The sequence below is a fragment of the Puma concolor genome, chromosome B2 (genome assembly GCF_028749965.1).
Source record: "Puma concolor isolate L17-30 chromosome B2, mPumCon1.1.hap2, whole genome shotgun sequence".
Lineage (NCBI taxonomy): Eukaryota > Metazoa > Chordata > Mammalia > Carnivora > Felidae > Puma > Puma concolor.
In genome coordinates this window covers 1,703,016-1,822,804 of record NC_141671.1, presented here as the reverse complement: position 1 = coordinate 1,822,804, position 119,789 = coordinate 1,703,016, and the positions used below count along the sequence as shown (strand labels likewise).

The window sequence follows — 119,789 nt, the reverse complement described above, 5'->3', positions numbered from 1 at the left end:
TATATCTATATCTATCTCTATGTATCTATATCTATCTATCTATCTATCTCTTTCCTAAATCAAAGCACTGTGTGATAGGTTAGTGGACATTAGTGGTTGTGGCTCTTCTGTATGATTAAAGAAGCCATTGGGAGGTGGGCAGTGTATTCTTCTCCCAGCAACCTTGAGCTAAAGGGTACGTGTGATCTACATGTGGTCAGTCAGACTCTTCTACACAGGATTCGAATCTTGGTAAAATGATGCAAAAGAATGGGGAGGAGGAAACGGACTGTCAGAGCAGGTGCCTCCCTGACTGATGTCCCATGTGACAGCATTAAAGGATATATCCTTCATCGTCTTTCTGGAGTGGGATCTTGGCTGTGTCTTGATTCCCTTCATTTCTGCTTGTTGATCAAGTTTGGTTCTTCTCCTTTTGCGTTGATGCTGTAAACTACCACTCTTCCAATATCTCCTTTCTGCTTAACTTATCAGAATCATTATCTTTGTTTACGACCAGGGACCTTGACTGAAACACAAAATGGTACCAGAAAGTGGGTTGAAATTTTCTGCAGGTCTCTCGTAAGTCAGGGCACTGAGGAGGAAAGAGCGGGACTCCAAGAATTGGAATGAGGATATAGGTGGCATCCAGATAAATCAGGATGACAGGATCCCAAAGACTTCCAGAGGGGAAAATATGCATATGAAGTACAATAAAATAAAAAATGGTACTGAACTTCCTAACAGCAACCATGGAAGTGAGAAGGGAAGGGCGATGATTTTAAAATTCTCAAGGAAATGATTTCTAACCTAGAATTCTATTCACAACCAAGCAATCAAGTATGAAGTTAGAAGAAGACATTTGAAGGCATGAACAAAACCCCAAATGCTATTTCCCAGGCACCATTTCTTAGGGAGTTATTGGAAGCTATGTACCTTCAAAATAGGGGAGAGAACAAAACAATAGGACGACCCCAGGAGACAGGGAACCCAGGATGAGGGGCAATCCCATAACAACAGTAATGGGATGTCTTGGGACCGTGTTAGAGTACAGCAAGGGTCGAACAGCATAGCTCCAAAAATGATAAAAATAAAAATTAAAAAAAGGAATTTTGTACCATCTGCGATAGAACTGAGAGGAGAGTTTTAAGCAGCTGTGGTTCATTACATGATTCCATCGTTACTAACGTTTACACAGTCACGAAAGCGTAAACCCTCAATGCTGCTGTAACTAAACAGTGTGATGTGTGAATACTCGGAGGGTGAGGCATAGAGCGCGCTCTCTCTCTGTCTTCTCTCTCTCATTTGCTCTTCCTTTCACTCTCTCTTTGTTATGTAAGGGTTAAAGTTTCTCATTTTTCATAGTAAATAATAAACAAATCATGTTTAAAGTGAAAAAATCCAAATAGAATGAAAGCTGGTTATTAGGAAATATGGGTGAATAGAAGAAAACACCAAAATTATTAAAAATGTGTTACCTCAGGCGAACAGGAATCAAGAGTGAGGAGCGATGAGGAAGGTTTTTCGATGCGAGCTCATAGTATTCTTTTATTTCTTAACTTCGAACATAAATGAAAATTAAATGAAAAGGGATGGAAGGGGATCTTGAGATCTCTAAGTGATGGCAAAGGGCATTAGAGAGAGACGCGTTTTTTTGAAAACCGGAAGCACGCACTGATGATGCAGCCTAGGATGCATAGACTGGCACAGTGGAAAACCAGGTTGTAGAAATAACTCAAGTCCAGGATATGGAAAATCTTGGATATGAGGTTAAGGGGTCTGAGCAAACCAGGACTTTTTTCAGAAGGACTGTGAAATGACGGGAGCGGCACTCCGAACATTTACTAGGGCCGCAGAATGAGGGATTGAGGGGAGGAGACTGGAAACTGGGGGGTCGGTTGGAAATTTGCTGCAGGAGTCCAGGGAGAGAGGCTGAGAGTGTCAGCTAGGAAATGGTCAGGAGGACAGAGGAAGCAGTGGAGAGAAATCTGAAGTGTTAGTCTGAGGTGCTGAGAGAATGGAAATGCAATGAACAGGAAGGGGCTTGTATGTGAGGATTGATAGGAGTATGTGATTTAACCAAAAAAGGCATCCTAAAAAAAAGGTAAAGTTAAAGCTTGGCCTGTAACAATGGGTCCTCAGGGTCCAGAGGATGAATTCTGCTTCTCAAGTCACTTCTTTTTTTTTCAACGTTTATTTATTTTTGGGACAGAGAGAGACAGAGCATGAACGGGGGAGGGGCAGAGAGAGAGGGAGACACAGAATCGGAAACAGGCTCCAGGCTCTGAGCCATCAGCCCAGAGCCCGATGCGGGGCTCGAACTCACGGACCGCGAGATCGTGACCTGGCTGAAGTCGGACGCTCAACCGACTGCGCCACCCAGGCGCCCCTCAAGTCACTTCTGTGTCAACTTGACCAACTTCCCATTCACGAAGTGTCACACAACCACCTGAATCTATGGTTAGGACGCTTTGTTGCTGCTATTTCACCACCAAGGACAGATATCAGGGCAGAGGCAGTGGTAAGGGAACATGTCTCTGAAAACAGAGGACAGGGGCACCCAGGGTGGCTCAGTCGGTTAAGTGGGCAACTTTGTCTCAGGTCATGATCTCGCTGTTCGTTGGTTGAAGCCCCATGTTGGGCTCTGGGCTGACAGCTCAGAGCCTGGAGCCTGCTTCAGATTCTGTCTCCCTCTCTCTCTGCCCCCCTTACTCATGCTCTGTCTTTCTCTCTCTCTCTCTCTCTGTCAAAAATAAATTAAAAACACAAAACAGAGAACATAATAAACTACATTTGCCAGGAAGTTCCTACATCTGCATATGAAATGGCAGAGGAAAAGAATAAAACAAGATCCCACAGCATCCCCTCCCCCACCAAAAATCCTCAATACTTTGGCTTATCGGTCACTGTTCACAACGTTTGATCTTCACATTTATCTTCAGAGTATTGGCCTTTAGAGAACTGATTTTTAGTGACACCTGCTCTCTTTCCTCCTGTCTCCTAGACAATGGGATCTTTTGCACATAATTCTGGACTGAAGTGGAGACACGCTAGCCATCGGTCTGGCAGAATGAGAATTCATTTAGCTCATGGGGTCGCCTCACCATGCTTGATCTTGTTCACAGTTTGGAACCTTCACTTTCTGTCTCAAAACAAAATAAAACTGAACAATACCCATTTCCCTCTTGGCTGGTGTGACTAGAAAGAGACATCACCAGAACATACCTCTTCTCATTTGAACTTGTATTAAGCAGGTGTCTTTAGCTATAGAAGTTTTAGTCAGGAGAAAGATTGCAAAAGGGTTGGATCCCAAAAGTCCTGGGAGAGGGAAGCAAGCACGATTCGGCTTCAGTAAGAGCCACTAAGGGTCTTGATGCGGCAGGTAGGGTGAATGTGTTTCCTGAGGCCTGGGTTCCAAGTCTGGTTCAAAGGCATATAAAGCCAGTTCTCACCCATTATGCCAGTGGCCCCTGGGGGCGGGGTGGGGCACATCCCTGGCAAGTGAATCTCCCTGGAGAAACAGCATCCATCTTTCATTTACAGTTTGGGTTATGATTATAGAGGGCATCACTGCCTCCACTCATTAGTCCCATCATAATAGCAAGGGGGAGTAGGATTTACCCCAACAATTTGCAGAAAGCATATATTGCATTAATGATGAATGCAATGACGAATGTTCTCATACAATGCTAACAACTCCTTGAGATGGGCACTATGAATGTTCTCATTTTATTTTATTTTTTAATGTTTATTTTCTTTTGAGAGAGAGAGAGAGACAGAGTACAAGCAGGGGAGGGACAGAGAGAGAGAGAGAGAGAGAGAGAGAGACGGAGACACAGAATCCGAAGCAGGCTTCAGGCTCTGAGCTGTCAGCCCAGAGCCCAACACAGGGCTTGAACTCACAAACCAAGAGATCATGACCTGAGCCAAAGGTGGACACTTAACCAACTGAGCCACCCAGGCGCCCCTAATGTCCTAATTTTATAGCTGAGGAACTTGAAGCTTAAAAAGGTGTAATTTGTCCAACGTACCCAAGGCTCACACATTTCCAGAATTCAGACACCAAGTGAATTCTTCGCAAATGTCATGAGTAAGCATTGGTTTTCTTATGTCTGAAGTGTTTAGGATATGTGTTTATTTGGTCTTTTCAACCATATTGGAGTTTCCTTGGAGACAAGGCTCATGTCTTTCTCAGCTGGCTTCAGGACGGTGTTAATCAAATTGAGTCTTCCTTTTATTTCCTCCAAAGGCTGGGACAATTTCCAGCTATCTCCATTATGATATGGGAGAATATGTCAGACCAGGTCACTCCTCAGGACCAGGCAGAACAGAAAAAGCAATTTAAAAAGTGTTTTAAAGGCCAAATCCTTGCTAACTATATGACAACACTTTTTTTTCTCAACACTTTCTTCACATCCACAAAGCTCCCTTTCCAGCAGGTAGCACTTTAGCAGCTCTTAGATGCCGTTATGACGAAGTTGTTACTCAGAGCTCAGCCACACAATTCTCCCTCTCCTGCTTGTTATGGGCTGAATTGTGTCCCCCCACCCCCGCCCTTCCAACTCATAACTCATATGTTGAAGCCCTAACCCCTAATGTGCCTATATTTGGGGATAGGGTCTTTAAGGAATTAATTAAGATGAACTGAGGTCATAAGGGTGGTGCCCTTAATAAGACTGGTGTCCTGATAAGAAGGGAAAGAGCTACCAGATCGATCACAGTGTCTCACTGTCTCTCTCTTCCCTTGAAAAGCCATGTGAGGATTCAGCAGGAAGGCTGATGTCTACAAGGTGGAGGAGAGGCCTCACCAGAAAACCACTCTGATGGCACCTTGATCTTGGACTGTTAGCCTCCAGAACTACGAGAAGATAAACTTCTGTTGTTTAAACCACCCAGTCTGTGATATTTTGTTACAGCAGCCCCAGCTGACTAATACACTATGTTTAAATCAAAAGAAGCAGGGGATGAGGAGAGCTTGTCCAGGGCAAAAGAAGATAGATCCTAGGAGACAGGCCCAGTTTGTTCACAGGGCCTGCTCATTCCTAATGGAGAACTTCTTACATCATTTCCTGAGGTTTTGTTTTACATTTTCCTCTTCCATGATTCAAACATGAGTTGAGCAGTCGTTCACTGGGCAAGAATTTTCTCAAACAAACAAACAAACAAACACCAGAGTTATCTCCTGTTCCCAAACCCATTGGACTAGGTTTGAGATCAGTCCAAGTCACTTAACTTTGTTCAGCTCTGTGACCAAAGACTTCATTATTGACTCTAATAAAATAGAAGACATGTATCATGAGAAAAGCATGGGTTCTAGAATCAGACAGACAGACTTGGGTTTGACATTGAACTTTGTCCTTAACTATGTATCTGTGAACATTATGGAGGCTGTTTTCTCATTGACAAAGAGCTATTTATTACATGTGTTCGACAGGATTGGTGGGTTAAGAGAGGGTGGGTCTGGAAACACCTGGAATACTGTAGACGTCCCACAATTCGAACTTGATGATAGGAGGGTAAGTGGATGTTCGTGAACCAGCACGAAAATGCGAAGGGCATACCGCCACCTCCCTCTGGGTTCAGCTCTGTCTGTAATATTTTAAGCTGGAGTTTTGCAAAGGTAATTGCTAAAAGTACACACAGCTGGGTCCTTCACCAAATTAAAACCTCTGGGGATGAGTCCCAAGAAACTGTTTTAACAAGTTCCCTAGGTGACTCCAGTGCATACCCAGCTTGGCAATCACTGCGTTGTAGGATCGTTCTGCGTTTTAAACTGCAGAACTGAAGTTCAGTTTCCCGTGGGGCCAATTTATTTAGTTCCTTGGGGACTAAAAGCCTCCCTTGAAGACTGAAGACACATAAGAAAATATAAATTACTATTTTATAATTTAGTAGTATTTGGAAAATCACATGTAAAACATACCATGCTGGGTTTTCTAGAACCACTAATAAATTCTGTGGGAGTTCGGAAAAAGGTTTTAAGAGTTGGGAACATTTATATTCTCTCCCCCCCCCTCCCTCGCCACGTCCCTCCCCCCCCCCCCAAAAGCGAGGACACGGAGGAGCTTCAGCAAAGTAGGGAGTTGCCGATTTCTGTGTTTCTCGCCTCTGAGAGTCACCGGAGGCCCATTTCTATTGATTCCCTCTCTTACAGTTGTTATCACTTTGATCATAAAGGAACATCACTTTCCTTTGAGAGTGAGAATTTCACAGTCACAAGTGCTTTACGAGTGATTGTGTCAGAATCTATAGAAACACTGAATACAGTGCAGAACAAGGAGCAGAAGGGGTTAATGGATCAATAAGAGAAAAGCCGAGGCCCCACTGGGACTCGAACCCAGGATCTCCTGTTTACAAGACAGGCGCTTTAACCAACTAAGCCATGGGGCCTGCGCGCACAGCGGGGTCGGTGCTAGGTCTGTCCTCGCTCTCAGACTAAACGTTCCCGCCCCGGCAGGTGCAGGTGCAGGACCCGGTGGGAAGCGGACACGCTCCGCGCCTCTGCCCTGTTAGGCCTCCCAGCGCTTCGTTCGGTCCAAGGATAACCCACAGCACCTCTCTCAGGCCGAGGCTAGCCCTCAGTAAGTCGACGCCATCCCCCGTAACCCCCAAGCGGGATGACGTCTTCCAAAATCACACCTTGCGGGGGCTGCGCCTCTTCTGTAACGTGGACTCCACCTTCGAATGTGCGAAGTTGGGGTCTCTAACAAAGGAGCTTCACGCAGGACTCTCGGAGCGCCGCCCGAGCACCCGGCACCTGCACTGCGCAAGCAGTCACTTGCAGGGAGGGTCAGGAGCTGGGAGCGGGATGCCGGGGTGTGGACCTCCGCCAAGCGAGGCATGCCGCGTCTCCAATCCACGACGCCCGCGCGGAGGGCGCTGCCGGGACCCGCGCAGGTGCCCCGCTGGAGGCGAAGGGGAGGAGGAGAGGCCCCCGGCGCCCCAGCTGGTTCCTGGGTCCGGGTCGGCCCTCCTGGGGCTTTACGGTTCCGGCGAACGCTGCTCCGCCCACCCCGCGCAGCCCGGGCCGCCTGAGAGGGAGGGGCGTCTTCAGTTGGCGACGGGGACGCCTTCTCCCCTCTAGCACCACCCCCCCGAGGTCGCATCCCCCGCGGTGATCCGCCCCAACCCCCGAGGTCGCACCAACCCGTGACCCGCTCCCCGACTCCCCCTCGAAGTCGCATCCCTCGCGGTGACCCGCCCCCCCGCCCCCCAAGTCTCACCCAGCCGTGACCCGCCCCCTCCCCCCGCCTCCCCGACGTAGCACCCCACGGTGACCTGACCCACGCCCTCGAGGTCGCACCTCCCTGCAGTGACCCGCCCCCCGGCCCCCCGAGGTCGCATCCCTCTCGGTGACCCGCACCCCGCACCCGAGGTCGCACCCCAGTGATCGCCCGCACCCCCTCCCCAAGGTCGTACCCAGGGCGCCGAGAGCCAGGCGCACAAGCTGGCACCTGGTCTCGCTGCGCCCCCGGAAAGGCTCCGCGACTGACCGGGGTGGGGTCTGGGACTGGGGGGATGTCTGCGGGCAGGGGTCCCGGACACCCGGAGGTGAGGGGCGGAGGGCGGGAGACCGGGAGGCAGGGACCGCCGTGGGAGGACGCGCCCAGACCGCGTGTGGACTCTGCTCCGCGTGACATCCGCACCGAATTCCAAAGGATCCTGGCCCTAAACTCCGGGTCTTTGTTTTTCTCCCTCCCTCCCTCCCCAAACTTATCTCCCTCCCTTCCTTCCCCTCCCCTCTCCCTCCCTTCCCCCCCCCCCCCCGCCCCCTCCGCCAGTCAGGCAAGCACAACCCCGAGTGCAGCTCCCCTGGGGGGGAGGCAGGGATGGGGAGGGATCCCCGGTGACTTCCACCTGCAGACCTTGAAAACATTTCCCTGCTGTCTACCTGGACCGAAGACCCGAGACTCAACACAGCCTGATTGATAGATTCAAGGAAATCCCAATCCAAACTCCAGCAAGTTACTTACAATATTGACAAACCGATTCTAAAGTTGAGACAAATGGCTCAGAATAACCAACACAAAACTGAAGAAGAACAGATTTCGAGGACTGTCACTACCTGACCTCGGATTTACTAGAAAGCCATAGTGATCAAGACAGTGTGGTGTTGGTGGGAAAAATAGAATGGAACAGAATAGAGCCCGGAAATAGATCCAAAAGGGACTGGGGAACTTCATTTTGAACTTGCTCAGGACTGGTGCCTCCTTCTTCCCTCAAGGGCTTGCCTTTGCAGGGGGAGTGTCTACCACGGTTATCTACGCCTGTCCCACCGCTGCATTTGGGGGAGCAGATAGCCTGTGAATTTCGCACATTTGCAAACGCGGAGGAATTGTGTCCCGAATCGCTCACACGTAGAGCCACCGCTCACACACCCTTCGTAACTGGGCTACTTAGACGACTTGACGCTGAAATGAGTTGAGATCTGGGGAGACTGGGCCGGGGTGCGTGTTTTGTCCTGGGGGACCCGCGGAAGGCTTTGGGGAGCAGGGGGCAGGTTGTTAGGTGCGATAGCGTCTCCCCGCCCCCTCCCCGGGATCTCCGCTTCCCAACCTCCAAACCTGTGAGCACGCTATCCTGCACGGCAAAAGGGGCGTGGAGGACGGGAGTGAGTCACGGGTCTCGAGGCGCGGTAGTGGCCTGGCTTCTTGGTCCACAAGGCGTGGGGAGGGGACAAAAGTCGCGTGCCTTCTCTGAGGCTCGAACTCAGGACCTTCAGATTATGAGACTGACGCGCTGCCCGCTGCGCTAAGAAGGCACCTGCCCGGTGGGCCTCTCGGCCTCTCCATCCGGTCCAGCCCCGGCACCCGAGGCACACCCCGGACCCGGGAGGTCCTGCCCGCTGTCGTGCGGCCCTCCGCGGACACTGTGTCCCCGGCAGGTCACAGTGACCGATCCGAGTCCCCGGGGTTTACCCTCGAGGAAAGAAACCGCCCCGAGCGGCGCCGCCACAGGGCTGATTTCACCCCAGCCCCACGTCGGCCCCGCGTGGGACCAGGGCGCGCACCCTCCCCACCCCCCCGACCCCCGCGGGACCTCCGGACGGCGGGCCCCGCGCCTGCCCCGCACACCCGCCCCCTGCCCCCGAGTGGCCGCGACCCCCGTCCCCGACGTCCAGGCAGCAGGTGCGGCGGGACCTCCGAGGACGGGGAAGGAGCCGCGGGGTCGGCCCCGGAAGACCACCGGCCACGCGGACCGCGTCCTGACTCAGTGCAGGCCTCCCACGTGCCATCTGGCAGCCCAGGAAACGATTCGCCTGGTTTTCCTGCGAGTAGAAGTTCCTGATTGGAAGGGCTTCGTGGAAGGGCTTCGTGATGTGCGAAACGGGATGACGTCTAACAGGAGTGTTTACGCCACCGAACCCTGCACACAAGACGGCCACGGATGCTCAGGAGGGACGCGGGTAGTGACAGTGATTGGTATAGCAAATAAAAAGTCCAAAGGAGGGAGCGGCAAATATATACATTAGAGTATGATAACAGTGGTAACTAAGTAAACAGAGCAGGAGGGATTGTTCAGCGTATGGTGTTGAGAAGTTATTTGGGAAAACAAAGCTTTCAACCACCTGCAATAATAAAATAGATTCCAAGTAGATATAAATTTTAGTTGGGGGGGGGGACCAGAAATATAATTATTAGCACTGCCAAGGGAGACATTTTTATGATTTTGGTGTAGAAAACTAATTTTTGCAAAAAAAATTCAGAAACAATGAAAGTGACATAACTCACTATATTAAAGCCATATTCTGCTTAGATACTCCGTCATCCCCTCAAGGAAATTGCATAAGCGAAGTGAAAATTCAAATGAACAAATGGTGGGGAAATGTGTAAGTTGTGTTGTGAAGTTAATTTTCCTAATGTAAGTAACTTCTATACCTCAGCAAGTACATTCCAACTCACAGGAAAGACGTGCAAAGGGTGTAGACACTGAGTTCGTGAAAAAGGAAAAACAAATGGCTGTGAAACATGGAAATATTATTAATCTTTTAATAATTATAAGACTTATGAGATTATAATAAGTAATATTCTTAAGAGAAATGCAAAAATGCAGCTACAGAACTGCAGCGAAACCCCACTTTGCACCTGTCGGGCTGGCAATCAGAGAAGCTAACAAAGACAATCGTTTGGGCTGGTGTTGCTTAGCATTTACACACACTGATTTAGAGTCCCAGGCTCCTGTGACAGGTCACCACCGGCTCAGCGGCTTGAAGCTACAGGTATTTCCTCTCAGCGCCGGAGGCCACAAGCCCCAGCGTCAGTGTTACTGGGGGGAAACCAAGGCGCCGACAAGGTCCCAGCGGCTTGTCTCGGCCTCGTATCCATACCCTTTTTCTTTCCCCCTCTCTCTTGGACGGTTGTGAGGCGGTTAAGGTCCGCCTGAACCATCCAGGATAATTTCCCCATTCCAACTTTTTGCCATATAAGGTGATATTTACAGCTTCCAGGAATGGGGAGGAAGGGGTATTTTTCTGTCCACTACAGTCACTACGTCCTGAATCCACCTACAGGCACGGGGTTTCCTGGTCCTAACTTTAGTCTCCTTCTCTCCTTGCATCTCTAATGTAAATCTCCTCGTGTATTATTGAGAATATTAGATGGCTTAATATGTGTAAGGAACCCATGACAGTATCAGGGGACTAGCAGGACACACGTGGCAGTTGTGATGCTCACACTGCGCGACAGGCTGGCGGGGAACCAGGACCTTCCCAGGCGCTATAGGAAGACAGTTTAGTAACATCTGGGGGAGGCCAGACTCAACAAAAGTGCCACCCCAGGTCGGGTCTCACGACCGCTCCGCTGGTACCGCGCACCTGCTGTTTAGGGAGCTCGGTGTGGCTGGTGGAGGTCTCACTTCCGTGTGAACCTCATGACTTTACATTACATATAAATAATTGGCAGCCAGACCTTTTTCTAAGGTCTGCTCACAATATAAAGGCTGGCAGCGGTGGGATTCGAACCCACGCCCCCGAAGAGACTGGAGCCTTAATCCAGCGCCTTAGACCGCTCGGCCACGCTACCGCACGCCTGCCCCCTCGTGGATCCTGCGGGTGATGAGAAACCTCCCTCCCCCCCCCCCACTCTCCCCCCCCCCCCCCCCCGCCCCGCGATCCTTCCCCGGGGTTCTCCCCCTCCCACGACCCCCGGGGCCAGAACACCGCACACCCCGCGGGGTCCGCACGGGGGGGGGGGGGGGCGGGCGCCGCTTAGAGCCCCAGCGCCGCAGCGTGCACCCCCGCCCCCCTCCCGCCCAAGCCCGGGCCACTGCCCATCTACACCGTGGACACGACACAAACGTGCGCACAGAAGTGATGGAGAGACGCGTGTCACTTCAGGTAATTGGCTTCAAAGAGCACGTCCCAGGGGAGCTCACTGTCACTACCCGCGTCCCTCCCGAGCATCCGCGGCCGTCTTGTGTGCAGGGTTCGGTGGCGTAAACACTCCTGTTAGACGTCATCCCGTTTCGCACATCACGAAGCCCTTCCACGAAGCCCTTCCAATCAGGAACTTCTACTCGCAGGAAAACCAGGCGAATCGTTTCCTGGGCTGCCAGATGGCACGTGGGAGGCCTGCACTGAGTCAGGACGCGGTCCGCGTGGCCGGTGGTCTTCCGGGGCCGACCCCGCGGCTCCTTCCCCGTCCTCGGAGGTCCCGCCGCACCTGCTGCCTGGACGTCGGGGACGGGGGTCGCGGCCACTCGGGGGCAGGGGGCGGGTGTGCGGGGCAGGCGCGGGGCCCGCCATCCGGAGGTCCCGCGGGGGTCGGGGGGGTGGGGAGGGTGCGCGCCCTGGTCCCACGCGGGGCCGACGTGGGGCTGGGGTGAAATCAGCCCTGTGGCGGCGCCGCTCGGGGCGGTTTCTTTCCTCGAGGGTAAACCCCGGGGACTCGGATCGGTCACTGTGACCTGCCGGGGACACAGTGTCCGCGGAGGGCCGCACGACAGCGGGCAGGACCTCCCGGGTCCGGGGTGTGCCTCGGGTGCCGGGGCTGGACCGGATGGAGAGGCCGAGAGGCCCACCGGGCAGGTGCCTTCTTAGCGCAGCGGGCAGCGCGTCAGTCTCATAATCTGAAGGTCCTGAGTTCGAGCCTCAGAGAAGGCACGCGACTTTTGTCCCCTCCCCACGCCTTGTGGACCAAGAAGCCAGGCCACTACCGCGCCTCGAGACCCGTGACTCACTCCCGTCCTCCACGCCCCTTTTGCCGTGCAGGATAGCGTGCTCACAGGTTTGGAGGTTGGGAAGCGGAGATCCCGGGGAGGGGGCGGGGAGACGCTATCGCACCTAACAACCTGCCCCCTGCTCCCCAAAGCCTTCCGCGGGTCCCCCAGGACAAAACACGCACCCCGGCCCAGTCTCCCCAGATCTCAACTCATTTCAGCGTCAAGTCGTCTAAGTAGCCCAGTTACGAAGGGTGTGTGAGCGGTGGCTCTACGTGTGAGCGATTCGGGACACAATTCCTCCGCGTTTGCAAATGTGCGAAATTCACAGGCTATCTGCTCCCCCAAATGCAGCGGTGGGACAGGCGTAGATAACCGTGGTAGACACTCCCCCTGCAAAGGCAAGCCCTTGAGGGAAGAAGGAGGCACCAGTCCTGAGCAAGTTCAAAATGAAGTTTCCCAGTCCCTTTTGGATTTTCGTGTTGGGCCGGCTCTCCAGGCCTGGGAAAAATCCCCTCCCGCCCGGTCTCTGCCATGGAAGTTGGGCTTCCTTCCCCCTGAAGGCAGCACATGTTCCCGGCCAGGCAGGACGCTCAGCTCCCTCACTCTGACATCTTGGAAGTTAAGCGTCCTTCCGGGTGGTCCGCCTTCTGTCCCAGTTGGCAGAGTGTCTGCCCATCTCACACTCAAGACCCGGTGAGCGTCCTCTGCATGCCATGCAGAATGTGCGCTCCACGGATGACAGGCTTGGGGCAGGAGGCCCTTCCTCCCTGAAGTCACCAGGCTCCAGATCACCCTTTTCCGTAAAAGACTTCATTCAGTTGGTCTCAAGTCCCCGCACCTCCTGGAAGGCGGTTTGAGGAGGAAACAGTAAAGAAATCACCATTTCTACCCCAGGTCTACATGGGCTTTTCTCAGAATCCATTCAGCGTGGACAAGGGTGAGTACTGAGAGGCGTTACTGCTACGTCACACGGTGAGACTCTTTCATTTTGTAAGAAACTGCCAGGGGGCACCTGGGTGGCTCAGTCGGTTAAGCATCCGACTTCAGCTCAGGTCATGATCTCACAGTCTGTGAGCTCGAGTCCCACGTCGGGCTCTGTGCTGACAGCTCGGAGCCTGGAGCCTGCTTCAGATTCTGTCTCCCTCTCTCTGACCCTCCCCCGTTCATGCTCTGTCTTTCTCTGTCTCAAAAATAAATAAACAATTAAAATACAAACAAACAAACAAACAAAAGAAACTGCCAAGCTCTCTTCCAGGGTGGCTGCCCCATTTTGCATCTGCACCGGCAACGAATCAGAGCTCCTGTTGCTCCACGTGGTCACCAACAGTTGGTGTTGTTCGTGTACTGGAGTTTGGCCATAGCAGTAGCCACCTAGTGGTATCCCAGTGCTGTTTCAGTCTGCAATCCCCTGATAGGGCAGACGGTGTCGAACACCTTTCCATATGCTTATTTGCCGACTCTGTCTCGGTTGCGTTGCTTCTTCAGATATTTGCACATTTAAAAAATTGAGTGGTTTGGGATTACATCAAAATACAAAGCTTCTGCACAGCAAAGGAAACAATCAACAACACTGAAAGGCAACCGACAGAATGGGAGAAGATATTTGCAAATGACATATCAGATAAAAGGTTAGTATCCAAAATCTATAAAGAACTGATACAACACCCAAAAAACAAATGACCCAATTAAAAATGGGTAGAAGACATGAACAGACATTTCTCCAAAGAAGCCATACAGATGGCCAGGGGTGCCAGGGTGGATCAGTCAGTTAAGCCTCTGACTCTTGATTTTGGCTCATGTAATGATCTCGAAGTTTGTGAGATTGAACCCCACATGTGAGCTCTGTGCTGACAGCTTGGAGCCTGCATGGAAACTTCTCTCTGCCTCTTCCCCGCTCTCTCCTCCTCCCTCTCAGAATAAATAAATAAACCTTAAACATAAAAAAAAGAAGACTTCCAGATGGCTAACAGACACATGAAAATATGCTCAACATCACTCATCATCAGGGAAATACAAATAAAAACCATAATGAACTATCACCTCACACAAAACGGCTAACATCAAAAACACAAGAAATAATTAGTGTTGGTGAGGATGTGGACAAAAAGGACCCCTCTTGCAGTGTTGGTGGAAATGCAAATTGGTGCAGCTGCTGTGAAAAACTGTATGGAGTTTCCTCAAATAATTAAAAATAAAACTAACCTATGATCCAGGAATCACACCACTAGATACTTACCCCCCAAAAATATAAAAACACTAATTCTAAGGTATACACGCACCTGGATGTTTATTGCAGTATTATCTACAATAGCCAAATTATGGAAACATCCCAAGTGTCCATGGATACATGAATGGATAAAGAAGATGTGGCATAGAATATACAGTGGAATATTACTCAGCCTTAAAAAGAATGAAATCTTGCCATTTGCAACAAGATGGATGCAGCTAGAGAGTATAATGCTGAGCAAAATGTCAGTCAGTCAGAGAAAGACAAATACCATATGACCACTCACATGTGGAATTTAAGAGACGAAACAGGCAAAGGAAAACAAGAGAGAGAGAGAAAGAGAAACCAAGAAACAGACTCCTAACTATAGAGAACAAACTGATGGTTACTGGAGGGAAGGTAGGTGGGGGGCTGGGAGAGATAGGGAGTAGGGATTAAAGAGTACTACAGGTATCATGATTAAAAAAAATAATTGAGTTGTTTGGGGTTTTTTTAGGAGTTATCTTTTCATGTGTCTGTTAGCCATCTGGATGTCTTCTTTTTTTTATTTTTAAGGTTTATTTATTTATTTTGAGAGGGAGGGAGAGAGAGCGGGGGAGGGGCAGGGAGAGAGAGGGAGAGAGAGAGAGAGAGAGAGGGAGAATTCCAAGCAGGCTCCAAGCTGTCAGCACAGAGCCCACACGCAGGGTTCAATCTTACAAACTTCGTTTCAAACGAAGTGGCCTTAGGTGTCCCCCAACCTGCTCTTTTCCCACAGTAACTTTGTCCTCCCCTGGGAATTCTTGGGTCCCGGACATTTTAACTTCCAGTTGATCATTATTCCTAAAGTTTCCTTAAGAGGATTAACAAGGGATCTTAACTGTTTATTCTCCACCCCCCCCCCCCCCGCAAACACCCCAAGTTTTCTTTTTGGTGAACACAGGATTCATGGTTCATGAATTTCTCTTATTTTATGAAATCATTATAAATAGAGCTGGAGATTGCTAGAATCTAGAGACATTACGCATTTCTCCGTGTCTGCCTGCTTTAAACTGTAACACCCCGCAGGTGCTCAAAAACCCTTCTACTAGGAAAAGCATCCTTCCTTGGCAGTGGGTCGCATTTGAACTGTCATCTCCCTAAGAATCCACTTTTCAGGAGCAAGGAGCTCGAGCAAGCTGCAACCGAACAGCTCGGGTTCCACCGCCGGGAGATTGGTGAGAGTTTGGGGGGTGAGTAGGACTGACTCGAGGGGCCTGGCCAACGTAAAACGATTCTCAGGAAGAGTGGGTTTCAGAAAACGCCAGGCCCTACTGGGAGTCGAACCCAGGATCTCCTGTTTACGAGACAGGCGCTTTAACCAGCTAAGCCATAGAGCCACCCGGGAGCCGGGACCGCGCTGAGGCCTCGTGTCCCTTGGACAGGGTGGAAGCGAGCTCGCATCGCGGCCGTCTCCGGAAGACACGCAGGTGCGGAGGGAGGCTTCTCTCCCGCAGGACGCGCTGGGGGCAGAACACCAGAAGCACCAGGAGGCCGCAGGGGCGGACCAAGGGTTTTTCTATTACCCGGAGGAAGAGTGCCACAGAGAGTCGAGGCCACGCAATCCGTGGTGAAGACCGTGACCAGAAGGACTATTCACGACTTAAAGATGACCGCAGGATTTGCACAGAGCGGCTGGGCCCGGGCACCCGCGTACCTGCCCGAGGCGCCTGCAGCCTCCAGATTCGGGACACGAAGAGCCGCGCGTCCCGGGCGAGCGGAGGAGGCCGGGGTCAGGGGGCCCTCAGCGACAGGTGGCAGCGGGCCCCCGGCCCTGTTCCAGGGCTCAGCCAACATCTGCGGGAACGACTCTGCAGGGGGCGCCTCTCGGGAGGGGTGCGGAGTGCGAGCCACGTGGTCAAGTTTTGAAGCATCCACGAGGAAAAAGCCGTTTGTCGGCTGGTTTCCCGCATCTCCGGTCCCCTCGGTTGCTCTCGGCGACAGTCTGAAAATCAGCTGGCCAAGCATGGCAGGCCTGCTCCGCTCGAACCCGCCGCGCCCTCAGGTGACCCCCCTCTCGCCCCCCCCCCCCCCCCCGAGGTCGCCCCCTGAGGTGACCTGCCCCTCCCAGGTCACCCCTGCCCCCTCCAGGTCGCCCCCCTGCAGTGACTCGCCCCCCCCCAGGTCATCCCTGCCCCCCTCCCGAGGTCGCACCCCTGCGGTGACCACCCTCCACCCTCGAGGTCGCAGCCCCGCGGTGACCCTCACCTCCTCGGTTGCACCCTGGACCCGGAAGGCGCCCTGTTGCGCTGCGCGGGCGGGAGGCGCGGCGTCAGGGCGGGGTGGGGCCTGGGACCCGAGGGTCTGCGGGGGGGGGGGTGGGGGGGGGACCTGGAGGGGCCGGGACTGGGGGCGGCGGGGGGTGGCTGGGAGGCCGGAAAGGCGATGGGGGTAGAGTCGGGGGCCCACCCGGACCGCGCGGGGGTTCGGGGCCGGATTTTATTCCCCGGCCGGGTCCCCCTCCGCACCCCCAGCCCCGTGTCCCGGGGGCAGGGTTCAGGCGGACGATCCAATCCGGGGGCTCGGCACCTGGCGTCCGGTCGGTGGGCTCAAGGGGCGGTCTGAGCACACGCGTCGACTCGGACTGTGCGGGTTGCAGGCCGTGGGACTCCCGACGCCTGTGCCAAAGGGAGTGGGTGATGCGCACGGGGCCGCCTGGTGTGTCTTCTCTACATGGGAAATCGCTCCGAAAGAATCGTGTGTGCGCGCGCGCGTGTGCGCGTGCGTGTGTGGGGCGCGTGTGCGCGATGAACTGTGAATATTACTTTTGGGTCAGTTACTCATTTATCTTTTCACTTTACTTGGAAGTTTTGTTTTGGTTCTTTTTTGAATCTCGGCAAACTATTTTGAGATTCACAAACTGAGGGAACATAGACATTACTCACCAAACACTTGAGGGATCTGAAGTGTCTGTTGTGGTCATGGAGGTAGGAGAGAGGTTCTGGCCGCTCTATTTAGCCAGAAGTCATGAGACCACAGTCTGCATTTGCAAAATGAGTTTTGCCATTAAAAAAAAAAAAAAAAAATCCTTGGACTCCTGGAGTGAGTTTTGTTTGGTGCTGTTGAATTAACTATTTTTGCTGGATTCTTAGTTATATTTTATTTGGGATGTGGATCTTTAGACGTTAGAGTTGAATTCTTCTCACTTGGTTTTCTTTTGGGTGCTACTTATATCAGGTTTTGGTGGCCCTGACCAGCGGATCAGGCAGCTTTCCATTTCTTATGCCCTGGAACTGTTTTCAACTGGCCGCGGGAGTGATCTGATCCTTGGCAATTTGAAGGAACTTGCCTCAGGGAGTGAGTGCTTCTCAGAGTGGAAAAGAGGCCTGACGCCCTGTTCATTTGCTTCTCTGGTTAACATTCCAGCAGAATGTTTAACTTGGGCACGTCCTACTGTCTGTGATTCTCGGTGTATTTGTTGAGAGACAACGACACTAAAAGACTAACTGATCCACTGTGTCTATTGTCCTCGTATATTGTCCTAAACTCATTCATTACTCTTATCACCAGATACAGAGGTATAAAGTTGTAAATAATATTTGATTTTTGCTTAAACTATCTCTCATCTATTCATATATCTACACTTTCCTTACTAATTTTGAATTCTGATTTTATATTTTCCTGGGATTAGACTTGCCACTGGGTTGTATTTTGGTTTCATTTGTCAAGAAGACTTTTTTAGCTCTCCTAGCATGTAAACAGTTTTTCTTTTTTAACTTCTTTCTTCCATTTTCATTTGGTAGGTTTTGTGGTCTTTTATTTACTTTTTAAGTGGTATACTAAACAGTATTTCAGGCATTTTTCATCTTATTCTTTAAGAAATGCATCTGAGGTTATGAATTGTTCCCACTGACATGCTTTAGTTACATCCTACTGGTAATGATATATGTTGCCTTCTCATTCTGTTGTGCATAGCCTTCAGTTCTAGTTTTCATTTTCTCTTTGAGATATTTTAAGAAGAATTTGATTTTTTTAAGCAAAAAAAATTATATTTTTAAATTATATTTTGATTCTTATTTTTACCCTTATTTTCTAGTACATTATTTTCTAAATTAAGAAAATATTTTGACAGTTTCTTACTGACCAATATACAGTCAAGTTATGAAATTCCATGGGTAATTTTAAAATGGTGTATTCCCCATCTTTAGGAAATAATTTGTATTTATTGGGTTAGTTTTATTGATTATTTTTAAAGTTTCTTATTGCTTATTTCTTTGTCCATTGATATTTCTTGGAGTGAGAATGGTAAATTAAAGCCAATTATTAATTGTGTCTTTCTGCTTGTATCTCTGATGAATTTCTGCTGAATGAAAATTGCTGCTTTATTTTTTTGAGCATAAGTATTGAAAGGCAAAAATCTTTGTAACTCCACTTATAACTTTTAGTATTTTTAAATCCATGGTTTTGAAATTTTAAAATGCTGGGAAAAACTGCAATTGGGATTTTTGAGTAGACCTACTGTGTGCCTTTTAGAGAAATTCTAGGGGTAATGGAATCTCTCAATCTGGCCGAGAACTTCCCAGAGACTTGAATAAAATGTGTTTCTGACCTGAAAATCTGGGACGAGTGGGAGAATCACCCTTTTGATGTTGGTGTTTTCTAGGTCCCATCCTTCATTGTCCTACTTTTCCTGGAGAGAATATTCATACTATTCCATACATTCACATCTCCCAACTACCCAAAATAGGCTGATGCCTTCTAAATATCTTTCTCACAAAGACCTCTGTAGAATTTCATAGGATCGTAGACAGCTGCCTATGAGACATTTCCACCTTATCATCTCACAGACACCTGAGCACATCCAGTCCTTCCTAGTCTTTTCTCCTTGTTACACCACAATCCAGAAACCGGGTAAGTACCCGAGATGATGCTCCATCATCCATTCCCTCCTCACGCATGTATTCATAAGGGAATATGCAGTCACGGCTGTTTAGGCTCAAATAGGGATCTTTTCCTAACTCACCACAGCAATCACAGCATTAGTAGAGTGTTCCAAGTGGCGCCTGCTGCTGTGAAATCATAATTTGATGTCATTGAGAGTTTTTGCTATTAATGCAGGTAACCCATCAATAAGCCAGCTATTCCAAAGATACAATTCTAGTTTTAATCTGATATTGTCTCTAAAGAACCTTGTAGTTTAAGTAGATACAAACCTGAGTTTTTGCCTGGACAAAAACATTCTGGATCAAGTTTCCCATGAGGGATAGTTGAATTTGCCCCCCAAATTATGAAAAACAATCCTAAATGATGCTATGTAGCATCCCAAGTTTGTCCTTCTTGGCATGGAGGGAGTTGTAGACATCGGGTGACCTCCTGGCTGGGACCATGAAGGGCAGAATGAGCCGCAGCCCCGTGGCACCTCAAAACTTCAAGGCAAGCGTTTTGTCCTCGCGTTCTTGCTACCTTCTGTCCCCTGACGGACGGTACCTCTTAAAATGCAGGACGGGTGTGAGCTTTGGTTCCTGATGAATAATCCAGTTATGGAGCACCTGCCACAGTCTTGTGTCCCCAGGCCTTATGCTCCATGTGGCTAATGCCAGGCTCACATCAACTACTCATCCTCTTTGCACTGAGAGAAGACAAGTAGCAAGTTTAAAGTTAGCTCACATTTTGGCTAGGGTTTTTAGACATGGCCCGTGAAAATGTACTGGCATAAAGTGGCTGATTTCAGGAGAACTTGATACCAGACATAGAGGCATGGCTTCTACATAACTTTGCAAATTAGGAATATATGTTGAAGCCAGGAGATACCCTTAGAACACAGTGATTGATCACGATTTATTTTATATTAGAATTTTATTATTTTTAAAATTTTTGTTTATTTATTTTGAAAGAAAGAGATGGAGAAAGAGAGAGAGAAAGAGGGAGAGAGAATCCCAAGCAGGCTCCACACTGTCAGCACAGAGCCCGACGTGGAGCTCAAACCTACAAACCATGAGATCAGGACCTGAGCCGAAATCAAGAGTCAGACACTTAACCGACTCCGTCACCCAGGCACCCCCAATTTTATATTAGAATTTTAAATAGACTATTAAAGTCGTAAATTATTTTCTCTCCTTTGGTGGGAAGTCACTGTCTGAGACTCAGTTTTCCCTAATTAAGGGAATAGATAGAAAAATTGCCCTGCTGAGTATCACTTAGTTTTGATTACCATTTCTACACCTTTCTAAGTAACAGTCCTCTTTGTTCCATCATATAATCCGCGTATTCCATGTATTCCTTATATTCCATTTAGTTTATCTTCCAAGTTACTAACGTCCTTGGTATCTATATTTAACACAATTCAACACAATTTAACACAATTAGGAATTCCGCCTGTCTCACCAGCGACTTATTATCTATGCTTCCCACATCCTATGAGGTTTTGCCTTTATCTCATGAGCTACTACCTTAATTACTCCCTAGATAGGCTTTATCCATCCAATTTGCTTTCCCACTTTCCATATCACATATTATCAAATAGTACAGCAAACTCATATTTCATGACCCACCAACTGAGCATTCTGTATTTCTGGGCAGGCTGCCAGTGTCCTGTACACGAACGGTCCTGAGGTCCCGGAGGCGAAGACAGAGCTCCAGGCCCAGGCTGGCGGGGTTACCGTGTGAAGCTCAAGGTGTCAGCATATCAGGTTCTTCAAAACTAATTTGTGGGGTGATACTCAATTTCAATTCCTTACAGATTTGCCTGCCGGAAGCAAAGAAATTGGAAAGAGAGAACAGATCTGAAAAAAGAAAAGATCCCCAGTCATCTTTTCTCTAGTCCCTCTGAAATTATAATCTAAAAATTGACGGGGTGCCTGGGTGGCTCAGATGGTTGGGTGTCCGACTTCAGTGCAGGTTATGATCTCATGGCTCATGGGTTCAAGCCCTGCGTCAGGCTCTGTGCTGACAGCTCAGAGCCTGGAGTCTGCTTCGGATTCTGTCTCCCTCTCTCTCCGTACTCCCCTGCTCATGCTCTGTCTCTCTCAAAAATGAATAAATGTTATAAGAATTTTTAAAAAAATAAAAAAAACCCTAAAACTAAGAATTGGTATGAGCTGTACGTCTGCCCTAGGTGTCGCTCTGAGGTGACAAAATGGTTTGCACAGTGTCGAGGCCACTACATTTCTGAGGCCAAATGGCGTCTGAAAGAATTCAACGTACGTTGCTCTTTCCTTTTAGAAGAACAAAAGGGTGGGTAGTCTGTGTGATTTCACAAGGAAAATTTGGGCAGGGGGGAAGGGGAACAGAATCTCTATCAGGAACTTCCCAGATTCAAAGAAAATAATGTTTCTGACCTGAAACTTGAGGAAAGCAAGAGAAAATTCTGTAGTCAGAGCAGCGAGTGAGGTGGGCTGGCAGGCGGGGTGGTGACCGGAGAAGAGAAAGCGAGACTTTTCCTGGGCTCCAAATCACATTGCAAGTCTGAGTCTTTGGGAAGATAAAGGAAAATTGTTTTGACTTGTTCAAGCGGACAGAAGACTTTATCTAAGACATCTGCAATGGAGCCCAAAGTTTGGAAATAGGGGAGCCAGACTGAACTCCGCTCCGCACACAGCAGGGACCTGTGGGCACTTACAGCTGACACGCAGGGTGAGGGGAAGTGGGCCAAGCACTGCTGAGACGTAGCAGGATTCTTGGCAAAGCCTGGCCAACGTCAAGTCCTAGTTGAGAAGGGGGATCGGAGGAGCCTGACCAAGGTCTGGTCAAGGAGGAGGTGTGTGAGATGATACACCTTGAATTTGGGCCCACGTGGAAACCACAAAGGTCAGACACCGAGGGCACTGACAGCCGGGGGATGGCTGAACGGTCCATGTCAACCCTGGGTCTTAGGAACACCTACCGGCTGAACGGGGGAGGCAGTGGGGCTGAGGCTGAGCACAGTGGGCGACCACGTGAAGTGCAGGGGCAATTCTTTCATCCTGTGTCAAGACGCCAGCATTTTGTGCACAGCCTCCACTCCCCGGGGCAGCATATACTAGGATCGCCTGGAAGGCCTTTTATTTTATTTTTTTTTTTAAATTTTTTTTTTTCAACGTTTATTTATTTTTGGGACAGAGAGAGACAGAGCATGAACGGGGGAGGGGCAGAGAGAGAGGGAGACACAGAATCGGAAACAGGCTCCAGGCTCTGAGCCATCAGCCCAGAGCCTGACGCGGGGCTCAAACTCACGGACCGCGAGATCGTGACCTGGCTGAAGTCGGACGCTTAACCGACTGCGCCACCCAGGCGCCCCTGGAAGGCCTTTTAAAGCACACACTGCTGTTCTCACCCCCTGAGTTTCTGATTCAGTAAGTCTGGGAGCGAGCTAAAAACTGCATTTCTTTGTCAAATATTTTTAATGTTTATTCATTTTTGAGACCAGGGGGGAGGGGCAGAGAGAGGAGGACAGAGGATGTGAAGCAGGCTCTGTGCTGACAACACAGAGCCCAATGCGGGGCTCCAACTCAGGCACCGCGAGATCATGACCTGGGCTGAAGTCGGACGCTCAACCGACTGAGCCCCCAGACGCCCCTCAGAACTGTGTTTCTAACAAGTTCTCAGGTGATGCTGTTGCTACTGGTCCTGGTCAGGACACATCGCCGAGAGAATGAACTCCCTACGGATGGAGGGTGAGGAGGGGAACACGTGGCTGGGTGGAGACTCTCGGGGGTCCCTCTGGGTAAGGAACTGTGGAGGGTAGTGGCCAGCCTCCATGGCCTTACCCAGGTCTGCTTTGGCAGGATGGTGCCCCTGCCCCCGCCTGTGGCTCCCAGCTGCCCCTTCCAGCCAGAGGAGTCACCTCACCTGGAGGTCTCACCCTGGGGCTGGGGGCGACCCCACAGCCAATGGTTGACTGACCTGAGTTACAAAAGACCATCCCTCTTCCTTCAAGGTGGAATGATGATAGCGGGCTTTATCCCGAGGTAATCTCCAGCAGAAATCCCGAGTAATCTTTCTTCCTCTGCCCCATCCTGCATCACTGGTCCCTTCTTCTGAGACCACTCAGTAAGCGACATGTGTCCAAATCTCAGTCTCAGTCTGCTTCCTGGGAACGGAAGCCAAGTCAAGGGGTATTTGTGGGGGTCACAGGATGAGATCCGATGTACTCTGGCATGGACCCTGGCCCTCCCTTTCTCAGATTTGGGGACTCCAGCTTCCAGAACGAACAGGTGCTCCCAAAGCCCAGGAACGCCAATGTTCACGCAGTCCTTGGGGAGGCCTGGTTTCTACGTGGTAACTGCCGGAGGGAGAGTGTGCTGGGGTCTGGCCTCCGGGAGTGGCCGCATCTCAACTCTGGGAGTAGGCGGTTAGAGGGTCTGAGTCCTGGTTCCCTGGACTTTGGAAACCACACCCCACCCCCCATCCCGCCTGGGGACTGTCCTCAAAGGTTTTGTGATCCGCAGAGCAATAGTCATTTCAGACACCTGTTAGGTGGCTGGTGGGGTAGATGCCTGTGAAAACACCGCACCGAGTGTATCTAATTTGCATGATAGTCTGTGGGAACTTCTTGTTGGAAGAAAAAACTCCGCAGCAATAATAGAGCCAGTGAGGTCATGATGAGCACCAAGACGGCAACAGTAAGGTTCCAACTTCCTTAACGGACCTAAGCAGTCCTGTGCAGCCCGCCCACTCCCAGAAGGTTCTGTGTGTGGCTTTCCCAGGGGGACCAAGATCTGTCACAGGGGTCGGTGAGGAGGGGAGAAGTGGGCACTTTATCTCCGGATCCCCCCTTTATAAAGACTTCTACATTCTCCTCATCATTGCCACCATCCTCTGCAACACCTGCCCCAGTTCCCCCACCTCCCAGCACCAGGAAGTTCCCCCCCCCCCCCCCCCCCCCCCCCGCTGGCCTCAGATCAGCTCAGCCTTTCTGTCCCCTGCAGGGTCAGCCCTGGGGCAGGGGGAGGCATCACGGAGGGAACCTGCATTTTTCACAGCAGCTACAGGATGGAGCCTGTCGCAGACGCTCAGCATAACCACTCGGGGAAGCCGAGCCCTCTTCCTTCTTGGCTTCGGGACTCTCCCACGGACTGGGACTTGCTGCCCGGAGCGCTCACTCTCACGCAGCAGTTCTCTGCTTTACGCTGAACTGGAACCTTGAGTGGCCCCCGCCTCCTGCACCCACTTCCTGGCCCCTGATGATCCTCATCGGAAAGTAGTAACAGGTGTGGAAGCTTCTGGGGGTTCTCAGGAGAAACTCCACACATCTCCCACCGTGACTGGAGAGGCCCTGCGGCCCCTCCTCACTCCCTCCCTGCTTGGCGAGGCCTCTGGGGGTCTCACATCCCGCCCGAGGGGACGCCACAGACGGCCAGACTTTGTTTTCCTGACTGGATTTTGAGTGCAAGAAGACAAAACATCCAAATGTGGGGAAAACATTTTCCTCTGAGGTCAGACGCAGCCCAGTCCTGGAGGCCAGACCCCAAGAGTCTCCGCGGCAGTTCCTCCAGGAGGCCGGGTCTTCCCCGAGGACCGCGTGAACGCCTGCGTTCCTGGGCTCCCAGAGCACCTGTTCCTTCTGGAAGCTGGAGTTCCCAGGTCTGAATCTCTTCCCCTGCCATCGCTGGCTTTGCCAGTTTGCACGTTCTACACAGAGGTTAAGTCAGGGATTGCTTCCGTCCCGGGGCACAGCCGATGTCATGTCTCACCACTGACACTTAAATTCCCTCTACGTTTTAAGTGCAAAAAAATATTTAAAGTGCAAAAAAAATTTGAAATTGGTTGAAAGTAATTTCTGAAAGGGAAAATAAAAAGAGCTATTTTGCTTCACTTCCTCGTGCAAGCCTCTCCTAGTTTCTGGTGTTCTGCAGTCTGTGCTCACAGAAAGGACTGAACCCTGGTGATAAGGCAGCCGCTGGACGGGGCATCCCAGCACGTTCTTTGCTCCTGACTAGGGGGGCACTTTGTTTCACTTTCCTTCCGTTTTTCTGTGTTTTTAGATTTTTAACTGTGAGCAGGAATTTTACAGACAGAATGTTTGTGTCTTTGGAGAGAAGCAGGGCTACCTCACATGGGGGCCCCCAGGGGACCCCAGTGGGAGGGGGCGGCTGCCTCTGCAAGGTCAGTGTCCACGGTTACGGCCGCCAGCCCCACCTGGTGTCTGGATGGGCCAGGGAAGCATCCAGAGTGCATGTGGGAAACACAAAATACTGAGGGTGCAGGGATGTAATCCGGGAGCGGGGAGACACCTCGGGAAACCAACTCTGCTGCAGAATTTCCTTTATTTGAGTCAGTGATGAGAAGAGGTATGTGTGTGGCGGGGGGAGGCTCAGGGTGAGGACAAAGCCCTAACTTCAGAATGAAGGGACATCCCTGCCCTGGAGCCACTAAGGGACAGGGGCCAAGGAAGCTTGGGTAGGTCCAACCCAGAGGGGCTGGGGGCCCCCATCAGGGAGTTGCCTTCCTTCAGGGACCCCAGGTTTCCACCCTCACCCGGACTTCAGAGGCCCTGCAGGAGTGTGCAGGGTGTGGGGGACAGAAGGCCTCACTTGGGAGAGGAAGAGCTTCCACCCCAGGGCTATCTTCAAGGACAGGAGAGGTTATGAAGGGGGTCTTGAGGGTCTTGCTGCCAGTTCCTGCTTTCTTCAAACCTCCACGATGGGGAAGGACAGACGCCAGAACTCCTGGGGATCACCTTTTTCAGGGATATTTGGTACTCTGAGCCATCTACCCGGAAATCTGCTTTTCCTTTGCAATGCAGTGGAAAAAACCTGATATTCGGGGAGCAGAGAGTTGGGGAGATAGGTTTTCGTTGCCTTGTTCTCAAGCACACACACGAGCACACGCACACCAACACGCACGCATATCCAGGATGGCGGGGTCACAGGGACGCTGGGTAGGAAGGCATGTGGAGCAAAGATGGGCCCAGTGTTCAACCATGTCCTTCAGGTGGGAGGCAGGTGGCTATTTCTGAAGGCCTCTGGGCCTTTCTACTTGGTTTTTAGCTGCTTCAGGTACTCCAGGATGTCTGATCTGACGGTGCTGATGGGAGCCTTGTGGAACCAGCGCATGACAGGGACCCCGTTGGGCCCCACCAGGAACTTCTCAAAGTTCCAGCGGACGTCATGGACCTTCATGGGCTCCCAGAACAGCTGGTCTGGTGAGCCCAAAAGATCAGAGGTCGGAGGGCAGGAGTTCTGGAGCAGAGATATGAAAAATAGAAAACAGGTTTTTTTCCCCCGTGCTTCTGTAAGGTCCAGTTTTATCTGGAACCCTAGAGTACTCAGCATCCACGTGTCAACATGTGAACCCCCGACGTGCCCCCAGTGAACCACACATTTTAATGCAACATCACCAATACAACAACCAAGAGCTAAAGAGTATGACAGAAAATAGTCCTCCCTTCCCAGTCTGCCTCTCCCACGATTATATCATGGTGCTTCAGTAAAATAATAGCTTCTGTTTTCTTTGCTAAGTCCTACCATTTCTATAGCTTTGGTTTTCTTACCCGAAAAAAGAAATGGTTCGGTTTAGAGTTGTGGTTCCCAGAGTCTGGGGCTTCATAGGGTGGTAAAGGTTTAATAACTATTTTCCGGAGATGAATGTAGAATAACCAACATTTATTTTGACAATAAGAAAAATCAAAAGTCTACTTAACTGTAAAATTTAAAAGTAGCAGACTTTTAAAGGATTAGGTCGAAGAAAAATCAATAGCATCACCATTTTTGAGCAACAGAAATGGCAATTTATAGGATTTAACAAATAATTTAATATCAGAATAAATGATGGTCTTTTAGATTCAAGGAGCTGAGCTTTGCGAAAAACTCCCCACATTGCCTTTTTTTTTTTTTTTCTTCAGTTTGCAATGGATGGGTGAAAATTTCAACGGGGACCAGACTTGTTTGGCAGACCAGCATGTGGGAACCTGTGGCCTAAGAGAACCTGGGTGGTTCTAAGACTCGGTGACGCTAAGACAAGTTGCCATACACACTCTACGTTATGAATTCCATGTCCGTCTCCCTGACTGGAGAGGAGCCTCCAGGGAAGGGCTGGGCCCTATTAGTGCTTTTGGGCTCCCAGTGGGCAGAGATCCTCACACCTATGGGAATTCCATAAACGACCGCCGAAGAGTGAATCGCTACCCTTCAGTAAGGGGCACTGGTCCACATCAGGACTGTCACAGGTTACGTTTCCTGTAGTTGAAGCTCGAGCCTCACCGTGGACATTGCCATGATTCTTGAACTTATCTAGGCATTTCTTTCCAAGGAATCCAACCTTGATCCAAAACGAGCCCCATGCTTTCGGGGCATCTCTGCCTATGACCAACGCCTGCCAGGTGTGTGGGCACTCACCTTCAGGAAGGTAAAGACCTTCTGTTCGTTTTCTCCATTCACATCCCCTTTCTCAAAGAGCTGAAAGCTGGGGACGAAGCCGCCACCTGGACGCACATACCTGCAATGAACCAGCGTGTTCCCAAGAGGGCGCAAGTTAGGACAAGGAGGGATGGTGAAGGCCACCATAACTCTACCACAAAAGTTAGGATAAAGAGGGAGACACGGAAGACAGGGAAGGTGAGGAAAGAGAGGTCTCTGGGAGTCAGGACATCATGCTTTATGGAGCCAGTAGAGACTTCCAAGAAAACTGGAAGGCATATTTTAAGGTCAGGATCCCGATTCATTTTTATTGCCCACATTCCTGCCGTCGTCCCGTACTTCTTTTCCATTGGACATTCCCCTCATGTCATTATCAAGGAGCTCAAGGCAGAGCGAATGCTTGAGCACGGCCAGCAGGCAAGTTTGCACGCAAAGCTTCACAATGATGTTCTTGGACCCAATGATCCAGCACCCACCCTGGAAGTTTCCAGAGGAAGCCGGCCTCCAGGCAGAAGGAGGAAGGGAAATCCTGGCAGGGTCTCTGCAGGGTCCCAGCAGGCACTCACTTGAGCCCGGAAAGGATCTCTGAGTTCTTTCCTGGTTCTTGTTTTCCAAACTGGTTGCAGGGAAAGCCCAGCACAACCACGCCATAGTGCTTCAGCTCGTCCTGAAGTGCGTTCAGTTCTGTGGGAAGACAGCAGCATGGGCAGACTGGCCTGCAGGCCACCCTGCACAGGGAAAGACCACTGGATCGATTCATTGATCATATGAATAAACTGAGGACTATGAGCGTCATCCAGTGGGGGTGCTTGTTAGAAAGCACAGGTCGGTTAGCCCTGTGGGGCAGGGGTGAGGAAAGGGGCAGGGGCGGGGGCCTGTGTGATTCTGAGTGGAAGTAAGATTTAAATGCCACTGCCACCTTCCTTAGTGGTAGACTGACTGACTGGCCAAAAATTTTCAAGGCAAAGGCAAACAAAATGGACAAGCTACCCACCCCCCACGATGCCCCATGACCACACACCTGATACCCAGGCCTCCTCCCAGGAGCACTCTCGGGTACTGTCACCTGGGCGCAGAAATTCAGAGCCTGGTTCCAGAGCATTCTCTCCCCTCTTGTTTACTCTGCTTCCTTGGGACGCTCACGGGGATTCCAGACCACAAACTCCTGTGCTCTCCTGCTGCCAGGAGCTGCTGACTTGTGTCCAGAGCCTGCCAGCGTCTCATCTTCACCACTCTCAGTCCCCGCGTATTCGGTCCGCATTACCAGTGCCAGTCAGTCCACGCAGACTCCGCTCTGGGCTCTGCCGCGGCTGCCTCCCCCAAAAACCTCTTCTTAAGTGACAGTGCCTTCCTGTTTGTGTATGTTTCTTCAGCGACCGTCCGTACTCACCTTTGTCTTTAACCCTCAAGAACAGTCCCTTCCTGTGGCACAAACACCTAGCCGATCCTGGCTCTAACGCTTCAGCGGATTCCTTTAACTCTCTCAATTTCCCCATCTGGAGTAAAGTTTGAATGAGACGCTCTTTACGATTCTCATGCGCTAGTTTAATAAATTATATCGCACCAACAGAGTGGAAACTATGCCTTCGCATAAATGAGGACACTCATCACGCACTGATACACAATAACATCCAAGATGCTTGATTATGTGAAAAAGCACGGTGCGGGACTGCACGTGTGTATTCGTGTATTTCTACAGGAGAGAGGTATCTGCCTGCATAGACATTAGAGGTTTATGAAAGTCTACACCCTAAACGGACGACAGTGGTTTCCCAAAAACAAAGAAATGTGGACGTTTGCACTGTTAAAGCCTTTTGTATCTTTTACATTTTGAATGTTGTGAATACAGTCCCTTTTCAGAACAAATTTAAATTAAAACTGAACATTTAAAAGCAGATTCTCATTCCACGGAATTGCTGTTTATACATCACAACTTTGTTTTCGCTTTTTTTTTTTTAAATCTTTTTTTTAAAATTTTTTAACGTTTATTTATTTTTGAGACAGAGAGAGACAGAGCATGAACGGGGGAGGGTCAGAGAGAGAGGGAGACACAGAATGTGAAGCAGGCTCCAGGCTCTGAGCTGTCAGCACAGAGCCCGACGCGGGGCTCGAACTCACAGTCTGCGAGATCATGACCTGAGCCGAAGTCGGCCGCTTAACCGACTGAGCCACCCAGGCACCCCTGTTTTTGCTTTTTTAATTTAAGTAGGCTTCATGCCCAGTGTGGGGCTTGAACTCATGACCCTGAGATCAAGGTCACAGGCTCTACCAACTGAGCCAGCCAGGCACCCCTAAACGTCATAACTTTTAAACTTACTATATTGTTTCCAATTTAACTGTTTGAAGGGAGAAAACTGCTACTTGCTAAGTGATATTAAACTGTTATTTAGGCTCTTCTAAGTAGATCCTGACGTGTTGTAAAAATTAAGTAAAAATTTAGTCTGTAGCTTTTCAGGGTTTTTCCTAGGGCCCATTGTACATAAAAAAATAATAAATATAAAGTGACCCCCCCCAAACTATTTTAAATGTAAGATCTTTCCATAATCTGTGCTTTTGAGAGTATCTTTTTATACACAATTTCACCATTAAATTTAAAAAGTCTTTAGAGTCCCTTGGTGAATGTGAACCATTTTTTTTGTGGTTCTTTGAAAATTAACTAATTATAATATATATAATACACTTTTATGTTACATATAACTATATAATTTATTTTAAATAGTATATTTAATTATGTACATTATATAATTATATACGTATAATTATAATATATATTATATATAATTATGAAATTCATATAATTTTGCCTAAATCAAGCAGCCCCCTGCATGTTAGCCCTTGTAGGCTGCTGTAACAAAATACCATAGACCTAGAGGCTGAGGAACAATAACAGTGTATTGCTCACAGTACTGAAAACTGGAAGCCGGAAGTCATGGTGCTGTTGTGGTAGGTTCTGGCGAAGACTCTCTACTCTACCAGACTGCACACTGCCCAGCTTCTCCCTGTGTCCCCCCCACGGTGCAAGGGCTGGGCGTTCCGTGGGGTCTAATCCCTCCATGGGGGTCCCACCCTTGTGACCTTCTCCCTGTGTCCCCCCACGGTGCAAGGGTTGGGCGTTCTGTGGGGTCTAATCCCTCCATGGGGGCTCCACTCTCATGACCTCAGTACCTCCTGAAGGCCCCATCTCCTATCACCATCATATTGGGCATTAGGATTTCAACATATGATTTTGGGGGGACACAAACATTCAGACCATAGCACCTGCTAAGTATTAATTTTAAAATATCAAAATTTAGGGGCGCCTGGTGGCTCAGTCAGTTAAGGATCTGCCTTCAGCTCAGGTCATGATCTCATGCTTTGTGAGTTCAAGCCCTGAGTCGGGCTCTGTGCCGACAGCTCAGAGCCTGGAGCCTGCTTTGGATTCTGTGTCTCCCTCTCTCTGCCCCTCCCCACTTGCACTCTCTCTCTCTCTCTCTCTTTCTCAAAATAAACATTAAAAAATAAAATAAAATAAAATATCAAAATGTAGTGAACCATGTATCTTAGAGATGAGGTTGCAACGTACTTAAATTTAAGTGGTGTTAAAAGAGAAAATTCCTGGGGGCGCCTGGCTGGCTCAGTCAGAAGTGTGTGAGACTCTTGATCTTGGGGTTGTGAGTTCAAGCCCCACATGGGGTATAGAGATTACTTAAATTAAAACTTAAAAAAAAAAAAGAGAAAGTTCTTGGATTTCTTATTATTGAAGTTCCATTAAGACAAATTGATGGGAATAAAAAGAAAAAAGGACAAATCGATGGGACTTTCTATTAAAAAATTTATAAAAATTTATTTATTTTGAGAGAGAGAGAGAGCATGAGCAGGGAAGGGGCAGAGAGAGGGAAAGAGAGAGAATCCCAAGCAGGCTCCACACTGACAGCATGGGGCTCCATCTCACACACCTCGGGATTGCGACCTGAGCCGAAATCAAGAGTCGAACACTTAACCAACCGACTAAGCCGCCCAGGCTGGGCGCCCAGGAAATTTGTTTTTGATCAGTTGAATAGATACCAATGTGGACATGTCAACATGTGGGACATTCTTCTTAAAAGCTGTTCGTGTATTATTTTGATTCCGTTCTTTGTGGCGTTTGGTGCCCTTAACCTTTTGGATTAACCTTGAAAACAAGCATTTTAAAAAGGCAGAAAAATTCTTGGTGTGTCAGAAACTGCATTTATCTCTACTGCAATCCATCTAAAAGTTTAAATAACCACGTCTGGACCAGCAGGGAACCCAGAGTCTTCCCCAGGAGCTCACGGAAAGAAAGAATCCACCTCAGGCGTGGCAGAAGGTCGGGCCAGGTTGGGAGAGATACAGCACCTTCCCAAACGGCCACCGCACCAAAGATCATCGCTCAGAAAACCACATCTCCCTCTTCTGTCCTGCGGCAGTGCCGTGGAACCCGAGTGTTTTCCAAAAGGTCAGAGATCAGTCCTCTCTGCTGTTGTCAGCAGCGGGCAAGAAAGACAGAGGCGGCCCCTGAAAGCCAGGCTCTGGCCTGGGAGTCCAGCCACGGCTTGGCGTTTCCCTGGTACAGTTAGTTACACAGGACATCAGTGTCGCACAACACGGGACCACGAGGACTTAAGACAAAACAAGACCGCTCCATAATCACATTGGCACACAGACAAAACATGAACCCTGTCCAAATCGCAAAAATGCCCCAAATTTCCCTATTCTTGTCAACGTAAGGGACTTCTGCTTCTTCACTGGCTACAGTTTTAGCCTTATTTTATCCTCCTACCTCGTAGATAGGATCTACTGAGACAAAAATTTTTTTTAATGTTTGTATATTTTTGAGAGAGAAGGACAGAGCATGAGTGGGGGAGGGGCAGAGACACACACACACACACACACACACACACACACACACACAATCTGAAGCAGGCTCCAGGCCCTGAGCTGTCAGTACAGAGCCCGACACAGGGCTCGAACTCATGAACAGTGAGATCATGACCTGAGCTGAAGTCGGACACTTAACCGACTGAGCCCCCCAGGCGTCCCTATGAAGGCGTATCTTTTTTTTTTTAATTTTTTTAAATGTTTTATTTTATTTTTGAGACAGAGAGAGACAGAGCATGAGCAGGGGAGGGGCAGAGAGAGAGGGAGACACAGAATCCGAAACAGGCTCCAGGCTCCAAATTGTCAGCACAGAGCCCAATGCGGGGCTCGAACTCACGGACCGCGAGATCATGACCTGAGCCGAAGTTGGACGCTTAACCGACTGAGCCCCTCAGGTGCCCCGATGAAGGTGTATCTTAATCATTGTCACAGAACTGTCCCCACTTCTTCACTTCCTGACAGCATCCAGTTCAGGGCAAAACTTCCACCCCTTGAATTCTGCCCCAGAGCACCTAACACAAGCCCAGATTCTCAAATAAGTTCTTTCCAGCACCTTCTTACTGAGGAGCCCCATGGCTCCCCACAGTAAATGTTCTACCTCAGGGCGTCGAGGAACAAACCACCTCGTTTGGTGACAGGCACGTTCCTGGCCTCTGACTGCATCTTCGGGAGAATCTTATTTCTCAGATCTGGAGATAATTCTGTTGGCCCCCAAGGAGTAGAGTGGTGGCAGGACTGAGGGGGACGGACGCATGTGATCACCACCCCCTCCCCCAATGGCAAATTGGGAAAACCTCTGGAATTAGGATGTGGCCATCTGACAAAGCTGGTTCCAAAAGAATTGAAACACGTGTTCTTACCAGGATACTGAGCTGTCAAGCCACAGTAGGAGGCCACGTTGACGAAGAGGACGACCTTGCCCGCGTACTGCTTGAACTGGATGTAGTCCCCGTCACTGAGCGTGAGGGCACCGTACTCGTAGATGGTGCCTGTCACCCCTGTATAGCAATCCATCTGGAATGTAACAAAAACAACCATAATGAGATGATATTGACATAAACAATGATCCCCAACACCCGTGGACTTTTGCAAAGTGCTTGACGGTCTTTCATGTAGTACCGTGGAAGTCTAAGAACTGAGAACACTTTTTCCAGCAATATTTTTAGTTATGGCGAGGCCACCACTAGAATGTGTGTCTTGTAAGTGACATTCCTTTTTGTGGGGGGGGGGGGCTGTCTGGCTTCGTCGGTAGAGCACATGACTCTTGATCTTGGGGGTGTGAGTTTGAGCCCCACATTTGGTGTAGAGATTATTTAATTTTTAAAAAATGTTTACTTACTTTTGAAGGAGAGAGAGAGAAAGAGAGACAGAGCATGAGTGGGGGAGGGGCAGAGAGAGAGGGAGAAACAGAATCTGAAGCAGGCTCCAGGCTCTGAGCTGTCAGCACAGAGCCAGACAAAAAAAATGTCTGTATGTGCATGTGTATATATGCGCATGCACATATGTATAGGCACACACATGTGCATTTATGTGCATTGTGTGCATATGTCTGCATGCATGCACACATGTATGTGCACACGAACATGTGTGTATGTGTGTGCACATGTGACGCTCTAGCCGTCCCTGGAAGATCAGCACGAGTGTCCCCCGTGCTCTGACACTGCACACTAACACCATGCTCCAGTCATCCCAGCCCTTCTAGAGTTTGCTTAAGAGATCTCTGCGGGTTTACATCCATTTTTCATCTATACGTTCTTAAACTGTGATTTCCTTCCCTCAGAGCTGGGCCAATAACGTGTTCTCCATCTGGGTCCCATGGAGGCCGTGCCCAGAGCTTTGCCAGTGCGGTGCTCACTGGTACAGAACTCATCTTTCTTGTCCCCTGTTGTGGACAGCCGTGACTGCCCCTGGATGAAATGGGACACAGGGGAAGGAGCTGCCCACCCACAAGCAGCCGTGTTCCAGGCAGACCGGGCCGGGTGACAGGCTGGACTGCTCTTGTCTGAGGAGATGGCAGACCCCCCGAGACTTCACAGAAGTCAGAGAATTCTAGAACGATGGAGCGGGAGCCTCCAGGGATCTGGTCCATAAAGGACGGCCTGGAGCAGTAAGGGGACCGTCTATGGACGAGCTTCCGCAAGGAAAGGCCACATGCTGTGCACTTCTCGAGTCTGTAGCTGCTTCCTCACTGTCCTGGAGGAGGAGGTGACCCTGAGCAGGTGCCTCCTCTAGGTGTCCGCCCGTTCGTCCACACTGGAGCACACACGTTGATCCAAACGTCTGGGAACGCTGGCCTCCGAACGCCCCTAAGATGCTGTCATCCGTGCGCCTGTGTTCCTGTGCCTCTGCCTTGGCTCCACGCAAACCCTTCCTGCTAGTTGCCTTTTCGCTACTTAACTTAAAACATCACATGCAGGGGCGCCTGGGTGGCTCAGTGGGTTAAGCGACCGACTCAGCTCAGGTCATGATCTCACAATTTGTGGGTTCCAGCCCCACGTCGGGCTCTGTGCTGACAGCTCAGAGCCTGGAGCCTGCTTCGGAATCTGTCTCCCTCTCTCTCTGCTCCTCCCCTGCTCATGCTCTCCGTCTCTCAAAAATAAACAACACACACACACACACACACACACACACACACACACACACACACGGAAATCGTTCCAAGAGCTGTGATGCGTGCACCTCTTGCCTTCGTGCGACCTTACCTCTGGGCTCAACAACAACTCCTGGCTTTTGTCTCTCACGTGGATATCACCCCGTAAGTGGGACACAGAACCCCAAGAAAGCTGTACACTTGAAGGGTGGACCTTCCCAACTCCAAGGTGAGTTCTGCTCCAGTCTGAAGGGATCAGGATACTCTAAAATGCAGCCGTTTATTCAGAGGACGGCTTTCTACCGCTGCAAGTCCACGCCAACCAGGCGGCACAGACCGGGTGCCTCCCACAGGTTGCGTCTTGTCCTCTCACAGAGGGGAAATGCTCTTACAACAGCTACCAGTCTTTGGCCATTTTATATGCATCATCTTACACATCACAGGGACCCAATGGCAGAGCGCTCAAAGTGGGTTGCGGACCTAGACAAGTATCACCTGGGGACATATTAGCAATGGAAGTTCCTAGGTTCTCCCGAGACCTGCGGAATGGGAAACTTTGCGGGTGATGGGAGAAGAACGAACGAAGGCCAAGTTTTGCTGTGGCTCGCAGTCTCCAGGCAGGGCTCCCGAGGCATGTAGACCGTAACACTCCTGCAGCTCCTGCGAGACTTCCTCTCACGTTTTACCACTGCAGCTTTGCTCTGGTCAGTGTGACTTCACTAAGCACAAACACCCCCCTACATATACGTTAGCAATCGTCACCAAACATACGGATCAATACACATCTGGAGGGTCTCAGGACTGAGGTCTTACTAAACAGTAATAACTAACCTTATCGTAACAGCAGCTCGCCCCTCAAGGTCTTGGAAGCCTTGCTTCCAAATTGCTGACACTTATGCTGTCCCCCAACCTCCTGTAATCGGTCACTCCTCACAACCCCAGTGCAGCTCTTCCTGTCCCCGGGTCCTGTCCCTGTGCTATAATGAAACCACCTTTCTGCACTGAAAACGTCTCAAGACTTCTTTCTTGACTGTTCACGGGGGGCCTCCCACCTGGTTGTTGTCTGGGGGTCCCTGCACTTTACCACGGCATCCTCCACCTTCTACAGAGGAGGGGGAGGCCAAGAAAAACGGACGTAACTGGTTTAAGGCCACAAGTGAGGCTGTTTTTGAATGAATTTGTCTGGTTTTAAAGTTTAAACCTGTCGGTACCTCAAGGCACCTATGGAGTCCCCACCCTGCGTCCTAAGGCTCGTACACACATCTTTCACAGGGTGGCTGGTGACCTCCAGTGTGGGGACTTCGGGGCATCAGGCGCTTTGCGACAGAGCAAATCCTCCTCCTCTGGTACAAGCTTTGTCCCCCAGCCCACCCCCAACCGCTGCTCACCAGCCCACGTCCCCTAAAACTACATTGGGCCAACAAATACTGGCCTTGTGTGTTTTATTATTCCCCGGGAAAAAAAAGCCCCTGTTCCCTGACCCTGACGCCCCAGAGTGCATCCCGGCATCAGCTAGCTCTTTTCCCACGAGCTCCAGACCAGGGGCGCGGCGCCCAGGCAGCCCGGGTCCCACCTGCGGTGGCACCACCGCCCGGCAGGGGGCCGCTCAGCAGGGCTCCGGACACCTCGGCCTCGGACGAGGCCCCGCAGGCCAGGTGAGTCGTCGGGCGCTGCGGTCCGCTGGGTCCCCAACGGGACACTCACCCTCATGGTCTGCGGTTTCGGGGCCGGCTGAGCGAGGCCTCCCAGGAACAGGGGGAAGAGGCACGAAGCCCAGAGCGGCGGGGCCATGGCCGGTGCGCGCTCGCCTAGGAAGCTCTGCGCTGCCCGGGAGCGTCGGCCCCTTTTGAGCGCCCGGCGGGAGCGGGGCGAAGGCGCGCCCTCCAATCGCAAGGCGGCGTGCACGCGCGCACACACACACACACACACACACACACACACACACACACACGCGCACGCACCTACCCCCTCCCCTCTCCCCTCCTCACCCTCCCTGTCCCCTCCCCGCTGCCTCTACACGCTCCTCCTCCCCTCCCCTTCCCCGCTCCCCCTGCCCGCTCGCCCCTCCCTCGCGCCTACCGCCCTCCGCTAGCCCGGGTGCATCCGGGAGACGTCTTGCACCTGTTCCGGCGCACGTGTCCGGGCGGGTGGCGGCGGAGGCCACACTTCGGGACCGGGAAGTGCCGTCCCCACCCTCTCCAAGTGACCGGCCGCCCCTAGGTGCTCCCCGCTTTCTGGAAGTGAAGCTGCCGCCACTGAATCAGAATCTGCTTTTTCAAAAACGAGCGTCACGTGGTTCGTGTGCGCAGTAAAGTTTGAGAAGCGCAGTCCTGGAGGACGGTACCTCTCGGTCCTGTGTCCCGAACCTCCATCAGTAGTCACGGCGCACTGTGTTTCCTAATGACGCAGTCCGGCCGCGGGGCCCGAGAGTGCCCCGGAGAGGACCTCGTTCGCGTAGGTGGCGCAGCCGGGGGCGGGGGGTCACACCTGCAGGGCGGTCGCAGGAGAGAACGACCTACACTGTGAGTCCGGAGCGGCCCTGGGCTGGGGTCTCTCTCTGTAAAGCACCTGCCCGCTTCCTCCGAAACACCTGTCGTTGCGAGGCCCTAACGGACACCGGGCGGGGGCGCTGCAAGGCGTGTGACTGGGTGGAGAGGCGCCCCCACCCGCTCTCCCACCTGCTCCCGCCGGTTTGCCCGCCGGCTCGGCTCGGCTAAAGACCCCTGTGAACGGAGGTGCTAAGTCCTTCCTTCTCGGCTATAAGCCCTTTCCGCCCCGCCTCTGCCAGGATCACCCGCGCGCGCCTCTGCGCCAGACCCCGAGGCTGGCGAACTCTCTGGAAAGACAGGCTTCCCGTCGGCTCAGATCTCCCGGCTCTTCTCAGGGGCCTGTAAACTGGCCTGGTCGCTGATCCCTGTTCCAGCCTGCAGGTCCCCAGGACATTTGCAGCAGCTGAGCAGAAGGCTCCCTCCGGGGGGGGGGGGGGGGGGGGGGGGCGGTGCGCAGACCTACACGCACTCCCAGGCTCTCCGGCCTCTCCCCGCTCAGCCCCCAAATAATGGCCCAACCGCAGACTAGGAGGTGACTAGGAGGTGCCGGAGACCATTGAGTTCAAGACCCCTGTGCACCACTGACCAGCTCCTTGACGCACAAAAGGCTCAGGTCTCTGAACCTTAGTTTTCTCGTCTGTGATATGGGCACAATTAATAGTGTCTACCTGCTAGGCTTCAGCAGTGCTGATAACGATACAGGACCGAGCCCAGCGCCTGACGCGGGCAAGCAGCCATTCACACACTCCTCTTCCTGCTTGAGGAACCTGAGGCTGGAGGGAGGTCACCAGCGGGTCATGGTGAGATGAGAGCAAACCCGGGGTCCCTGTTGTAGGCCCCTTGGTCTTCTCCCATATGGATCATCAGTTGTGACTAAATCCCCACCATCTCTCATGTGGACATTTGCTCATCATACAGTAACCTGCCCTCGAGTGGTGAGGACCCTTCATCACAGATCATCAGTAGGGCCGATGGCCCCAAACCCCAGCTCCCCAGGTGTTGTTCCAACATTCCTCGTGAACTTTCGAGCACCTTGGGTTGAGGCTTCCAGCAGCCAGAAGTGAAGGTGTGGGGCGCACACCAGGATGCACCTGTCTCCGGTCCACCGGAATGAATGTCAGGGCTCCGTTTCCCTTCTCTCCTCCTTCGGAGCCTGCATCCTGACCTGCTTCCAGGAATTTTGCTTTGGTCCGTCCCTTGTCTCCTTCCTTCCAGAGTCTTCTGTGTCCGTCTTCCTCCATGCTCCGCCTCTGTTGTATGATCTTCTGGGGATCAACTTTGTTGACACCACTCTTATGTTGAAAATGCTTTGGTTCCTCCCTAATTCCTACACCTTTAATTTGAAATTCTATGGAGCACTCCAGATTTGACATCGGCCCAATTTCCGGGCCTATCCTTCACTCTGTAAATACTACATTTCTGGCAGATTGAACTTGCTCCATCACCCCAAGTCCACCTATCAGGGTGTTGAGTCTTGACCTCTTAGGTAAAACCTGGGCCAGTACTTCGGGATCGTTCCTGAAAGGTTTCTTGATAGATTAGTTACATATTTTTATCAAAAATAATGGGACACAATTCTATCAAATAAGACTTCAGAGGTAACTCTCTGAGGCCCGAGATACTAATCAGGTCCTGAAGAGCTTGACCAGGCCTTGAACTGGACCCAAGATCAGGTCTGCTAAAGCCTAGGGCAGAAAAGGGTGAGACTCAGATCAGTTTGTCTCAGTCGCTGTTTCTGTGACCCAGTCAGGACTGAGCAGTTTACAGGACATCGGGAGGGGTCCTGGGGTGGGGGTGGGGGGCAATGATCTGCTCCAGATCATAGGGAGGGGTCCTAAGGGGATCAGTGATCTGTCCCAGATCATAGGGTGTTATGGGCTGAATCATGTTCCCCCAAAAGATATATTGAAGCCCTAACCCCCTGGACCTCGGAATGTGGCCTTATTTGAAGATAGGATTGCTGCCAGTGTGACAAGTTGAGGTCATACTAGAGTATGGTGGGCCCCTAATCCAATGTGACTGGCGTTTTTTATAAAAGGATGGCCATGGGGCATCTGGGTGGCTCAGTCGGTTAAGTGTCAGACTCTTGATTTCGGTTCAGGTCATGATTGCACGGTTCGTGGGATCAAGTCCCACATTGGGCTGCTTGCTGATATCATGGAGCCTGCGTGGGATTCTCTCTCTCTTCCTCTCTCTCTGCCCCTCCCCCACTCACTCCTGCTCTCTCTCAAAAAAAAAAGAAAAGAAATGTTACTTGGCTTCAAATCTAACTTTTTGTTTGATTTTAAAACTTCTTTGACTTCTTTAAATGCACTAACAGCACGTATTTGGATTTTGAGAAGAGTGATGATTTTGCTGTTACATTTCTGTCCAAGTTCATGACTACTACAGCCTTACCCTTGAGCATGCCTCAGATCCAGGCTGGCTGTGGCCTTCAGGAGGGCCGCTGGTCCTGAAACTGTCCTCGGGGGCCCTGCCACCATTGCCAGAGATCCCACCCTCATCTGCTCTGAGAGATCATTCTTGTGTTCAGTGAGACAAAGGAAACAACGCGTGCAGGGGAATGTGCCCTTTCCCAGGTGAAGCCAATGTCCACTATTCCCACCCACATGTTCCAGGGAGTGCCCCCGTGTCCACGCACAACTGTGGGCGCTGGAGACCCCGTGGCAGCCACGAGAGTTAACCAACTTGTCCTCCGTAGACCCAGCCACCCCCAGTAAGGTGATGTCCCAGAGCCTCTGTGAGTCTGGCCTTCCTCCTCCCTGGGAAGGAAGGGACACTTCAAGCCAAAGCCTGTCACCTGGGCAGGGATCTGGGACTATGAGATGAACATCTTCACTGCCTTTGACACTTTGTATCTTTTCATTTCTCCACATCTTTTGGGTTGTTTCCTTGTTTGTTTATTTTGAGGAAGAGAGAAAGCAGGGGAGGGGCAGAGGGAGGGAGAGAGAGAGAGAATCCCAAGCAGGCTCTGAGCTGTCAGCACAGAGCCCATGGCGTGGTTCGAACCCACAAACCGTGAGATAATGACCTGAGCCTAAATCAAGAGTAGGATGCTCAGCCGACTGAGCCACTCAGGTGCCCCCATATTTCCACATCTTTTAAGAGGAGGCCACCAGACCTCTTGGTGATTTAATTTGACCAGATTTCACCTTGGGAAGATTGGAAAGAGAAAGTATTGACTTCGGAAACCTCTAAAAGTTTAATGCTTGAGTATTTCAGCTTCTTGAATTCATATATGGGCTTTCAGAGGCCGAGAAAGTGGAGCGATTGCCCCTCTGGCCTCGGGTGGCCTTACCTGAAAAGCAAGCACTGGTCTCTGTCCCTGTGCCATCAGGTCAAGTCAGGGGCCACGAAGGGAAGCCGGGAAGTGTCACCTCTTCCAGGGGACTCTCCGCCAATGGTTCGCACCAAGTTCTGGCCTGGGAGGTCCCTGCAGCTCCCAGCCTATGTTGGGGCAACTCGTCCTCTCTCTGGACACGACCTGCAGGAGCAAAGTAGAAACGCAGGCTTCAGAAGGGGCGGCAGAAGCAGAGTGGGAGAAGCTGGGAGAAGCAGAGCAGTGGTGAGGGGAGAGGGGACACCAGGGGCGCAGGGGAAGGAGCGAACAGAGCACGAGGAACGGAAAGGGAGGAGAATCAGTCTGCATCAACTCCCTGTTTACTGAGTATCAGGAATATTTAGGTAGATTTTCTTATGAAAGCATCACCAGAATAACCATAAGGTTAATACTTTCTCCGTGTTATAAGTAAGGATATAAATACAGAGTAAAAACAAATAGCTCCCCAAGTTCCAGGCCGAGTAATATGTCGAGCTGGGACTCACACTCAAGTATGTTCTGATCCCAAATCCGGACCCTGTGGTAACTGAAGTAATGGCCCCCAAAGATTTCAGGTGTTAATCCCCGGAACCCAGACGTTATCTTATCTGGCAGATTTTGCAGATGTGATCAAGTTAAGGATCTTGGGATAAAGGGATTACCCCCGGATGATCTGAGTGGGCGCTAAATACAATCACACGCATTCTTAGGGGAGGGAAGCAGGGAGATTTTGCTAAGAAGACAGGACAGGTACGACAATGGGAGCAGAGGTTGGAGCAGCGCCAGGAAGGGGTCACGAACCTTCTTCCAGTTGCTCTTGACGTGTTCCTCCTTCTGAGCCCTTACCCACAAGCAGCCTTTCATATCTCTGTTTCTGCAACAGTGAGGTAAGGCATTTTGGGCTTTTTCTATCATGAACCTCAAGATTCTTCGAGTCTCCACACATTATCCAATTCCAAAGCCACTTTGAGATATGTATAAAACAGATAAATATATAGATATATCCCTATTTATATCTACATTTATCTCCTATTAAATATGTAGATGTCTAAAAAATAAATATGTAGATATCTGTATCAATGTAGGTGTATTTATGTTTGTGTATATATGTATAGGTAGAGAGACAGAGAGGGAGGGAGGGCGATTTATTATAAGGAATCGGCTCATGTACCTGTGGAGGCTGGGAAGTCCCGAGATTGGCTATCAGCTGGCTGAGAACCAGGACAGCTGATGCAGTTCTAGTCTGAGTTTGAAGGCAGAAGACTGGTGCTGCAGCTCGAAGACAGGCAGAGTGAAAGAATTCTTTCTTACTCAGCCATTTTTTTTTTTTTTTTATGTTTAGACTTTCAACAGATAGGATGAGGCCCACCCACGTTGTGGAGAGCAATCTGTTTTCCTCATGCTGCCAATTTAAGTGTTACTCCCGGGGCACCTGGGTGGCTCAGTCGGTTGACCATCCAGCTGTTGGTTTTGGCTCAGGTCATGATCTCACGGTTTTGTGGGTTCAAGCCCCGCGTTGGGCTCTGTGCTGACAGTGTAGAGCCTGCTTGGGATTCTCTCTCTCCCTCTGTCTCTCTCCCCCACTCATGCTATCTCTGTCTCTCAAAATAAATAAATAAATGTTACTTTCATCTGCGTGATGAATCACTAAATTTTACTCATGAAACCATTATTACACTATATGTCAACTAACCTGGATTTAAGTAAAATTTAAAAAATTAAAAAATATGTATATATGTCACTCTCATCTGGAAACACCCTCACAGACACACTCAGAAATAATGTTCACCCAAAATATATGGGCACCCCATGGCCCAATCAAGTTGACACAATAAAATTAACCATCATGGTAAATGTATTATGAAGATTGACAATGTGAACATCTTTTTCTTTATATATATATTTAGATAGGTAATGTCTATGTTTAATCACAACAGTAATATACCATATAATTATATAATTCAAGAGATTGGATATAGTGTTATAAAATTCTAAGGTCTTTATATTGCCGAGAAAGAGGGTAAAATGAAGCAGATTAACTATTTATGAATAGAATCTGATATATCCCGGATGCATTTTGTAATCTCAAAGAATGTTCAAAGTGTATATAATCATCAACCTTATGGGAGTGGGGGAGGGGGAATAAACATATACCAAATAGTTCAAAAGAAAACTAGAATGAGAGAATATTGGATATAGAACAGAAGAGACAAAATAGACACCTAACACAGAAAGATAAATAATGCTTGAAAGTAAAGGGTAGGAGTTACTAAGCATAAATAAACCAAAATGAAATTTGCTATGTTGTTTACAGACAAGGTAGACTTTAAGGCAAAATGGATAACAAAGGATTTAGAAAAAATTTTCGTACTGATTAAGCATATAATTCACCAGGAAGATAAAATTACTGTAAGTTTGTAAGCACCTAATAGCATAACTAACAATATATAAATTAAAAATTGACAGAAACTGGGTCACCTGGGTTGCTCAGTTCGTTAAGCATCTAACTCTCAATCTCAGCCCTGGTCTTGATCTCAGTGTTGTGAGTTCAAGCCCTGAACTGGGCTCTGTGCTGGGTGTGAAGCCTACTAGAAAAAAAAAAAGTTATTAAAAATTGACAGAACTCTACAGAGAAATATACAAATCTGCATATAGTAGAAAATTCTAACATACTTCTTTTAGTAACAGAAAAAGCAGGAAAAACATGAATAATGGCATATGAGATTTAATCAGCACATATTAAATATATATATATTAAATATATATATATTATATATATATATATTAAATATATAGAACACCTAACAACTGCAGAATACATATTATTTTAAAGCACACATGGAATATTCACAAAAATTGACCATATGCTGGGCTATAAACCAACTATAAATTTGGAATGAAATGAAATTTGAAATTTGAAAGTATACAGATCTCATAGAGCAGAGTAACAGGATCAACCAGAAAAGCCTGCTTGTGCATTCCTGCTGACCTACAACATATTTCCATGCATCTGCCGTGCGTGTGATTCTACTTCTTAGATTTCTAGCAAAGACATGCTTTCGAACTATTGTCTCCTTGTTCTTAGCATGCTGAGCCTTGATTGGTTTAGGTCCCCAGGAAGCCCTAGCATATGCATAGATGAGCGTACAGAGGCTTTTTACACAAGCTTTGCTTGTACAAGGTCACCAGTTACAGAACTGTCCTGGGCACCACACTTCGATGCCACAGCACACGTACAAGCACGGAATGTTACTTCTGTGCACTAGCTCTCAGAGCTCAGAAGGCCTGTGTGTGTGTGTCTCCTTCAGTGGGGGCAGGTAGGGCCTCCCACAGGCACAGCCGCGGACTTACAGTTTTTCAGGCTATAGCCTGAACCAATAGCTCAGGACCAGAGAGACACTCTGAGCTTCTAGGGATAGCTGTATTTGTTTCAAAGGCTCTGAATACATTGGGAACTGGACAAATATTTGGCCAGAACATCCACTCTCAGTTTCTAGATGAAACTCATGTCCTTAGAGGAAAAGATTTTCTGTTCCTGCTATTTTAAGCAAACCTAACATCGCTACAGACAGCAAGAGTATTGAGGGATCGGGAACCCCTTGGTGTTATAACCGTAGTGCGCAGCGTCATTTTTCTAGAGAGTGAGGAGTCCATAGTTTTCAACAGATCTGTAAAATGGCTTACGTGCGTCCAACCAGATCTATGAGCTATTACTCTAAGACATCTAGAGGTCTACCTATTCATCCGACGAGTGTTCATTAAGCTCCGGATGAATAAAAGCAGGTGACTTTTAGACAAGCTGGACAGAGTGAGCTGCACTGGACACAGTGAGGTTTACACCTCATGGGTAGGTAGACCATAAAGCGATGTATGCTTGTTTCATTGAATAAACAAGGAAGTTGCAGAATTTGAGAAGCCCTGGAAAGAAGACCACAGATGAGATCACACAGCGTAACCAGGAGGAGTCGGAGGGGGTCCCTCCATCCAGGGGACCCGGGAGGTGAGACCTGGGACACGGCAAGACTTAGGGAGAGGCAGCGCCGGGTGGAGGTGGCTGGCAAGACCCAGAACAGACCGGAGCGGCTGGAGGATGCGAGGGCTCCGACTCCGGGGCGCCTCGTGGTCGTTTGGATTCTGTACGTTCGCTGAGCAGCCTTGGGACCTGCAAGCGGGAAAACACCGTGTCAGATTTAACCGAATATTTTCACAACGTTCACTCGCCTGCTGCATCGTAAAGGGCCTGTGGGGGCCCAAATCGAGGCAGACAGATGACCGATCATTTCTTCCTCCCTTCATGAGTTCATCTAGTTTCTCTGCGTTACCGGCTCGCTCGGTTCTTGACCCAGACGCACGGAAGGGTGGAGACGCGACACCAGAGTGGGGGCATAGCTCATAGGGCTGCTACGTACCGTTCACGCAACAGAGAAAGCCGGCCACTGCGGAGCGAGAGTGGGACCGGCCCCGGAAGCTCTAGCCGCATCCTCTTAAATCTGCTTTGTGTACGAGCAGATTGGGCTTGGATTGACTTGTTTGACCGGCAGCTGGTGGGTCCATCACACTTTGGCTTGGAGCATGCGCCTGCCCCTGATGCATTGTTCTAACTGTATTTATTCACGCATTGCGTATTTATGGGTTTCTAACGAGCTTTTGCTGTGACCGGAAGGGCAAGTTGTACCTTTTGTGCGCATGCTCAGCTCTTGGAGCTCGCCCCCCACCCCCAACCCCACGCCCCGCCCCCGCTGTGGCTTCTGAGCCGGCTCTGCGGTTAGGCCTTTCCTGTCCTGTTATTCCTTGGAGGTGGCTCGGAGGTTGTGGCCTGCACCTGCTTTATCCCTCCTTACGCACGTCTAACTACCTGCCTCCTAATTCAACAAATACCTACTGGAAGCCAGCTTACATCCTGACGCTCTTCCTTAGAACATGCTCTGATTTATTAATTTACATTTTTATTTGTTCTGTCCGCAGGTAGAAACGCTATTTCAGGTCTGATTCGATCAATATAAAGCACATTTTTTGGAATACTGTGCACTAATCAATATAGTCCAAGATCGCATTCTTTTCTCTAATATCCTTGGAACACTATCAGTTCACTCATTTTTATTTTTTATTATTCACTTTGGCCTTAATGTCAACCAAAAGTCAGTCTAAGTTTATATGAATTGCCATTTTGAGATTGGTGCCCATTTCAGTTTACCCACCCAGGAAATTGAACTTTAAAAAATATTTTTTAATGTTTATTTATTTTTGATAGAGTGTGAGTGGTGGAGGGGCAGAGACAGGGAGACACAGGATGCAAAGCAGGCTCCAGGCTCTGAGTTGTCAGCACAGAGCCCAACACGGGGCTCGAACTCACAGACCAGGAGATCACCACGTGAGCCAAAGTCTGATGCTTAACCTGACTGAGCCAATCAGGCGTCCCTCCCCACCTGTTCCCTTTCTGCTATAATTTAGCTTGAACACTCACACACACACACACACACACACACACACACACACACACACAGGAAGTTCGTGGCAAGGCTAGTCACACATGTCTGGGAAGTCATGGATTCTCCTGGGTGCCTGCACCAGTCGGAGATGGAACTATGGAATTCATGTTTCCTTCACAGCAAGTTCCAGATGGCATCACAGATTTCTATTAACTTATCCTGATGCAAGATTAACCCTCCTCCTCAGAGTCCGGGGCGGGGGAGAGGGACCAGCCCCCACCGCTCACCGATCCGGGAATGGCTTCGAAACGGCTTCTTGTCAACCTGGTCCCTGATGCCTAACTCACTGAGCCTCGTTCTGTCTCCCATTTGTTTCCATTTCTACACTCTATACCCTTCGCTGTCCACGGCTGCTGTCTCTTTCTCTCCCTGCCTGTTGTGTCCAGGGACAAAAGTTGGGATTTAGGGCTTAAACAGACCTGGCTTTGAGTTCTTTCTAGCTATGCAGTTTTGAGCAATTTTAATTTGTATGCGTATTAGTTTCTTCTTTGTAAAAGAACATAATAACGATGACTTTTAAAATAAACATTAGTGAGAATTTATACCTAGAAATGCCTGGCACAGAGTAAGGACTTAGTGACTGCTCACAAAAATCCCACTATTTGTCTGTCTTCTTTCTTCCTTCCCCTTCCCTCTCCACTTATCTCTTTTATTTACCCTCTAACTGTGCTATTCCTTTTCTATCCGTTAGTTTTAAGAAGCCCCCTTCCCGGCTTGTTACCTTTGATTAAATATTTTCTATGGAAACTCTCAAACACACGCAGTCAGCAGGGCGAAGAGTAGCCTTGACCTCATATACCTCCTACTTGCTTCAGCCGTGATCAGCACATTTCCCGGCCAATTTCATCGACATCCACATGTGCCCCCAGCCCTCCCCCCTTGCACAGACACACGGAATGGTTTTGATGCAAACTCCAAACATCATATCACTGCATCTGTAAATACGTCCTGCCTCTCTTGATCTTAGGCAGAAAGAGAGCCAACCTTGTCCCTGGGTGTCCCTGGGGTGACTGCAGGGGTTTTCTAGGTCAAGTCCTGGTGTTATCCTGGTGCCCTCAGACCCTTCATAGGGTGCCAGAGGCGAAGGGGTGATAGAGAAGTCAAGTGGTCTCAACCGAGAATCTGTTCTGCATCCGATCTGATTGCAACGTGGATAGACGGTTGTGGGGGTTCGGTTGTAGCTGTGTCTGGCCCTGGCCTGGTGGCTTGGACCGGCCAGTCTTTCTACTTTACTGAGCATCTGGCTCTCCCATATACAGCTGTGGCCTGGAAAACCTATATGCCACAGGAGAACTCAAAATCCACAGAATTTCTTGATTCTTACTTTTGCTTCCCAATCGCCTAGGGGTAACAACTGATCAACTCAGCTTCAGAGGAGCTCAGAATCTCTCTCAAAAGCTGAGACAAAAAAACCTGAGAATGTCAGCCTTAGAAAGGACTTTGGTGATTTTCTGATTTATAAATGGGTAAACTGAGGTCTAGGGAGGTATTTTCTCAAAGCCTCACAGATCTGGGACGTCATTGGCGATGGCCACAGGGCATGTTTGTTGACAAAAGGCATCTTTTATTTAGCATATTTATTCTTTCCCTGGGAGCAAGGGCCTGAGGCATAGACTGCAGAATCTGCAGGTGGGAGGGCTCTGGTTTCCAACCGTGTGGGTTCCTCAGGTTCCGGTAGTTGTGCCAGGACACGGAGCTCTCTCCCACGCCCTCCCCCAGCCCATTAGAGCTGGAGTAAGAGACAAGAACACCTTGGGGAGCACACACCCTTCCTCTCACTGCCTCCCACCCTCACCTCCAAGCAGCAGAGCTCTCCCTGGAGCAGAAAGCTGGGGTCAGTGACACGGCTGTGTGCCAGGCCTCCTGGCTCTGGGGAAGTCTCGGGGCCACAGTCAGCCCAGACCAGGGGAGAGTCCCAGACCTCAGCAAGTTTGGGAAAGGAAGTCAGCAGGTTAAGAACACGTGTGGATGAAAATTAAATGCAAAAGGACTGTGGTCTCTCTGGGACTTTCCTCCATTCCCAAACACTAGGTCTACACTATTCTGACACTGCCCAAGTCATGTCCCCTGTCTGAACCTCACTTTTCCATTGCAAATTCCAGCAAGGAATGTGTGTCCTATCTGCCTAACTGGCTTACTGGGAGGGCTAAATGGAATTAACGATGTGAAGGACATTGGTGAACTACAAATATTACATAAACATATGCAATATTATTTTAAAGTTGCAGATTTAGGGATAAGTCGTATGCCTCACACTTACATCCAGAGTAAAGAAAATCCTGGAGGTCTGAATGGGGATCCCAGATGCCAACGGAGATGATCTAATTCAGGGAAAATATTCAAGTAAAACTAAATGGGGACCAAAATCTCTATGTCAGGTCTGGGTTGCAGAGGCTGGGTTTGAATCTGGGATGAAGAGGTGGACAGCATCTCAGCAAAAGCTGAACCTGTTTCCTTTATAACCAAAGGAACCAAACTCCTGTTACTTTTAATTAAAACACAAGAAACTTGCTGTCGATTTTCAGGCAGGATCAAGTCAGTAACAGAAGTGAGAATGGGGAGTCTGGAGGTTTTATTTAACTGCCGCTCATTAGCTGTGTCACCTTGGGCAAGAAAGTTCTCCTCCAAGGAGTCCTAGCTCAAGGAAAAGTTGGAGTCTGAATGGGAAAAGTAGGCAGTGGTTGATACATAGTGATTTCTGCCACCCTGTGTGGGGTGAGCTGAGGGCAAAGTACAGGTTATAGCCTCCCCCCGCCTCCCCCCCCAGGTGGGACATGTGTTTCCTTGAACACTCCTGGCTGTCCAAGAACAAAAGAAAGGGGTGTAAGTGCTTGCCATGGTGATGTGGGAAACTAAGGCAAATGAAAAATTAAATTCCCTTACTGCCTACAGCCCATCGACAAGTTCTTAAAACTGATAGAATGACCTCCCTCTACGGGGTCAGCTGCCTCAATGATGACACTTCGCTGGGGGCAAAGGGAACCTTGGCTTAACATTACCCTGACCCCCCCAGGATCCTGCAAGTCTGCTTCCTTTGTCTTAACCGCCCTGAGATACATGCTGGCAAACATACTCCAAGCATATGCAACCCCACCCTATATCTGAAGGGTCTCATGACTGAGGTTTTACTAAACGGTGATAAGTGGCATTTCCCTAGCAACACCAGCCCCTCAAGGTCCTGGAAACCCTGCTTCCAAAATTCCTTACAGACTTACTCTACCCCTGACCCCCTCCCAACCTGAGGGTACCTAATCAGTTATCTGTCAGGACAGCTCTTCCTGCCCACGGGTCCTGTCCCTGTGCTTTAATAAAATCACCTTTTTGCACCAAAGATGTCTTCAAGAATTCTTTCTTGGCCGTTGGCTCTGGACCACCTCACCATCACCTTAAAACTTCATCATTGTGTATTAAATATCATGGATTACAGGCAAGTGTAGGATTTTTAAAGTCAGAAAGTGAGAAGAGTTTATGGTTCAGTTTAGGTCTGGACAGGTTTCCAGCCTTAACTCTATGGCTCAGGTTACAAACGTTTCCACCTAAAATCTTGTTTGGTAAAATCTGATAAAATTGCATCCTTGTCCTCTAGGTGGGAAGAAACATAGAGGTAATTTGGGGGGGGGGAGTGGAATCCCAAAGTACTCAGAATAATTGACCTCCAAGTTCAAGAATATAAGTGCAAAGAGGTGTGTTTTAGAGACTGGATGGATTCGGCTGGTGTGAAGTCAGGGAATCGCAGGAGGGGGTGCTGGGAAGGAGGCTGGGAGCCTGTCCAGATAGGCGTGGTACGCGCTGGAGAGGCTGGTTTTGATGCTGTGCTCAACTGGTTGACCCTACTGTCTCTTTATCAGTGGAGGGGGGTCGCCAGCCGGGGGTCCGAAGGAAGTGAAGAACCTGGAAGAGAGAAGACAAGAGGGGGGTTATTTGCACCTTCCGGAAAGGCAACAACAGGGACTGGATAAGCGGCTCCAGTGGATGGAAGAGGAGGAGGCAGGGGTGCTGGAACGGGCAGGTGGACCGGGACGCCATGGTGACAGGAAGTGCCCTCCCACCGTGGAGCCCAAGCCCTGGAAATTTCTCTTCTCCCGGACAGAATTCTCAAACAGTGGAGATTTTAGGTCACTTAGTCCCACCACTGAGTCAGAGTTTATGATGAAATCTCTTCTGCTCTCGAGTCATTGAGCAAGGAGAAAATAGTGAAGAGAGCAAGGAATTGATAACAGCAATGGAGGAGCAGTTAGCAATTTCCCACGACTTTGGGTAAACTGGGTTTTCTACTTGTGCATCAGTTTCTTAGTTGAGTCAACACTGGATGTTTACCTTGGCCAGGTCATGTTTAGACTTTGAATGAATCATCTCCTCTTTTTTTTTTTTTTTTTTTTCAATTAGCCCTGTAAACTTTGTATTATTCTCCCAACTTCATAAACAAAGACCAGAGGCACACAGGGTAACTTGCCCAAAGTCACACAGCTTGGGAAGGATAAAGGAATGGAAAACATTGGTAAGTAACAAAAACATTATTTTTGAGGCTGTATATTTTAATGTCCATCGTTCTTGAGCTGAGACAGAGGCCACCGGGGGCAGGTGTCAGGTCTGCTGTCCGGAGGTTCACACGGCAGGAAACCGGGCTGTGGGAGCTTTGGGGCTGGGTCAGAGGTCATTGTTTTGGGCTCCCCACCCCCCATCCCCCAGCAGATTAGAGGCCTCGGAGAAGAGATGAGGAATCTGGGATAACAAAAGCGTCTGTTTTCCAAGAGAGCTCAGGAATGCCCAGACTCAAAGAACTGAGCCCCATCAGACTTGGAGGTGGAGGCTGCCCTTTGTGTGGACCTGGAAGGGGGGGGTGGCGACAAGCTGGCTGAGAGGGACTTCCCCCTGGGGGTGGGGAGGGGTGGGTAGAAGAGAGAGCTGCCCACAGACCGTGTGTGGGGAAGGCTGTGGGAAGAGAGGTGTGGGGGGAATCCAGAGCCCGACGTCTCCCTGTTAGTCCTCGAGGGCCAGCCCAGACACCCGCCCTCGACTTGGGATTCAAAGCCAACCTGCACCAACCTTCACCTTGTCTCAGTCATTTGGCTTCCTGTCGTCTGGGGCCCCGACCTGCCACTCTGAACGATTGATCGATTGTTTCCTTGCCCATCCTCCCGAGAGCCGGAAAATAGGGGTGGATTGGAGACAAGAAAAAAACATTTTAAATTAATATAATAAGGCAATCAGTGCACAGCCTGATGATAAAGTGCCATAAATGTTTGAGTTTGATGAACTCAACCACTTGATTCTGATGTCCAAAGGTGGGGGGCGGGCGGGGGGGAAGTGAGTGTTTTTTTTTAAGCTTTAAGGGGCTAGTAATCTGATAAGGAATGTGCAAGTTTTTCCAGGATTACAAACCATAGGAATAGGAAACATATTTTAGCTATGGGGACGGTGGGGGGGTGGGGAGAATGTGGTTTGGAAATCAAGGCTGTAAATAATCTACAGAACAAAGGGGGCTTTGCAAGGACAAGCGGTTGTGAATTGAGGAGTGTGACTCACTCAGGCCTCAGCACCTGGGATCCAGAAGTGCACCGTATTGTACACAAGAGGGACAAGGAGGCTGGGAGGCCTCCGGGGAGGTGGGGTGGGGTTAAATGTGTTACTGAAGCGGGGTATCCAGCAATATCCAGGCCTGTATCCCTCACCCAGTCCCAATTTTAGCAGAGACGATTGAGCAGTTGGGGACTTGATAAACCAAGAGCTGCTGGCTGAGAGGCAAAGCGTTTTTATTCGTGCCTCATCACCATTTTCCTTCTCAGGCCCTGGGGCTTCCAGGAGATTGAGAGCACTTTCAAAAGGAGCACATTCAGAATGGTAGATTCTCTTCCAGAAAACCGGCAGCCGCTGGCGGCTCCCTCCCCCGTCTGGTGTGCAACCCCCCCCCCCCCATACCAGACCAACGACAGCCAGGCGGGTGCCTCCGCGCCTTTTAACTGTGGCCAATCTGATAAACACAGAATGCATCTTTTCTTATTTATACGTCTTTGATTATTGGTGAAGGAGAACGTCGTATCCCAGCACAGATGCCATTTGGTTTCCTGCCTGGCGCCCATGTGTCTGTTGGGCTGCTTGTTTTTTCTTACTGATTTGGGAGCGCTTGCAGGCAGGTGTAGCATGCGATATTAATGTGCTTCCTTCACATTTATTGCAAATATTTTTCCTCCCTCAGGGCCAGTTTCCTTCCACCTCTCTTAGAGAGGCCCTCGGTGGTCCACAAATCATGATACCCCGAATGGTATTTGGGGTCTGTGTGGTCCTGTTTCCAGTGACTTTACTGCAAGGCTGGGGAGGCTCTCTCTGCATCTGGACACTACCCTCCACCCAGCTAAAGCAGACAGTAATCTTCAAGGACCATGGGCCCTTGCCCTCACCTTTTCATAATTCTGCCAGAATTTATATGAGTCCCAGGCCCTCATCGCACTGGTGAGCACTGAGTGCACGTGGGGGTGTGTGTGGGTGAGGATGTGGTTTAAATTCTACATCCCCGCTTAATGCCCCAGAAACCCTTGCCGGCTTGCGACTGGCCTGCACGGGCTTGGCTAGTGTGTCAAAAGGCTGCCAGAGTGCGGGAGATCCCAGCCTCCAAGACCAGAACCTCACACCTAGGCATGACGGCACAGTTACCTGCCTCCTCCCTCTTCCCTCTTCTGCTAGTCGGCGTCATGTGCACGAATCCCAAGCCCCCAGAGAAGGTGAAGGTGAGTGACCTCCAGAGGGGGCGGGGCGGGGCTCCAAGGTAGAGTCACCCTTCTGTCCTTCTGTCCTGCTTCAGTCATTCTTGCGAGACTCCCGCCTCCGCTTGCTTTCTTCCTGTGCTTTCCATTAACCTTTCTTTTCTTCTTGCCTCTTCTTCAGTCCTACAAACGGTGTTCCTTGAGCCGAATCTAGGGAGGAGGCTCCTTACTGTGGTCCTTGCTCCTCTCCATCTCCATTTAGGGTCGCCTGGACACCCTTCCAGCCACGTCAGTATCGGCCTCAGCTGGGCCCCAGACAAGGCTGGCGCGGGCATCACAGTGGGCGGCAGGGTTTGGGCGAGACCGTGGGCTAAGTCCTCTCAGTGGGATGCCCACGAAGAGGAGGAAAGAATCAATGTGGAAGTTTTACAGATGGATAAAGTCACAGAGCTACCAGAGAAGCATAAATCACGTGCAGAAATAACTGGAGGACTGAAGCAACTGAATTTGGAATCAAGTGTTGGATTCTGGCCTCAGTCTAGTCCCATTTCATGGCTCCGTTGCCTTATTGAGGCAACGTGTGTGTGTGTGTGTGTGTGTGTGTGTGTGTGTGTGTGGCGGTGGGAGGACAGCTCAGGGATGGATAGATGGGATCTAGGTGACTTGGAGGCAGAATGGGATCATGAAGTGAGAGGCGAGCAAACTCTTGTCCGTAGCGGGGGGATCACTTTTGGTCACCCTTCACCTCTGTCAGCCTCTGCCATCTCATTACGAAGTCGTGGGTGACAGTGTCTACCTTGTGGGTGGCTGAACAGTAATTATGACACGTGCGATGTGCTCAGTAAAAGGCAGCTCTCGGAAGATCTTCCTACTGCTCTGAAATCGACCAGAGAACGCTCTACTTTTGAGACTTGATGTGCTTTTCTGTCACTGTATGCTGCCTGGTTGGGTATGAAGGCCCCGGACCCTGGGCTGTAGAATTTGCTTAATGAAAAGCTGGGTCTGGAGGTATAGGAGACCTGTCATGTGGACTTAGATATGTTGGAAGCAGCACTGAGTGTCAGCAGTAAGTGCCGCAAAGGGCTCTCCAGGTCCAGAGTCTCTAAATCCCCACACCCTGGTACCCAACATGATTGTCATTAATTTTCACTGCGGTAGCAAAGGGGGAAGAAGACAAATCATGAAAAATGTTCAGCTTGGCACCGGCACCATGGACATGGAGATCGATGCTTTCACACAACATTCTCAGTTTTGCTGGCATGTGTGTCTCTGTGCACTTAGGGGAAAGCGCAGAGGCCTGCTTAGAGGAGGCAGCCTTCTGACCAGGGGCAGGGACTGAGGCCCGCAGCCCGGTGTGCTAGCGAGAGCAGCAGCTGGCCAAGAAGGTTGGAGAAAGTCCAGTTTTGTTTGTGTGGCATCAGGACCAGTGCTGGCTGGCTGGCTGGCTAAAATCCTTTCTAGTCCCTTGGATTTCCAGGGAGTCTGGGTTAATCCTACTTTAAACCTGGACCTTCCTTATCGCATTTCGTCCTTCTCCCCTTTCTCTGACCAGTTCCTCTCTGCCTTTGTCTCGCCATGAGGCTTGGTAGCTTCCTTTTCACACTCCCTGGGTTCTGTGAGGCTGTGCTGATGAGCACTGTGGAGTCCAGACCCTTTGGGTCCCTCGTGGACTCTACAAGAATAGAGTGGGGGAAGAATAAGGCGAGATCTGCCTTGTAGAGGAATTTAACCTAAAATCAGGCAGCGAGAATGTCGTGTACAAAGTATTTCTGTTATATGGAACTTATTTGTGTCACATAGAATCCTGCTCAAGTATGCTCAGAAGATCCGGGGAGGAACAGGACAGACGGAGCCAGTGATGAAGGCGAGAATTCAATTCCTAGAGCACGATGCGGTGGGGGGCTGATTATGTGAGAGCAGGTGCTGCTGGACAGATGTTCGCGGCACCAGCAGATGGTCTCGGGCTCTCGCTGTCCTCTACTGGGAGCTACAGAAGGAGCGTCACGGTGGTGGCTTGTAAAACCATCACACGAGCAAGAGAGACGTGAGGGACAGAAGTATCCCAAGCAGGGCTGACGTTAGCTTCTAGAAGGTAAAACCTGGAAGGCCGCTTGAAGAGCTGATGGGAATCTAGATGAATGTCTTCGTCTTACCCGCAGGGGAACTGAGGGCCAAGGATGAGAACGGCCCAGGTTCACAGGGAGCTGGGGAGCAGAGCTGGCTTTGGATCCCCAGGCCGGAGTTCCTTCCACACCACGCTGATGCGTGGAGCAAGCAGTCGGGAGGCCTCGGGAAAGTTACAGAAGTGACCAGGCCATCCTCAGATACATAAGCCATCCCACACCTGCCCTTTGTGGGAGAGTCTAGGCGGGACACCTTCAGTCCAGAACCAGCAAGAAGCCTCATTTCCACAGAAGCACACAGGGCAGCGAGCTTTTCTCTTTGGCCTCCCTTACTTCGTGAACCTCTGCTCTTTTCATCTCATCCTGGCACGTTTCCCGGCGCCCGGATAACGGGAGGGGACATGACTGCCTGCCGCTCAAACACCATTGGCGGTGCAGTCACAGGACGTAAGTTTCCATCGTGTCGTGGATGCCTCGCAAAAGCCCTGTTTGTTTGCTGCTTCGTTTTCGGTTAATGCAGCCGTTACCGTTTGAGTGCGCTGACAGATTTCACAGGTGTTAGGAACTGTCACTAATATTATCCTTTTAAAAATCTTCCAGATGGATTGCTACAAAGATGTGAAAGGCACCATCTACGAATATGACGCCCTCACTCTTAATGGAAAGGAACACATTCGGTTCAAGCAGTACGCGGGCAAGCACGTCCTTTTCGTCAACGTGGCCACCTACTGCGGTCTGACAGCTCAGTATCCTGGTAAGAATTCAGAGCCACTGTCCTTGGGGTTACAGTTTCCTGCTCAGCATGTTCTAAGTCCTAAGTAGAATTACATTCTAATTACGCCTTGAAGTAGATCCTCAGGACCCAGTGACTTCATTCCCTCATGTCAGGAGCCAGCAAGCAACGGCCCACGGGTCAAATCTGGTCAGCCTGCTTCGGTGAACAAAGTTTTATTGGGACACAGCCATGCCCATGTGCTTCCATACTGTCCGTGGCTGATTTACGCCTCAAGGCCGGGTTGAGTAGTTGATGACAATAGGGATGGAGACCATCCGGCTTGCAGAGTCTAAGGTGTCCACTGTCTTTATACAAAGTTTGCTGAGCCCTTCCCTACATCCTGCCTCTGCTTTGCTCCTGAGATTTCCGGGAGAATAACATATATCTGAGGACTCGGGGCCTCGGCGCAGATTCCAGAAGTCTTGGTAAATACGAGACAGCACTGATGTTTTTGAGACTTTTCCAGGGTGACTTGCTAAGGCAGAGGCGGCGGGGATGGGCTGCAGCTGTGTCTGTCCGGAGAGCTGGCCCAGCAGGTGGGGGCAGAGGCGAGTCGTCCGGCTCCACCTCAGGGTCTCCTGGACGTGGTTTCCCCGTCTCTGTACGTTACTCAGGGAGCGATTTCATCTTTCTCGTATCTTCGGCCGTGTGGTTTCGAAGCCGGCGAATAATGAACAGGATGGATTTTAACCAGAAATAGAGGCACTTCTTATGTTTGAAGTAATAAGAGTTTCATTTTTTTCTTGTTTTTGATTATGTTGTGTTTTGAACAGGTAACATATTCAGAAGGCTCACAAATTATAGGAATCAAGTCTAGAGTGAGAAGAAGTCTTTCCAGCTCCTTGTCCCCCTCTCTCTAGATGACCGGTATTATGTTTACAGAATCCGCAAATTCTTTTTTCTGCCCCCCCCATTGTAACATAATGTAAATACTGCTTGTCACTTTGCTTTTCGTTTTAATAAACTATTTATTTATTTATTTATTTATTTTAAGTAGGCCCCATGTCCAATGTGGGGCTTGAACTCACAAGCCTGAGATTGAGAGTCACCCACTCTACTGACTGAGCCAACCAGGCATCCCACTAAAGTACTTTAGAGTTCAGACCACCTCCTCATTCTTTTTAAAGACTGAATGACACTCTATTGGACCGTAATTCATTTTACCAGTTTACGGTGACTTTAAAAATTCATGTATTCAGTTCCCACTCTGTACAGAACAGACGAGGCAACTGAGGAATAGTTTCCCAAGGATTGGAAGATGGGATTCCTAATTTATTGTCTCTTTCCCAGAGCAAGTGACCACATACGATGACTGAAGACAGGTAAGAAGGATGTGGGGAGAGGTACTGGGGAACCGTATGGAATCAGGAAGCCAATGTCTAGTTCGTAAAGAAAAAGGAAAGAAGAAAGAAAAGAAAAGGGAATGAAAGAAGAGAGGAAGGAAAGAAGAAAGGAAGGAAGGAGGGAGGGAGGAAAGAAAAGGACTAAGAGGAGGCTCCTGTTGACCAGTTGGTTGTGGAGAATCTTCGTGGGACCGGCTAGTGTCTGTCAGGGCACTGAAGCCATCTAGCCAGAAAGGGTTAACAAAGAAGCTGATGACAAAAATCTGAGCAAAGGATGGGAAGACAGAGGAAGGAGGCAGGTGCAGGCTCGTGTGTTCCGGCATGTCGGTGAGGACTGACGTAGAACATCCTGAGGATGTTGAAGAACACCGGGAAGCTGGGCTTGGAGTTTCTCTGGCTCTCTCTGCCCATCAGGTCTATTTCCTGCTCCACCCAGGGGACCCAGTCCGTACAGAGGAGAGAAGCCCATTATCGTCATCTGTGTCTTTTTCTTAAAAACAGAAAGAAAGAAAGAAAGAAAGAAAGAAAGAAAGAAGAAAGAAAGAAAGAAAGAAAGAAAGAAAGAAAGAAGGAAAGATTGGGGCACCTGGGTGGCTCAGTCGGTTGAGCTTCTTGACTTTGGCTCAGGTCATGATCTCTTGGCTCATGGGCTCAGGCTCTGCATCGGGCTCTGTGCTGACAGCTCAGCCTGGACCCTGCTTCGGATTCTGTGTCTCCCTCTCTCTCTGCCCCTCCCTTGCTCACACTCTATGTCTCTCTGTCTCTCAAAAATAAACATCAAAATTAAAAAAGAAAGAAAGAAAGAAAGATTCAGTCCTGCAATTAACCAACCAGGGAAGGCAAACATTTTTTTTTTAGTTGTGGTTAACAAAAGATATAACATAAAATTTACACTTGTAACCATTTCCAAGTTGTACTGACCAGTAGTGTTAAGTGTGTTCACACTCACAGATCTGGAGACAAACCTCCAGAACTTTTTCATCCTGCCAGACTGAAACTGAACCCATTAAGTAACCCCTGCATGCACTGTCCATAAGCAGTCACACCTGTCACAATCCATAGTAACCTGGTGAGGTTTTGAAGAGTAAAGATGACTGGGGCCCAACTCAGAAGAAGGGCCAGAGAATTCTCTGGGATGGGACCTGGGCATCCCTGCTTTTCAGGAAGGGCCCTCTGCTGATCCTGATGTGCCACAGATTGGGGAAATATTACCCTATAATAAAGGGCTTTTGAATGCGTGTCTGGAGCTCCAGCACGTAACTCCAGCCCTGTCACTAAAGGTCTTTCCAGCTAGAGACTTTTCCTTCCCTGAGCCTCTGTCTCCTTCTCTGTAAAATGTGTGGCTCCATAGATCTTTCTCTACACAAGGCAGAGTCTCCGGCCAGGCCACCAGACGGTCTCTTCTCTTCCCACAGAACTGAACGCACTTCAGGACGAGCTGAAGCCCTGGGGCCTGGTCGTGCTGGGCTTTCCCTGCAACCAGTTTGGGAACCAGGAACCAGGAACCAGGAGAGAACTCGGAGATCCTTCCGGGGCTGAAGTGAGTGCCTGCTTGGGCCCACAGGAGGCCTCTGCCCACCTTTCTTCAGTCTGCGGGGCATGCTCACACGAGGCTTCCTGGGTGGGGGGTGGGTTACACCGACATCAACTTTGTCCTTCCCTGACGTGGGTCTGGCAGTATCTGGACACTCTCCTTCTCCCTGGGAGTGAGGTCTGGATGGACCGCAGAGGAGCAGGACAGCAGAAGGAGCCGGAACAGAAGCAGTGCAGGGGCACAGGCTCAGGTTGCGGAACAGAGACAAGTTACAGGAATCAGGGAGCCTGACGTGAAGAATGGCCTTATTTCCCCGGGGCCCTGTTTTCTGTATCTGCCCTTCTTCCTGCCCTTCCCATGACCCCCAGCCCCGAGGCCCCCCACAGCCTTCTCTCCTACACTCTGGAGCTCTCTGGCAACTGTGAGTCATTGCAGGTATGTGCGTCCAGGGAGAGGATATGTACCGAATTTCCAGCTTTTTGAGAAAGGGGATGTGAATGGCAAAACAGAACAGAAAGTCTTCAGCTTCTTGAAGGTGAGTGAGTTACTGACCCAAACCTCTTCTTCCCTCTTCCTTTCCTTACAACCGATGTGGTAGAAAAGGGTCTCATGCCCGCAAACAGGATGAGATCTTTGCAAGAGATCTCCAGCTCAGCAGAGGGATCGGGGTTTCATTTGTCCATTTATGAGGCTCTGGCTTTGGTGACGGAGAGCGCTGTGTAGAATGACAGTGTTTCCGAGGACCAGCCTGCGTGGTGAATTCATTCATTCAAGGTACAGTTGCGGAGTCTCAGGCAGTTTCCTAAACAATACGGATAAAAAGAAGACACAGTCCCTACTCCTTGATGGGTTAGTATTGGAGAGGGAGACGTAGAAATCAACAGGTTAATAAGTGCCTTTGATAAAACGCTGACTTTTAGGTACAGAGAACTGGAGGCCACTTTTAGGCAGCGCCGGCTCACATCGCGATTTTTATACACTCTCAGCAAATCGGAGAAAACAAAACAGTGTGAGGAGGGTTTCGGAAACTCAACTGACTTATAGGGTTTCCCGTCAGTCTCAGGTTAGGACGTATATAGAATTTATTCTTACAGTAACCTTTTTTAAATGAAATGATGAAGTGATGATGTTTCTGAAAGGTTTTGTTATTTGATGAAACAAAATGTTGGAACTCCATGTTGGTCCCAAAGATATTTGTGAGATGCTTCTGGCCCAGGAACCCTGAGACCTGGAGAAGCACATTCTAATCTAAGCCATTCACTTTGCAGAACAGGAAACTGACAGCCACAGAGGTGACGTGTCTTACCCACAGCAGCATGGCTGTGTGATCACAGGGTCACCGGGGAGCAGGAGGGGGGGACAGACTCTTCCTGTAATACTGACAGCCATCTTAAAAAATATATTTTTTTAAACATTTATTTAGGGGCGCCTGGGTGGCGCAGTCGGTTGAGCGTCCGACTTCAGCCAGGTCACGATCTCGCGGTCCGTGAGTTTGAGCCCCGCGTCGGGCTCTGGGCTGATGGCTCAGAGCCTGGAGCCTGTTTCCGATTCTGTGTCTCCCTCTCTCTCTGCCCCTCCCCCGTTCATGCTCTGTCTCTCTCTATCCCAAAAATAAATAAACGTTGAAAAAAAAAATTAAAAAAAAAATAAAAAATAAAAATAAACATTTATTTATTTTTGAGACAGAGAGAGAGAGAGAGAGAGAGAGAGAGAGAGAGCATGAGTGGGGGAGGGGCAGAGAGAGAGGGAGACACAGAATCCCAAGCAGGCTCCAGGCTCTGAGCTGTCAGCACAGAGCCCGACACGGGGCTCGAACCCACAGACCGTGAGATCGTGACCTGAGCCGAAGTCGGACGCTTAACCGACTGAGCCACCCAGGCGCCCCCCGACAGCTGTCTTGATGGTTGGCATGGTGGCAATCAGAGTTGTTGAGAATCACAGGAAATCAGAGTACCTAGGCATGGGAGGGGCGGATTCCCCGTGGGCGAAAGTAGCAGAAATGATGTTGTTTCTCTGTTCCTTCTCTGCTCCAGCTTTCCTGCCCTCACCCCTCTGAGGTGCTGGGCTCTTTCAGACACATATCCTGGGAGCCGGTAAAGGTCCACGACATCCGCTGGAACTTTGAGAAGTTCCTGGTGGGGCCCAACGGGGTCCCTGTCATGCGCTGGTTCCACCAGGCTCCCATCAGCACCGTCAGATCGGACATCCTGGAGTACCTGAAGCAGCTAAAAACGAAATAGGAATCCCGCGTGTGGGGCGGGAGCCATCCTGCTTCTTACCTGAAGACCTGTTTTTTAAAAATTCCGTATTTCACTACGCTGTCTTCCTAAATGGCCTCCGCTCGACTCAATCACTCTATCCTGCCGAAGTTCCCCCTCCCTACCAAGTAGATTGATGCTCAGAAGGCTGCTGCTATTTCTCCTTGTAAGAGTACGGACGTGGGAGAAGCACAAAACACTGGAAACCCTACATCCTCAGACGCCTGTTACAGATGGCATCACTCCTATCCGTCAAGGGAATATCAGCCTTCCGTGAGGATGGGTCAGTCTGCCACAGTATCCTGGAGAAGTGTGTTCCTAGACACCACATTGCCCCTGCTCTCTCCACCCGACAGGTGTAGAAAGAACAGTGGGGTGGTAGCACACAGTCTGGGTTCCACCTCATAACATTTTCCCTCCCCTAAGGACAAACACGCATTGTCAGTTCCCAAGTCTTTTCAGATCATCGTTCACCCGTGACACCCACCGTCCCACATGCACACCGACCTGTCATTCCGGTTTAGGAGCCCTGAGGTGGAGTGGGAGCAGGGGACTGCCTCGCATGAAGGGAGGGGCATCTCCAGAGCCTCCCTCTCACTTAGATCCTACAGAAACTTTCCTAGGGTCTGACCTCTAGTGCACTCAGGCTACGACACCCGGGCCAGGCGCCCTTGGAAGGATGGGCTTTCCTCTCTCCATCCTACGTTCCTCAGCATCACAGCCAGCCCTGTCCTGTCCCAATAAAATGTTTTCTGCAGCACCTGGCATCACTGTGGTGGTTTTTATACCTTGTCCTGTGCTCAAACTTGTCTCATCTCTCTGTTCTTTCTCACTGTAACTACCAGAGATGGTGTGTTTCCCAAATTACCTTAACCCCTTGCCTAGAAGGAACTGTCCTCCCAGATCCTTGGAAGGTTGTCACCTGGTGGCTCTGAACTGTCACCCCTGATTAGGAGTTTCTCAGGTCAAAGCCATGTCCCCTCTCCAGGGGCAGCTTGTATCCAATTACAGTCAGTGGAGGGTATAAAAGGCAAGACCTGACTTCCCAACTTGGGACATCTCTGAAGGGCCCGTCCTAGCTGCAGACAGCCCCGAGGGTCTGATGCCTTTGTGTTGACCCTGAAGTAGTGTTCCAGTAAACTCTGAATGCAGATCTCCATCTTTGAGTCCCTACAGGTAACCAAAGGGGATCTGAGAAATAAGATGCTAAAATGAGAGTTAATAAAATTTTTTTCTAGTCTTTACTTGCTTTTGAGACAGAGCAAGACAGAGTGGGAGCAGCGGAGGTGCAGAGAGAGGGAGACACAGAATCCGAAGCAGGCTCCAGGCTCTGAGCCCGATGCAGGGCTCAAACTCACAAACCATGAGATCATGACCTGAGCCGAAGTTGGATGCTCAACAGACTGAGTCACCTAGGTGCCCCATATATATACATATATAGGTGTATATATGTATAGATAGATAGATAGATGATAGACGAGAGTTTTGAAGCTGAACTGTCTGCTATCTGGCTGGCAGTGTGGGGGGTGGGGGGAGCACAAACAGCCAGAATACAGACCAGCAGGTGCAGTTTTTACAACTCTCACCAAACATGCACAAGGCGGTCACACTGGTAGCTCCATGTGCTGGTGAATGTGATGGATCAGGCACTTGAGAAATGTGAGAGAGTGGTGAGAGAGGTGATATAATTTTAAGGCAATTTTAAGGTTGTTCTGAGAAGAAATTGATGCTTTGGAGGGAGATGCTTAAAGGCTGAGGGTGACCTCTCACCAGATAAAGGCTAACTGTGAAAACCAGAGTGCCTCCCCAAGAGGAGATAAAGAACTTCTCATATCCTGCAACTCAAGAGCACAAAGGGCAAGGGTTCAGGTTCAAGACTTAATCGTAGGAATAGTAGGACTCCAAAGAAGGTTAAACCCTCAAACCAGATTATCTCCTATGCTCAAGTCACATGGCCTGGATTGGAAAAGAATAGAACCTTGAGGCATTGGATGGATACATCTGGTTGGATGCGTTAGAACATCTAAATCCCCAGACTTTCCAAGACCCCCAGCCCTCCTTATTAAGCGTAAGCACGTCCTTCTTGCTTGGTGATAATGCAGAGGCTGGTGCTCTGCCAAACACCCATTCAATATCCGCCCAAAAAGAATTAGATTCCAAAGGTTCCTGATCAAGGGGCATGAAACACAAAGTTAGCTGAAAGAGAGTTCATGGATATTGGAGCATTTTCACCAAGTGCAGAGGTTTTACACATTGGCAAGAACCAACACACCGTTAGGATTCTCCTGTTTGGACAAAGAAATGGCCCTCATCAAATGTGGTAGAAATGCCAGGACTATTGTGTCTAATGACACAAAGGAGGGATCAAAAGCTCCGAAAAGTAATGCTGGAAAGTCACTGAAGACAAAGTATTGCAGGAGTTTGAAAACATAAAAAAGAATGTGCAGGATCACGGAGAAGTGTGTGGTGAGTGTGGTTGATGAGAGATTCTGCTACAGAAGTGGCCTCGCTGTTAACGATGCGGATTATAGGATCCTGAAATGATTCGGGCCAGAGATGGCGGCACTCATACATCAGAATCTGTGTGGGGGGTGGTGGGGGTAGGGGCAGGCAACTCTGTAGAGTGTCGGAGATGATTAATAGAACACGGCATCCCTAGAAGCAAGGGAGATGAACAGCCAACAAGGTATCATTGTCTGCATAATCAGAAGAACCTAGAATACATAACCAGTAGACTGAGGGCAGCAGCCCCAATTAAAAACAAAATCAGCATACCTTGCTCAGCTCTGATCTTGAACCAGAGGAAAAGCCAAGTCCTGAGGAAGTAGGACCCTGCAACAGCACCACAAATATAGAAAATATAATTTCCCCATTCCTTCCCTAAAGGGACTTGTGACCATTCACTCAGCAGCCATAAACTCAAGAAAGAGAAACACCCTTACATTTCAAGGACTGTTTTTTTAAATTTTTTTTTTCAACGTTTATTTATTTTTGGGACAGAGAGAGACAGAGCATGAACGGGGGAGGGGCAGAGAGAGAGGGAGACACAGAATCGGAAACAGGCTCCAGGCTCAGAGCCATCAGCCCAGAGCCTGACGCGGGGCTCGAACTCACAGACCGCGAGATCGTGACCTGGCTGAAGTCGGACGCTTAACCGACTGCGCCACCCAGGCGCCCCATCAAGGACTGTTTTAAATAAGGTCCAACTTGACATTGATACTAGAAGGCCCACTGTGTCATCATGGCCCCTGGTTAGAATGGAGGCTACAGGGTCCAGGCAGCAAATGGAGTCCTGGCCCAGGGCTGGTTCATCCACTAAGGCCATGGATCCATGGGGCGGAAATTTCTCCTGTCCCCAAATGTACAATTAGAATGGTATTTGTGGGAGTTGGTGTAACCACTACATTGACTTCTTGGCATGTGGTCTAAGGAACTATCACAGTAGGAGAAGCTGAGAGGAAGGCCTGAGGCTGACTCCCCAGTTCCCAGCTGGGCCAGTAAATGAAGCCATTCAGGTGAATGGAAACCATCCTCCCAGGGACCGTGACAGATGGACCAAAATGGATGCACAATTGGGATCCCTATAGTGTCTCCACTTAATGCACCAGTTTGTTCCCTACAAAGAGTAAAAGAAAGAGTCTGGAAAATGACAGTGGACTACCTACCACGATCTACACCGAGGAATAGCCCTAATTGAAACCATTGCACCTGCTGTGGTATCTTTGTTAGAAAACATTAATTTACACCCTGTGATTCTTTAAAGAAATATGTGGAAAATGAGATTTAGTATGACCTTTTTTGGAATCATTAGTTTAAAAAAATCATCTGAACACCATAATAAAATCTTACCCTTGACTCATTACACTTTCTGTACATCCCAACACTATCATCTTATCCCCAAACCTGGCTCAGGGAACATCTACATTTGTTTAGAGTTAAGGACATCGATCCTTTGGGAAGGGTCAGAGACTGACTTTTCAGCTAGGAAGGCCACATTCCTACTCAGAAGACACTGTTTATGGTTTTGGGGTCAGAGACAAGAGGGGGACAATGGGTTGGTCAGACGTTTGGCCCTTCCCCAGGACCAAGTCCTGAGCTAGCTCTTTAGCTCAGGCTGGGCTACTCCCAGGAAGAGAAGACAAGGGATCAGAAGGAAAGACAGTCTGTGTTCTGGAGCGCTGGTCCTTACACTGTAAAATGTACCTCAGCACCAAATATTCTCTTCATCAGAAAACAGGGAAAGACATCTGGCAGCATTGATTAAACTGTGGTATATCAGTGGATGGACTGAACATTGTGCAAATGTGTAATAACGTGGAGTAACAGGTCCAACCCAATAGCAAGGACTATATAAGTGCTTCCTTTAGCTTGCCCATCACGGGAAATAGTTTATGTTATAGTGCTAAATAAAAACAAAATAATACAGCAGGTCAGGAGCCGCTCCTGCCACCACCAACATGGAGACTTTGTACTGAGTCCTGTTCTTAGAGCTCAAATCTGCATCCCCCCCCCCCCCCCCACCGCTGCACCGCTGAAGCTGAAGACGCCACCGTGGGTGCACATGCTGTTGGCCATGACTGTGTACGCTCTGGTGGTTCTTACTTCCTCATCACCAGAAGAATAATTTATGGTGTTATTGCTGAACCTCCAAGTGTTGGCTGTATGACAGATGAACATGGGTGTCAGAGACCCGTAGCTTTCCTGGCCTACGGGGTTAATGGACAATATGTTGTGGAAGGACTCACATCCAGATTCCTGTTTACAATGACGGACTCAGGTTTCACAATCCTGGACGGATCAAATGCACCAAACATTCCCACACTCAGTAGATGTCTTCTTCTAACTCATTGGATTCGTCTGTGTCCTGTTGAGTTTTGTCATGGCTAGAGTGTTCATGAGAAAGAAACTGCTGGGCTATCTGATAAGTTAAAATGCCTTTTGAGAAGAAATCAGTGGACATTGGATTGGCTCCTGTTAACAAAGTTTTAAAGGCTGTTCCAACCTTCTGGTGTGAAATGTGGAAAAGAGTGGAAAGCAGCAGTGAAGTGAACCCTTTGTCCACTGAGAATACCGGAGCATGTTCAAGCCTGAGCTGGAATGTCCTCTTGGTGTCAGAGAGACAAAACTCATCACAGTACTTCTTCCTGCTGGACCATACTGATGTCCCAGCCAGGTTAAGTGGCATCCCCCTTTTAGTTTTTCACTTCTAATTTTTTTTAACATTTATTTATTTTTGAGAGAGAGACAGAGTGGGAGCAGGGGAGGAGCAGAGAGAGGGAGACACAGAATCTGAAGCAGGCTCCAGACTCTGAGCTGTCAGCACAGAGCTGATGTTGGGGCTCGAACTTACAAACCCTGAGATGGTGACCTGAGCCAGCCAGGTTCTCCTGTTTTTCATTTCTTAAAGAAAATACACTCATTTCTACAACTGTAATATTGAATAAAGCGATTACTTTTTTACAGTTCTTTTCACGTTTTTTGGAGATAACACTTCTGACTTTTAAAAATTAATGTAAAATTGGAAAGCGAGATCCCATAAGTAGAGAGCTCTGGACGGATGGTCAGCTTTACCCATGGTGCTTTGCCTCTAAACAGAGTATGTGACAGTTACTGCAGATATGTATGCAAGACTGTTTCCTGCACAATATTATGTATTTGAAGTGCAGAAATAATTTTTCCGATTAAAAAATACATAAATGCGTATGTGGGTATGTATGAGTGTGTGTGTGTGTGTGTGTGTGTGTGTGTGTGTGTGTAGTTACAGCCTTGCCCATTCCAAAAATACTCCAAGGAAAACCTTCAGAGAACAAAGTCTGAAATGAGCTACAACGCATGGAAACAATGGGTTTGCATGTGAGACCTTAGAAAAATTCTCGCGGAATTATCACATTGTTTCCTGCATCTCCTTAGCCCGGGTTGCAGCTGTGTATTTGCAAAACAGTGTTTTTCTGAAGGAAATATTATCTCTCCGAAGGTTTCGGGGTAGGAAAGTGTCTTAACATCGTGGGGTTAGAGCACAGGGGCGAGGGGTCGGGAGGGCTGGTGTCCGGGCGCGGGAGGAAGGCCCGCGGGAACCCCCAGCTGGAAACGCAGGTGGAATTCGCTCCTGCGGGCGGAGCGGGGGGGGGGGGGGGGGGGGGGGGGGGGGGGGGGGGCTCCTCCGAGGGTACGGAGTCTGCGTCGCACGTGGCCGTTTGGACCGATGTGACCTGTCGTTCAAGTGCTTTCCAATCCCAGCTTGGGTGTAGGGAAGCCGCGGGGACGAGAGCGGGGAACCGCGACCCTCAGCCTCCAGCTTCCGCGGCGACGGCGGCCCCGGGGATCCGGGACCGGGCTTCCGCCCGCGGCTGGTGGCCTCGCTCGCACGACCCGCTTCCGCAGCGGGCGCCGCCTTCGGCCGGAAGCATATATTAACACCACCTCCGCAGCCTCACTCCCGCACGGCTCCAGTGGCGCAATCGGTTAGCGCGCGGTACTTATAAGACAGTGGCCGGTGGGCGATGCCGAGGTTGTGAGTTCGAGCCTCACCTGGAGCACTTTTACCGCGCCCGCTGCGGCCACCCCTGCGAATTCAGGGGAGCGGTGGGGAGACCCTTGGGGGGGGGCGGGGTGCTGTCGAGCCGCTGTGACCTCATCCCCCGGGAACCTCCTGCAGGGCCAGTCCCCGCGTTTTTGCAGCCGCCTCCTCCCGGCGGTCGCCAGGACACCTGCTCAGTCGCCAGAGACTCAGGCCCAGGCTCCACGTGCGCACAGAAATTATAAAACCACTGAAAAGTACTCCTATGTCTGATTTGTTAACTGCAGGAAATCAGGTTGTTTTTTTTAATAAGCATTTCCGTGGAAAATCTGTCTTGGACCCGTTCCCTTACCTTAGTTTCTCCGCGGCTCTGGGCTTGGATGGGACGCTCGCCACGCGGGCCCGCAGGGCCTGAGGCTGGCGCCGACGACGCAGGTGCTCAGCCCCAGAAAACCAACGGACCCATCACCGCCTCCGAGCTGCGCGGGAAACCCGCGTGCGGCCCCATCTCACCGTCTGGGTCTGAAACGTTACCGGAGGCATCCTGGACACAGAGTCCCCAGCTTCCCGGGGTGTGTGTGACGGTCCCCGTGCACATGCGTCAGTTCTCCGGGCGCCGTGACGGTTTGGAGTGTCCACAGCGGCGGCCCACACTGAGCGGCCCGCCCTGCACGTGTAGGTTCACAACCAGGCTCACAGCAGATTAGACGGACGCTGGGCAACGAAGGGATAGAAGATAGTTCAGTTACCAACACGGACAACGGACGTAGCATAGAGGTTGTTCACAGAGTTGTTTTCAGTGTTAAAAGGACATAATAAATTATCCATTAAAAACGGCCACAAATTCCTCCCATCTCCAGGCATGTCCCTTTGCAATGTGATTTTGCAGCTACTTCCATCAAGAGGTGGGGTCTGTTTCTCTCCCTCCTGGTTGTGAGCTGATCTTGTGATTGACACTGACCAGTACAATGCTGTGGAAATGATTTTGTAGGGGCCCCAAGATGAGGCCTCAACAGGTTTTGCCCCTCTTGGGACCCTGAGGCCCACCTTGTGAAGAAATTCCAGCTCACCTCCTAGAGGGTGCACAGTCACATGGAGAGAGGGGTGCTGGATCCCAGCCAGTCCAGTGGACTCCCCAGACACGTGGGTGGTAACATTTTGGACCATCTGGTCCTAGTCACGCTGTCTGATGACTGCAGGCACGGCAATGGCCACAAGCAAAGTCCAGATTGTGGGCCTGCAGAGTTGCAAAAAAACAAAAACAAAAACAGTTATTGTTTTAAGCCAATAAATTTGGGTGAGGTTTGTTACAAAGATGTAGATGACTAATAAAAGCATTTAACACAGAATAAGAACCTAAGATAAATTAGATTATTACTTTGGGGGATCTTCTCATTGTCCTAAGCATCGGGTCCTCTCTGCTCTTGCCGCAGGTGAGAGACTCCAAAATCGTTGGGGACCCCGGGCTATTTACGTTTATTCCATGAGTAAGCTGTCTCCTTGGGTCCTTGCACCGAACTCAGAGTTGAAAGTCAGAATTTCTGAACCTCAAGAGTGAGGCGACTCATGAGTGAGTAGGCAATGTCCACATTCCTTGCCTGCTTTTGCAAACAGACTAGCCGTATTCTTGCCAGTGTTGCCTGTCCGTCTCATAAGTGTGCTGGTTTGCTTTATCAGCCATGATAAGGAGACAAGGGGCTGATGTCCACATTGAGACATATTTGCATATTGAAGTAGTTCAGAGATACCAAGAACTCATATATATATATATATATATATATATATATATATATATATATATAAAATGTATTGTTGGACCTCTATAACATAGAGAAATGTAATGTATTTGCCAAGAACACTAATTGTGAATGGATTAAACAACCCAATCAGATGGCAGAGATTGTCATACTGGATTAAAAACAAAGATCTGGGGCACCGGGGTGGCTCAGTCGGTTAAGCACCTGACTCTTGATATCAGCTCAGGTCATAATCTCATGGTTCAGTTTGTGGGATGGAGCCCCGCATCCGGCTCTGAGCTGACAGTGCGGAGCCTGCCTGGGATTCTCTCTTGTCTCTCTGCCCCTCCCCCCTTTCTTCACACTCTTTCTTTCTTTCTTTCTTTTTTAATAATTATTGTAGTTTAAAAAATTTTTTTTACTACTTGTGTCTTTTAACCTTCATGCTAGCTTTTTGAAAATGTTTATTTTATCTTTGAGAGAGAGGGAAAGCGAGAATGAGTGGGAGAGGGATGGAGGGAGAGAATTCCAAGCAGGCTCTGCACTGTCAGCACAGAGCCCAATGCAGGGCTTGAACTCACAAACCTCGAGATCATGACCTGAGCCGAAGTCGGACACCCAACTGACTGAGCCACCCAGACGCCCCTCACTCTTTTTTAAATGTTTATTTATTTTTTGAGAGAAGGAGAGAGACAGAGTGTGAATGAGGGGCAGAGAGAGAGGGAGACAGAATCCGAAGCAGGCTCCAGGCTCTGAGCTGTCAGCACAGAGCCTGATGCAGGGCTCGGAACCCACAGACCATGAGATCATGACCTTAGCTGAAGTGGGACGCTTAACTAACTGAGCCACCCAGGCGCCCCAACTCTCTCTCTCTTTAAAAATAAATAAATAAACTTGAAAAAATTAATGTTGACAAATTTGCCAATCTTTTTCCTCATTGTTGTCATGTTGTGCATGTTTATGAAATTCTTCCCTACCCCAAGTTTACAAATATATTCTTTTTTATAATTTTATAAAATCTGTATATATTTGTTTTTTACGTGTAAGTCTTAAACAGGTTTTTTTTTTTTTCTATATGATGAAGTACAGGTCAATCCATGTGTGTTCATTTTTTCTAGAATTATTTATCTAAAATTCATTCCACCCCCCATCTGTAGAGTATCCACTTTTCTCTATCCGGTGTCCACATGAGCACAAGTTGTTATCTTTGATTTCTCTGTTTGGTGATCCCGGCCAATGCCATGCTTCTTTTAATTACTGTTGAAACTTTGAATGAGTCTTAATATCAGGTGGAATAAATCCTCTCATTTTGTTCCTTATCTCCCTCGTATCTTCGTTAATTGCCCATTTACACTTCTACATACATTTTAGAACTGAGTTCATCAATTTCTAAATATAAATTAGTTAGGATTTTGGAATTGCTTTGAATCTATGGATCAATTTGGGAGATGTGACATCTCTATAGTACTGGCTATTTCATTCCATAGACTTGGTATGTATCTCTATTTATTTGGGTCTTAAACTCTCTCACTAAATTTTCATAGCTTTTTCCATAGAGGTCTAATGGACCTCATAGACATCATTTCCCTTAGGTTCATTAGATTAAATACTATTTATTTTATTGGATTTATTATTAAATATGGCACATTTTATGCAATTTGTCCTATGACAATCAATGCATCTTATTTCTTTTTACAATTGCCTATTACTTGTATATAAGGATACAATTGATTTTCATACATTTATTTGCCTCCAGTACCTTAGAATACTCTGATTTTAATTATAACATTTTAGGAAGAAGAGTGCAAGAGAAAGAATTCTAGTACCAGCCCTCTGATTATAGGACTATGCCTCTGTTACATGTGTTAACATACCCTAACAAGGTAGGTGTCTTAATCAACTTGACTAAGATGTTTATTCCTCACAGTTCTGGAGGCTGGGATGTCCATGATCAGGATGTCAGCGTGGGCAGGGCTGTCTTCTTAGCTGGCGGGTGTCTGTCTTCTTGGTACGTCCCCACACGGCGGCGAGGAAACTCTGGTGTTTCTTCCTCTTTTCATAAAGGCTCCCATCCCATCATGGGACAGCTCCACCTTCATGATATAATCTCAACAATATCCCAAGGGCACCACCTTCTAATACCATCATATTGGGGGTTAGGGCTTCAGCATAAGAATTTGGGGGGACATAGTCCATGATTATAGGAGAGTTATAGTTGTCTGTATACTTGCAAACACTTAATATTTTCACTCTTTTTAAATGTCTTCCATTCAGTAGTATCTTATTGAAATTTTAATTTCCGCTTTTCTGCTGACTTGATGTTTGTCACATTTTCATATGTTTCCTGATCTTTCAGACATCTTTCTTTGCGGGGAAGTGAGTACTCAATAGTTTTCCCCATTTTTTTTCTGGATTTTTCTGGTTTGTTTATTATTGGTAGGAATTCCTTAAGTACTCTGGAAATGCATTATTTGTCAAAGTTGCTTTTATTTTTGGCATCACTTAAAAAATAAGTGTAGCTTAAAAAAAGTGTAGCTTATGGTCAACTAAAACGCATGAACCTTGTTTTTATGAGGTGCTGTTAATCTCCAATATTGTGCTGGGCAATTGATTTCTCCCAAGTTTAATGCACCCTCTGGTCAATAGCAATTGGGGATGTCAAGTTGATCAGTGATCATAACTGATCAACTGATAGTTAGAAATCACATGCAAATGTAATCAGCACACTTATTATATGTTCCACCAAATCAGTTCAAATGTAGCAAGAAACGTCCACAGAGAGCCTAGACCCCAGAGCTAGGATTCTACTTGGGCTTGACTTACGTTTGTCTTATGGGTCGTCCTTTGTAAACCTAAGCCTTTCCTCAGTGATTACCACACTCCACAGGCCTTCACAGCGTGTCCTGCTAAAAAAAAAAAAAGCGTACAAAGCCACAGAATCTCTACATTAAGGTTGCCTTTTAGACTTCAAAGTTTCATTTAGCCTCTTTATAAATTCAGGATATTTTAATACCTCCAGGACTTCTTGTAGATAATACTTACAGAATTACAGCGGATTAATGGTGTTTTTAATATCCTGAGATACTATTTCAGTGGGTGTATAGCCTTAAAAACTACAAGTAGGTAAAAAAAAGTTTCCCTAGCATTCGTTCACAACTTAGCCTCATATTCCTCTTCAATCCTTTTCTTTTCCCACTTTAAATATAATTTTTCTGGGGCTCCCAGCTGGCTCACTTTGTACAACATGTGACTCCGGATCTGGGGGTTGTTTGAACCCCACATTGGGCATAAAGATTACTAAAGAAATTAAAAAAAAAAGATTGTGTGATGATAAAATGAGTTAATATTTTAAAAAATAATATGATTTTTCCTTGTTGGAGAAGACCGAAGCAAATGGGTGTTAAATGGCATTGTTTTCTTCAGTCCAAGGTAATATTGTACCACTTTCCTGCTACGGTGGGTTTATCTCTCCCCGGTTCCTTTCTGCTGTAAGCTTTTTACAAAGCATGTCCACACACACACCACAGCCAGTCTGTGGGGCCACCATGGCAGGATCAGAGCTGCAAAGGCAGGACTTCTGCTTGTTGACATCCTTGACATCAAGCTTCTCACGGCAGAGACTACTGAATTGTTCATTTTTATCCCAAATAACAGGAGGGGTGTGTGGAATTTAAAATACACCAATCTTGGTTTAGTTAATAAATGGTTTCTTCCTTGAAGAGGCTGAGGTCTACATGAGATCACCCCTACCTCAGGGGCATTAAAAATTTTATCTTAGAGAGAGAGTGCGCACATGCGAGTGGGGGAGGGGCAGAGAGGGAGAGGGAGACAGAGAATCTTAAGCAGGCCCCACACTCAGTGCAGAGCCTGACTTGGGGGCTCAATCCCATGACTGTGGGATCATGACCTGAGCTGAAATCAAAAGTTAGATACTTAACAGACAGAGCCACCCAGAAGCCCCACTCAGGGAAATTATGTGACGCTGGCTTCGGAACGCCTCGTGATCCCGGAGGTCTGTGCTCCTGAATTCCCCGCATCGCCTTTCTTCCCTCCCTTTCTCTTGTACTCCAGCTCGGTGTTCTGCCTTCATGCATTACTTTCTTCCCGTCTTCCAAAAATCTTTATCATTAGGTGTTATTATTATTATTATTATTATTAGTGGTTTTGGAACACGGGATTTTTAGGAAAACCAACTGACACATATTGTTTATTTTCTCTCTGTGTTGACTCCCATATTGATCTAATGGGCACACTAATAACCCCCTGATGATTAGTGAGGATTAAATGTGATGTATTTGAAGATGGCTGGCACGTGGAAGGCAGCTTGTGAATGTCGATGTTCTTCTCTTCCTGCATGCTTCTTTCTCTCATCTTCTTACCCCCCTTCTTCTTCTATCTTTCCTTATTCCCCCCTTCTCTGCCTTCCCCCCTTCCTATCTTCCAAGCCTAGACTCCCACAACACCTTCTGGCCCCATGGACTCTGTCTTCACCAGGATGTGAGCCAGAATGGACACCTGGGTCATGAGAGGCTGAGAACTCTAGGATCTGAGTGTTCCAGTGGTAGTCTACTGGCCCAGGGCAGCTAAGGCCCTGTGAGTAGGCAAAGCTCTTTCAGCCTCAATTTTTTTTACTCTTAACCTGGTTGCAATAGGGATAGGTCATACTTTCAGCTGGGAGTTCTGAAGTAAGCCTACCATGTTTTCTGTAGGATCTGGACTATTTGCTCTTCTCATGCAGGAGGCATGCTCCGAAGGTACTCACAAGCTTACCAGAGCTTCAGAGATCTGGGAAAGCAGAGTCTACTTGATCTGAACAGTGAAATCGGGCCCATAAAGAGTTTTCTTACCACTCAAGAGATAATTTCTACAAGGGGAGCAAAGGTTAATGTCATAGATGGTTAGGAACTAGTAACAACAGGTGAGGGGCCGGATGACATAGTTAGAGCCCTAAAGTAGGAATACAGAAATTGGGTTCCTTCCATTGCTATTAACCACATGATGTGGCATACACATCACTTTATCCCCTCTGAGCTTAAAATACATAATGTAAATGATAAATATAATTTATTGTGGACAGGCCAAATGTCATGCCTCATGCTCAGTGCTTTATATATGTGTGTTAATCATATTTTTAATTTTCTGTATTTCCTGATGCTTTGACATCTTGGGACCTCGGCAACCCTAGAGAAAGACTGTCCTTGTCCCTGCGGGCTAATCAATTCCCAGAGGTAGGAAACAACCCCATGCCTTTTCTGTGCAAACCAACCAGTCCAGAATCCAGGCTCCAAACGTTTGCCTTAATCAAGCCCTTATGCTCTGATCCACTATCCTGCCCTCATCTCCCCAGGGCCAGACACCAGATAGCCACGGACAGCCCCCAAACTTATCCAAACTGCCCAGTGCTTAAGACTGTCTCCCTGTCTCACACACTCCTTCCCACAGAGACCACAGTAAAGTCTCTAGCCCACATCCGCCTCCCCCTTCTCTGCCTCTTGACTGACCTGGTGCTTCCCCTCTCCCCTTTGTGACAGGCCACGGCTTCTGTTTCCGGGGATCTGTGAGTATATAAACTTCCCCTTTCCTGACAGTCAAGTCCCCTCCTGTGTGTTCCCAGACTGGGCTAAAACAACCCAGGCGTACTTTGGAACAACATAATGTTTCATCTCACGCGGCAGGAATTATTATCATGCAGTGTCTGTGAGCAATGGCAGAGGGAGATCTCTGCATGACTGTTCTGGAAGGGCTCTGGGGTTTTTGAGGCCCAAGTTGGTGTCCTTGCCTGATTATTCTCAGATTAGAAGCCCCAAGAAGAGCTCAGAATTCTAGAGAGAGAAATGGTTTCTGTCTTCAAAAAAAGCCTTCAAAGCCTCCCGACCCACCAGCCCTAGCTGGGCCCAGAATCAGCTGTACCTGGACTTCAGCTCCAGAAAGCGCCCAGAGGAGACAGGGGGACACAAGGGACTGGGTCCAGCAGGCACACAGAGCAGGAGGGTTTCAGCCACGTCAGCTGCTCCCGGTTTGCCTTGTAGCACTCTCTCAGAGCCCCTAAACGCAGCCTTCACCAACTGGTAAAAAATAAACAATGAAAACTGTAATAAATAGAAGTTGTCTATTGGATTCGCAGGCTGCTGTGGAGTAAAAAGCAAAGGGCTTATTGTAAGTGAGGGGAGCAAGGTTGTATTCTCCAACCCCCTGTTTTATCATCGTGTGTAACATCCGCTTACGGTCAATCTCTTTGTGTATTCACGCCCAGTACATTAACATCGATTAGATCTTACGAGCTGGTATATTGTAATAGATCTATATAATCTAACAACTTACCTTCATATATCATCACATCATCTGAGAATAATGACACTTTTCTTTCTTCCTTTCCAGTCATTTAACCTTTTATTCCTTGTGTGGGCATGACTGCCCAAGGCGATGCATGAGGCACACAGAAATCCATAATCTTCAATAGAAATGATTATAGCTGGTATCCTTGATTAGTTACCAAGCTCAAACAGAATGTTCTCATTATTCTACATACATTCGATATTTCACATTTAAGGTGATGTTGACTATACTTTCTCAAAGATGCTAGGTTAGAGAAGTTACCTTCTATTGCTAGGCTGCTTGGAGTTTTGATCATGACTGAATGCTGAATTTTATCAAGTACTTTTTTTGTCTCTATTGAGGTGATCGCAGGGTTTATTTCATTCTTTTTTGGGGGGAGGGGGGTTATTTCATTCTTAATGTGCAAATTGGAATGATTGATTGACTGATTTTTAAAATTTACATCCAAATTAGTTAGCATATAGTGAAACAATGATTTCAAGAGTAGATTCCTTAGTGCTCCTTACGCATTTAGCCCATCCCCCCTCCCACAACCCCTCCAGCAACCCTCAGTTTGTTCTCCATATTTATGAGTCTCTTCTGTTTTGTCTACTTCCCTGTTTTTATATTATTTTTGTTCCCCTTCCCTTATGTTCATCTGTTTTGTCTCTTGAAGTCCTCAAATGAGTGAAGTCATATGATATTTGTCTTCCTCTGACTGACTAATTTCGCTTAGCATAATACCCTCCAGTTCCATCCACCTGGTTGCAAATGGCAAGATTTCATTCTTTTTGATTGCCAAGTAATACTCCACTGTGTGTGTGTGTGTGTGTGTGTGTGTGTGTGTGTGTGTGTGATACTACATTTTCTTTATCCACTCATCCATCGAGGGACATTTGGATTCTTTTCATACTTTGGCTATTGTTGATAGTGCTGCTATGAATATGAGGGTGCATGTGTCCCTTCGAAACAGCACACCTGTATCCCTTGGATAAATCCCTAGTAGTGCAATTGCTGGGTCATAGGGTAGTTCCATTTTTAGTTTTTTGAGGAACCTCCATACTGTTTTCCAGAGTGGCTGCACCAGTTTGCATTCCCAGGAATGATTTAATTTTTAATGATAAACTAACCTTGTAATCTTGGTATAAACTTAAGACCAAAATCACTTACAATTTTAAACATGACTGTGTTCAGTTCCTTAACTTTCATTATAATTTGTATCTATGTTCAAGAGGGAGACTGACTGATGGTCTTCCTTTCTCATAATGTCCCCATCAGGTTAGGTATGAAGGTAATACCAGCCTTGGTTGGGCAGTTTCCTTCTAAAACGTTAAATATGGACCTACCGTATGGCCCAACCACTCGACTGCTAGGTATTTATTCAGGAAAACTGAAAGACTATATCCACACAAAGGCTTACGTACAACTGTTCATAGCAGCTTTATTCGTAACTGGAGATATTCACCAACAGGCAGATGTGGTATGTCCATAGAACAGAATACTATCCAGCAATAAAAAGAAGTGAATTATTGATACAAGCATCATGGATGAGTCTCAAAATAATGATGTGAGTGAAAGAGTAAAGACAGCCCATATTGTAGGATTTCATTTACATAAATTCCGGATAACTACAAGTTATAACGTATAACTTGTATAAACTACAAGTTACAATGTTTCATAAAACTACAAACATACTGACAGGAAGCAGTGGGTGTGGGAGGGGACCGGGGTTACAAAAGGGCACTGATGGACACTTGGGGGTGTGGCCTGTGTTCATTACCTTTATTGTAGTGATGGCTTCTTGAGCTATACCTATGTCAAACTCATACATATGTTTAAATATATGCAGTTGATTCTAAGCAAACTATACCTTATAAAGCCATTTAAGATGTACATTAACTAAATAAAATAAAATGTACATTACCTGGAAGACAATCTCATTATGGCTTTCTGCAAACGTAATTGTGGGTCTCCTTCCCTACACTGTGGAAGTGTCCCCTCCCCGGGCCCTGGGCTCGCCCCGCAGCAGGAGCTGACCCGCGCTGCCCACCAGGAGCGTCGGGCTCGGCTGAGTTGGGGCTGCTGCCCCGCATCCCAGAGGCGGCGGGACGGACGGTGGGCTCACCCCAGGACAGGTGGGCGGGAGAGGGGTGAAGAGCGAGCGCGCGGAGGCGGGGGCCCTGGCTGTGTGATCCCCACCCCGGGTGTGACATTGACTGTTACGATGAGGGGAGAGGGGGGAGGTCAGCGCTGGGGCCCCTCCGGGTGCAGACGGCTTTGGTCCGGGGTCGGCCAGCCTGTGGCCACACCCGCGTCCGCGTTCCTGCAGGGCGTGCTGGAGGCGGGCAGTTCTCTTCCCCGACGGGGACCGTGTGGGGAGGGTCGAGGGGACCGGGGCCCAGGCCCTGCTCTGCCTCAGAAGAGCTATGTCTGGTCAGATTTATTTCTTCTTTGAATAGTTTAAAGAAGTCCTCAGTAAGCCTCGGGACATGGGATTTTCTAGGTAGGACTTTTGACAACTAATTAAAAATATTTCATCGTTTAAGAATATTCACATTTGATATTCCTTCTCGAACCTCCCTTGACACGTCACGCTGTTCTAACATTTCGTCCACTTCGTCTAAATACTCAGGTGTATTTGCCCAGATTCTTTTCACTTCCGCGGTAGCTGCTCCTGTTGGTCCCGGTTCGCTGGGCTCCCCTCCCCTGCAGGTCGGGGGTCTCCGCGCTGGGTCCAGGGCACCGGGACAGGTGCACCTGCCGAGCCCAGGTGCACAGATCTGCAGGTGGTCCAGCGGCCATGGGGGAGGGGGGCGTCAGTCCGACTCAGCGGGAGTCACCACCTCGGATCTAAGGCGTGAGGGGTCCTCCTTTCGAAAGAGGCAACATTTAAACTGACTTAAGAGACAAGTCGCGCAAGATAACAGGTTTTCTGTGCGCCTGCTCTTAAGTCACTGAGCGCGGCCGCGCGCCACCCGGGAAGGGAAGGGGGAGGACGGTCGTCACGGACCTAAGCGACCTACAGGGACCCGTGTTACAGGGTCGGGAGAGCAGAGCTCCTCAGCCTCCGAGCCCCGCTGCGCTTCCCCGCCCCCGTGCACCTGCCCGGCACGGTGGGAAGGGGGAGTCGCTCGCGCGCTTCCCCGCACAACTGTGCGCCTGAGACGCACTGTCGCATGTCCTTCCAGCGACTGAAGGGTCGGACAGAGATGTGAGAGTGAAAAAGGGAACAGCAACCACGAAGGGATTCGAACCCTCAATCTTCTGATCCGAAGTCAGACGCCTTATCCATTAGGCCACGTGGTCCCACGGCCTTTTTGTTGCAAAAGCTACAACAAGTGTTGCGAATCTAGACTCTGGCTTGTCCGTGCGTTGCTCTCTAAAGTGATGGCGCCCTCTCGGTTAACCCCGGTTCGGAGGCAGCGCGGTTGACATCCACAAACGCTGCATAATCCACCTGCTGACAAGCTGTGACTCCCTCCTCGCCTCTGCCTTCACCCGGACCCCGCACCTCCCTCGTGCAGCTCAGCCAGCTGCTTCCAACTGTAAAGACGGGAGAAAAGGACTGAAAGTCCCTCTGTGATCAGGGCCACAGGCTCCCAGGTCACCTTGAGAGGTCAGAACGGAGACGCCCCGGGAGTAAAGGAAAATCACCAGGAGTGGGACAGAGAGCCCCTCCTGCGACGGCTCAGCTTAGCCCCAACCCCGCTGGGGCAGCCTCAGGTAGGGCGGGATCCAGGGCCTCCTCGGCCTGCTCTCCTGGAAGCCGTGCAGGATGGAGACGCCAGAGCCTCCCCCGACCTTTGTACGAGGCCCCAGAAGGTCCCAGACACCGTGCACGACCGAGAAACGTCCCTCCTGTTCGGAGCCACACAGCGGAGTAGCCCCAAATCATTCAACAAACTGAATAAATAGTCCATTTTTCCCCACAGAGAAAACCCCAAACCCAGATATTTTCATCTGCAGGTTCTACAAAATATTTTAGGGAGAATAATTTCAACTGGACACAAACACTTACATAGTCACAGAGGGAAGCTTTCCATCTCATTTTATACGACCAACCTCATCCTGATGTCAAAGCCAGGCCGAGACAGGTGAGAAAGGAAAATCATCGGCGAATCTCATTCATGGAAGTAAAGGCAAATATCCCTTAAAGAAAAAAAAAAAAAAAAAAAAAGCAAACTAGATCCAACAGTGCTTAAAAATTGTGACAAGCGTGGGCTTATACCAAAAATTGAAAGTCAATCTAGCATTAAAAGAAGTTTTTATGATTCAGCACATCCAGAAATTAAAAGAAAAAAGTTATGTGCACCTTAGTACAAACAGAAAAAGCATGTAAATTAAAAAGGTGTAATGACTAGAAAGGAAGAAACAAAGTCTCTCCCCCCCCCTTTTTTTAACAGATTGTGTGCTTGTGTAAAAGATCAACTAAACAAACAAAAATAAACAATTATAACTAGCAAAAGAATTTTAACACATTTTCCTGATAGCTATAAAAATTTACAAAAGCAATTGCATGCAACAAAGAAAAATCTAGATACCACACAAAACAAGATAGTCACATGATAATATTTCAGTAATAAGGAAATACCCCAAAACAATTATAGCATGGTTTCATGTATAGAAACTACAAACTAAACATACTAAATAATCTATTTTTTTATGGATACATGTGTAGTAGTATATAAAAGCAAGAGAATGATTATCACAAGCATTATTATACTGGTTATTTCAGAGTGAGAGAGAGAGATAAAATGGAAATATTGTTTCTTAATTAGTGGCTTTCTTTTTTAATTGAAGTATAAAAAGCATGTGGGAAAGTGCTCAAACATACATGTAAAAACCTCTTTGATCCTGGCTGCAGCAACTTCTTACTCAACATGTCTCCAGAGGCAAGGGAAACAAAAGCAAAAATGAACTATTGGGACCTCATCAAAATAAAAAGCTTCTGCACAGCAAAGGAAACAATCAGCAAAACTAAAAGGCAACCGACAGAATGGGAGAAGATATTTGCAAATGACATATCAGAGAAAGGGTTAGTATCCAAAATCTATAAAGAACTTATCAAACTCAACACCCAAAAAACAAATAATCCAGTGAAGAAATGGGCAAAAGACATGAATAGACACTTCTCCAAGGAAGACATCCAGATGGCCAACCGACACAGGAAAAAATGCTCAACATCACTCATCAGGGAAATATAAATCAAAACCACAAGGAGATACCACCTTACACCTGTCAGAATGGCTAACATTAACAACTCAGGCAACGACAGATGTTGGCGAGGATGCGGAGAGAGAGGATCTCTTTTGCACTGCTGGTGAGAATGCAAACTGGGGCAGCCACTCTGGAAAACAGTATGGAGGTTCCTCAAAAAGCTAAAAATAGAACTACCCTATGACCCAGCAATTGCACTACTAGGGATTTATCCAAGGGATACAGGTGTGCTGTTTCAAAGGGACACATGAACCCCCATGTTTATAGCAGCACTATCAACATAGCCAAAGTATGGAAAGAGTCCAAAGGTCCATAGATGGATGAATGGATAAAGAAGATGTGGTATATATATACAATGGAGTATTACTCAGCAATAAAAAAGAATAAAATGTTGCCATTTGCAACTAGGTGGATGGAACTGGAGGGTATTATGCTAAGCGAAATTAGTCAGCCAGAGAAAGACAAAAATCATATGACTTCACTCATATGAGGACTTTAAGAGACAAAACAGATGAACATGAGGGAAAGGAAACAAAAATAATATAAAAACAGGGAGGGGGACAAAACAGAAGAGACTCCTAAATATGGAGAACAAACTGAGGGTTCTGGGAGGGGTTGTTGGAGGGGGATGAGCTAAATGGGGGAGGGGCACTAAGGAATCTACTCCTGCAATCATTGTTGCACTATATGTTAACAAACTTGGATATAAATTAAAAAAATAGATAATCTTAAGAAGTGGTAAATTACATGTAATATGTTTTTTATATTCATGTTACCAGAGTAGTGTACCAATTAAGAGCATAGACACTGAAGTCGGATTATCTGATTCTTAATATTATTGTGAGCTAAATAAATTGCTTAATCCAAAAAAGCCACAACAACATACATGTATACAGATCACTGAATGTTTACAAAGAGAAAATATCTCTGAATCTTCACCCAGATCTTTTGTTCCAATTTATTGCCACTATTTCCATCAAATGAAACCCAGAACTCAATTTTGTCCCTTGGGCTATGTCAAGAAATAGAACCTCACCAGAAGCTCTCCTCATGCACCTCGTAACCACTCTCTTCATAAGGGTCACCACTCTCTTAACTTCTGACATCACTTTTCAGTATTGCACATTTTAATCACTTATGTAAGTAGAATTATACAGGATGTGCTCTTTTATGCCTGGCTTCTCCTGTTGTTGCAGTTAACAATGTTATTTTTTGTTGAATTGCATGAATATGTCACAATTTATTGGTCCGTTCTGTTCATGATGGACGTTTGGGTTGTTTCCAGTTTGGGGATATCATGAACAGGGCTATTAAGGACACTCTTGTAAATGTGTTTTGTGGGTGGACCTGTGCACAAATTCCTCTTGGGTATTGTAGCTAGGAGTCTGACTGTTGCTGAAGTTTGCTGATCGCTTTCAAGACCCATCACTCCCTCACATCTAAACCAGCTCATAAGAAAGTGCAGAAGCTCCCTCTCTTGGCTCCAGTGGGAAGGTCAAACCACACTAGCCCCGGCTGCCACTCGGGAACCTTTGCCCAGCTCCACCCCTCCTGCTCTCTCAAGCCATTTTTGGACCTGCCTGGGAGCCTTGTCTGCTCTCCCCAGAAAGCCTCATAATGTGAGTAAACATTTTCGTAGCTTCCTGGTGCACGTATAGCATTATCAGTCTTGTGATTTAAACCAAATGCAGGGGGTGGGGGAGACCACTTGCTTTCAGCTGAATGACGGCAGGACAGGTATGTACTTGGGAGTGGGCTTGCTGAGTCACTACAGGAATGTTGAGCTTCACTACAAATACTGCTGCAAGCAGCACGTGTGATTTGCATCCTTCTGTAATTACATAAAGGAGCAATGGACAAGTTGAAAAGGGACAAGGATGAAACAGGACAAACTAGACAAAAAGGTAGATGAGCGACAACCTTCCACAGCCCAGCAAAGCAACTGTTAAACCTGGGACTTGATTTCCACACCGTGGGAATGCCAGTGTCGCTGAGGGCACTGGAATTTCTACTCACTCCCTCGAGGATGGATCCTCTCACTACAGTGATTGTTCCTCTGAGGGCCCAGTCCCTGCCATGGTGGCGTCTCAGAGCACACAGCACAGGTAACAGAGCTCACAGCAGCAGTCTGAGCTGGAAGCTGGCCCACAGTAAGAGCTGAGAAAGCTGCTTAGGTGGCGGTTGATTTGGAAGGATGGGGAAGTGACCTTGCATAGGTAGGAATTGAGTGGACAATCCAAATGCATATTTCAATTAAATGCCCCAGTTTGAAAGAATTGAAGCCCCTGACCAGTATTTATAGTGGGGGATGTGAGGATTAGGTTGTCAACTCTGCGTTCTTACAAAATACATTCTTGCATCTTTTAGAAGTAAAACTACTTCTTGCGTGCACGTCTCCGACACGGTAGAGGGCTAAAGGACCCCACGTTCCGGGTTACACTCCAGTCTCTTTGAGGACATCAGTTTCAATCTACCGCTGCCAATATTCTTGTGCACTTCGTGTCATTAAAGCAATTACTTTCTCAGATAAAAATTGGTCGTTCAGAAAGACCAAAGAGAATTCAGTTTGAGGTAATTGGCTTGGTGGCACAGAATTCTTAACATAAGTAACATAGTTAAGTAGATGAGCATTTTAGTGAAATTGCTAAAAGTCTTTCAAAAAGAACTTGTGACAATTGTGGTCAAGGTTGAGGACAGAGAAATGTTAACGTCTTTTTCTCCTTCATACCAAAGAGCAAACAGAACAATGACTAAACAAACAAAAACCAGACCAGAACCTCCAAGCACTGAGGCACGACTACAAACGGTGTAACATATGCATGATGGAAATACAGGAAAGGAGAAAGAGAAAGTAATGGGAGACATTTTTGATATAATAATGACTGAGAATTCCTCCCAACTTAATTTCAGACACCAAATCACAGACCCAGAGAGCACCAAGCATAAAAAATGCCCTCCCCCAAAACAAACCAAAAAAACCACACCCCCAAACCCACAAAAAAACAAGAAAACACCAAAAAACCCCAAACAAGCAGACAAAAACCCCACCACCTAAAATCAAACCAAAATAAACAACAACAGCAGAAAAAAAACACTATACCTACACATCTTATCTTTTTTAAACAAAATTGTAATGTTTATTTTTGAGAGAGAGAGAGAGAGAGACAGCATAAGAGAAAGAGGGGACACAGAATCCGAAGCAGGCTCCAGGTTCTGAGGTGTTAGCACAGAGCCTCACACTGGGCTCAAACTCAGGGACCATAAGATCATGACCTGAGCTGAAGTCAAGGCTCAACCGACTGAGCCACCTAGGCATCCCTCTACATATATCATCTTAAAACTACAGAAAGAAGGAAGGAAGGAAGGAAGGAAGGAAGGAAGGAAGGAAGGAAGGAAGGAAGGGAAAATAAGAAAAAATTCTGAAAGAAGTCAGAGGAAAATGCATCTTATCGACAGAGGAACAAAGATAAGAATTATATCCGATTTCTCCTCAGAAACTATACAAACAAGAAATACTTAACATGCTGAGAGAAAATAACCTCACCAAACTAGAATTCTGTAATCTACAAACTTATTCTTCAAAAGTGAAGGGGAAATGAAGACATTCTCAGATAAACAAAAAGTAAACAAATTTGTGGCCAGTAGACCTGTTTTGCAAGAATTGTTAAAGGAGTTTTTTTTTTTAAAGAGAAGAAGAATAACAATATAGGTCAGAAACTCAGATCTACACTAGAAAAGGGAGAGCATTCAAGAAGGAACACGTCAGGGTAAAATAAAAACTTTTGTTTTTCTTATTCTTAATCTAACAAACAACTGTTTGGTTCAAAATAACAATAGCAACAATGTATTCAGTTATGTATGCTCCTTTATATATCTCATGTATATATATATGCTTATGTTTGCTTATTGATAAGTGAATGGCAGAAATGATACAAGGGACATGAGGAGGGTACCAGGAATGTTTTGTTATTATAAGGTACTCACGTTACTCATGACAAGTATTGCATTATTTGAAAATGGACATTAGCTGTAAATATATATTGCAAACTCTGGGGCAACCACTAAAAACAAGTTTGTAAACAAAAAGAAGCATAGTCAATACGCTAAGAAAGGAGAGAAAATGGAATCATATAAAATGCTCAATTAAAACCACAAAGGGCAGAAAAAGAGGGAAGCCTTTGACAAAATACAACACCCATTCTCAGTAAACTATGAATAGAGGGGAACTTTCTCACCCTTATAAGGAATATATCCAAGAAACCTACAGTTAACATCACACTTGTGGTAAGAAAGAGGAAGCTTCGCCATGAAGATCAGGTACAAGGCATTGTATTAGAAGTCCTTGCTAATGCAATAAGACAAGTAAAGCAAATAAAAGGTATACAGATTGGGAAGGAGAAATAAAGCTGCCTTTGTTCTCAGATGACATGATCATCTGCATAGAAAATCCAGAAGAATTCACAAACAAAAAATAAGAGGAAAACCCTCTGGAATGAATAAGTGATGCTAGTAAGGTCAAAGATACAAGATTAATTTACGAAAGTAAATTGCTCTCCTATATGCCAGCAATGAAAGTGGAATCTGAAACTAAAAACACAACATTTTTAGCACCCCAAAAAAGAAATATAAATATGTAAAGACCTATACAAGGATAATTGCAACACTCTAATGAATGAAATCAAAGGAAAGTTGGTTAAATGGGGAAATAGTTCACGTTCATGGACAGGAACAGTCAATATTGTCAAGATGTCAGATCTTCCCAACTTCATCTATAGATTCAGTGCAATCTCAGTCAAAATCCCAGCAAGTTATTCTGTGGATGTTGATAAAACGATTCTAAAGTTTATATGCAGAGGCAAAAGACCCAGAATAGCCAACACAGTGTTGGAGAAGAGCAAAGAGAGGGCTGACGCTGCTGACCTCAAACTTTCTGCAAAGCCACAGTCATCCAGACGGCGTGCTGCAGTCATCAGGATAGACAGACAGACCAATGGAACAGAACGGAGTCTAGAAATAGACACGCACAAATAAAGTCAACTGATTTGTGGCGGAGGAGCGAATGCAATTCAATGGAGCAAAGACAGATGCTGTTAGAGTAGCTGGACATCCACATGAAATGTGATCTAGACACAGACTTCACACCCTTAACAAAAATGACCCCAAATGGATCACAGACCCAAATGTAAAATGCAAAACTACAACCCCCCTAGAAGATAACGGATGACCTTAGGTCTGGCAGTAACTTTTTAGATATGACACCAAATGCATGATCCACAAAAGAAATAATTGATAAGCTGGATTTTATTAAAATTAAAATCTTTCACTTTGCAAAAAACAATGTTGAGAGAATGAGAAGACAAGTTATAGAGTGGAAAAAAATTTAAAAATACGTATCTGATAAAGAACTGATACTCAAAATATACAAAGGGACCTTAAAACTCAAAAACAAAAGAAAAACTGTTTAAAAATAGATCAAAGAGGGGCGGCCTGGCTGGCTCAGTCAGTCTTGGTTTTGGGTTTGAGCCCCACGTGGGGCTCCGTGCTGACAACTCAGAGCCTGGAGCCTGCTTCAGATTCTGTGCCTCCCTCTCTTTCTGTCCCTCCCCCGCTCACGCTGTCTCTCTCTATCTCTCCAAAATACATAAACATTAAAACCTTTTAAAAATTAATAAAAAATAAATGAAAGAAAAGACACCTCACTAAGGAGATATTCAGATGGAAAATTAGCATAGAAAAGATGCTCCATATAATACATCATTGTGTAAATGCAAATTAAGGCGGCAACGAGCTACTACTATATACCAATTAGCAGGATCCAAATCCAGGACACTGACAACACCAGATGCTGGCGTGGATGTGGAGCCGCAAGAACGCTCATTCATCCCTGGTGGGAACGCAAGATGGCACAGCCACTTCAGAAGACACTTTGTTGGATTCTGACAAGAGTAAACATACTCTCACCGCATGATCTAGCGATCACACTCATTTCATTTACCCAAAGGAGTTGAAAACTTATGTGCACACAAAAAGCTGCACACAGGTGTTGATAGCAACTTGACTCATAATTTCCCAAACTTGGAAGCAATCAAGATGTCCTTCAGTAGGTGATTGGAAAAACTAACTGTGGTTCATCCAGACAATGGAGTGTTATTCAGAGATAAAAAGGAATAATCTATCAAGCCATGAAAAGACATAAAAAAACCTTAAGTGTCGTTACTAAGTGAAAGAAGTCAATCTTAAAAGTCTGTGTACTGGGGCACCTGGGTGGCTCAGTCGGTTGAGTGTCGGACTTCGGCTCAGGTCATGATCTCACGGTTCGTGAGTTCAAGTCCTGCGGTGGCCTCTGTGCTGATATCTCAGAGCCAGGAGCCTGCTTCAGATTCTCCCTATGTTTCCCTATGCTATGTGTCTCCCTCTCTCTCTGCCCCTAACCCACTTGCATTCTGTCTCTCTCTCAAAAATAAATAGGAAAAAAAAAAGTCTGTGTACTGTATGATTCTGATGACAGGACACTCTGGAAGAGGCAAAAACTATGGAGGCAGGAAAGAGTTCAGTGGAGACAGGAAAGAGTTCAGTGGCCACCATGGTTTCACGGTAGAGTGGAGGGATGGATAGGGGAAGGACCAGGAATTTTTAGGACAGTGCAATTATTCTGTAGGACACCATAATGATGGACACATGTCATATTCGTCCAAACCCATAGAATGTACAAGAGTGAATTGCAATGTAAATGATGAACTTTGAGTAATAACAAATGTATCACCCAGGTGGGGAGGCTTTGCATCTTATGGGAAATCTCTGTACCTTCCTTCAATTTTCCTGTGAACTTGAAATGGTTGTAAAAAAAATAGTCTCAATTTTAATTTTGTAAAAAATGTGTTTTTTTTAAACGTTTATTTATTTTTGAGACAGAGAGAGACAGAGCATGAACGGGGGAGGGTCAGAGAGAGGGAGACACAGAATCCGAAACAGGCCCCAGGCTCTGAGCTGTCAGCACAGAGCCCGATGCGGGGCTCGAATTCACGGATGGCGAAATCATGACCTGAGCCGAAGTCCGCCGCTTAGCCAACTGAGCCACCCAGGTACCCCTGTAAAAAATGTTTTTATTCAGTTTTGGGAGACAGAGAACTAGCAAGGGAGGGGCAGAGAGAGAGAAAGACACAGAATCCGAAGCAGGCTCCAGGCTCTGAGCATGTCAGCACAGAGCCTGACGCGGAGCCCGAACTCACGGACCGCAAGATCATGACCTGAGCCAAAGTCAGGCGACCAACGGATTGAGCCACCCAGGGACCCCATGAAAGATAGTCTTAATTTTAAAAAGAGTACTTCTTCAGCACATTTTTTTCCTGACGTACTCTTGTCAATATGCAAATCATTTGTTCTTCATAACATTCAAATTGGTGTTAAAATCAAAGTAGTAAAAACTCAGTCTTAAAATATGCTTGATAAGATTAATAATATTTTAAAGGGTAACATTTATTTTTTTTTTCAACGTTTATTTATTTTTGGGATAGAGAGAGACAGAGCATGAACGGGGGAGGGGCAGAGAGAGAGGGAGACACAGAATCGGAAACAGGCTCCAGGCTCTGAGCCATCAGCCCAGAGCCTGATGCGGGGCTCGAACTCACGGACCGCGAGATCATGAGCTGGCTGAAGTCTGACGCTTAACCGACTGCGCCACCCAGGTGCCCCTAAAGGGTAACATTTAAAGCCTACATGTCACTATCTATTACTGTTTAAAATTATCTTATTCATATATAATAAAATACATAGAAATTAAGATATATCACACATCACTTTAATGTTTATTTATTTTTGAAGGAGAGAGAGAGACAGAGCATGGGTGGGAGCGGGGCAGAGAGAGAGGGAGACACAGAGTCCGAATGCAGGTTCCAGGCTCTGAGCTGTCAGCACAGAGCCTGAGGTGGGGCTCAAACCAACGAACTATGAGTTCATGACCTGAGCTGAAGTTCAGACGCTCAACCGATGGAGCCACCCAAGTATCCCTCTATCTTTTAATATATAAGTATGGATACTCTCATTGATGACGTAGATAAAGCTATCACAAGTTTTGTTCTTAGGCACTTGTGGTTTATCTGACATCTTTTCCTCAGACTGCTTCCTCCAAGATCAGGCCACAGCTTCAGAGACCAATACGGTGCCTTTGACATCACAGCAGCTTGGATGCTACCCAGACAGCCAGTTGGTAACACCCAAGTATTACTCCTTCTTCTTCTAGTCCACACATGGTGCTCGAAATCAATGCCGGGGGCAGGGGGATGCTGGAAAAATTGATGCTCCATATTTTCTTAATTAACCCAAAAGTATTATATCGGCTGCCCAGTTCATTGAGCTCAGAGCATGTGGAGTATCGTCAATTCATAGAGAGAAGGGAATGTGCCATCGACACGTATATTTTTCAGTGACCACGTCCATTCCAGGTTCAGCAGAACTGTGCCTATATTCACGCACACCCTGTTTTCAGACCAGTTGAATTTATGTCTGTATACAGGCTCACACCATAACTATCAACAAACTTATTTCTAAAAAGAGTTTATCTTTAGGTTTAAAATATTTTTGTCAGTTGGCATCAGTAGTGACAGGCAGTGGCAAGATAGAGTGCAATACATTCGAAATTCACGTTGTCCCCAGTGTGCCCTTCCTTCAAGCTGGCCATGGGTGAGACCTGCCGATTGGGAGTGGACAATCCCACCTTCCCAGTCGACGACTGTGCTCCTCTGTCCCAAAGCTGTCAGTGACCGGAGCAAGTTAAGGACAGTCACTGAGTCTTTTGTCAACAGGTGTCCAATCTTCTCGTACTTGAGAGGAGATACTTCCTTACAGGCCAAAAACTCTGGTAAGTTAAAAAACTTCTGGTAAGTTAAGTAAGTAAGTAAGTAAGTAAATGTTGAAAAAGCCTTGGGGTTTCTACGGGAAACACTGTACCAGGAACCCCTGCTTATACTGCCGCGGAGACCCTCACGCTGCAGTGGAAGTCTGTGGAAGAAACGGGACATGAGCACGCGGCCCCGTCTCATTCTGCAGAAGTAGCCAGTGCCCCGTAATGGCTGCCCTTCTTTTCGCTCATGTTTTCTGCTTGACTAAATGCATGCGCACCCACACACAATAGTTTTGTGTTTCTAAACGCACGGAAATAAAATCATACTGGAGTAAGTATTCTGATTTGCTGCTTTTCATTCACCCTTACATTGGGAGATTAAAACCCGAAATACGTTGTTACTACAATATTGTTCTTGCGACCTTTGGGAGGTGGGGTGCGGGTACCCCCCCTCAGCTGACCTTGCGCTCTCAGGCTCTCCCCTCACCCCCGCTCCCGGCCCCCTGGGGGACCCGGGCCGAGACTAAAGGCCTCCATCCCAGGGCAGAGGGCTAGGCGAGGGGCGTGGATGGCGCTGTGGGTGGGGGAAGGACACTAGGAGGACAGTAGGAGGGCTGGGGGAGGGGTGGGGGGGGGGGGAGGACACCAGGAGACAAGGGGGGGAAGGGAGGGGCGGTAGAGGGGAGAGACTTTCCTCGGACCGGGTAGGAAATAGGGGAGGACGCCCTGAGACTCCATTCCTCACTCATTCAAGCCTCGTGTATGCATTCCACAAACGCGGCCGAGAAACCGGCTCATGCGCACAACGCAGCCAAACCGCGTGTGTGCGGCGGCCCCGGGGGGGGGGGGGGGGGGGGGGGGGGGAGGAGCCGCGTCCTCACGACCTCTGCAGCATGCTCAGGGCGCTCTTTTGTCCAAGCGGATGCGCCAGCATAGCCCCGAAGACGCCCCGCTTTTAATCGTCAATCACCGGTTCCCGGTTTATCGAATCTCTGCCCGAGTCAGAAAAACCTTTGTTCCAGAAAATCCTCAAAACTCGTGGTAGCTCTTTCTTGTTCTTAAGGGTGGACTCAACCCCAGGAGGTGGCCCCCAGCGCCGCGCGCCCCCTCCCCAGCTAAAAGGCTGGAGCCAGGCCCCGCTGGGATTCGAACCCAGGATCTCCTGTTTACAAGACAGGCGCTTTAACCAGCTAAGCCACGGAGCCAAACAAAATACTTGCTTCGATAAGTACCTTTTAATTTACCTCTTGCCCCCCCCCCCCGGCCCACCTTGTGTTTTGTTTTGAGAAACAGGACTTTCCGTGCTGGTTTCATTCATATGCAGGCACTTTGTGTGGCTTGCGGTGGCTGAACCAGGAGCTGAAATGAGGCCACAGACCGCGTATCTGAGTCCAGACTTCAAGTGAAAATGATAGGTCTCACGTTTCTATAGCACTTTACAATTTACTGAAAGCTTTCAAATTTATTTCCCCTTTTGGAGGCAAACCGTAAGAGACTCTTACGTACAGAGAACAAACTGAAGGTTGATGGGGGTGGGGACAATGGGGGATGGGCATCGAGGAGGTCACTTGTTGGGATGAGCGCGGGGGTGTTGTATGTAAGAGATGAATCACTGGGTTCTACTCCTGCAGCCCAAACCAAACTGGGTGCTGACTTGAGAATGAATGAATGAATGCACTTCCCCCTTGAACTCGAAAGGCAACCCCAAGGTGCTGAGCACATTATTGTCCCTATTTTACATTCAACACCAATGAAGTCAGGGACTTGTTCAGGTTCACTCAGGCAAACACCAGGGTCAAGACCTAAGCTCCTTTTCTGACGCTCATCCAACCACATTGTTAGTACAGCATTTTCCAGGTGCTGTGGAACACAGAAGCCCAGGAATCCTAGGGACTACAAGAGCAGCAGTCTAGTTCTTGCTCATGCCCTCTGTCCATCGTGACCCAGCCCAGGGCGGTGGGGTCACCTCTACCTGACGCACTGATGTTCTCTCGACAGAGGAGTAAAAAAGGCCAAATCAAGGACTGTTTGTTTGCTGCTGCTCAAAAGTAACCTGTCGATTCTGCTCACATTCCATTATCCAGGGTGAAGTGAATAAGGCAATTAAAGATGGGGGGGAGGGGGAGTAATCAACCGACCCCAGGAAGTAACCTTGCCCCTGGGAGTAATCATGGCACCCCAGGAAGTAATCTTGCGCCTGGGAGTAATCATCTTTAACCCCAGGAAGAGGCAGCAAATACTTCTGAATAATCATCTACCACAACGACAAAAATCCAGTATTATCTCTCACTTTCAAAACCCAGGAGTTTTCTTTTTTCTTTTAAAGTTTTCTTCGTTTGCTCATCTCCTCCCTATTTGTGTTGAAAATGTTTAGTTTTGTGTCTTTCAAGCTTTATTCTCTTTTACTGGACAATAACTATCTTTATGTGAGAGAGAAGGTCTCGAGGTTTATGACTGGGCTTAAACCAACAGCCAGGATGTGTCCTGATCCTTTCCTTTCCACCACATCCAAAAATCCTTGAAGAGGCAGCCAGGAGCCGGGTCATGTCAGCCTGGCCAGGTCAGGGCATCTGTATCAGGTGACAGCACTGGCCGAAGCACACAGCTGGACGAGGGCAGGGCAGGGGAAGGCAAAGGCTTCCCAGCAGCAGGCTGGCCATGGTGCAGAGGTGACTGTCTGTAAAGGCTCCCTTCAGACTCCTGTTTTACCAAGAGTTCTTCTTAGCAACTTTCATGTTACCAAGCATTTTGTAGAGTTGACAATCACTTGCATGCCTCTCTCTCATTCCTTGGCTCCCGTTAAAATCTTATCCCCAGTTCTCTCCTTACTTCTTAGGGTTCCTTCCCCACGTCTTGTTGAGCGCTGTTTTCCTACCTGACTCTCACATACAGCAATTCCAAGAACTTGGTCCTAGGAATTTCTCCTACCATTCCTCTCATTCTCCTTTAGATAATCTTACTGAGTTTCATGCTGGTCAAAACCTTTCATCCAACTCCAAATTTGTAGTTTAGCCTTCTGTTGGAACTCTGATTTCCCCAACAAATGCCTCAAACTTATCAAGTCAAAAAAGGTCATCTTTTTTTGTCCGTTCCTCCTACACAGACCTTCCCTGTGTCTTGATCCTAAATCACTGAAATAACATCAATAGCTGTCCCGAGGTCAAAGGTAGGCCACATGGGGATTAGGGAAAATTTGTATGAACATATTGTGGAAGTATCTTTGTAAAAATCAGGTATTTTTAAATTTTCTAAAGAAACCGCTACTATGTATAATTATATACAGGTATGTTCCTTGTGAAATAATGTAAGGTTTCATTTCTACACCTGTTGTCTTCAGTTCATTATCCTTCAACATGAAGAAAACTTCCTTCTCCTTGAAAAGAGGGGAGATCTGTATTTCTATAAAAGGTTTGGACAGTATACTTTTCCTAACCCATAGAGAATTTCTGGCTTTACTTATCTGTGAAATTAAGTATAACAAGATCAGTAAGTTTATAGTGGGTTAATTAACCAGAATTGGCATGGAAATTTGTTGGAAAAAACATAATTTATAACTTTAAACAACAAACTCAATTTTTTAAACACACATCTTTAATAAATACAGTTTCCTATGACAAAATATTTTATTAACAAGTCCTAAATTTAGGCAATTACTATTAAAATCCTTGAATTTAATAGGAGAGCTTCTTGCTCATCTCAGCAAATATATTAGCCAGTAATTCAATTTGTTGATGAGAAGATGGTTATATTTATACATATAAATTATATAAATATGTATTAATGTACTTAATATGTATTAAATTATATATACATAAAACCTTAATATGACCTTAATTCCACCTGGCAAATGCTCTATATTTTTGTAGCAATTGGAATGGAAATATTTTCCAATCTTCTCCCCTTTCTTTATAACAAAATGATTTTTTGTATTTTCAAAAGCACTTGAGTAAACCATCACCTTCTTCTTTCAAGATTTTTAAATTCTACTGTGATTATAATTTTGAAAATAAATTTCATTTTAACCAAAGTTGAATTAGAGTACTTTTTTAAGCTTACAAATGTATATTCCTAGAGGCATTCATGACTGAATGATTTTGCAAAATCTATTCCCTGTCTTGATACCTGCTGTTAAAGTTTTGAGGAAATAACTCTTCAGACTTTCTAATACACATGAAATACAATGTCCAATTTAGGATTGTACTACATAAACTGTTTTATAATCTTTTTTCAGTTAATACAGTATTTTGACCAGTTTCCCATGGAAGAAAATACATATAAATTTTTATTATTAAGACCACTTAGGGGCGCCTGGGTGGCTTAGTCAGTTAAGCAGCCGACTTCGGCTCAGGTCGTGATCTTGCGGTCTGCGAGTTCAAGCCCCATGTCGGGCTCTGTGCTGACAGCTCAGAGCCTGGAGCCTGTTTCAGATTCTGTGTCTCCCTCTCTCTGACCCTCACCCGTTCAGGCTTTGTCTCTCTGTCTCAAAAATAAATAAACGTTAAAAAAAAAAAAAAAAAGACTGCTTAGAATCTAAATGTATCAAAGAAGCATTACTTGACTAAACAGTTCCTGTGAAGTTGGCTCCTGGATGATTTCCTTTTGTGTAGAGTAATATAAACTCTCCTAACATATCAATCTCACAATTAGATTTGGGGCATAAGTTACATAATTTTCTAAAAATTCTAGTTGTTGGTAAAATGTTGCCAAGTTTTTAAATGTTTCCATGCTTATTTCTAAATTGTTGTCTTGAGAGGCTGTAAGCCCTAAGAATTTCTCCGTCCAGCCAGCATCCAGAAAGTGTTTGACATGTTGACCAGTATTGGCGGACGTGGAGGGTTGCCTCTCTCTGCCATTCTCCGTCATCTGGGTGACAGAATTCCCGTTGTGTGGCAGTGCCCTGGTATAGGGGATGAATCCGGATTTTTCTAAGCCAGCCATGGCAATCCTCTTCCCCTTAAATAAAGAGATGGGTAGGGTAGTTATGTGACCCAATTACACTGTTTAGTTGAAGGGGAAACCACTGGAGGTTGTGGAAAAGACTTTTTCTTACTGGTGAAAGAGTTTCCAGAGAAGGTTCTTTCTACTTAGCTGTTTTTCTGCGAGTGAGCTGGGAAAGCCAGCTGTGACCTCTGACAACAAACATCAGGACAAAGACCAACAGACAGGAAAGGACAGAACACAGAAAACCTGGCTCCCTGACCACATTTCTAGGTTACTGAAATAATCCTGAGGCCACTTTATCTTGCTACATTAAAAAAAAAATGTGTTTATGATTTAAAAGACTTTTAGCTGAATATTCTGTTTTTTTTTTTTTAATGTTTTTGTTTTTTTGCCCTTGCTGTGTCCTCCCTAAAAAGGAGGTATACTTTCCCAATCCACTGACACTGGGTTTAGCAATAGGACTTGATTTGACCAGTGGATGTGGGTGGAAGAGGGTGTGTGGTTCTGAGCTGGGCTTTCAAAGTCATGGCCAAGCTCTCCAGCCCATCTGCATCATACCAGCAGAAGGGCACACATGGTGGCTGCTGGTCTGGAATGAGAAGACACGTGGAGACATAGACATAGCACAGCCAAAGCCCCGCCAGCCCCAGCTGAGCCCAGCAGAACGGCGCCAAACAACAGGCCTGTGAGGAGCAAATGTCTTACTTTAAGCCGCTGGGTCCTTGACCCATTTCTTTTTTCTTTTGCTCTGTTCAACACTTTTCTTATTTATTCAAAAGATCACCATCAAACATATAATAGAGCAAGTGTATCTATGTACTATGTATTCAAAATGTTTTCCCAATTACTAATTTTTTTTATATTTATTAATACTTGTTTCAACATAGAACTATAAATTTTCAATGGGCTAAATCCAATGCTTCCTTCTTTATAGTAACTTTCCTGGGAGTCATTCTTTGATGACTTTCCCTCCCACTCTTTACATAATTACCATCTAAATTTATCCTAACATTTAAAAAGTACATTTAAACAATAATGTATCTGGGATTTATATTTTGGCAAAAGTACTAAAATAAAGGTCTTCATTTGTTCCAAAGTATTAGCTTCCTATCCCAGAGGTAGTTGTTACTTCCTCTTTTGAAACATCATTTTTATGATACAATCTTCCCTTGACTTATGAAGGCAATTTGTGCATGAAAAATATAAGGCAAATCATAAGTAGAATATTAGCATTTGTTACAATGCAAAGTATTAATACAATCCTGAGTCCCTACATTGACATCTATGTGTTAATTTATTCACCAAATATGTATTGAACAATACCATGTGCTAGGTATTTTTCTAGGTCATGGGGATATAGCAATAAACAAAATAGATTAAAAACCCCATTCTCTCGGGGTGACTGGGTGGCTCATTGGGTGGAGTGTCTGACTCTGGCTCAGGTCATGACCTCTTGAGTTCGAGCCCCATGTCGGGCTCTGTGCTGATAGCTCGACTGAGCTAGGCTGATAGCCTGCTTCAGATTCTGTGTCTCCTTCTCTCTCTGTCACTTCCCTGCTCTCTCTCCCTCTCTAAATAAACGTTAAAAAAAATCCACTCATGGCTACCACATTCTAGTGGGAAACAGAAAAATTTATAAGGAGAGAATAGGAAACCAGGGCAGACAGGGGTGGATTGTATAAGGCAGTCCAAGCTGCTGTAAGCTTTGTGTTTTATTTGGAATGAGATGGGAAACACGGGAGGGTGTTGAGCAGAGTGATATAATTTAATCTACACTTTGAGAATATCTCTCTGGCTGTTGAGAATGGACTGAACAGGAGTGAGGGCAAAGTCAGAGAGATCAGTAGGAGTTATTTGTAACGACACAGAAATCTCAGAAAGAAAGGGTGAGGGTTGACTCAGTGCTATTGATAAGATAAAGTCGCCATTCCCTGTGGTGAAGAGAGGTTGGGTATATTAACGTGCCAGTTACTACACAAGTACAGAAAACACTTATAGATGGGTTACAGTCAGACTAGGTTAGATACATGCATATCTCCATCATAAATTTGAATTTCTTGCTAGTTTATTTGCTCAGATGAACAAGGAGCTCTCCTATCAAATTCAAAGATTTTAATAGTAATTGCCATTAGGACTTTCATTGAAATATCTTGTCTGTAGGAAATTGTATTTGTTGGACAGAAGTGAAAGCAAACTGGGTCTGTTCCTTATATATGTTAAAAACCAATTCTCAGCACTCTGCTCTGCCCAACTTACCTGTTATTTAGCATTTCAAGTTCCTTCTTGGCGTTTTAACCCCAATAAGTTCACATTCTTGCTAATATTATCTTACGGTAAATGTTTATCTACATTTCCCAGATGTTTATTCTTTTCTTTGCTTATCATTCCTTGTTGAGCTTAGATTTTCCTTCATGGTTAAATTTTATTCTTTCTTACTTATGTCTTTAACAGCTTTTTTTTTTTTTAACTGAAAGTTTGTTGGTATCGTGTCTCTCCTGACATTTGTGAAGATGTTTGTACTCCTCTCTCATTCTTTTTTTTTTTTTTTTTGGCAACCCTCTCTCATTCTTGAACACCACAGTGACCAGTGGCTTGCATCTATCTTAGCTTGACAGTTATTTTTTTTCAGCTCTTTGAAAACGTTTTTCAACATTTTCTGGCTTCTGTCATGGCTGTCGAAAAACCTACTGTAAGTCAATTTTATTTATTTGTTATTTTTAAGTCCCTTGTTGCTTTTAATATATTTTTCCCATTATGATGGATCTATGTATAAATTTAGTTTTATTTATCTGGCTTTGGGCTGTTTTGTAGCTTGATTTTGAGGGCTCAGGCCGTTCTCAATTCTAGAATATTCTTGTGCTTCATTTCTTCAAAGATCCCTCACTGCCCCTTCTCTATTCTCTTATAAACAGATGTTGGAGATTCTCGGTCTTTCCTTCATAATGTCAGTTCTTTCATAATTTTCCTTTTTAAAATCTTTTCATCCTGTCTTCAGCATCACTTTTGTCAGATTTACATTCTAGCAACTATTTTGTACCTTAAACTTTGAAAAGATATCAAAGAATATTTATAACTCAATACAAGGTATTTAAAAAAAAGAACAGTATGTTGAACACTGTTTTATTCACCACCCATGTTGAGAAACAAATCATGACCAAAGTGGTCCTCCCTGAGCCCCTGCCCTCCTCCTTCCCCCGCCCGACACAGGGCACCTCCGACAGAAACTCCGTTTTCATATTTTGTAGCGTTCTCTTTTCTTTACATTTTTACCACCTCATATCTCTCATTTGTGCTGTTGAGGTTTTCATATTTTAAAAAACATCATTAAGCGCTTTTTTTGACATAAATGGAACAATACTTCAGTATTCTTCTGCAACTTTGTTTTCTCTTTCAATATTATGTTCTAAATTTAACCCATGTTGATGTGTGTAATTATAAGTCACTTGTTTTGTTTTGTTTTAATTTAAATCCAAGTTAGTTAACACACACTGTGGTCTTGGCTTCAGAAGTAGAACTCAGTGGTTCATCACTTACATACAACACTCAGTGCTCATCCCAACAAGTGCCCTCTTGAATGCCCATCACCCATCTAGCCCCGCCCCCCACCCCCCCCAGCAACCCTCAGTTTGTTCTCTGTACTTAAGAGCCTCCCTGTTAACAGTCTGCCTCCCTGTTTGTATCTTATTTTTCCTTCCCTTCCCCCAAGCTTATCTGTTTTGTTTCTTAAATTCCACACATGAGTAGGTTTCATGCTCAGTATAGAACCCAACGTGGTGCTTGAACTCAAGACCCTGAGATCAAGACCTGAGCTGAGATCAAGAGTCAGACACTCAGGGGCGCCTGGGTGGCACAGTCGGTTAAGCATCCGACTTCAGCTCAGGTCACGATCTTGCGGTCCGTGAGTTCGAGCCCCGCGTCAGGCTCTGGGCTGATGGCTCAGAGCCTGGAGCCTGCTTCCGATTCTGTGTCTCCTTCTCTCTCTGCCCCTCCCCCCTTCATGCTCTGTCTCTTTCTGTCTCAAAAATAAATAAACGTTAAAAAAAAAAATTAAAAAAAAAAAAAGAGTCAGACACTCAACTGAGTAAGCCACCCAGGCGCCCCCAGGTCACTTGCCTTTTCAAGTAAACTTTATTGAGGTATACCATACATACAATAAAATGCACCATTTTAATTACATAATTTTGATGGATTTTGACATATATATATATATGTATATATATATTTCATCACATCTCCCAAATTCTCTCAGTGATGATGTGATTTTACTACTGTAATCTAGTTGTTGAGTAACATAGTACATTGTATTCTGTGAATGGACATTTGGGTTGTTTCCCACTTGGGCTCTTATACACTCTGATGTCATAACCATTCAGATGCACGGCTCCTCCAGGGCTCGACACATAACCAACGGTGGACGTGGTAAGACTTCAGGGCGTGGACATCTTCAAATGTACTGAATAATAACTTATTTAAAAAGTTTTACAGCTTTGTGTTTCACATTTAAGTCTCTAATGCATTTAGAATGCAGGGGTCCAATTCCATATGCTCCCAAATGGATAGTCATTTTTTTCTTTTCTCCACTGAGCAGGAACAGTCCTGTCATATCAGGTTTCCATATGTTGGTGGGATTGCTTCTGGGATCCCTGTTACACTGCAGTGGCTTATTTGTCTGTCTCTGTCTTCATACTACCATGTCTCACACACTATAGCTTTATAATGAGTTTTAATGTTCTTAGCCAGTCTGATGCTTAGCTCTTGTGTATACAGATACTGGTTATATTGCATAACACCTGCACTGGCATATTCAGTAGGACTGTAAACTGGCACCTTTGTAACACCAAGCCTTTCAATATGTCCCCTTGCTTTCCTCCTTAGTGACATGTCCCCATCCACACCACTATCTCCAGGATCGATCACACAGGCCTCATGGCCTCCATGCCTCTTAGTCTGCACTTTACTTCCCACATTGTAGGCACAGAAATCTTGCTGAACTGTAATTCGGGTCTATTTATGATCCCTTAAGTGCTTACCAGTGTCTCCCGGATGAAGGCTATGCTCCTTACCTGGGTTTATCCTTGAGAACCGGCTTCTGTTCTGTGGCCTCCTCACCTCTGGCCTCCTTCCTGACCGATAGCACCCCACACGCCCTTGTGCTCTGCCCAGAGTTCACTCTTGGTTCCTCGAGTTAACTATGACAGATCTTTCAGATGGGAAATGGTAATTTGGAAAAAATTTCCCTCCTAAAGATGCAAAAGAGATTTCAGTCAGAAATTAACTTGTGTTTACTAAGATAAAGCACATCATAATCACACTCCTAAAAGTCATACAGTCCATAACGGCCTCATGCTCTTTCCTTTTTACGTTTTTTAATGAACCCAAGGCTTAATTAATTAAAACCATAATTGTATCAATAATAAATAATAGTAATAATTGGTTGTATTCAGTGTAACACAAGTATAGCAGAATATAAAACACATAGTATGTTCTTTGAGCCAGTAAATGCATGTTTTATTTCATCATAATAATGCCTAATTCTATGTTTGGAGCTTTCACAATAATCTTTCTATCTTGGTGTGAAACCAGAAAAGACATTCTGGAAGTTATTACTTAGGAGTGCCCAGGAAGGGTGCAAACTGGGCTGGTTTCCTCATCCAGTCTGCAGGGTCCTAGCGGACCCCCTGCAGGAGGGACACAGCAACACCACAGAGCCCTGCGCCTCCCAACCCGACTCAATCCTTCTCAGTGTCTGAAAAATCCTGGGAGCCGGCCAGCCCGGGAGGGAGGCCCAGGGCCGCACTGCATCACTAACACCAGTCAGTTTCTCCCTCCCTCCTCCTCCCCCCTACACAAAGCCCTGCCCTGGGTTTCTTCCTCACTTCCTTCTTTTTCGGGCTTGTCACCACCAGGGCTGATGGGGAGGAGGTCCTCTGAATCGGGGCATAAAGTCTGCAAAGCCTCCAACTGCATATCCCTCTTCTGACCTGCTGCTTCCCCCAAACTCAGCCCTACTCATGGCAATAAACCTTGCTAGGAGGCCAGGTTCGTGGAAAGATGTCAAAGTATGTACACACACACACACACACACACACACACACAGTCAACTGGTAACCTGCTCTCTGATTAGACCCTGGAATTCTAGCTTTCTCATGGGATCATGGGAGATATTTTTCAGGGCATTTGCGGGGGCCTTGCCCACAAATATATGTACAGAAAGAGAATCGACCTTCAGCTTAACTTCCTTCACCTCTTTCAACCCCCAGCAGCTGTAAATGTCATCAGCCTTTGCTGGAGGGCTCTCCCGCTGCAGGACCACTGTCCTGAGCGGGACACTAGCTGAGGGCTCAGACTTCCACTCCTTGGTGTCAGCCGACCCACAGGGAACTTGCATCCCTTTGTCACTCCAAAGTGTGGGATCGTGAGCTGACCTGCAGGAATAACCACCGCTCTCCAACCTCTTCCTCCTGCTCAGGCAGCCACAGGGCCCATGAGCACATCCTCGGCCTAACCCGACGCCCAATCTGGGAGTGAAATGCAAGGCCCTTCGTCCTGAAGGATCACTTACAAGTGACTTCCTGGCAAAATCAAAGCGGGTGCTTCCTGGCATGTCTACAGACATGTGAACTCACTGCACAACAAGCAGAAAATAGAAGAAAAAGATCACATGACTTACAGTCACTAGTCACCCAATTCATGTTAAGGTTTCATGTAAACTGTACCTCAATAAAGCTGTTGAATTGAAAAAAAATGTACAGTAAGATAATAAAACACACAGGGAGGAGGAAACAGAAGAAAGTCCAATTTCCCAAAATGTGAAAAAGGTACAGGTAAAGCAATCCAGCCTCCTGGTAGCGTATCATTTGCAGGAGAAACAGGTAGCCAGTAAAGAAAATATCCAAGAAGGCCAAAATTCACACCAAAAATTCTGCCCAGATGATTCTAATTCTGTTCTCAAATATCCACTACTTTATATTTCTTACAGATAAAGAGGACTTAGTTCTCTTTTAAAATGTATTCTTTATGTCCATCAGTTTATTTTCTCCCAGACACTTGAGGTATTTATAGAAATAAATATAAAATCACCACACATATATTGCTTTTTAATTTTGAAAATTGGAAGCACAATACTTTATTCAATCAATAAAACAAATGGTAAAATTTTTTAAATGTAAGTCCCTTAGTTCCAAAATATAGTCAGATAGGAGACAGGACACATAAAATGTAGGTGGAAGAAATTAAACCATTGTTGCGTATATCTATCCACCAATACCACCTTTTTTGAGAAGCTGTAAGATTTTATCAAACACACACAATAAAATATAATCCTACTGAAGGTTCTGAATTGAATGTGAAAAATGTTTCCTCCGCTTTCTAACATTTTTGGGATCCATTCCAATGAAACTTTTTAATCAATAAAATATTAGTGACATTTCGTATGACTACATATCTTTCCCGTCTTCAACTTTCAATGTTACATTTCTTTGAAAATAAGCACTTACTGTTATGTTGCTTTTCTGTCTAGGAAAAGACTCATTTTCCTCAAGGATCTTGGCATGTTTTTACCCTAAAGAAACTGCCATGTGCTAACAGTCTGTTTTCTATAATTCCGAGTGAGTGCAGACAGGAGAGCAGATATGTGTGCCATTTTTCTGAATCATCTCTGCACAGTAGAGGTTATAAATCTACCTGAAGAGCTCGCCATACCTGGCTCTGTCCCAGAGAACCTGAACAGCAATCAGCTCAAGCAAAATCTAAAACTCTGTACCTGACCTAAACTCATCACTATGACCCAATCCCCCACTGCTATGAGGTCAGAATTCATGAATATGAATCCAAAGCCATGACACCATTACATGATAAGTGTTTCCCTGTCCTCACCATGTAAACACTGTGTGTAGACATGCACCAACAAAGGAAACTTAACATTAGCTTCCCACCTGACCACCCAGGACACTCCGATTCCAATTCCAGCCTTAAATTCACTTCCCCTCACTGATCTAATCTGCCATTTCAGAGAAATCACTGCCATCCTGAAGTCATCCTACAATCTTCATATCCTAATGAAATACAACAATAACAAAGACATACAAAATACAAGACCAAAATTTTTTAATGTTAGAAACAACAGATTTAAAATTACATTTTAATAAATATAAGAAATATATCAAGAAAAGAATTATAAAAACTGTACATGTAACTGAAAGTGTACATACAATTTATATAGAGAATTGCTATTTTAATAACTTTCGTATTCCGTAATGCGTATATGCACACTTCGACTGAATACCTTAAAGTTTTTAATGTGATAAGTGAGCTTGCTTCTTGCTTGTTAATTTGTCTAACCTGGGCTGGATGGATGACAATGCTACTCTCAGGGGATAATGTATATTCAAACTGTTTCTGTGCTTTGTCTTAATGACACTTAAAGTCGAGAACCCGGTCTCGCACAGGGACGTTGAGGGGAACAGAAGAAGGGATTTTAAAGCAACCTCAGCAAGCTCAGGATACTCATTTTTAACTTTTATCCAAAATGAAGGAAGTGATGCTGTATTTTCAAAATTCATTTTCAGTCCTTCATCAGCAGCCAGCTTCAACAAGTTATCCTGCAGGGTGACAGTTAAATTTAAGTTATCTTTTGATGAGAGGAATGGATTTTGGATCCATGAGTTCCCTATGCGTGGATCTTCTTTCGATGGAAAATACAATTCAAAACAATCTAACAAATTTGTAAGATGTTCATTGATAACTTTTCGCAGATAGACAATATCAAGGTCATTACCTACTTCATGGATAATTGTTGTTAAATTATGGAACATGTCATAACAATTCACAGAAACTCTGTTTCTCCAAGCTTCTAACTTTTGTTTTTGTCCTTCAATCTTATCAGCCATTGAAAAACATGTTGCATTCTTCCCTTGCATGGAAACGTTAAGATCATTAAAAATACTGAAGATATCAGATAAATAAGCAAGTCTGGCTGTCCAATTCACGTCTTTGAAAAGTTGGGACCAAACTGGCTTCTTGCTTTGCAGAAACACTAAGAGTTCATTTCGTATTTCGAACATTCTTGATAGAACTTTCCCCCGTGATAACCACCGCATCTCCGCGTGCAGTAACAGCTGCTTGTGATCCGCTTCCATATTGTCGCACAACAAAGAGAACAATCTCGAATTTAATGCATTAGATTTTACATAATTCACAATTTTTACTGTGTCAGTAAGCACACTATTTAGTTCAGCTGATATCTTTTTCATGGCCAGACCCTCTCGATGAATGAAGCAATGTGTTATTTTACACTCCGGCGCAAGTTCCTTAATCTGGGCCACCACCTCGGACCGTCTCCCTGTCATCGAAGCCGCGCCATCAGAACACAGGCCTACACAAAACTGAAATTGCAGACCACACTTGTTGACGACATAATTCTTCACAGCTTCACACAGTTCTGAGCTAGTTGTGTTTGTTGGCAAAGAGGCTGAAAAGAAGAATTCTTCCTTTATGTCATCATCGTGTTCAAACCGCACGTACACCAAGAGAACAATCATGTTAGCGATATCTCTGCACTCGTCCAGCTGCAGCGAGAAGTACTTTGCTTCTTTTATTTGCTCTATGAGCTGGTCTTCCATGTCACTGGCCAGCTCCTGAATGCGCCGGGCGATGGTGTCATTGGACAGGGGCACCTGAGCCACCTTCTTGGCAGCCGACTCTCCCAGCATCTCCAGGCAGACCTCCTTGATGCAGTCTTTCACCAGGGTCTCCGCAATCGTGTACGGCGTCTTGGACTTGGCCACAGGCAGCGCCACCTTGTAGGAAGCCCGCAGGGCGTTAATGTTTATGTGAGAAACACTAAGCACCTGCTTTGGTGGGCTCTTTAATTCACTACTCTTCCTCTCAAAGAATTCTTTTGGTTGTGAACTCATTTCTTTATGTTTTGAATATAAATGCCGCTTAAGTTTTGATGGTTTCATCGCTTCATTAGCCAGGATATCTCCACAAATAATACATTGTGGTTTCAGCACCTCACCATCAATTACAGCTATAAACCCAAACTCAATGTACGAGGGGTCATATTTCCGGGTGAAACCTGTGTGAACTCTTCTGCCTTTCGCTTCCTCAGGCTGACTTCCACCTTTACCGTTTCTTCTACTCCTGCCCCCAGATTCAGAAAGGCTATGTTTCTTCTTGACAAACAAGTCCAGTGAAGCTCGTTTTGCCATCTGAAAATCAGGATTAAAAATAAACACAAATGTTACTTTCCTCCTTTGTCTAATAATGTTAAACAAATTAAAAACTAGGTTTGATTACAAATTTAAAAATGGTTTTAAAATGAAGTTATAAAGATAAATAAATGCTTACATTTTTTCTGAGTTACAGCAGACAAACTAGCCATAAAATATCACGCACTGTAACTGTGCTTGAGTGCTATACAATGCCAGCACACGACTTGCCCTAGGAGTCAACATCCCTACCTCCCAGCATTCTACTCGGAAACGCAAGTCAAGTAATCACGTGCTGGGCACTACGGCAATGTCAAATTGTGGCTAGTTTCTAAATACTCTTGATTAGTACACTTGCCCTACTGTGGACTGGTATAAAGTTTGCAGACCAGCGCTGATCCGAAGATCACACTCCAGTACCACTGGCCCAAATCAGGTGTAGCCCCCATATTTCAAAACTCAACCCTGAACACACATTAACTCTATCAAACCTACGGATTTAAAATAAAGCTCTTTGGCCTTATCTCATGTTCTCCATTTATATCTGAAAACTGAACTTTTTCTCAACACAAACCCATATCTCACAATCCAACTTGTCATCTCTTGTCCTTCCTAATTACTTCACTTGACCCAAGATGCCCTTTCTTGGCTCAGCTCCCCACCCAAAGTAACATTAAGTTCAGCTTTTCTCATGTTCATCCTCCTGTAGAAACACACCCTCACACACACCACTTACCCCCTAGATCTTAGCTTCCTTATCCCCCCAAGGAATTCCTCACACCAGGACAGAGTGAGAGACTGTCATCACCCCACACAACAAATAAAGCAGCATTCAAGGTTATAACTTCCAACCTGATAAAAGGGTGGTGGTGGGGGGCGGGGGGGGAGATAGGAATTAGAAGTAATGGGCTTTTCTCTGGAGAAAACAAATCCAAGTTGACCACCCTGTGCTTTATTTAGTATATACCCTGCCAAACATTCTCACTCATCATGAGCACAGTGAAGAGTAATGAAGCTCTTTCCCTGCTTTCATCTACAACAGATACTCAAACTCTTACCCAATCCCCTACTTTGTCTGATGAAAATGGTGTCTCTGAAGGCTTTAGCATTTTGGAAGGTTGACCAGTCAAACTTCTTTGGATCTCATCATGTTTCCTTTTCATTGTGGTGGTCTCGTAGCAAAGACTGCACGTTATTCTGTGATGGTAGCCCGCAGTCCCATGTGGGGAGGGCACCCCGCAGACTGCATGGACACTTGCATCACATGATATGCAACTATTAGTACCTGAGCATTCTTTTTTACAAACTACACAGGATAAAAATTTTAATCTGCTTTCAGGAGGGTTTTTCATGGCCACCGTAGGAGTAATAGAAAGATTCTCTTCAATATCACTACTATCGGTTCCAGTCTCAACATTTTCTTCATACTGTGCTCCTGGTGGATTCTCTAATTCTTTGTCAGCTGGTTCAAATTCACTTTCTGGATTTGGGCTGGCAATGAGTTCTTCGGTTAACTGAGGATGACAGAGGCCTGGCTTAGCTTCAGAGCTAAATGTGCCTTCAAATGGATTTGGTTGCATACCTCTGTGATAGGGCTGATTTTGGATCATCTGAATGAACCACAAAAACTCAGCCCAGTGTGATGAATTGTTAGTTTGCATCCAGGAGATAATCCTATTTTGGATATCATCATTAATTTGGTTCATAGAACTTTGGCTTTGACAGGGCTGAGGCTTCCCATGGACAATTTTCAACTCTGGCCAAATATTACTGAGTTCATAGACAATCTGGCTTGAAAACTCCCTCCCATTGTCAGATTGTAGGACACTGGGAGCTCCAATAATTGTAAAAATATCTAAAAGAGCATGTGCCACTTCCTTAGGCCTTTTAGATTTTAGTGACCGCAAAAAACTCAACTTTGTACGAAGGTCTTGATAATGCATAATAAACTTATACTCCCCATCAGGATTCAATTGCATGTCTATAATATCCACCTGGCATCTTGAACTAACTTCCTTAATTGGTTTTGATGTTATAACTTTTTTGAGTTTCGAATGTTTCTGTTGGCATGGTCCGCAGAGGGTCAGGTACAGCATTATAACTTCTTTTGTGATGTTTTTGTATTTTGCTTGTAGCTCCTTTTCCATGCGGGTACGTCCTCCATGCCCAATGCTGAGATGTGTGTTGTGCAGAATGTCAAATAACTCCTCACTGTGTAAGTAATACCGAACTTTATCTGTATCCCCATTTATAGCCTCAATCAGCTTCTCATTTCCTTGCACAAGGATCACATCAAACCTCGCTAAGCGACGGTAATCAACAGACTCCTTTCTTGCCTTTGCTTTAGCCTCTTTCACTTCCTGTATTAACTGACAGTACTTTGCTTTGGAAAATATCTTGGTATTATTACTTTTGTTTTCCAGCAACACTGCTAAGTTCCTGAAGAACTTCTCTCTCATGTTTTCTGGTTCCATTTCTGGTTCATTAGTGTCTAAGCTACTGGGGTTATCATCACCCACCCTTTGAGACATCATGGAAAGCCACAAAAATGACCCTAAAATATAGAGAAAAAAATCAGTTAGAATATTTGGGAATATCACTTGAAACATATACACTGCCCAAGCAGTCACTAGAGCTTGGGGTAGAAACAGAGGCGTGGGCACACAAGTTGGGGGAACACAGGTTTGGTTAGGGAGCCCAGCCTTGGAGAAACAGAAGGTAAATGAAGAACCCAAGCTAGGAACAAAAAGTTCTGATCTAGTAAAGAGATGTGACTTTCCAGAGCAGTATCTGGGATTAGCCTTAAAGTACTGTTTTATGTAAAACAAGAAACAAATCGATGTTATTATTTATTAACTATAAAAGATGATTTGTTTTGGCTAGAGAAGCCTCAGCAATACAGTAATAGATTTTTTTAAAAACTTTATTTTTTAAGTAATCTCTACACACTACGTGGGGCTTGAACTCACAATCCCGAGATCAAAGAGTTTTGTGCTGTACGGACTGAGCCAGTCAGGTGCCCCAGTAATAGATCTTTTTTTTTTTTTTTCAACGTTTTTATTTATTTATGGGACAGACAGAGACAGAGCATGAACGGGGGAGGGGCAGAGAGAGAGGGAGACACAGAATCGGAAACAGGCTCCAGGCTCCGAGCCATCAGCCCAGAGCCTGACGCGGGACTCGAACTCACGGACCGTGAGATCGTGACCTGGCTGAAGTCGGACGCTTAACCGACTGCGCCACCCAGGCGCCCCAATAGATCTTTTTTTAAAAAGCCCCAGACTATACCATGTTTTGTCCTATTAAGTCAAGTTAACTGTTACAGCAACATTTGGGGCTTATGTTTCAATGTCTCAAAATGCGACTGAAAAGACCACCATATGGACAGTACTTCTTTCCACGCGAATACATTTTGTGTCATGCTGTGGAGCCATGAGTAGGAAAGGAGGGTGAAGCAGGATGAACTTGGGGGAAGAAAGGAATATAGGGCAATGTGAATGAGAACCAGAACATGAGCTCCAGAAGCAAGCAGGGTATTGGTAGGTGCAGGATAATTGGGGAGTTGTTAGGACTTCACAAGACGTAGAACGTGTTGATTATACTGGAGATTCTGGAAAAGACGTTGCTCCAGAACAGTCAGCCTGTGCTCTTGCCCCCCTTATCCTATTAACAGTCCTTGAAATGCTAAGGGCATAGACCAGAAATTCCATTTTCTTCAGAATTTCTGAGTAGCAATCCAAGTCTTAAACATCATGTGTGACAAAAACTGGGGCAGAGGCTTTAGAAATCAGACCAATGGGCACACGGACGAGTGCTCAGCATCCCTACTGATTTATCCTCTGATTTATCCACAGGGACATAATTCCATTGCAAAATATCCATCAAAAATCTTGTATTCAATGATTTCTTACATTATTACCTGGCTGCTTAACTCCTTTAATAGCATCACCCAACACTGGCTGACCTTCCCTCAGATGAATTCAGTAAGGTTGCAATGGATGAGATTTCATAGCTTTTCAGCAAGGAGACCCTTCCCGCTCCCAAACGTCATCCTCCTTCTGGACCTCACCATTATCTTGCAGTGGGCGTGGCTCTGGAGATGCACATTCCATTCTGTCTTCCATAGATGGGAGCTGGGTACCCAGGCACTCCTGTGCCGCATCCAGGGGACTCATTTCCTCCATAGGAGTTTCAGGCCCATTTGTGTCCTGTGGGACCTGGGGACAAATCGATACATCTGGAAATGAATATAGGTGATCACTGTACAAAGCATAACTAAACCTCAGAACATTCTTGTACAGAAATAGAATGTGAGAAGAAAAAAAGTCTTCATTGAATTTTCTTTTCAATGTTTATTTATTTTTGACAGAGAGAAAGCACGTGCACGAGTGGGGGAGGGGCAGAGAGCAAGGGAGACACAGAATCCAAAGCAGGCTCCAGGCTCCGGCCCGTGTTCAACTTGAACTCATGGATTGCAAGATCATGACCTGAGTGGAAGTCGGATGCTTAACTGACTGAGCCAGCCAGGCGCCCCTTTGCTGAATTCTTAAGATGAATGCCAAACAGAATAAGGAGAGATATCAAAACAATGCTGGGACTAATAAAGCAGAGCCATGCAACAGAAACTGTCTCCATTGGACAGAAGTCGGTACTCATCCCTGTGGTTTTGGCTTTGGGGAATAACAACACAAACATTAAAGGAATCCTAAGTTGTGACAATTAAAAGAAAGTTGTCTGGGGCGCCTGGGTGGCGCAGTCGGTTAAGCGTCCGACTTCAGCCAGGTCACGATCTCGCGGTCCGTGAGTTTGAGCCCCGCGTCAGGCTCTGGGCTGATGGCTCGGAGCCTGGAGCCTGTTTCCGATTCTGTGTCTCCCTCTCTCTCTGCCCCTCCCCCGTTCATGCTCTGTCTCTCTCTGTCCCAAAAATAAATAAACGTTGGAAAAAAAAAAAAAAGAAAGTTGTAAATGGGTTTCAGTGTAAGCAATTAAAAATAAATATTTGGGGTGGGGGTTATGCAAATTATCTGATTGGGACTATTGCACCCAGAAAGGAATCTGACAGTTGTTTTAGAGTCAATGTGGAAAACTGGCCCAGTGTTATGCATGGGGAAAAAGAAAACATCATCTGCTCCTTACACTAACCATCTCATGTATGGTTTATAACTAAATTTCCCTAACTGTCCCCAAAATATATTTTATGGTTTTAAGTCCATGAAACAATATTTATACATTATACCTTTTGCTTCCTCTCATCTAAAAAAGACAGGCATCTTTTTTATGACATTCAATTTTGAAAAGTCAGACCCAGTTATCTTATAGAATGTCAGAGATTTGTCTTATTTCCTCACAAACAGATTCTGGTGAGTAATTTTTGGAAGAATACTACGTAAGTGATGTGTACTTATGGTGTCATGTCACAGGGCACATGCTATCAAGTTATTTCATTATCGATAATGCTAAATTTGATCAGTTAGTTAAGGCAGTGATCACCAGATCTATCCACTCACTTTCCCACTGTAATTACTAAGTCAGCAATGGGGTAAGAGCATGCATGGACATCAATAGCCTATTCCCCAATGTTTTTAGCATTCACTGATGATTTTTGCTTGAATCAATTTTTATACTGGGGGCTACTGCCTGCCTTTATAATTTCTTCTACATTTATTAGCTAGCAATTTCCCATAAAGAGCTTTCTATCATTTTGAATATCACTATAGACTTATTTTGTAATCTATTCCTTCCTTACTCATGCTGGCCGCCAACTGTCTCCCATATGGCCCCTGGGGCCCCTTTGATCAGGCTCCTGCATTGTTTGAACATGACCCTGCTAGGTCACATCCATTTTTCCAGAAAAATAAACATATGACCACATTGTTGTTTCCCTGTATCAGGACTAGTTTCAACGGTTTTCCCAATAAGTCTTGATTCATTTTGGAGCAACAGTATTAGTAACAAAGACTGAGTAGGAGGTTGGCTCATTGTTAATGATGCCTCGTCCCCTCCAGGCACTTTCATGGATAGAGCTGGTAAACATATTTACAGAATATCATGAATTCAATACAATTTCAACACAGTAAGATTTATTTCACCTTTCTAACATTTATTACTTTTGAGACAGAGAGAGACAGAGAATGAACAGGGGAGGGGCAGAGAGAGAGGGAGACACAGAATCTGAAACAGGCTCCACGCTCTGAGCTGTCAGCACAGAGCCCGACGCGGGGCTCGAACTCACGGACCATGAGATCATGACCTGAGCCAAAGTCGGATGCTTAACCAACCAAGCCACCCAGGCGCCCCTATTTCACCTTTCTATATTCCATTTTAATATATACCTTCTCCCACGGTGAAACAAAAACTTAGTTCAATATGATGTATATATTTTCTCATTTGCCCTCACCTACAATAAGCGCAGAACAGTTTCAGAATTTACAATGCTTTGTGTTGTAGAACATTTCCAACAACATACCTACTATGTGAAATCAATATCTTTGCAGCTTTATATGTACGCAGACAGTAAGTATTCCACTAAGAGAATATAGTCAGAGTACTGTGTTCAAGTTACTTGTTTTTTTGCTCTGTTATTAATAATAATTTGATATACAGTTGAGTTCATCTGTTTCTGTGTTTAATCACTTTGAATTTAACATTGCTTTTTATTTTTATTTTTTTATTGTTTTTGTTTTATTTTTTATTTTTGAGAGAGAGCGAGCGAGGGAGGGGTAGAGAGAGAGGGAGACACAGAATCCGAAACAGGCTCCAGGCTCTGAGCTCTAAGTACACAGCCCGACGCAGAGCTCAAAATCACGGACTGTGAGATCATGACCCGAGCTGAAGTCAGGTGCTTAACTGACTGAGCCACCCAGGTGCCCTTTAACATTGCTTTTTAAATATTTGAAGCATTGCTTTTGAATTTTTTTCTCTAGGAGATATTTCTGAATAGCCAGTACTGGGACTCCCAAGTTTCTGCCTTTCTGTTAAGTGTCATGAAAAAAACACTTTTTTCTAAGCCAATTTAGAAAAGAAAAGAAAAAAAAAAAGCTATATGTATCTTTACTCTAGAAGCCAATGTATCTTTTCTTTGAAAAATTGTAACAATACAAAATTGCCATAGCATTCCCAAATGCAGAAGTTATGACAGGAAAATAAAAGTCCCAATAAAGTATCCAAGTGAAAAAAATATATATTTGAAGCATTTAAATGGTACAAAAGATGAAAACATACAGTTTTCAAAAGTTTTTTAATTAATTAATTAATTTTTGGAGAGGGGAGGGGCAGAGAGAGGAGGAGAGAGAGAATCCCAAGCAGGCTCCGTGCCATCGGCTCAGAGAGCAACGTGGGGCTCAATCCCACAAACCACAAGATCATGACCTGAGCCAAAACCAAGCATCCAACACTTAACCGACTGAGCCACCCAGATGCCCCCAAAAATCAAAACACATATTCAGAGTAATATTGCTTATATTCTACTCCCCCTTCACTTCCATAAGAAACCATTTTTGTTGGTGATGGTTTACCCTCAGTTTATTTTTGCAAAAATATGTAAAACACATATATACATACATATACACCAATATTTGCACTTATGTACATATATACATAATATATACAAATTTAATGCAAATGTGTCTATACTTTTCTATACTATACATAGTAGTTCACACCTTCCTTTTTTCACTTGCTAGGAGAATATTCTCCAGAGGTCATCTCATACCAGTTCATAGATACCCTCTTCATTTTTATGTACATGGTCCAACGTTACATTCATGCGCCACAGTTTATTCAGTCACTGTACATGGATCAGCATTTAGGTTGCTTACAACATTCTGCTTTTACAAATAGCTGCAATGAAAAACTATGTCTACGTCATCTCTTCTTTGTAGATGCGTATATTCAAAGCAAATTCCCAGAAAGGGTATTGCTGGGTGGGTCAAAGGGCACAAATAGGCATTAGATGCACAAGTAGGCGTTAGATGCACAAGTAGGCGTTAGATGGTGCCCAAATCTGCCCCACCCCCAAAGGAAAGGTGCCATCTTGTACGTGTACCAGGGACATATGACAGGACCTATCTTCCAGTCAGGCCACCACACTGTGTTGCCAAGCTTTTGAAATTTTGCCATCTGACAGGTGACAAAAGTACTTCAATGTAGTTTTGACTTGTAATTTTATGATTGAAGTGGAGCACCTTTTTGTACAGTTAAAAGTCATTCATTTATCTGTTTATGAAAACTGCTCATGTCTCTTGATCATTTTTATTGCATTTGCCAAAAAGATTAGCTTTTATCTATGATAAATCTTACAAATATTTTCACTAAAATTTATCATTGTTATTTCTGTGTGGGTTTTCTGTCCTGCATTTTTAAATTATTTCATAAAGAAAAATTTCTTGATATTATTTCTGGGTTTGGAGGAATTCTGTACACCCAGATAATAAAATACGTCATTCACACTTTATCCTAGTAGTTGGGTATTTAAAATTTTATGTATTGATCTCTGACACATTTAAAGTTTATTGTTTCTGATATATGGTATGAGGCATAGATTTAATGTGCCTTTTCAAAATGGCTATGTCCCTTTATCCCAGCATTTATTTAATTTTTTTAACGTTTATTTATTTTTGAGATAGGGAGACTGAGCATGAGTGGGGGAGGGGCAGAGAGAGAAGGGGGGGGTGGGGAGACACAGAATCTGAAGCAGGCTCCAGGCTCTGAGCTGTCAGCACAGCACCCAAAGAACGCTGGGATTGAACCCACATACCGCGAGGTCATGACCTGAGCCAAGATCAAGAGTGGGCTATTCAACTGAGCCACCCAGGTGCCCCTTCCCTTCTCTGATCTTAAGAATAAGACATCATATGTGGGGGCACTTGCTGGCTGGGTGGGTTGAGCTGACTCTTGATATCAGCTCAGGTCAGGATCCCAGGATCATGGGATCAGTCCCACCTGGGGCTCCTTGGTGGGTGTGGAGCCTGCTTAAGATTCTCTCCCTCTCTCTGTCCCTCTCCCTCACTTGTGCTCGCTCTCTCTAAAATAAGAAAAGAGAAAAAGAAAAATCTGGATTAAAAGAAAAAGACATCCTATGTAGATTGGTTTGTATAATAAATAGGCTACGTTTCAATTTGCCCGAATCTTTACATAACTGGGAGAAACAGAGTCGTGGAGTGAAGACGATATGCCAGCCGGGGGACAGGGGAACCTGCTGCTTATAGTTCAATAATCCTATCAGTTCTGCAAAGACTCTTACAGCAACTAAAACACGAACCCGAAGACCTGCGGCTGCGGCTGCGGCCGCTCCTCCCCCATCGCGCCCGCGCACACCCTTCTGTCTATGCAGCGGAGGGACTCGCCAGGGCCCGGAAGGACGTCCACCACCGGACTTTAAAGGGTGACTCCGGGCGGCAGTAATGAATTACAGAAATGAAATTAACCTCAAACCCGTTATGACGGTCATTTGTCTTTCACTCTATGATTCCTGGATTTTATTTTTAAAATTTTCTAATACGAAAGTTCTGGTTGTAAAATCGTGGTATAATGCGGCCACAGTCATTAGAAATGCATATATTTCCCAATTAGACACTTATATTGGCTTTAAAAAATGGGGGGGGGAGGGGGTGTTCTTTTTGTCACATGACAAGAGGTGTCGAGGAGGGCAGCTGTCCTCACCACCCTGGGGTTCTTGCTCGTGCCCACCATTGTGCAGGCCTGGACACCAGCTATGTTCAGGACAGGCGGTGGGCAAAAACAGAATAAACGCACCTGCCCCATCTTACAAGGAAAGTAGAAGCTTTCACAGAAACTGCCAGAAACTGTGCCTACTTCTCCCGGGCCAGGCCTGTGTTGCATAGCCAACTCCAGTAGGAGGAAAGCTGGAGAAGTAGGTAGGTACATGGCCAACATGAACAAAATCAACGCTTTTTATGGAAGAAGCAAGTGTGTGTGTGGGGGGGGGGGGGGGGGGGATATAGGTTTCCCCTGCTACACAAAAGTAGTTTTCCTGTGAAAACTGTTGAAGCAGAAAGGGCATAGAGTGAACAGTATCCCCACTTTCTGTAAGTTCATATAGGCCATGCTGCCCTGACAAAAGAACTACACTAGTTCCTGTGTTTACTGACCTGAAGAATCCACAGAGTATTTTCATTTTTATGAAAAAGAGCGGTTACTGTGCTGATGCAGGTCTTTTGTAAAAACAAAGTGGTATCAAGTGGAGAGCTAGAACCCACACTTTCTGAAAGCAGGGGTGCCTGTGTTCCGAGAGGGCAGCTAAGCATGTCTGCAACAATGGCATTTCCCCTTCTTCCAGAAATCACATAGAAACAAGAAAAATGAGAAACATTTATGCAAACTTAGTATTCTAGAAGACTAGGGAGAGCTCTATAACCCTGAGTCATATGAAAATCTATCAAATACGAACATTACCCAGAACTGACCAAACACCAAGTCCTACCACCGGCCACATTTCTCAACAAAGTAGAAGAGGAACATTCTAAAGAAACAGGCACATCTGCAGGGAAAAAAAAAAAAAAAAAACAAACTATATTGTTTCTTTGAAACAAAAGGAGGAGGTGTGCTGGCTAGAGGGAAGAGGAAAATACATGCTTTCTACAAAACTAAACACAAAAGTGACAGGATTTATGGAGAAAATAAAGTTACAGGATAGACTACTTAAGATATACACAACTTTGTCACCAGAGTGCTAATAAAACCATGGTCCTAGTAATATACAAGCCTAGTCAGAAAGATACTATAAAGGATGATTACATCCCGTATAGCACTGTACCTCAGTGAGGTGATGCTACTGTGCCACAAAGTGGGCTCAGGAAAGCGGAAGGAGGAGTAGAGACTCTGTCCTCAGAAGTTCAGGAGGAGAAGCATTTGCACATCTTCCAAGAAATGCAGTGATTTTAGAAAACCATGATTTGGTTCTGGCTCATCAATCGTGTGTTTACTTCTTTGACACTGACTTACAGACGCAGTTTCTGCTGCTTAAACATTTCCCTTCTTTTGTAAAGGAGCTGCTTATACGGTTCCAAATGGGGACCTTATGCATGAAGCACAATCCTGTGGCACTCTGCATGGCAGTCATTCATCATCTTCTGTCCACTCCCCCTGTATCCTACCTGAACCTCAGGTGACAGAAGTGAGCCGTCCGCTCCCCCTCCGTCCTACCTGAACCATCATGCCAGGCCTCCACAGTAATATCAGTGTCAGGTTTAATGTGCAATTGACTCCAGAATGCGAAAACTGTGTGTGCATTTCACCCGCTGTAGGTGCAATAAACACCTTGAATGTTCTCCTTAAGTAATAAGCTTTAAAGGCTGCAATCACACCCCAATCAAGGGGCTGGAGTAAAGAAGTTGTACTAGGAGAGAAAAGAGAACTTCAGTATCTGATGAAAGGGTAGCAACTGTTGGAGGAGGGATTGATGAATGCTAAGACTTTTGAAAGATAATTTTTTCCTCCTGCAGTTACCTTTTTAAGTCACGTAGAAAAAAACATCACCTAAAAGACCAATAAATATCTGCCTGTTATCCAGCCTCTCTTGTTAGAACTACAGCAGGCTAGTCTTTCCGACTCCTTTCAAAGCTCATGCATAGAGAACGTGAGGACTCACAGCAGTCCTCAGCTTTATATTTCCACTGGGATTTGCACCCCACATCACATCACACGATCTTGCGTGGCCTCAAGCCCTCGTGTGTGTTGTGTGTTTCCTCCTTAGAGATACAGACCCTTGAGGGAATGTGCTTCCAGTGCAGCCTGGTTTCATCAAAATTAAAATCTGATCCAGGGCATAGCCTTCTTCATCAATCAGATTCCTTAACCCTGGGAGAACCGTACAGCTTCCTCTATCTGCACTCACAGTTCACCAGAGAGCTTAGCACTGGAAGACACAGCCGTTCTTGAAGTCACTAAACCAGCCACTGCTTCCACTAAGTGAAGACACTTGTAGCTTTTTTCTGAAGGTCTTCATATATTGCGAAGACTTCCCTTTATTTGAGAAAGGATGCCTCTGATTCCTTCTTTGTTTGGTATTCAATCCACACACTTAACCAATGTTCCAGTTTTTCCATTTCCTTACATCCCGTCCAAACAAACTGTGTAGCACTGGCAGATGTTCCAGCTAGAGCACTTTCTGTTACTTCCCAGTTCTTTTACTGTCTCTAGCAGTATGCAACGTTGACTCCTTTACACCAGTTGCACAATGTCACAGATTCTTCCATTTTTTTAAAAGCATTTTGTAATTTTGAGCTTTTCTTCAATTCTTAAAGCTGTTCTTTTATGTTCGCTAGCAGAGATTTTATCACCAGCATGCTTCTGTGGCACTTGTAAACCCCTCTGCTTGCTCATTTTCTGGAATACAAAAAAGTTTAACAAAAAATGCACAAAGTTGGGAGGGAACCATGCAAAGAAGCATTTCCAAAACAGAGACTGGCCAAGAGAAAGGATGTGGAGGTGAATGGGCAAATGGGCGTTTGGTACGGTACTGCCCGTCTTCACGGTTTACTGCATCCGCTATAATCACACACCTTGCATTCAGCTGCTCTCACTTGGCGGCCCAAAACATCGACTTGCTGGTAAAATTCATGTACGTGCCAGAACGATTTCAATGTTACATGGACTCATTTCCTTACTTATCAATCTCATATGAAAGATCTGCATTCCAGAAAAACATGTCTTAATGGATCAGACTGTATACATAAAATGTTCATATTTAAGGAGTTCAGATACTCAGATACTATGATGGATAGTATCATTATAGAAATGTGACTGGTAATGTCCGTAATGTTCTAAAATTACTGTCCTAGAAGGCATGTATGCTCCCTTAAAAATAACCTCTAGCGTAAGGGTGAAAAACCAGATACTGGACTCAATACGTTTCACATACCAACAACTCCAAGTACTGAAAACCATCTAGAAAATGATGGAATTAATCTCTTTGTTGTACAAACGAAGACATTAAAGCCCAGAGAAGGTTTGATACGCCAAAGGTTACACAGCTAATTAGTGACAGGGCCTATTATGGAACCCAAATCTCATCATTCCCTTTTTCCTGATATTTCTACTAAGTGTGGCTACTTCTCTATTTGTCTTTCCCAGAAGGTGTTCCTTATATCCTGATACTGATTTGTTTTCATATATGGTCATAGTGGGCATCAGAAGAGTTTAATCTCACAGCCACTAAATAAAGTGTATCTTCTACTGATAAGCAATAGATCAAGGTTTCCCATGTGGTTACATCATCTACTTCTGTGGATTAGCTGTCACTTACGTGCAAACTGTTATCCCATAAGCCTGAATCTATTCATCTACACCGGTGATCAAATAATAATGCCCCAAACCGGAATGTGCCGCCACCAGTGTGGAGTTGATGGCACGTACTCCAGCTTGGACCCACGCCCTCAACTTCTGCGCAGAAGAGGCACCTCCAAGGTCTCACCTGCTGTCTAGGCTCGTCCAGCTCCCGCTCCAGATCCTCCAGCACGGTCACCACCTCCTCCCCGCTCTCCGGGTGGTGCTCCCGCACCCAGGCCTGGAGCTCCTCGGGCAGGATGGTCAGGAACTGCTCCAGCACCAGCAGCTCCAGGATCTGCTCCTTGGTGTGTATATCCGGGCTCAGCCACTGGCGGCACAGCTCGCGGAGCCGGCGCAGCGCCTCGCGGGGTCCAGGCGTCTCCTGGTAGCAGAAGTGTCTGAAGCGCTGGCGACAGAGTTCCCTGGTGTGACACAGAGTCTTCTGCAGGCAGGATTCCTGATCCCACACATGGTCTTCTTCCTTAACCTTCACTTGGATGATGTCCCCGTGCGCCTCTGACGCTGGGCTAGCCGAGGCTGGGACGCGCGCGCAGGCCGCGGCCATGCTGGACTCCACCTGCGGTCTGGGCAGGTGCGGGGCGTCCCGCCCGCTCCTCAGTCAGCGAAGTTCTGCACGGAGGAACCCCGTCAAACACAGAAGACAGACGCGGAGAGAGGGGACTGGCTTCCGTGGCCCCACGGGGCGGCCACCCGAGCGCCTCCGTCCGCAGGGAAGCGGTCCCGGCCCGCCCCGGAAGCGGCGGGCTCTCAGCCGCCAAGGGGTCGCAGGGCCGCTCGCCGCGCCGCCCGCTACCTGCGAGGCGCAAAGCCGAGGCCGCCGTGGCCCCGCGCGCAGGAGCCGAGCCGGCCGGGGGCAAGGACGGGCCGAGGCTGCGGGCGGCGCGCGGCGCACGGAGCCGGCTGTCGCCGCGCACACGCCGCCTCCCCGCGGCCGCAGTCCGCACCTCCGAGGGCCGCCGTCCCGGCCGGCGGGGCTGCCCCGCGCTCCCACCGCGAAACGCGCCTCCCCGCCGGCCCGGCGCGCACTTCCGGTCCGCTCTAGGACTGCGGGCGGTGCGAGCTCTCGGTGGTCGTGGCGGCCGACCGCTGCGCCCCGGAGGCGAGCGCGCGGGGGCCCCGGCTCCGCGATCTTCCGCGGGGGAGCGCTTCGCGGTGCAGAGGCCGCCCGGGGCTTGCTTGGCGCTCCGACCGGCGGTTCTGAACAGACCAGCGGGACGGACGGCGGCCGCCGCGGCCGCGGTTTTGCAGGCTTTGCCCGGCCTGTTCTAGCAGCCGCCAGTCAGGCTCGGAAAGGGACTGCGAGAGCGGGTGTCCTCTCTCCATTTTACGGGTGGGAGACCCGCAACTCACAGCGTGCGCCTCTCCCGGTGACGCGGCGGCGCCGGCTTGGCGAGCCGTACCGCTGCCGCCGGGAAACCCGCCCCAGAGGCGCATCTGCGCGATCCGGCGCGCTTCCAGAGCGCCGGCAAGAGGCGGGAGGGCACGAGAGCTTCCT

The 119,789-nt window shown here is 46.9% G+C and overlaps 3 protein-coding genes and 8 non-coding genes across 17 annotated transcripts; 3 read left to right on the top strand and 8 right to left on the bottom strand.

The window, feature by feature from the left end:
• Nucleotides 1–6,292: 6,292 nt before the first annotated feature.
• TRNAT-UGU (transfer RNA threonine (anticodon UGU)) lies at nt 6,293–6,366 on the bottom strand. Its single transcript has one exon. It is a non-coding gene; the product is annotated as a tRNA-Thr (tRNA).
• A 2,298-nt stretch (nt 6,367–8,664) lies between these two features.
• On the bottom strand, nt 8,665–8,737 carry TRNAM-CAU (transfer RNA methionine (anticodon CAU)). The gene has a single exon. It is a non-coding gene; the product is annotated as a tRNA-Met (tRNA).
• A 2,178-nt stretch (nt 8,738–10,915) lies between these two features.
• Nucleotides 10,916–10,997, bottom strand: TRNAL-AAG (transfer RNA leucine (anticodon AAG)). Its single transcript has one exon. It is a non-coding gene; the product is annotated as a tRNA-Leu (tRNA).
• Nucleotides 10,998–12,003: 1,006 nt separating this feature from the next.
• TRNAM-CAU (transfer RNA methionine (anticodon CAU)) lies at nt 12,004–12,076 on the top strand. Its single transcript has one exon. It is a non-coding gene; the product is annotated as a tRNA-Met (tRNA).
• Nucleotides 12,077–15,646: 3,570 nt separating this feature from the next.
• Nucleotides 15,647–15,720, bottom strand: TRNAT-CGU (transfer RNA threonine (anticodon CGU)). Its single transcript has one exon. It is a non-coding gene; the product is annotated as a tRNA-Thr (tRNA).
• Nucleotides 15,721–25,544: 9,824 nt separating this feature from the next.
• GPX6 (glutathione peroxidase 6) lies at nt 25,545–45,650 on the bottom strand. 5 transcript variants are annotated; one of them, XM_086705772.1, is made up of 9 exons: nt 45,397–45,650; nt 44,995–45,149; nt 44,724–44,905; nt 43,466–43,575; nt 40,967–41,152; nt 33,390–33,543; nt 28,221–28,338; nt 27,634–27,733; nt 25,545–26,478 (listed from the first exon to the last, which is right to left on the bottom strand). In XM_086705772.1, the coding sequence occupies exons 5-9, from the start codon at nt 41,000–41,002 to the stop codon at nt 26,272–26,274; spliced, it is 615 nt and encodes a 204-aa protein (XP_086561898.1). In that variant the 5' UTR covers nt 41,003–41,152; nt 43,466–43,575; nt 44,724–44,905; nt 44,995–45,149; nt 45,397–45,650; the 3' UTR covers nt 25,545–26,271. The 5 variants fall into 5 exon arrangements, with proteins under 5 accessions (XP_086561898.1, XP_086561896.1, XP_086561895.1 ...); XM_086705770.1 differs by having other exon boundaries at nt 44,724–45,149; nt 45,310–45,650; XM_086705769.1 differs by having other exon boundaries at nt 44,724–45,149.
• A 6,764-nt stretch (nt 45,651–52,414) lies between these two features.
• On the top strand, nt 52,415–61,970 carry LOC112853501 (epididymal secretory glutathione peroxidase-like). The gene is given in 6 exon segments (XM_025917046.2): nt 52,415–53,201; nt 55,901–56,054; nt 58,834–58,913; nt 58,915–58,958; nt 59,388–59,487; nt 60,986–61,970. Coding segments are annotated over 6 exon segments (792 nt in total). The 5' UTR covers nt 52,415–52,994; the 3' UTR covers nt 61,193–61,970.
• Nucleotides 61,971–67,653: 5,683 nt separating this feature from the next.
• On the top strand, nt 67,654–67,746 carry TRNAI-UAU (transfer RNA isoleucine (anticodon UAU)). The gene is given in 2 exon segments: nt 67,654–67,691; nt 67,711–67,746. It is a non-coding gene; the product is annotated as a tRNA-Ile (tRNA).
• An 11,265-nt stretch (nt 67,747–79,011) lies between these two features.
• On the bottom strand, nt 79,012–79,084 carry TRNAR-UCG (transfer RNA arginine (anticodon UCG)). The gene has a single exon. It is a non-coding gene; the product is annotated as a tRNA-Arg (tRNA).
• Nucleotides 79,085–90,965: 11,881 nt separating this feature from the next.
• Nucleotides 90,966–91,039, bottom strand: TRNAT-UGU (transfer RNA threonine (anticodon UGU)). Its single transcript has one exon. It is a non-coding gene; the product is annotated as a tRNA-Thr (tRNA).
• A 10,826-nt stretch (nt 91,040–101,865) lies between these two features.
• Nucleotides 101,866–119,247, bottom strand: SCAND3 (SCAN domain containing 3). Of its 3 annotated transcripts, none has more exons than XM_086705716.1 (4): nt 118,419–119,247; nt 109,056–109,203; nt 106,045–107,540; nt 101,866–104,986 (listed from the first exon to the last, which is right to left on the bottom strand). In XM_086705716.1, exons 1-4 carry the CDS (start codon nt 118,836–118,838, stop codon nt 103,070–103,072), a joined length of 3,981 nt encoding a protein of 1,326 aa, XP_086561842.1. In that variant the 5' UTR covers nt 118,839–119,247; the 3' UTR covers nt 101,866–103,069. The 3 variants fall into 3 exon arrangements, with proteins under 3 accessions (XP_086561842.1, XP_086561843.1, XP_086561844.1); XM_086705717.1 differs by having other exon boundaries at nt 106,057–107,540; XM_086705718.1 differs by lacking the exon at nt 118,419–119,247 and adding an exon at nt 115,761–117,208.
• Nucleotides 119,248–119,789: the final 542 nt, after the last annotated feature.

Excerpts from the sequence above, each read along its gene's own strand:
- GPX6 (XM_025917047.2), bottom strand. The coding sequence starts at position 36,910 with ATGGCCCCGCCGCTCTGGGCTTCGTGCCTCTTCCCCCTGTTCCTGGGA. Across the intron at positions 33,544-36,823 it reads CGAAACCGCAGACCATGAGG|ATGGATTGCTATACAGGGGT; the intron begins GTGAGTGTCCCG and ends GTTACATTCCAG. Across the intron at positions 26,479-27,633 it reads AGGTCTTTACCTTCCTGAAG|AACTCCTGCCCTCCGACCTC; the intron begins GTGAGTGCCCAC and ends TCTCTGCTCCAG.
- SCAND3 (XM_086705716.1), bottom strand. The coding sequence starts at position 118,838 with ATGGCCGCGGCCTGCGCGCGCGTCCCAGCCTCGGCTAGCCCAGCGTCA. Across the intron at positions 109,204-118,418 it reads TGGACGAGCCTAGACAGCAG|GTCCCACAGGACACAAATGG; the intron begins GTGAGACCTTGG and ends ATTTGTCCCCAG. Across the intron at positions 104,987-106,044 it reads CAGACAAAGTAGGGGATTGG|ATGGCAAAACGAGCTTCACT; the intron begins GTAAGAGTTTGA and ends CCTGATTTTCAG.